General features: G+C 55.2%; 4 protein-coding genes across 4 annotated transcripts; all 4 read right to left on the bottom strand.

Annotated features, from left to right (window-relative positions):
* Positions 1-3,905: 3,905 nt before the first annotated feature.
* On the bottom strand, positions 3,906-17,897 carry LOC122912041 (double homeobox protein 4C-like). Its single transcript, XM_044257361.1, has 8 exons — positions 17,873-17,897; positions 17,025-17,164; positions 16,454-16,568; positions 7,453-7,592; positions 6,895-6,996; positions 6,221-6,361; positions 4,721-4,805; positions 3,906-4,381 (listed from the first exon to the last, which is right to left on the bottom strand). The coding sequence occupies exons 1-8, from the start codon at positions 17,895-17,897 to the stop codon at positions 3,906-3,908; spliced, it is 1,224 nt and encodes a 407-aa protein (XP_044113296.1).
* A 33,863-nt stretch (positions 17,898-51,760) lies between these two features.
* On the bottom strand, positions 51,761-56,179 carry LOC122912099 (double homeobox protein A-like). Its single transcript, XM_044257486.1, has 6 exons — positions 56,155-56,179; positions 55,307-55,446; positions 54,749-54,850; positions 54,073-54,213; positions 52,576-52,660; positions 51,761-52,236 (listed from the first exon to the last, which is right to left on the bottom strand). Exons 1-6 carry the CDS (start codon positions 56,177-56,179, stop codon positions 51,761-51,763), a joined length of 969 nt encoding a protein of 322 aa, XP_044113421.1.
* Positions 56,180-70,907: 14,728 nt separating this feature from the next.
* Positions 70,908-75,322, bottom strand: LOC122912161 (double homeobox protein 1-like). Its single transcript, XM_044257615.1, has 7 exons — positions 75,298-75,322; positions 74,450-74,589; positions 73,892-73,993; positions 73,220-73,360; positions 71,727-71,807; positions 71,270-71,383; positions 70,908-71,105 (listed from the first exon to the last, which is right to left on the bottom strand). The coding sequence occupies exons 1-7, from the start codon at positions 75,320-75,322 to the stop codon at positions 70,908-70,910; spliced, it is 801 nt and encodes a 266-aa protein (XP_044113550.1).
* Positions 75,323-99,618: 24,296 nt separating this feature from the next.
* Positions 99,619-104,035, bottom strand: LOC122912221 (double homeobox protein A-like). Its single transcript, XM_044257731.1, has 6 exons — positions 104,011-104,035; positions 103,163-103,302; positions 102,605-102,706; positions 101,935-102,075; positions 100,434-100,518; positions 99,619-100,094 (listed from the first exon to the last, which is right to left on the bottom strand). The coding sequence occupies exons 1-6, from the start codon at positions 104,033-104,035 to the stop codon at positions 99,619-99,621; spliced, it is 969 nt and encodes a 322-aa protein (XP_044113666.1).
* Between the last annotated feature and the right edge of the window lie 35,956 nt (positions 104,036-139,991).

The following is a 139,991-nucleotide window of genomic DNA, read 5'->3' on the forward strand; positions in this document are numbered from 1 at the left end:
AGGCACGGAAGAGAGAGATTTCGAGCCAGCCATCGCCATGTATGTGGAATGGATTGCTCCACAGCCTTAGCTGCTTGTGGGGACAAGGGAACCACAAGTTCGGAGGAAAGGCTTGGGACATGTGAACGTGCAGTGTTTGAGACAAGTGGAGATGCTACCATGTCCTGGTCTAAGGGAATCAACGCTCTCCGCCGTCTGAGAGGGATTCAGGCCTCCCTAGGTTTGCCAGAGAGAAACAGTCTGTGCTATGACGACTCCATGACTTTGGGTTTCCACTGGCTCCACCTGGTGTTCCTATTCTTCACTGCTCTTGGCAGGGCGTAGCCAGAGAGACTTGAGCTCTCAATGGAGCGCCCTACGTAATAATGACCTAGGAGGAGAAGCCAGCTGCAGGAACCTGGGAAGCAGATGGAGAAGTTCAGATCAATTCAAAGCAGAATGGAATCCGGAAGGGCCAAGTTGCCTCTCCTGTGAAGCTGGTCTGTGTTTGTGTGTGTGCGTGTGCGTGTGTGTGGGTGTGTGTGTGTGTGTGTGTGTGTATACAAAATACCTAACTCCGCTTACATTGTGGTGGTCCCATCTGTGGTCAAAAGGAAGATGAGATGGAATGTGCCATCAGTCGACCGCTTCAGTGGATTCCCAGAGCCGGCCAGTTATTGAATCGGCCAGGCAACTACCAAGCAACCCGACAGCCAACCAGCGGCCCAAAAGGAAATGGTACACAGAGAACCAAATGACGCACCCATTGCCTTTTGGCTCACTCGGCTCTGCAGTTCCATGAGGTGAACCACAGGGAGACAAGTAGAACCCAGTAGAAAGAGGCGGAAAAGGGAGTCATTTTCGCAGGACGTGACGGCAGTCCCAGAGCATTTCCTAATGGTAGGGGTGAGTGTGTGTGCGGGTCAGAGGGTGTGCTCGTGCTTCCGTCCCAGAGGAACCAGTGGCTTTCGGTCAAGAAACGGCATCTGCAGAAACAGAGTAATCGCATCTCCTGGAAGCTCGAGGGGATCTCCCCGGCCAGGTAGTTGGTGGCTCTCCTGGCTGGGCTTTTCCCCATGGTGGCTTGCAGCACGAGGAGACAGGTGGGCAGGGGGCCTCCCCAGAGGGTGCCCTCGAACTTTCTGGGCGCCGTTGTCTGAGCACAGAGGTTTGAGGAATGCGCAAAACCCCCACAATGGTCAAGTGCCGAGTCCTGACTGGAGCCTATCGAGGGCAGCTGACCATCAGCGCAGCTCTCTGTGGCTTTTCCAGACATTGCTGTCCTGACGTTGCAGGTGGCCTCCAGGCACTGCCTGAGGCTGACCCTCAACAAGACGAGGAGCCGTGCTGAAGCCCCGAGACCATGTCCCGCAGACACGTGGATCCTGTTTTTGGCGCCTCATTCTTCCGCTTGGGTGATCTCTATCAGAGGGCGAGACGATCCCTTTGAGGGATCCCAGGGGTGGCACAGCTGGGGGAAGAGGCCCTGACAGATCCGAGGCCCTGGGGCCTTGGCCTCCAAGCCCACGAGTAAGAACCCGCTAACGGGCAGACTTCCTGCAGCTTCCACATGGACACCTCCTCTGCCAAGCTATTTTCCAGAGTGGTGCTGCGTGTCGCACACATGCCAGGGGCTTGAGACCTCGCTGATGTGCATGGCACTGGCCATGCATGGAGAGGACAGGCTCCAGGGCTCATGTCCGTCCTTGAGAATCTGGTGTGGCTGGCCTTGGACCCCAGTGTGGCTGCAGCCCTGTTCTTCCCTCCACATCATGTGTGCAGAAAGGCCAGCCCCAAGAATCCACAGACCTTGGAAACACGGCCAGAGGAGACTGAGGTCCTCCCAACCCCACAAGAGAGCCATTCCACCATGTAGCTTCTCTAGACACAACCCAAACCCCGTCTGTCCCGAGGACACTTTGGCTAGGCACATTCCAGATATCCTAACCCACTCTGTTCGGGGAGGGAGAGACACTAGCTTCCACCCAGCCTACAAAAGCTACAGGTTGATGTATCCCTAGAGCCAACTGAAGAACAAAACACTAGGGCTGGTGAGATGTGGAGGGTTTCCAGCACAAGCTCCATCCACAGAGATATACCCGCGATCCACCTGTGGAACTAGGCACGTAGCCACATGGGGCTACAGATACATTTGTGCAAAAGAGCATGTGGATAGTGAGAGAGATCGAGTTGGCCGGAAGTGACCAAGGTCAGACTTCTTTGGTTCCTTGCAACATGGATCCCATACGTGTTGGCCATGGGTTTAGGGTTGGACTCAAGAAACCAAATACACAGCCTCTCATCTCCCAGGGCACATGGGAAAGTGGTAGGGACAGAAGAAAAAACCGAGGAAATAACCCAGTGAAGCCCACCTGAAATTACAAAAGGTTTTGACCACATCCCTTTCCCCGGTGGTTCTGTACCCATACTCTAAGAAGCATAAGCATGATCGTGAGACTGTGTGGACATCTGCAGGTATCCACGTGTGAAAGAAAATGAGATAGAGGAAGAAGGAAAGGTCGACTGAGATCTGAAGAAAGGGAAAGAGAGAAAAGGAGGAAGGGCAGGGGCATAAAGCAAGGTTGGGGGAGGGGGCTGTGACTCAATGCCTGCCTTCCATGATGATCCTTACGTGGGAATTTGGCCTCCGCTGAGAAGAGTGGAGTCAGGTACAGTGTGCGTGGAAAGACTTCCACTTGTGCTCCACCTACATCCCTTGGAGGAATGCTTGCACAGAAGGCACCCTCCGTGCAGGCGGAGGGGGATGACTGCTAGGAAGTGTTGGTGCAGCCTCTCGGGCTTGTCTGTGCCAGAAGATCCGAACTACACGTGGACATGCCGATGGCTTCCACAGTCCATCCCTGGGCCAGAAAGCATCACCAGTCTCTGAGGATGGGCAAGCATGACCGGACGGTTGGGGATCGGAATGAATCATGACCAGACACCGTACTGGGGAGCCAAAGATAGGTTTATTATGTCAATGGAGTGTCCCATGGACCTTGAAAATCCAGGATGGATTTCCTCAAAGTTCCCTTTCGCAAGGGAGAGGAGTGGCCCCGCCAAAGGAAGATCACAAAGATGCTGACAGGGAGTATCTGTCTTCTTCCTGAATAGCGAGAGAACATTGTATGTAGTGAGCATGCTGATAGACACCAATGAGAGACAGGGAAAAAAAGAAGTGCAAAGGTTCTGGAAAGAGCCACATTGGTCCCCTCATTGCTGGAATGCCTTCTGAGACTGACTGTCATCCCCGGAACTGTCATGCTGTGTCCACTGGAATGGCTCCAGGGCAATAAGCCAGGCAGGCAAAGTCCACAGGGCATTCTGGACTTTGGCTGGGACAGGATCTCTGGGCAATGGGGGCCTGCGGTCGTTTCCCATTTGGCTGGTTCCGAGCCCTCCCAGCCCGGATGGCTTGGCCTCCCTGGGCCCCCTCAGGGGAGACTTGTAGCGTGCTGTCTTGGTCTACACGATCAGCTTCTGCAGATTGGACGTTCTGCTTCATCAGGAGGCAAAGGCATGGGGGAGGTGTCCTCTAACTTCTCTTCCTTGCTTAGGTTTGCTGCCAGGGCCAGAGTTTCCCTGGCCCCAGAGTCTAGGGCGATGGCAGGGAGGAGGGCCGGTGTGTGTCCTGCCCGTGGTCACTCAGGTGTCAGGGAGGGTATAAAGTGCCCAGTGTCCTTAAGGCCTTCAGGTGCCTTGTGGAGATTGATGACCATCGGGAATGCCATGGAGCCCCGTCCACGCGGCAGGGAGGAGCACCCTTCTGTCTTTCCAAGAGGCAGATGCTCCTTTGGGGCCTCAGGCTTTCGCTGGAGCATGAGCCTTGTTTCTTGTTCCTCGTCCTTGCTGTCCTGTAAAGGACTGCCTCTCAGAAAAGGACGTCTGAATGAATGGGGAGTGGGGAAGCCGAGGCCTCCCTGGTCCTAGGCGTGAGGCCATGTGGAATCGTGCAGCATGGCCAGCAGGTCCTGAAACTCGTCCTCACTGAGGGGTGCTTCCAAGGGTCCCGGAGGCTCCTCCTGCCACAGATGCCCACTCGGATAAGGCTGTGTGTCTTCTTCCCTCTCTGTGGCTGATAGAAACTCCTCTAAGAAACTTGAGGCTTCTGCAGAAGATGGGTGCTGTGGGTCCAGTGCACTAGTGAGCCCAGCAGCAGGGGGGGCCTTCCACCGCCAGCCAGGGGTCTCAGCGTGTGCAGGCTGCCCAGCTGCTGCATCCGGAGCCTGTCCTGTGCTCACGACAATTCCGGACCCCTTGCCCAACCACTGTGGGGCATAGTGGCTACCCAAGGGCCCTGCCTCCTGTACTGGTTGGCAAGGATTGTCATCTGGAGACAGGGGATAGCCTTGGAAGGGCACGGGTACCAAGCCAGGGTGCTCCTGTTGCCGCTGGCATTCCCCTTGGGTCAGGGGACAAAAAGGGGCATGGAGAGCTGAAAGGCACCATCCCTGAGTCGGTCCCATCAGGGAATGGCTCCTCATGGCTTCAGGAGTGGGAGAGTTGCTTCCTCCCTGCCAGGCTTGGGTGGGCGGGGCCGTAGTGGCCTCCACGGCCTGGCTCCCAGGGCCCCCACAGGAAACCAGAGGGGCAAAGCCCATGGAGAGGACAGGAAGGGTCGCTGCAGCAAAAGCCTGCATGCTTCCCAGAGGATTGGAAGGAGCAGGAGCCAGAAGCTGAGAGCATCCAGGGACGCCGGGCTGAGAGCATCCTGGGTCCCCTGGGACAGTCAGGTGAGGACTGGCTTCCTGGTTTGCCGCCCGGTCATTCGAGGGGCCACTTCTGCTCTGCCCTGGGTGCCGAGCTCTTCTGTTCTGGAACCAGACCTGGGACAGAGAAGAGGGGTTGCGGACATGAGAATGAGAAGAAGTGACAGACACCACCTCGGCCTGCCCCTTCCCCTGCTCGGGATCTCTCAGGAAGAAGGCCAGGTCTGTTGCTCTGACTCTCAGGGCAACTCGGTTCACCCCTTTCACCTGGCTCTTGTGAAGTAGGGGCAAGTCCCAGGCAACTGTGGACACCTGGTCTCGATGGAATTCCCACTTGACTGGATGGAATGGCAGCCGCTCAGCTCTGCTCTGCTGTGCTCTGCTCTGCTGAGCTCCCCTCTGTAGTGCTCTGCGTGGTCCCTGCCTAGCGCTCTCTTTGTTTGCCCATTGCAGCTTCCTGACCAGCCATTCCTTGAGTCTTGGGGCCAAGACTTAGCTGACCACCTGCCCTCCTTTCCCAGCCTACTCCAAGTCCTCCGGGCGTCCCTCAGCATTTGACCCCCAGTGTCTGACTGGATGTGATCCCAATGGCAAACCACCTCCTCTGCCTTGGAGGCCTTCAGCCCAGCTGCGGAACTGGCCTCACATCGACACACTCCGTCTACAGGCACAGGTCTTGAGCCCCCAGGGGAAGTCATGGACCGCCAGGACTCCAAATCAACCACACCCGCGTTGGATTTGCCTCTCTGTATTCCTCCGCTGGCTGGATGAGAAGGGGGTTCTCAGGAACGAGCACCCTGAGCCTCCCCTCTTTCCAGGGACAAGACTTGTCAGGGGCCAGGCCCGTACATGCCTCCTTAAAGCAGGCTCACGGGCTCTGGCCCTAAAGGAGTGCCTTGCGGAGAGTCTACTTCCATTGACCATAAAGCTGTTTCACAGGTACTTAACTAGAAACAAGTCTCTCTGGAGCTCGGGGAGAACAAGCCTGCTCAACTGGGCCCCCCCCCCCGGGACCTCTCCCCCACCTGGCCAAGAATCCGAGGGCCGATAATCCTAAATGATTAGGTTATCCAGAAAAGGTGTGGCTTGTGAGCAGGATCCATTCTCGCCCTGGGGTTGCTGAGACCCAGGTCACTGACAAACACTTGGCCACTCACAGGAAGGCAACCCACTCACACTCAGGAAATCCTGGGGGCCACATGGAGAGCGCCCCCAAGCCATCGAAGCACTGACACTTTGCATGACTTCAAGAGAGGTGACAACTTTTCCGTTTCCCCACTCCTGTCCACGCACCATTTCTACACACATGGGCACGACCACCTCACCTTCACAGCCTCCCCTAGCATCCCCATTTCGGCTGACACATTCTGCTTTTGTGCAGTCTATCCTTTGCAAGCTCCATGCTCTCCCCCTACTGCCCAGGCACTGGACCCCGTGGATAACCCCGACGAGCCCACGTTTCTCCAGGAATGTCTCAGGGGCCACTCTCCACTGCACATTCAACAGTTCACAGGCACCCTCCGCACATGTACCTGAATGCGGCATTCCGGGAGGCCTGTGAGTCTGGCCAGCTGTTCTCTGGTAGAAATGCTAGGAAATGGGTTCTTCTCAAAGGCTTGAAGGAGGAGACTGGTTTGGGATGGAGAAATGGCTGTCCGTTTTCTCCTGTCCTCCTTTGGGAAACGTTCTGAAAGGAGAGCAGAGTTAGAAAGAAGGGTTGGGAGCCAAGGCCCATCCAGCGTGGAAAGAGAAGTTGGTGTCCATGTGTGCCTGTGTGTGTGTGTGTGAGTGTGTTTGTGTGTGTGTGTGTGTGTGTGTGTGTGTGTTTGTTTGTGATTTTACATTTTCCTAATAGCTTCTCTTTCCCTGAGCCCATGAGGTCAGCATGGACCCACCCACACAAGCCAGCACTTGCCTCTAGAGCCTGAGGGGACCCAAGAACAGGACTCTGTCCTTCCTGGCACTTTCAGGACAAGAAGATTCACAGCCTTTCTGTCCCAGAAATAACGCACCTGCCCCAGAGGCGGTGTAAACAGAGTGTCCATCGCTGTGAACACGGAAGGCAGCTGCGACAAGGTAACGTGGGTTCCTTTCCTAAGCCCTCTTGCCCAACCCTTGACAAGCCCACGCAGACCCGTTCCTGCGTGAAGGAGAAGCTCCAGAAGAGACCCGTTTGGTAGGCTGGGGACTCACCTGGAGTCCGAGCTGGAGGCTGTTCCTGTCCACACGATGGCCCTTCCCCTTGGGAGTTTGCAGACCCCAATCGGCTCTGCCCGAGCTGTCTCGAGCGCTCGTTCTGGAACCACACCTTAGTGGCAAAAGAAGAACCGACGGTCAGGCAGCACTGGTGAACTGGATCTATCTGTATCTGTATCTGTATCTGAATGTACATCATCGACCTCTATCTCTATGTCTCTCATCTGGCTACCTCCGTATCTTCCATTCCTTTGTGTCCCTCATACCTAAAGTCTCAGAGAGTTTTGTGTGGGCCACGCGATAAGACCTGGCAAATGATTTCTAGGGGAAGTCGGCCTGGATGTGTTGACCCGTTGGAGTGCCCGGGCCATGCCAAGCAGTGGTCCCCGTGTTCTCAGACCAAATGACTTGGAAAGACTTCAAAGGGCATGGGGTCCCCGGGAATGCCCATACAGGAGCCAAAGCATCTGAGCTCCCAGCTGGGCATGGAGATTGACATGCACTGGCTTCAGCCAGATTGTGTCCACAACTTGTGCCCCAGGGAGAATGAAAGAGAAGCTAAGCCTACCTGGATCCTGGACTCTGGAATGTCTAGCTCTCGGGCCAGTCGTTCTCTGGTGGTGATGCCAGGGTACCGGTTCTGCTGGAACAACGCTTGCAGAGCCTCTTTCTGCCACGGCCTCAAAAGAAGCCGCCTCCGTCGGGATCCTGTTGCAGGGTAAATGGCCACTGGATTAGGAAGACTTGCCTAGCAATGGGAACCGGCTCTGCTGCCTCAGCTCTTCACATTCTGCCCTGTCCACCCATTGCCAGGCCAGAGATTATTGTCCCTTGGCCCCCCACGGATTCACTGGAGAGCCTGCTCGATAGGACCCTGGCAGCCTGCCCTCTGCCCGTGGGAACGGGTGATAGTCCAGGATCTAGGGAGATACCAACCTGTCCCGAGCCATGTGATGGCATGCCAACGAATGAGGAGACCCGCGGGGCGAGTGAGGGAGGAAAGCACCTTAGGAGGAACAAAGAGGACCCAACTGCTCCTAAGAAACATCCAGGAAAAATCCGACAGTACATCCTGCCGAGTGCTGCCGCGTTGGAGGTGAAAGTTCCATTTTTGTCAGTGACACCTGAAAGAGGTGCCGAACCTCGACCCATACTCTGCCCCCTGAGATCTAGCTTGCCTATTTTCCAAAGCGGGACTCTTGTTGGGACTCCTGCCCACCGACTTCAGTTTTGCTTCCGACGGCGGCCACGCGCAAGCCTCTCTCGATCCCCTTCCCCCAATCCTCGGTGGATCAGAACCTTCCAGCCTGTGTCCCGGCTGGCAGGGTGGACCCTCTTAGTGCCCCGAAATCCCGGAAAGTAACCGGGGCCTTTGGGGAAAACAAGCGGGGAGCAGGGCCTCTGAGGGTAACTTACCCCTTGATGTGCTGGTGGGAGCCATGCCGCTGCAGTACCTCGGGTCCCAGAGCACTGGCCGGTCGACTGGGCAGGACCTGGGAGCGTGCATCTGATCAAAGCCTAGGATGGCCCACCCCCAATCACTTCGACAGCTCCTGTCGAAGTGAAGCCCTGCCTTCAGTGGTTCCGACCTTTGGGAGAAGAGGTGTTTAGCAGGATTTCGGGACCACCTGAGCCGAGAGCTGGACCTGGGCAGGTGGATGTGCCCGACCCACCCTCCTCTGCATGGAATGTGCCTCTCCCACTCCTGCAAGCTTGTCTCCAGGATGACAGCCCTGACATCGAACGGTGCTGTTGAGACTCTGGGGACTGTTAGGGCCGATTTAATGTTCACACCTGTTTAACTATTAGGGCCTGCTTAGCCAGAGCCACTCCATATTGCCTAGGTAGCCATACTGTTGTTTACATCCACGGACTGCATTCCGGGAATCAATGCCCCAGTGGTTCCTGGGATCGGTACCGGGCATCGATTCCGGAAGTAAACGCCCTAACCACAGAAGCCACATGCCTTGAGGCCTGCGGTTATGCTCTATACAACCAGCCCGTGAGATCGGGGCCGGGTCGCTCTCTTCGGAGGCGGCCCTGGCCTGTCAGTCTGACTTCCAATGCTGGGCATTGAAGAAAGCTTTGCATAACGTTCACTTCGTGTCGGTCTCGTTCCCCTGGCTGGTCAGTCTGACTTCTAATACTCGGCATAGTATAAAGCTTGGCATAGCATTCTCTTTGCCTCATTCTCGTTCCTTTGATAACACACCCCATCTGGGACTGTGTCTAGGACTGGACCCGGTGAAGGCCGTTCTACCCTTGTTTCAGATTCTGGCATGTGGGTGTGGAACGCGAGTCCCCTTTGGCTTCCCAAGACGAGCCTCCTAATTAAGTTCCCTTCTATTGCATCGCATGGCTTTCGATCTTTCTTTCCACTGTTTATGTGTACTGTGTCTTTATCGGAACGCCGGTCTTGTTTCATTGGACAGCTTTCCTTTTCTCCCCTTTTGTTCCATGTTTGCTGATTTTTGTATTACTTGAATAAACAGATTATATGGTAAATGCCCTGGTATCTTCACCTTCCCCCGCCAATTGGGACTGGTCACCCACTTGGCTTGCTGTCTCGGTGCCTTCCACGATTGGGGATTCCGTTTCCAAAGACACCCAGGCAGGTCCCAGGCAGCTCGTGAAGCAACACTTCCCTGTGGATCCAGGCAGGACACTGAGATCAGACAGCTGAGATAGGAGGCACGGAAGAGAGAGATTTCGAGCCAGCCATCGCCATGTATGTGGAATGGATTGCTCCACAGCCTTAGCTGCTTGTGGGGACAAGGGAACCACAAGTTCGGAGGAAAGGCTTGGGACATGTGAACGTGCAGTGTTTGAGACAAGTGGAGATGCTACCATGTCCTGGTCTAAGGGAATCAACGCTCTCCGCCGTCTGAGAGGGATTCAGGCCTCCCTAGGTTTGCCAGAGAGAAACAGTCTGTGCTATGACGACTCCATGACTTTGGGTTTCCACTGGCTCCACCTGGTGTTCCTATTCTTCACTGCTCTTGGCAGGGCGTAGCCAGAGAGACTTGAGCTCTCAATGGAGCGCCCTACGTAATAATGACCTAGGAGGAGAAGCCAGCTGCAGGAACCTGGGAAGCAGATGGAGAAGTTCAGATCAATTCAAAGCAGAATGGAATCCGGAAGGGCCAAGTTGCCTCTCCTGTGAAGCTGGTCTGTGTTTGTGTGTGTGCGTGTGCGTGTGTGTGGGTGTGTGTGTGTGTGTGTGTGTGTATACAAAATACCTAACTCCGCTTACATTGTGGTGGTCCCATCTGTGGTCAAAAGGAAGATGAGATGGAATGTGCCATCAGTCGACCGCTTCAGTGGATTCCCAGAGCCGGCCAGTTATTGAATCGGCCAGGCAACTACCAAGCAACCCGACAGCCAACCAGCGGCCCAAAAGGAAATGGTACACAGAGAACCAAATGACGCACCCATTGCCTTTTGGCTCACTCGGCTCTGCAGTTCCATGAGGTGAACCACAGGGAGACAAGTAGAACCCAGTAGAAAGAGGCGGAAAAGGGAGTCATTTTCGCAGGACGTGACGGCAGTCCCAGAGCATTTCCTAATGGTAGGGGTGAGTGTGTGTGCGGGTCAGAGGGTGTGCTCGTGCTTCCGTCCCAGAGGAACCAGTGGCTTTCGGTCAAGAAACGGCATCTGCAGAAACAGAGTAATCGCATCTCCTGGAAGCTCGAGGGGATCTCCCCGGCCAGGTAGTTGGTGGCTCTCCTGGCTGGGCTTTTCCCCATGGTGGCTTGCAGCACGAGGAGACAGGTGGGCAGGGGGCCTCCCCAGAGGGTGCCCTCGAACTTTCTGGGCGCCGTTGTCTGAGCACAGAGGTTTGAGGAATGCGCAAAACCCCCACAATGGTCAAGTGCCGAGTCCTGACTGGAGCCTATCGAGGGCAGCTGACCATCAGCGCAGCTCTCTGTGGCTTTTCCAGACATTGCTGTCCTGACGTTGCAGGTGGCCTCCAGGCACTGCCTGAGGCTGACCCTCAACAAGACGAGGAGCCGTGCTGAAGCCCCGAGACCATGTCCCGCAGACACGTGGATCCTGTTTTTGGCGCCTCATTCTTCCGCTTGGGTGATCTCTATCAGAGGGCGAGACGATCCCTTTGAGGGATCCCAGGGGTGGCACAGCTGGGGGAAGAGGCCCTGACAGATCCGAGGCCCTGGGGCCTTGGCCTCCAAGCCCACGAGTAAGAACCCGCTAACGGGCAGACTTCCTGCAGCTTCCACATGGACACCTCCTCTGCCAAGCTATTTTCCAGAGTGGTGCTGCGTGTCGCACACATGCCAGGGGCTTGAGACCTCGCTGATGTGCATGGCACTGGCCATGCATGGAGAGGACAGGCTCCAGGGCTCATGTCCGTCCTTGAGAATCTGGTGTGGCTGGCCTTGGACCCCAGTGTGGCTGCAGCCCTGTTCTTCCCTCCACATCATGTGTGCAGAAAGGCCAGCCCCAAGAATCCACAGACCTTGGAAACACGGCCAGAGGAGACTGAGGTCCTCCCAACCCCACAAGAGAGCCATTCCACCATGTAGCTTCTCTAGACACAACCCAAACCCCGTCTGTCCCGAGGACACTTTGGCTAGGCACATTCCAGATATCCTAACCCACTCTGTTCGGGGAGGGAGAGACACTAGCTTCCACCCAGCCTACAAAAGCTACAGGTTGATGTATCCCTAGAGCCAACTGAAGAACAAAACACTAGGGCTGGTGAGATGTGGAGGGTTTCCAGCACAAGCTCCATCCACAGAGATATACCCGCGATCCACCTGTGGAACTAGGCACGTAGCCACATGGGGCTACAGATACATTTGTGCAAAAGAGCATGTGGATAGTGAGAGAGATCGAGTTGGCCGGAAGTGACCAAGGTCAGACTTCTTTGGTTCCTTGCAACATGGATCCCATACGTGTTGGCCATGGGTTTAGGGTTGGACTCAAGAAACCAAATACACAGCCTCTCATCTCCCAGGGCACATGGGAAAGTGGTAGGGACAGAAGAAAAAACCGAGGAAATAACCCAGTGAAGCCCACCTGAAATTACAAAAGGTTTTGACCACATCCCTTTCCCCGGTGGTTCTGTACCCATACTCTAAGAAGCATAAGCATGATCGTGAGACTGTGTGGACATCTGCAGGTATCCACGTGTGAAAGAAAATGAGATAGAGGAAGAAGGAAAGGTCGACTGAGATCTGAAGAAAGGGAAAGAGAGAAAAGGAGGAAGGGCAGGGGCATAAAGCAAGGTTGGGGGAGGGGGCTGTGACTCAATGCCTGCCTTCCATGATGATCCTTACGTGGGAATTTGGCCTCCGCTGAGAAGAGTGGAGTCAGGTACAGTGTGCGTGGAAAGACTTCCACTTGTGCTCCACCTACATCCCTTGGAGGAATGCTTGCACAGAAGGCACCCTCCGTGCAGGCGGAGGGGGATGACTGCTAGGAAGTGTTGGTGCAGCCTCTCGGGCTTGTCTGTGCCAGAAGATCCGAACTACACGTGGACATGCCGATGGCTTCCACAGTCCATCCCTGGGCCAGAAAGCATCACCAGTCTCTGAGGATGGGCAAGCATGACCGGACGGTTGGGGATCGGAATGAATCATGACCAGACACCGTACTGGGGAGCCAAAGATAGGTTTATTATGTCAATGGAGTGTCCCATGGACCTTGAAAATCCAGGATGGATTTCCTCAAAGTTCCCTTTCGCAAGGGAGAGGAGTGGCCCCGCCAAAGGAAGATCACAAAGATGCTGACAGGGAGTATCTGTCTTCTTCCTGAATAGCGAGAGAACATTGTATGTAGTGAGCATGCTGATAGACACCAATGAGAGACAGGGAAAAAAAGAAGTGCAAAGGTTCTGGAAAGAGCCACATTGGTCCCCTCATTGCTGGAATGCCTTCTGAGACTGACTGTCATCCCCGGAACTGTCATGCTGTGTCCACTGGAATGGCTCCAGGGCAATAAGCCAGGCAGGCAAAGTCCACAGGGCATTCTGGACTTTGGCTGGGACAGGATCTCTGGGCAATGGGGGCCTGCGGTCGTTTCCCATTTGGCTGGTTCCGAGCCCTCCCAGCCCGGATGGCTTGGCCTCCCTGGGCCCCCTCAGGGGAGACTTGTAGCGTGCTGTCTTGGTCTACACGATCAGCTTCTGCAGATTGGACGTTCTGCTTCATCAGGAGGCAAAGGCATGGGGGAGGTGTCCTCTAACTTCTCTTCCTTGCTTAGGTTTGCTGCCAGGGCCAGAGTTTCCCTGGCCCCAGAGTCTAGGGCGATGGCAGGGAGGAGGGCCGGTGTGTGTCCTGCCCGTGGTCACTCAGGTGTCAGGGAGGGTATAAAGTGCCCAGTGTCCTTAAGGCCTTCAGGTGCCTTGTGGAGATTGATGACCATCGGGAATGCCATGGAGCCCCGTCCACGCGGCAGGGAGGAGCACCCTTCTGTCTTTCCAAGAGGCAGATGCTCCTTTGGGGCCTCAGGCTTTCGCTGGAGCATGAGCCTTGTTTCTTGTTCCTCGTCCTTGCTGTCCTGTAAAGGACTGCCTCTCAGAAAAGGACGTCTGAATGAATGGGGAGTGGGGAAGCCGAGGCCTCCCTGGTCCTAGGCGTGAGGCCATGTGGAATCGTGCAGCATGGCCAGCAGGTCCTGAAACTCGTCCTCACTGAGGGGTGCTTCCAAGGGTCCCGGAGGCTCCTCCTGCCACAGATGCCCACTCGGATAAGGCTGTGTGTCTTCTTCCCTCTCTGTGGCTGATAGAAACTCCTCTAAGAAACTTGAGGCTTCTGCAGAAGATGGGTGCTGTGGGTCCAGTGCACTAGTGAGCCCAGCAGCAGGGGGGGCCTTCCACCGCCAGCCAGGGGTCTCAGCGTGTGCAGGCTGCCCAGCTGCTGCATCCGGAGCCTGTCCTGTGCTCACGACAATTCCGGACCCCTTGCCCAACCACTGTGGGGCATAGTGGCTACCCAAGGGCCCTGCCTCCTGTACTGGTTGGCAAGGATTGTCATCTGGAGACAGGGGATAGCCTTGGAAGGGCACGGGTACCAAGCCAGGGTGCTCCTGTTGCCGCTGGCATTCCCCTTGGGTCAGGGGACAAAGAGGGGCATGGAGAGCTGAAAGGCACCATCCCTGAGTCGGTCCCATCAGGGAATGGCTCCTCATGGCTTCAGGAGTGGGAGAGTTGCTTCCTCCCTGCCAGGCTTGGGTGGGCGGGGCCGTAGTGGCCTCCACGGCCTGGCTCCCAGGGCCCCCACAGGAAACCAGAGGGGCAAAGCCCATGGAGAGGACAGGAAGGGTCGCTGCAGCAAAAGCCTGCATGCTTCCCAGAGGATTGGAAGGAGCAGGAGCCAGAAGCTGAGAGCATCCAGGGACGCCGGGCTGAGAGCATCCTGGGTCCCCTGGGACAGTCATGTGAGGACTGGCTTCCTGGTTTGCCGCCCGGTCATTCGAGGGGCCACTTCTGCTCTGCCCTGGGTGCCGAGCTCTTCTGTTCTGGAACCAGACCTGGGACAGAGAAGAGGGGTTGCGGACATGAGAATGAGAAGAAGTGACAGACACCACCTCGGCCTGCCCCTTCCCCTGCTCGGGATCTCTCAGGAAGAAGGCCAGGTCTGTTGCTCTGACTCTCAGGGCAACTCGGTTCACCCCTTTCACCTGGCTCTTGTGAAGTAGGGGCAAGTCCCAGGCAACTGTGGACACCTGGTCTCGATGGAATTCCCACTTGACTGGATGGAATGGCAGCCGCTCAGCTCTGCTCTGCTGTGCTCTGCTCTGCTGAGCTCCCCTCTGTAGTGCTCTGCGTGGTTCCTGCCTAGCGCTCTCTTTGTTTGCCCATTGCAGCTTCCTGACCAGCCATTCCTTGAGTCTTGGGGCCAAGACTTAGCTGACCACCTGCCCTCCTTTCCCAGCCTACTCCAAGTCCTCCGGGCGTCCCTCAGCATTTGACCCCCAGTGTCTGACTGGATGTGATCCCAATGGCAAACCACCTCCTCTGCCTTGGAGGCCTTCAGCCCAGCTGCGGAACTGGCCTCACATCGACACACTCCGTCTACAGGCACAGGTCTTGAGCCCCCAGGGGAAGTCATGGACCGCCAGGACTCCAAATCAACCACACCCGCGTTGGATTTGCCTCTCTGTATTCCTCCGCTGGCTGGATGAGAAGGGGGTTCTCAGGAACGAGCACCCTGAGCCTCCCCTCTTTCCAGGGACAAGACTTGTCAGGGGCCAGGCCCGTACATGCCTCCTTAAAGCAGGCTCACGGGCTCTGGCCCTAAAGGAGTGCCTTGCGGAGAGTCTACTTCCATTGACCATAAAGCTGTTTCACAGGTACTTAACTAGAAACAAGTCTCTCTGGAGCTCGGGGAGAACAAGCCTGCTCAACTGGGCCCCCCCCCCCCCCGGGACCTCTCCCCCACCTGGCCAAGAATCCGAGGGCCGATAATCCTAAATGATTAGGTTATCCAGAAAAGGTGTGGCTTGTGAGCAGGATCCATTCTCGCCCTGGGGTTGCTGAGACCCAGGTCACTGACAAACACTTGGCCACTCACAGGAAGGCAACCCACTCACACTCAGGAAATCCTGGGGGCCACATGGAGAGCGCCCCCAAGCCATCGAAGCACTGACACTTTGCATGACTTCAAGAGAGGTGACAACTTTTCCGTTTCCCCACTCCTGTCCACGCGCCATTTCTACACACATGGGCACGACCACCTCACCTTCACAGCCTCCCCTAGCATCCCCATTTCGGCTGACACATTCTGCTTTTGTGCAGTCTATCCTTTGCAAGCTCCATGCTCTCCCCCTACTGCCCAGGCACTGGACCCCGTGGATAACCCCGACGAGCCCACGTTTCTCCAGGAATGTCTCAGGGGCCACTCTCCACTGCACATTCAACAGTTCACAGGCACCCTCCGCACATGTACCTGAATGCGGCATTCCGGGAGGCCTGTGAGTCTGGCCAGCTGTTCTCTGGTAGAAATGCTAGGAAATGGGTTCTTCTCAAAGGCTTGAAGGAGGAGACTGGTTTGGGATGGAGAAATGGCTGTCCGTTTTCTCCTGTCCTCCTTTGGGAAACGTTCTGAAAGGAGAGCAGAGTTAGAAAGAAGGGTTGGGAGCCAAGGCCCATCCAGCGTGGAAAGAGAAGTTGGTGTCCGTGTGTGCCTGTGTGTGTGTGTGTGAGTGTGTTTGTGTGTGTGTGTGTGTGTGTGTGTGTTTGTTTGTGATTTTACATTTTCCTAATAGCTTCTCTTTCCCTGAGTCCATGAGGTCAGCATGGACCCACCCACACAAGCCAGCACTTGCCTCTAGAGCCTGAGGGGACCCAAGAACAGGACTCTGTCCTTCCTGGCACTTTCAGGACAAGAAGATTCACAGCCTTTCTGTCCCAGAAATAACGCACCTGCCCCAGAGGCGGTGTAAACAGAGTGTCCATCGCTGTGAACACGGAAGGCAGCTGCGACAAGGTAACGTGGGTTCCTTTCCTAAGCCCTCTTGCCCAACCCTTGACAAGCCCACGCAGACCCGTTCCTGCGTGAAGGAGAAGCTCCAGAAGAGACCCGTTTGGTAGGCTGGGGACTCACCTGGAGTCCGAGCTGGAGGCTGTTCCTGTCCACACGATGGCCCTTCCCCTTGGGAGTTTGCAGACCCCAATCGGCTCTGCCCGAGCTGTCTCGAGCGCTCGTTCTGGAACCACACCTTAGTGGCAAAAGAAGAACCGACGGTCAGGCAGCACTGGTGAACTGGATCTATCTGTATCTGTATCTGTATCTGAATGTACATCATCGACCTCTATCTCTATGTCTCTCATCTGGCTACCTCCGTATCTTCCATTCCTTTGTGTCCCTCATACCTAAAGTCTCAGAGAGTTTTGTGTGGGCCACGCGATAAGACCTGGCAAATGATTTCTAGGGGAAGTCGGCCTGGATGTGTTGACCCGTTGGAGTGCCCGGGCCATGCCAAGCAGTGGTCCCCGTGTTCTCAGACCAAATGACTTGGAAAGACTTCAAAGGGCATGGGGTCCCCGGGAATGCCCATACAGGAGCCAAAGCATCTGAGCTCCCAGCTGGGCATGGAGATTGACATGCACTGGCTTCAGCCAGATTGTGTCCACAACTTGTGCCCCAGGGAGAATGAAAGAGAAGCTAAGCCTACCTGGATCCTGGACTCTGGAATGTCTAGCTCTCGGGCCAGTCGTTCTCTGGTGGTGATGCCAGGGTACCGGTTCTGCTGGAACAACGCTTGCAGAGCCTCTTTCTGCCACGGCCTCAAAAGAAGCCGCCTCCGTCGGGATCCTGTTGCAGGGTAAATGGCCACTGGATTAGGAAGACTTGCCTAGCAATGGGAACCGGCTCTGCTGCCTCAGCTCTTCACATTCTGCCCTGTCCACCCATTGCCAGGCCAGAGATTATTGTCCCTTGGCCCCCCACGGATTCACTGGAGAGCCTGCTCGATAGGACCCTGGCAGCCTGCCCTCTGCCCGTGGGAACGGGTGATAGTCCAGGATCTAGGGAGATACCAACCTGTCCCGAGCCATGTGATGGCATGCCAACGAATGAGGAGACCCGCGGGGCGAGTGAGGGAGGAAAGCACCTTAGGAGGAACAAAGAGGACCCAACTGCTCCTAAGAAACATCCAGGAAAAATCCGACAGTACATCCTGCCGAGTGCTGCCGCGTTGGAGGTGAAAGTTCCATTTTTGTCAGTGACACCTGAAAGAGGTGCCGAACCTCGACCCATACTCTGCCCCCTGAGATCTAGCTTGCCTATTTTCCAAAGCGGGACTCTTGTTGGGACTCCTGCCCACCGACTTCAGTTTTGCTTCCGACGGCGGCCACGCGCAAGCCTCTCTCGATCCCCTTCCCCCAATCCTCTGTGGATCAGAACCTTCCAGCCTGTGTCCCGGCTGGCAGGGTGGACCCTCTTAGTGCCCCGAAATCCCGGAAAGTAACCGGGGCCTTTGGGGAAAACAAGCGGGGAGCAGGGCCTCTGAGGGTAACTTACCCCTTGATGTGCTGGTGGGAGCCATGCCGCTGCAGTACCTCGGGTCCCAGAGCACTGGCCGGTCGACTGGGCAGGACCTGGGAGCGTGCATCTGATCAAAGCCTAGGATGGCCCACCCCCAATCACTTCGACAGCTCCTGTCGAAGTGAAGCCCTGCCTTCAGTGGTTCCGACCTTTGGGAGAAGAGGTGTTCAGCAGGATTTCGGGACCACCTGAGCCGAGAGCTGGACCTGGGCAGGTGGATGTGCCCGACCCACCCTCCTCTGCATGGAATGTGCCTCTCCCACTCCTGCAAGCTTGTCTCCAGGATGACAGCCCTGACATCGAACGGTGCTGTTGAGACTCTGGGGACTGTTAGGGCCGATTTAATGTTCACACCTGTTTAACTATTAGGGCCTGCTTAGCCAGAGCCACTCCATATTGCCTAGGTAGCCATACTGTTGTTTACATCCACGGACTGCATTCCGGGAATCAATGCCCCAGTGGTTCCTGGGATCGGTACCGGGCATCGATTCCGGAAGTAAACGCCCTAACCACAGAAGCCACATGCCTTGAGGCCTGCGGTTATGCTCTATACAACCAGCCCGTGAGATCGGGGCCGGGTCGCTCTCTTCGGAGGCGGCCCTGGCCTGTCAGTCTGACTTCCAATGCTGGGCATTGAAGAAAGCTTTGCATAACGTTCACTTCGTGTCGGTCTCGTTCCCCTGGCTGGTCAGTCTGACTTCTAATACTCGGCATAGTATAAAGCTTGGCATAGCATTCTCTTTGCCTCATTCTCGTTCCTTTGATAACACACCCCATCTGGGACTGTGTCTAGGACTGGACCCGGTGAAGGCCGTTCTACCCTTGTTTCAGATTCTGGCATGTGGGTGTGGAACGCGAGTCCCCTTTGGCTTCCCAAGACGAGCCTCCTAATTAAGTTCCCTTCTATTGCATCGCATGGCTTTCGATCTTTCTTTCCACTGTTTATGTGTACTGTGTCTTTATCGGAACGCCGGTCTTGTTTCATTGGACAGCTTTCCTTTTCTCCCCTTTTGTTCCATGTTTGCTGATTTTTGTATTACTTGAATAAACAGATTATATGGTAAATGCCCTGGTATCTTCACCTTCCCCCGCCAATTGGGACTGGTCACCCACTTGGCTTGCTGTCTCGGTGCCTTCCACGATTGGGGATTCCGTTTCCAAAGACACCCAGGCAGGTCCCAGGCAGCTCGTGAAGCAACACTTCCCTGTGGATCCAGGCAGGACACTGAGATCAGACAGCTGAGATAGGAGGCACGGAAGAGAGAGATTTCGAGCCAGCCATCGCCATGTATGTGGAATGGATTGCTCCACAGCCTTAGCTGCTTGTGGGGACAAGGGAACCACAAGTTCGGAGGAAAGGCTTGGGACATGTGAACGTGCAGTGTTTGAGACAAGTGGAGATGCTACCATGTCCTGGTCTAAGGGAATCAACGCTCTCCGCCGTCTGAGAGGGATTCAGGCCTCCCTAGGTTTGCCAGAGAGAAACAGTCTGTGCTATGACGACTCCATGACTTTGGGTTTCCACTGGCTCCACCTGGTGTTCCTATTCTTCACTGCTCTTGGCAGGGCGTAGCCAGAGAGACTTGAGCTCTCAATGGAGCGCCCTACGTAATAATGACCTAGGAGGAGAAGCCAGCTGCAGGAACCTGGGAAGCAGATGGAGAAGTTCAGATCAATTCAAAGCAGAATGGAATCCGGAAGGGCCAAGTTGCCTCTCCTGTGAAGCTGGTCTGTGTTTGTGTGTGTGCGTGTGCGTGTGTGTGGGTGTGTGTGTGTGTGTGTGTGTGTATACAAAATACCTAACTCCGCTTACATTGTGGTGGTCCCATCTGTGGTCAAAAGGAAGATGAGATGGAATGTGCCATCAGTCGACCGCTTCAGTGGATTCCCAGAGCCGGCCAGTTATTGAATCGGCCAGGCAACTACCAAGCAACCCGACAGCCAACCAGCGGCCCAAAAGGAAATGGTACACAGAGAACCAAATGACGCACCCATTGCCTTTTGGCTCACTCGGCTCTGCAGTTCCATGAGGTGAACCACAGGGAGACAAGTAGAACCCAGTAGAAAGAGGCGGAAAAGGGAGTCATTTTCGCAGGACGTGACGGCAGTCCCAGAGCATTTCCTAATGGTAGGGGTGAGTGTGTGTGCGGGTCAGAGGGTGTGCTCGTGCTTCCGTCCCAGAGGAACCAGTGGCTTTCGGTCAAGAAACGGCATCTGCAGAAACAGAGTAATCGCATCTCCTGGAAGCTCGAGGGGATCTCCCCGGCCAGGTAGTTGGTGGCTCTCCTGGCTGGGCTTTTCCCCATGGTGGCTTGCAGCACGAGGAGACAGGTGGGCAGGGGGCCTCCCCAGAGGGTGCCCTCGAACTTTCTGGGCGCCGTTGTCTGAGCACAGAGGTTTGAGGAATGCGCAAAACCCCCACAATGGTCAAGTGCCGAGTCCTGACTGGAGCCTATCGAGGGCAGCTGACCATCAGCGCAGCTCTCTGTGGCTTTTCCAGACATTGCTGTCCTGACGTTGCAGGTGGCCTCCAGGCACTGCCTGAGGCTGACCCTCAACAAGACGAGGAGCCGTGCTGAAGCCCCGAGACCATGTCCCGCAGACACGTGGATCCTGTTTTTGGCGCCTCATTCTTCCGCTTGGGTGATCTCTATCAGAGGGCGAGACGATCCCTTTGAGGGATCCCAGGGGTGGCACAGCTGGGGGAAGAGGCCCTGACAGATCCGAGGCCCTGGGGCCTTGGCCTCCAAGCCCACGAGTAAGAACCCGCTAACGGGCAGACTTCCTGCAGCTTCCACATGGACACCTCCTCTGCCAAGCTATTTTCCAGAGTGGTGCTGCGTGTTGCACACATGCCAGGGGCTTGAGACCTCGCTGATGTGCATGGCACTGGCCATGCATGGAGAGGACAGGCTCCAGGGCTCATGTCCGTCCTTGAGAATCTGGTGTGGCTGGCCTTGGACCCCAGTGTGGCTGCAGCCCTGTTCTTCCCTCCACATCATGTGTGCAGAAAGGCCAGCCCCAAGAATCCACAGACCTTGGAAACACGGCCAGAGGAGACTGAGGTCCTCCCAACCCCACAAGAGAGCCATTCCACCATGTAGCTTCTCTAGACACAACCCAAACCCCGTCTGTCCCGAGGACACTTTGGCTAGGCACATTCCAGATATCCTAACCCACTCTGTTCGGGGAGGGAGAGACACTAGCTTCCACCCAGCCTACAAAAGCTACAGGTTGATGTATCCCTAGAGCCAACTGAAGAACAAAACACTAGGGCTGGTGAGATGTGGAGGGTTTCCAGCACAAGCTCCATCCACAGAGATATACCCGCGATCCACCTGTGGAACTAGGCACGTAGCCACATGGGGCTACAGATACATTTGTGCAAAAGAGCATGTGGATAGTGAGAGAGATCGAGTTGGCCGGAAGTGACCAAGGTCAGACTTCTTTGGTTCCTTGCAACATGGATCCCATACGTGTTGGCCATGGGTTTAGGGTTGGACTCAAGAAACCAAATACACAGCCTCTCATCTCCCAGGGCACATGGGAAAGTGGTAGGGACAGAAGAAAAAACCGAGGAAATAACCCAGTGAAGCCCACCTGAATCTACAAAAGTTTTTGACCACATCCCTTTCCCCAGTGGTTCTGTACCCATACTCTAAGAAGCATAAGCATGATCGTGAGACTGTGTGGACATCTGCAGGTATCCACGTGTGAAAGAAAATGAGATAGAGGAAGAAGGAAAGGTCGACTGAGATCTGAAGAAAGGGAAAGAGAGAAAAGGAGGAAGGGCAGGGGCTTAAAGCAAGGTTGGGGGGGGGCTGTGACTCAATGCCTGCCTTCCATGATGATCCTTACGTGGGAATTTGGCCTCCGCTGAGAAGAGTGGAGTCAGGTACAGTGTGCGTGGAAAGACTTCCACTTGTGCTCCACCTACATCCCTTGGAGGAATGCTTGCACAGAAGGCACCCACCGGGCAGGCGGAGGAGGATGAATGCTAGGAAGTGTTGGTGCAGCCTCTCGGGCTTGTCTGTGCCAGAAGCTCTGAACTACACGTGGACATGCCGATGGCTTCCACAGTCCATCCCCGGGCCAGAAAGCATCACCAGTCTCTGAGGATGGGCAAGCATGACCGGACGGTTGGGGATCGGAATGAATCATGACCAGACAACGTACTGGAGAGCCAAAGATAGGTTTATTAGGTCAATGGAGTGTCCCATGGACCTTGAAAATCCAGGATGGATTTCCTCAAAGTTCCCTTTCGCAAGGGAGAGGAGTGGCCCCGCCAAAGGAAGATCACAAAGATGCTGACAGGGAGTATCTGTCTTCTTCCTGAGAAGCGAGAGAACATTGTATGTAGTGAGCATGCTGATAGACACCAACCAGAGAAAGGGAAAAAAAGAAGTACAAAGGTTCTGGAAAGAGCCACATTGGTCCCCTCATTGCTGGAATGCCTTCTGAGACTGACTGTCATCCCCGGAACTGTCATGCTGTGTCCACTGGAATGGCTCCAGGGCAATAAGCCAGGCAGGCAAAGTCCACAGGGCATTCTGGACTTTGGCTGGGACAGGATCTCTGGGCAATGGGGGCCTGCGGTCGTTTCCCGTTTGGCTGGTTCCGAGCCCTCCCAGCCCGGATGGCTTGGCCTCCCTGGGCCCCCTCAGGGGAGACTTGTAGCGTGCTGTCTTGGTCTACACGCTCAGCTTCTGCAGACTGGAAGTTCTGCATCATCAGGAGGCAAAGGCATGGGGGAGGTGTCCTCTGACTTCTCTTCCTTGCTTAGGTTTGCTGCCAGGGCCAGAGTTTCCCTGGCCCCAGAGTCTAGGGCGATGGCAGGGAGGAGGGCCGGTGTGTGTCCTGCCCGTGGTCACTCAGGTGTCAGGGAGGGTATAAAGTGCCCAGTGTCCTTAAGGCCTTCAGGTGCCTTGTGGAGATTGATGACCATCGGGAATGCCATGGAGCCCCGTCCACGCGGCAGGGAGGAGCACCCTTCTGTCTTTCCAAGAGGCAGATGCTCCTTTGGGGCCTCAGGCTTTCGCTGGAGCTTGAGCCTTGTTTCCTGTTCCTCGTCCTTGCTGTCCTGTAAAGGACTGCCTCTCAGAAAAGGACGTCTGAATGAATGGAGAGTGGGGAAGCCGAGGCCTCCCTGGTCCTAGGCGTGAGGCCATGTGGAATCGTGCAGCATGGCCAGCAGGGCCTGAAAGTCTTCCTCACTGAGGGGTGCTTCCAAGGGTCCCGGAGGCTCCTCCTGCCACAGATGCCACTCGGATAAGGCTGTGTGTCTTCCTCCCTCTCTGTGGCTGATAGAAGCTCCTCTAAGAAACTTGAATCTTCTGCAGAAGATGGGTGCTGTGGAACCAGTGCACTAGGGAGCCCAGCAGCAGGGTTGCCTGCCACCGCCAGCCAGGGTTCCCAGCGTGTGCAGGCTGCCCAGCTGCTGCATCCGGAGCCTGTCCTGTGCTCACGACAATTCCGGACCCCTTGCCCAACCACTGTGGGGCATAGTGGCTACCCAAGGGCCCTGCCTCCTGCACGGGTTGGCAAGGATTGTCATCTGGAGGCAGGGGATAGCCTTGGAAGGGCACGAGTACCAAGCCAGGGAGCTCCTGTTGCCGCTGGCATTCCCCTTGGGTCAGGGGACAAAGACGGGCATGAAGAGCTGAAAGGCACCCTCCCTGAGTCGGTCCCATCAGGGAATGGCTCCTCATGGCTTCAGGAGTGGGAGAGTTGCATCCTCCCTGCCAGGCTTGGGTGGGCGGGGCCGTAGTGGCCTCCACGGCCTGGCTCCCAGGGCCCCCACAGGAAACCAGAGGGGCAAAGCCCATGGAGAGGACAGGAAGGGTCGCTGCAGCAAAAGCCTGCATGCTTCCCAGAGGATTGGAAGGAGCAGGAACCAGAAGCTGAGAGCATCCAGGGACGCCGGGCTGAGAGCATCCTGGGTCCCCTGGGACAGTCAGGTGAGGACTGGCTTCCTGGTTTGCCGCCCGGTCATTCGCGGAGCCACTTCTGCTCTACCCTGGGTGCCGAGCTCTTCTGTTCTGGAACCAGACCTGGGACAGAGAAGAGGGGTTGCGGACATGAGAATGAGAAGAAGTGACAGACACCACCTCGGCCTGCCCCTTCCCCTGCTCGGGATCTCTCAGGGAGAAGGCCAGGTCTGTTGCCCTGACTCTCAGGGCAACTCGGTTCACCCCTTTCACCTGGCTCTTGTGAAGTAGGGGCAAGTCCCAGGCAACTGTGGACACCTGGTCTCGATGGAATTCCCACTTGACTGGATGGAATGGCAGCCGCTCAGCTCTGCTCTGCTGTGCTCTGCTCTGCTGAGCTCCCCTCTGTAGTGCTCTGCGTGGTCCCTGCCTAGCGCTCTCTTTGTTTGCCCATTGCAGCTTCCTGACCAGCCATTCCTTGAGTCTTGGGGCCAAGACTTAGCTGACCACCTGCCCTCCTTTCCCAGCCTACTCCAAGTCCTCCGGGCGTCCCTCAGCATTTGACCCCCAGTGTCCGACTGGATGTGATCCCAATGGCAAACCACCTCCTCTGCCTTGGAGGCCTTCAGCCCAGCTGCGGAACTGGCCTCACATCGACACACTCCGTCTACAGGCACAGGTCTTGAGCCCCCAGGGGAAGTCATGGACCGCCAGGACTCCAAATCAACCACACCCGCGTTGGATTTGCCTCTCTGTATTCCTCCGCTGGCTGGATGAGAAGGGGGTTCTCAGGAACGAGCACCCTGAGCCTCCCCTCTTTCCAGGGACAAGACTTGTCAGGGGCCAGGCCCGTACATGCCTCCTTAAAGCAGGCTCACGGGCTCTGGCCCTAAAGGAGTGCCTTGCGGAGAGTCTACATCCATTGACCGTAAAGCTGTTTCACAGGTACTTAACTAGAAACAAGTCTCTCTGGAGCTCGGGGAGAACAAGCCAGCTCAACTGGGCCCCCCCCCCCGGGACCTCTCCCCTACCTGGCCAAGAATCCGAGGGCCGATAATCCTAAATGATTAGGTTATCCAGAAAGGTTTGGCTTGTGAGCAGGATCCATTCTCGCCCTGGGGGTGCTGAGGCCCAGGTCACTGACAAACACTTGGCCACTCACAGGAAGGCAACCCCACTCACACTCAGGAAATCCTGGGGGCCACATGGAGAGCGCCCCCAAGCCGTCGAAGCACTGACACTTTGCATGACCTCAAGAGAGGTGGCAACTTTTCCGTTTCCCCACTCCTGTCCACGCACCATTTCTACACACATGGGCACGACCACCTCACCTTCACAGCCTCCCCTAGCATCCCCATTTCGGCTGACACATTCTGCTTTTGTGCAGTCCATCCTTTGCAAGCTCCATGCTCTCCCCCTACTGCCCAGGCACTGGACCCCGTGGATAACCCCGACGAGCCCACGTTTCTCCAGGAATGTCTCAGGGGCCACTCTCCACTGCACATTCAACAGTTCACAGGCACCCTCCGCACATGTACCTGAATGCGGCATTCCGGGAGGCCTGTGAGTCTGGCCAGCTGTTCTCTGGTAGTAATGCTAGGAAATGGGTTCTTCTCAAAGGCTTGAAGGAGGAGACTGGTTTGGGATGGAGAAATGGCTGTCCGTTTTCTCCTGTCCTCCTTTGGGAAACGTTCTGAAAGGAGAACAGAGTTAGAAAGAAGGGTTGGGAGCCAAGGCCCATCCAGCGTGGAAAGAGAAGTTGGTGTCCGTGTGTGCCTGTGTGTGTGTGTGTGAGTGTGTGTGTGTGGGTGTGTGTGTGCGAGTGAGTGTGTGTGTGTGTGTGTTTGTGATTTTACATTTTCCTAATAGCTTCTCTTTCCCTGAGTCCATGAGGTCAGCATGGACCCACCCACACAAGCCAGCACTTGCCTCTAGAGCCTGAGGGGACCCAAGAAAAGGACTCTGTCCTTCCTGGCACTTTCAGGACAAGAAGATTCACAGCCTTTCTGTCCCAGAAACAATGCACCTGCCACCGGGGCGGTGTAAACAGAGTGTCCATCGCTGGGAACACGAAAGGCAGCTGCGACAAGGTAACGTGGGTTCCTTTCCTGAGCCCTCTTGCCCAACCCTTGACAAGCCCATGCAGACCCGTTCCTGCGTGAAGGAGAAGCTCCAGAAGAGACTCGTTTGGTAGACTGGGGACTCACCTGGAGTCCAAGCTGGAGACTGTTCCTGTCCACACGATGGCCCTTCCCCTTGGGAGTTTGCAGACGCCAATCGGCTCTGCCTGAGCTGTCTGGTGCGCTCGTTCTGGAACCACACCTAAGTGGCAAAAAAGAACCGACGGTCAGGCAGCACTGGTGAACTGGTTCTATCTGTATCTGTATCTGAATGTACATCATCGACCTCTATCTCTATGTCTCTCATCTGGCTACCTCCGTATCTTCCATTCCTTTGTGTCCCTCATACCTAAAGTCTCAGAGAGTTTTGTGTGGGCCACGCGATAAGCCCGGGCAAATGATTTCTAGGGGAAGTCGGCCTGGATATGTTGACCCGTTGGAGTGCCCGGGCCATGCCAAGCAGTGGTCCCCTTGTTCTCAGACAGAATGACTTGGAAAGACTTCAAAGGGCATGGGGTCCCCGGGAATGCCCATACAGGAGCCAAAGCATCTGAGCTCCCAGCTGGGCATGGAGATTGACATGCACTGGCTTCAGCCAGATTGTGTCCACAACTTGTGCCCCAGGGAGAATGAAAGAGAAGCTTAAGCCTACCTGGATCCTGGACTCTGGAATGTCTAGCTCTCGGGCCAGTCGTTCTCTGGTGGTGATGCCAGGGTACCGGTTCTGCTGGAACAACGCTTGCAGAGCCTCTTTCTGCCACGGCCTCAAAAGAAGCCGCCTCCATCGGGATCCTGTTGCAGGGTAAATGGCCACTGGATTAGGAAGACTTGCCTAGCAATGGGAACCGGCTCTGCTGCCTCAGCTCTTCACATTCTGCCCTGTCCACCCATTGCCAGGCCAGAGATTATTGTCCCTTGGCCCCCCACGGATTCACTGGAGAGCCTGCTCGATAGGACCCTGGCAGCCTGCCCTCTGCCCGTGGGAATGGGTGATAGTCCAGGATCTAGGGAGATACCAACCTGTCCCGAGCCATGTGATGGCATGCCAACGAATGAGGAGACCCGCGGGGCGAGTGAGGGAGGAAAGCACCTTAGGAGGAACAAAGAGGACCCAACTGCTCCTAAGAAACATCCAGGAAAAATCCGACAGTACATCCTGCCGAGTGCTGCCGCGTTGGAGGTGAAAGTTCCATTTTTGTCAGTGACACCTGAAAGAGGTGCCGAACCTCGACCCATACTCTGCCCCCAGAGATCTAGCTTGCCTATTTTCCAAAGCGGGACTCTTGTTGGGACTCCTGCCCACCGACTTCAGTTTTGCTTCCGACGGCGGCCACGCGCAAGCCTCTCTCGATCCCCTTCCCCCAATCCTCTGTGGATCAGAACCTTCCAGCCTGTGTCCCGGCTGGCAGGGTGGACCCTCTTAGTGCCCTGAAGCCCGGAAAGTAACCGGGGCCTTTGTGGAAAACAAGCGGGGAGCAGGGCCTCTGAGGGGAACTTACTCCTTGATGTGCTGGTGGGAGCCATGCCGCTGCAGTACCTCGGGTCCCAGAGCACTGGCCGGTCGACTGGGCAGGATCTGGGAGCTTGCGTCTGATCAAAGCCTAGGATGGCCCACCCCCAATCACTTCGACAGCTCCTGTCGAAGTGAAGCCCTGCCTTCAGTGGTTCCGACCTTTGGGAGAAGAGGTGTTCAGCAGGATTTCGGGACCACCTGAGCCGAGAGCTGGACCTGGACAGGTGGATGTGCCCGACCCACCCTCCTCTGCATGGAATGTGCCTCTCCCACTCCTGCAAACTTGTCTCCAGGATGACAGCCCTGACATCGAACGGTGCTGTTGAGACTCTGGGGACTGTTAGGGCCGATTTAATGTTCACACCTGTTTAACTATTAGGGCCTGCTTAGCCCAGAGCCACTCCATATTGCCTAGGTAGCCATACTGTTGTTTACATCCACGGACTGCATTCCGGGAATCAATGCCCCAGTGGTTCCTGGGATCGGTACCGGGCATCGATTCCGGAAGTAAACGCCCTAACCACAGAAGCCACATGCCTTGAGGCCTGCGGTTATGCTCTATACAACCAGCCCGTGAGATCGGGGCCGGGTCGCTCTCTACGGAGGCGGCCCTGGCCTGTCCGTCTGACTTCCAATGCTGGGCATTGAAGAAAGCTTTGCATAACGTTCACTTCGTGTCGGTCTCGTTCCCCTGGCTGGTCAGTCTGACTTCTAATACTCGGCATAGTATAAAGCTTGGCATAGCATTCTCTTTGCCTCATTCTCGTTCCTTTGATAACGCACCCCATCTGGGACTGTCTAGGACTGGACCCGGTGAAGGCTGTTCTACCCTTGTTTCAGATTCTGGCATGTGGGTGTGGAACGCGAGTCCCCTTTGGCTTCCCAAGACGAGCCTCCTAATTAAGTTCCCTTCTATTGCATCGCATGGCTTTCGATCTTTCTTTCCACTGTTTATGTGTACTGTGTCTTTATCGGAACGCCGGTCTTGTTTCATTGGGCAGCTTTCCTTTTCTCCCCTTTTTTTCCATGTTTGCTGATTTTTGTATTACTTGAATAAACAGATTATATGGTAAATGCCCTGGTATCTTCACCTTCCCCCTCCAATTGGGACTGGTCACCCACTTGGCTTGCTGTCTCGGTGCCTTCCACGATTGGGGATTCCGTTTCCAAAGACACCCAGGCAGGTCCCAGGCAGCTCGTGAAGCAACACTTCCCTGTGGATCCAGGCAGGACACTGAGATCAGTCAGCTGAGATCGGAGGCACGGAAGAGAGAGATTTCGAGCCAGCCATCGCCATGTATGTGGAATGGATTGCTCCACAGCCTTAGCTGCTTGTGGGGACAAGGGAACCACAAGTTCGGAGGAAAGGCTTGGGACATGTGAACGTGCAGTGTTTGAGACAAGTGGAGATGCTACCATGTCCTGGTCTAAGGGAATCAACGCTCTCCGCCGTCTGAGAGGGATTCAGGCCTCCCTAGGTTTGCCAGAGAGAAACAGTCTGTGCTATGACGACTCCATGACTTTGGGTTTCCACTGGCTCCACCTGGTGTTCCTATTCTTCACTGCTCTTGGCAGGGCGTAGCCAGAGAGACTTGAGCTCTCAATGGAGCGCCCTACGTAATAATGACCTAGGAGGAGAAGCCAGCTGCAGGAACCTGGGAAGCAGATGGAGAAGTTCAGATCAATTCAAAGCAGAATGGAATCCGGAAGGGCCAAGTTGCCTCTCCTGTGAAGCTGGTCTGTGTTTGTGTGTGTGCGTGTGCGTGTGTGTGGGTGTGTGTGTGTGTGTGTGTATACAAAATACCTAACTCCGCTTACATTGTGGTGATCCCATCTGTGGTCAAAAGGAAGATGAGATGGAATGTGCCATCAGTCGACCGCTTCAGTGGATTCCCAGAGCCGGCCAGTTATTGAATCGGCCAGGCAACTACCAAGCAACCCGACAGCCAACCAGCGGCCCAAAAGGAAATGGTACACAGAGAACCAAATGACGCACCCATTGCCTTTTGGCTCACTCGGCTCTGCAGTTCCATGAGGTGAACCACAGGGAGACAAGTAGAACCCAGTAGAAAGAGGCGGAAAAGGGAGTCATTTTCGCAGGACGTGACGGCAGTCCCAGAGCATTTCCTAATGGTAGGGGTGAGTGTGTGTGCGGGTCAGAGGGTGTGCTCGTGCTTCCGTCCCAGAGGAACCAGTGGCTTTCGGTCAAGAAACGGCATCTGCAGAAACAGAGTAATCGCATCTCCTGGAAGCTCGAGGGGATCTCCCCGGCCAGGTAGTTGGTGGCTCTCCTGGCTGGGCTTTTCCCCATGGTGGCTTGCAGCACGAGGAGACAGGTGGGCAGGGGGCCTCCCCAGAGGGTGCCCTCGAACTTTCTGGGCGCCGTTGTCTGAGCACAGAGGTTTGAGGAATGCGCAAAACCCCCACAATGGTCAAGTGCCGAGTCCTGACTGGAGCCTATCGAGGGCAGCTGACCATCAGCGCAGCTCTCTGTGGCTTTTCCAGACATTGCTGTCCTGACGTTGCAGGTGGCCTCCAGGCACTGCCTGAGGCTGACCCTCAACAAGACGAGGAGCCGTGCTGAAGCCCCGAGACCATGTCCCGCAGACACGTGGATCCTGTTTTTGGCGCCTCATTCTTCCGCTTGGGTGATCTCTATCAGAGGGCGAGACGATCCCTTTGAGGGATCCCAGGGGTGGCACAGCTGGGGGAAGAGGCCCTGACAGATCCGAGGCCCTGGGGCCTTGGCCTCCAAGCCCACGAGTAAGAACCCGCTAACGGGCAGACTTCCTGCAGCTTCCACATGGACACCTCCTCTGCCAAGCTATTTTCCAGAGTGGTGCTGCGTGTCGCACACATGCCAGGGGCTTGAGACCTCGCTGATGTGCATGGCACTGGCCATGCATGGAGAGGACAGGCTCCAGGGCTCATGTCCGTCCTTGAGAATCTGGTGTGGCTGGCCTTGGACCCCAGTGTGGCTGCAGCCCTGTTCTTCCCTCCACATCATGTGTGCAGAAAGGCCAGCCCCAAGAATCCACAGACCTTGGAAACACGGCCAGAGGAGACTGAGGTCCTCCCAACCCCACAAGAGAGCCATTCCACCATGTAGCTTCTCTAGACACAACCCAAACCCCGTCTGTCCCGAGGACACTTTGGCTAGGCACATTCCAGATATCCTAACCCACTCTGTTCGGGGAGGGAGAGACACTAGCTTCCACCCAGCCTACAAAAGCTACAGGTTGATGTATCCCTAGAGCCAACTGAAGAACAAAACACTAGGGCTGGTGAGATGTGGAGGGTTTCCAGCACAAGCTCCATCCACAGAGATATACCCGCGATCCACCTGTGGAACTAGGCACGTAGCCACATGGGGCTACAGATACATTTGTGCAAAAGAGCATGTGGATAGTGAGAGAGATCGAGTTGGCCGGAAGTGACCAAGGTCAGACTTCTTTGGTTCCTTGCAACATGGATCCCATACGTGTTGGCCATGGGTTTAGGGTTGGACTCAAGAAACCAAATACACAGCCTCTCATCTCCCAGGGCACATGGGAAAGAGGTAGGGACAGAAGAAAAAACCGAGGAAATAACCCAGTGAAGCCCACCTGAAATTACAAAAGGTTTTGACCACATCCCTTTCCCCGGTGGTTCTGTACCCATACTCTAAGAAGCATAAGCATGATCGTGAGACTGTGTGGACATCTGCAGGTATCCACGTGTGAAAGAAAATGAGATAGAGGAAGAAGGAAAGGTCGACTGAGATCTGAAGAAAGGGAAAGAGAGAAAAGGAGGAAGGGCAGGGGCATAAAGCAAGGTTGGGGGAGGGGGCTGTGACTCAATGCCTGCCTTCCATGATGATCCTTACGTGGGAATTTGGCCTCCGCTGAGAAGAGTGGAGTCAGGTACAGTGTGCGTGGAAAGACTTCCACTTGTGCTCCACCTACATCCCTTGGAGGAATGCTTGCACAGAAGGCACCCTCCGTGCAGGCGGAGGGGGATGACTGCTAGGAAGTGTTGGTGCAGCCTCTCGGGCTTGTCTGTGCCAGAAGATCCGAACTACACGTGGACATGCCGATGGCTTCCACAGTCCATCCCTGGGCCAGAAAGCATCACCAGTCTCTGAGGATGGGCAAGCATGACCGGACGGTTGGGGATCGGAATGAATCATGACCAGACACCGTACTGGGGAGTCAAAGATAGGTTTATTATGTCAATGGAGTGTCCCATGGACCTTAAAAATCCAGGATGGATTTCCTCAAAGTTCCCTTTCGCAAGGGAGAGGAGTGGCCCCGCCAAAGGAAGATCACAAAGATGCTGACAGGGAGTATCTGTCTTCTTCCTGAATAGCGAGAGAACATTGTATGTAGTGAGCATGCTGATAGACACCAACCAGAGACAGGGAAAAAAAGAAGTGCAAAGGTTCTGGAAAGAGCCACATTGGTCCCCTCATTGCTGGAATGCCTTCTGAGACTGACTGTCATCCCCGGAACTGTCATGCTGTGTCCACTGGAATGGCTCCAGGGCAATAAGCCAGGCAGGCAAAGTCCACAGGGCATTCTGGACTTTGGCTGGGACAGGATCTCTGGGCAATGGGGGCCTGCGGTCGTTTCCCATTTGGCTGGTTCCGAGCCCTCCCAGCCCGGATGGCTTGGCCTCCCTGGGCCCCCTCAGGGGAGACTTGTAGCGTGCTGTCTTGGTCTACACGCTCAGCTTCTGCAGATTGGACGTTCTGCTTCATCAGGAGGCAAAGGCATGGGGGAGGTGTCCTCTAACTTCTCTTCCTTGCTTAGGTTTGCTGCCAGGGCCAGAGTTTCCCTGGCCCCAGAGTCTAGGGCGATGGCAGGGAGGAGGGCCGGTGTGTGTCCTGCCCGTGGTCACTCAGGTGTCAGGGAGGGTATAAAGTGCCCAGTGTCCTTAAGGCCTTCAGGTGCCTTGTGGAGATTGATGACCATCGGGAATGCCATGGAGCCCCGTCCACGCGGCAGGGAGGAGCACCCTTCTGTCTTTCCAAGAGGCAGATGCTCCTTTGGGGCTTCAGGCTTTCGCTGGAGCATGAGCCTTGTTTCTTGTTCCTCGTCCTTGCTGTCCTGTAAAGGACTGCCTCTCAGAAAAGGACGTCTGAATGAATGGGGAGTGGGGAAGCCGAGGCCTCCCTGGTCCTAGGCGTGAGGCCATGTGGAATCGTGCAGCATGGCCAGCAGGTCCTGAAACTCGTCCTCACTGAGGGGTGCTTCCAAGGGTCCCGGAGGCTCCTCCTGCCACAGATGCCCACTCGGATAAGGCTGTGTGTCTTCTTCCCTCTCTGTGGCTGATAGAAACTCCTCTAAGAAACTTGAGGCTTCTGCAGAAGATGGGTGCTGTGGAACCAGTGCACTAGTGAGCCCAGCAGCAGGGGGGGCCTTCCACCGCCAGCCAGGGGTCTCAGCGTGTGCAGGCTGCCCAGCTGCTGCATCCGGAGCCTGTCCTGTGCTCACGACAATTCCGGACCCCTTGCCCAACCACTGTGGGGCATAGTGGCTACCCAAGGGCCCTGCCTCCTGTACTGGTTGGCAAGGATTGTCATCTGGAGACAGGGGATAGCCTTGGAAGGGCACGGGTACCAAGCCAGGGTGCTCCTGTTGCCGCTGGCATTCCCCTTGGGTCAGGGGACAAAGAGGGGCATGGAGAGCTGAAAGGCACCATCCCTGAGTCGGTCCCATCAGGGAATGGCTCCTCATGGCTTCAGGAGTGGGAGAGTTGCTTCCTCCCTGCCAGGCTTGGGTGGGCGGGGCCGTAGTGGCCTCCACGGCCTGGCTCCCAGGGCCCCCACAGGAAACCAGAGGGGCAAAGCCCATGGAGAGGACAGGAAGGGTCGCTGCAGCAAAAGCCTGCATGCTTCCCAGAGGATTGGAAGGAGCAGGAGCCAGAAGCTGAGAGCATCCAGGGACGCCGGGCTGAGAGCATCCTGGGTCCCCTGGGACAGTCAGGTGAGGACTGGCTTCCTGGTTTGCCGCCCGGTCATTCGAGGGGCCACTTCTGCTCTGCCCTGGGTGCCGAGCTCTTCTGTTCTGGAACCAGACCTGGGACAGAGAAGAGGGGTTGCGGACATGAGAATGAGAAGAAGTGACAGACACCACCTCGGCCTGCCCCTTCCCCTGCTCGGGATCTCTCAGGAAGAAGGCCAGGTCTGTTGCTCTGACTCTCAGGGCAACTCGGTTCACCCCTTTCACCTGGCTCTTGTGAAGTAGGGGCAAGTCCCAGGCAACTGTGGACACCTGGTCTCGATGGAATTCCCACTTGACTGGATGGAATGGCAGCCGCTCAGCTCTGCTCTGCTGTGCTCTGCTCTGCTGAGCTCCCCTCTGTAGTGCTCTGCGTGGTCCCTGCCTAGCGCTCTCTTTGTTTGCCCATTGCAGCTTCCTGACCAGCCATTCCTTGAGTCTTGGGGCCAAGACTTAGCTGACCACCTGCCCTCCTTTCCCAGCCTACTCCAAGTCCTCCGGGCGTCCCTCAGCATTTGACCCCCAGTGTCTGACTGGATGTGATCCCAATGGCAAACCACCTCCTCTGCCTTGGAGGCCTTCAGCCCAGCTGCGGAACTGGCCTCACATCGACACACTCCGTCTACAGGCACAGGTCTTGAGCCCCCAGGGGAAGTCATGGACCGCCAGGACTCCAAATCAACCACACCCGCGTTGGATTTGCCTCTCTGTATTCCTCCGCTGGCTGGATGAGAAGGGGGTTCTCAGGAACGAGCACCCTGAGCCTCCCCTCTTTCCAGGGACAAGACTTGTCAGGGGCCAGGCCCGTACATGCCTCCTTAAAGCAGGCTCACGGGCTCTGGCCCTAAAGGAGTGCCTTGCGGAGAGTCTACATCCATTGACCATAAAGCTGTTTCACAGGTACTTAACTAGAAACAAGTCTCTCTGGAGCTCGGGGAGAACAAGCCTGCTCAACTGGCCCCCCCCCCGGGACCTCTCCCCCACCTGGCCAAGAATCCGAGGGCCGATAATCCTAAATGATTAGGTTATCCAGAAAAGGTGTGGCTTGTGAGCAGGATCCATTCTCGCCCTGGGGTTGCTGAGACCCAGGTCACTGACAAACACTTGGCCACTCACAGGAAGGCAACCCACTCACACTCAGGAAATCCTGGGGGCCACATGGAGAGCGCCCCCAAGCCATCGAAGCACTGACACTTTGCATGACTTCAAGAGAGGTGACAACTTTTCCGTTTCCCCACTCCTGTCCACGCACCATTTCTACACACATGGGCACGACCACCTCACCTTCACAGCCTCCCCTAGCATCCCCATTTCGGCTGACACATTCTGCTTTTGTGCAGTCTATCCTTTGCAAGCTCCATGCTCTCCCCCTACTGCCCAGGCACTGGACCCCGTGGATAACCCCGACGAGCCCACGTTTCTCCAGGAATGTCTCAGGGGCCACTCTCCACTGCACATTCAACAGTTCACAGGCACCCTCCGCACATGTACCTGAATGCGGCATTCCGGGAGGCCTGTGAGTCTGGCCAGCTGTTCTCTGGTAGAAATGCTAGGAAATGGGTTCTTCTCAAAGGCTTGAAGGAGGAGACTGGTTTGGGATGGAGAAATGGCTGTCCGTTTTCTCCTGTCCTCCTTTGGGAAACGTTCTGAAAGGAGAGCAGAGTTAGAAAGAAGGGTTGGGAGCCAAGGCCCATCCAGCGTGGAAAGAGAAGTTGGTGTCCGTGTGTGCCTGTGTGTGTGTGTGTGAGTGTGTTTGTGTGTGTGTGTGTGTGTGTGTGTGTGTGTGTGTGTTTGTTTGTGATTTTACATTTTCCTAATAGCTTCTCTTTCCCTGAGTCCATGAGGTCAGCATGGACCCACCCACACAAGCCAGCACTTGCCTCTAGAGCCTGAGGGGACCCAAGAACAGGACTCTGTCCTTCCTGGCACTTTCAGGACAAGAAGATTCACAGCCTTTCTGTCCCAGAAATAACGCACCTGCCCCAGAGGCGGTGTAAACAGAGTGTCCATCGCTGGGAACACGGAAGGCAGCTGCGACAAGGTAACGTGGGTTCCTTTCCTAAGCCCTCTTGCCCAACCCTTGACAAGCCCACGCAGACCCGTTCCTGCGTGAAGGAGAAGCTCCAGAAGAGACCCGTTTGGTAGGCTGGGGACTCACCTGGAGTCCAAGCTGGAGGCTGTTCCTGTCCACACGATGGCCCTTCCCCTTGGGAGTTTGCAGACCCCAATCGGCTCTGCCCGAGCTGTCTCGAGCGCTCGTTCTGGAACCACACCTTAGTGGCAAAAGAAGAACCGACGGTCAGGCAGCACTGGTGAACTGGATCTATCTGTATCTGTATCTGTATCTGAATGTACATCATCGACCTCTATCTCTATGTCTCTCATCTGGCTACCTCCGTATCTTCCATTCCTTTGTGTCCCTCATACCTAAAGTCTCAGAGAGTTTTGTGTGGGCCACGCGATAAGACCTGGCAAATGATTTCTAGGGGAAGTCGGCCTGGATGTGTTGACCCGTTGGAGTGCCCGGGCCATGCCAAGCAGTGGTCCCCGTGTTCTCAGACCAAATGACTTGGAAAGACTTCAAAGGGCATGGGGTCCCCGGGAATGCCCATACAGGAGCCAAGGCATCTGAGCTCCCAGCTGGGCATGGAGATTGACATGCACTGGCTTCAGCCAGATTGTGTCCACAACTTGTGCCCCAGGGAGAATGAAAGAGAAGCTAAGCCTACCTGGATCCTGGACTCTGGAATGTCTAGCTCTCGGGCCAGTCGTTCTCTGGTGGTGATGCCAGGGTACCGGTTCTGCTGGAACAACGCTTGCAGAGCCTCTTTCTGCCACGGCCTCAAAAGAAGCCGCCTCCGTCGGGATCCTGTTGCAGGGTAAATGGCCACTGGATTAGGAAGACTTGCCTAGCAATGGGAACCGGCTCTGCTGCCTCAGCTCTTCACATTCTGCCCTGTCCACCCATTGCCAGGCCAGAGATTATTGTCCCTTGGCCCCCCACGGATTCACTGGAGAGCCTGCTCGATAGGACCCTGGCAGCCTGCCCTCTGCCCGTGGGAACGGGTGATAGTCCAGGATCTAGGGAGATACCAACCTGTCCCGAGCCATGTGATGGCATGCCAACGAATGAGGAGACCCGCGGGGCGAGTGAGGGAGGAAAGCACCTTAGGAGGAACAAAGAGGACCCAACTGCTCCTAAGAAACATCCAGGAAAAATCCGACAGTACATCCTGCCGAGTGCTGCCGCGTTGGAGGTGAAAGTTCCATTTTTGTCAGTGACACCTGAAAGAGGTGCCGAACCTCGACCCATACTCTGCCCCCTGAGATCTAGCTTGCCTATTTTCCAAAGCGGGACTCTTGTTGGGACTCCTGCCCACCGACTTCAGTTTTGCTTCCGACGGCGGCCACGCACAAGCCTCTCTCGATCCCCTTCCCCCAATCCTCTGTGGATCAGAACCTTCCAGCCTGTGTCCCGGCTGGCAGGGTGGACCCACTTAGTGCCCCGAAATCCCGGAAAGTAACCGGGGCCTTTGTGGAAAACAAGCGGGGAGCAGGGCCTCTGAGGGTAACTTACCCCTTGATGTGCTGGTGGGAGCCATGCCGCTGCAGTACCTCGGGTCCCAGAGCACTGGCCGGTCGACTGGGCAGGACCTGGGAGCGTGCATCTGATCAAAGCCTAGGATGGCCCACCCCCAATCACTTCGACAGCTCCTGTCGAAGTGAAGCCCTGCCTTCAGTGGTTCCGACCTTTGGGAGAAGAGGTGTTCAGCAGGATTTCGGGACCACCTGAGCCGAGAGCTGGACCTGGGCAGGTGGATGTGCCCGACCCACCCTCCTCTGCATGGAATGTGCCTCTCCCACTCCTGCAAGCTTGTCTCCAGGATGACAGCCCTGACATCGAACGGTGCTGTTGAGACTCTGGGGACTGTTAGGGCCGATTTAATGTTCACACCTGTTTAACTATTAGGGCCTGCTTAGCCAGAGCCACTCCATATTGCCTAGGTAGCCATACTGTTGTTTACATCCACGGACTGCATTCCGGGAATCAATGCCCCAGTGGTTCCTGGGATCGGTACCGGGCATCGATTCCGGAAGTAAACGCCCTAACCACAGAAGCCACATGCCTTGAGGCCTGCGGTTATGCTCTATACAACCAGCCCGTGAGATCGGGGCCGGGTCGCTCTCTTCGGAGGCGGCCCTGGCCTGTCAGTCTGACTTCCAATGCTGGGCATTGAAGAAAGCTTTGCATAACGTTCACTTCGTGTCGGTCTCGTTCCCCTGGCTGGTCAGTCTGACTTCTAATACTCGGCATAGTATAAAGCTTGGCATAGCATTCTCTTTGCCTCATTCTCGTTCCTTTGATAACACACCCCATCTGGGACTGTGTCTAGGACTGGACCCGGTGAAGGCCGTTCTACCCTTGTTTCAGATTCTGGCATGTGGGTGTGGAACGCGAGTCCCCTTTGGCTTCCCAAGACGAGCCTCCTAATTAAGTTCCCTTCTATTGCATCGCATGGCTTTCGATCTTTCTTTCCACTGTTTATGTGTACTGTGTCTTTATCGGAACGCCGGTCTTGTTTCATTGGACAGCTTTCCTTTTCTCCCCTTTTGTTCCATGTTTGCTGATTTTTGTATTACTTGAATAAACAGATTATATGGTAAATGCCCTGGTATCTTCACCTTCCCCCGCCAATTGGGACTGGTCACCCACTTGGCTTGCTGTCTCGGTGCCTTCCACGATTGGGGATTCCGTTTCCAAAGACACCCAGGCAGGTCCCAGGCAGCTCGTGAAGCAACACTTCCCTGTGGATCCAGGCAGGACACTGAGATCAGACAGCTGAGATAGGAGGCACGGAAGAGAGAGATTTCGAGCCAGCCATCGCCATGTATGTGGAATGGATTGCTCCACAGCCTTAGCTGCTTGTGGGGACAAGGGAACCACAAGTTCGGAGGAAAGGCTTGGGACATGTGAACGTGCAGTGTTTGAGACAAGTGGAGATGCTACCATGTCCTGGTCTAAGGGAATCAACGCTCTCCGCCGTCTGAGAGGGATTCAGGCCTCCCTAGGTTTGCCAGAGAGAAACAGTCTGTGCTATGACGACTCCATGACTTTGGGTTTCCACTGGCTCCACCTGGTGTTCCTATTCTTCACTGCTCTTGGCAGGGCGTAGCCAGAGAGACTTGAGCTCTCAATGGAGCGCCCTACGTAATAATGACCTAGGAGGAGAAGCCAGCTGCAGGAACCTGGGAAGCAGATGGAGAAGTTCAGATCAATTCAAAGCAGAATGGAATCCGGAAGGGCCAAGTTGCCTCTCCTGTGAAGCTGGTCTGTGTTTGTGTGTGTGCGTGTGCGTGTGTGTGGGTGTGTGTGTGTGTGTGTGTGTGTATACAAAATACCTAACTCCGCTTACATTGTGGTGGTCCCATCTGTGGTCAAAAGGAAGATGAGATGGAATGTGCCATCAGTCGACCGCTTCAGTGGATTCCCAGAGCCGGCCAGTTATTGAATCGGCCAGGCAACTACCAAGCAACCCGACAGCCAACCAGCGGCCCAAAAGGAAATGGTACACAGAGAACCAAATGACGCACCCATTGCCTTTTGGCTCACTCGGCTCTGCAGTTCCATGAGGTGAACCACAGGGAGACAAGTAGAACCCAGTAGAAAGAGGCGGAAAAGGGAGTCATTTTCGCAGGACGTGACGGCAGTCCCAGAGCATTTCCTAATGGTAGGGGTGAGTGTGTGTGCGGGTCAGAGGGTGTGCTCGTGCTTCCGTCCCAGAGGAACCAGTGGCTTTCGGTCAAGAAACGGCATCTGCAGAAACAGAGTAATCGCATCTCCTGGAAGCTCGAGGGGATCTCCCCGGCCAGGTAGTTGGTGGCTCTCCTGGCTGGGCTTTTCCCCATGGTGGCTTGCAGCACGAGGAGACAGGTGGGCAGGGGGCCTCCCCAGAGGGTGCCCTCGAACTTTCTGGGCGCCGTTGTCTGAGCACAGAGGTTTGAGGAATGCGCAAAACCCCCACAATGGTCAAGTGCCGAGTCCTGACTGGAGCCTATCGAGGGCAGCTGACCATCAGCGCAGCTCTCTGTGGCTTTTCCAGACATTGCTGTCCTGACGTTGCAGGTGGCCTCCAGGCACTGCCTGAGGCTGACCCTCAACAAGACGAGGAGCCGTGCTGAAGCCCCGAGACCATGTCCCGCAGACACGTGGATCCTGTTTTTGGCGCCTCATTCTTCCGCTTGGGTGATCTCTATCAGAGGGCGAGACGATCCCTTTGAGGGATCCCAGGGGTGGCACAGCTGGGGGAAGAGGCCCTGACAGATCCGAGGCCCTGGGGCCTTGGCCTCCAAGCCCACGAGTAAGAACCCGCTAACGGGCAGACTTCCTGCAGCTTCCACATGGACACCTCCTCTGCCAAGCTATTTTCCAGAGTGGTGCTGCGTGTTGCACACATGCCAGGGGCTTGAGACCTCGCTGATGTGCATGGCACTGGCCATGCATGGAGAGGACAGGCTCCAGGGCTCATGTCCGTCCTTGAGAATCTGGTGTGGCTGGCCTTGGACCCCAGTGTGGCTGCAGCCCTGTTCTTCCCTCCACATCATGTGTGCAGAAAGGCCAGCCCCAAGAATCCACAGACCTTGGAAACACGGCCAGAGGAGACTGAGGTCCTCCCAACCCCACAAGAGAGCCATTCCACCATGTAGCTTCTCTAGACACAACCCAAACCCCGTCTGTCCCGAGGACACTTTGGCTAGGCACATTCCAGATATCCTAACCCACTCTGTTCGGGGAGGGAGAGACACTAGCTTCCACCCAGCCTACAAAAGCTACAGGTTGATGTATCCCTAGAGCCAACTGAAGAACAAAACACTAGGGCTGGTGAGATGTGGAGGGTTTCCAGCACAAGCTCCATCCACAGAGATATACCCGCGATCCACCTGTGGAACTAGGCACGTAGCCACATGGGGCTACAGATACATTTGTGCAAAAGAGCATGTGGATAGTGAGAGAGATCGAGTTGGCCGGAAGTGACCAAGGTCAGACTTCTTTGGTTCCTTGCAACATGGATCCCATACGTGTTGGCCATGGGTTTAGGGTTGGACTCAAGAAACCAAATACACAGCCTCTCATCTCCCAGGGCACATGGGAAAGAGGTAGGGACAGAAGAAAAAACCGAGGAAATAACCCAGTGAAGCCCACCTGAAATTACAAAAGGTTTTGACCACATCCCTTTCCCCGGTGGTTCTGTACCCATACTCTAAGAAGCATAAGCATGATCGTGAGACTGTGTGGACATCTGCAGGTATCCACGTGTGAAAGAAAATGAGATAGAGGAAGAAGGAAAGGTCGACTGAGATCTGAAGAAAGGGAAAGAGAGAAAAGGAGGAAGGGCAGGGGCATAAAGCAAGGTTGGGGGAGGGGGCTGTGACTCAATGCCTGCCTTCCATGATGATCCTTACGTGGGAATTTGGCCTCCGCTGAGAAGAGTGGAGTCAGGTACAGTGTGCGTGGAAAGACTTCCACTTGTGCTCCACCTACATCCCTTGGAGGAATGCTTGCACAGAAGGCACCCTCCGTGCAGGCGGAGGGGGATGACTGCTAGGAAGTGTTGGTGCAGCCTCTCGGGCTTGTCTGTGCCAGAAGATCCGAACTACACGTGGACATGCCGATGGCTTCCACAGTCCATCCCTGGGCCAGAAAGCATCACCAGTCTCTGAGGATGGGCAAGCATGACCGGACGGTTGGGGATCGGAATGAATCATGACCAGACACCGTACTGGGGAGCCAAAGATAGGTTTATTATGTCAATGGAGTGTCCCATGGACCTTGAAAATCCAGGATGGATTTCCTCAAAGTTCCCTTTCGCAAGGGAGAGGAGTGGCCCCGCCAAAGGAAGATCACAAAGATGCTGACAGGGAGTATCTGTCTTCTTCCTGAATAGCGAGAGAACATTGTATGTAGTGAGCATGCTGATAGACACCAATGAGAGACAGGGAAAAAAAGAAGTGCAAAGGTTCTGGAAAGAGCCACATTGGTCCCCTCATTGCTGGAATGCCTTCTGAGACTGACTGTCATCCCCGGAACTGTCATGCTGTGTCCACTGGAATGGCTCCAGGGCAATAAGCCAGGCAGGCAAAGTCCACAGGGCATTCTGGACTTTGGCTGGGACAGGATCTCTGGGCAATGGGGGCCTGCGGTCGTTTCCCATTTGGCTGGTTCCGAGCCCTCCCAGCCCGGATGGCTTGGCCTCCCTGGGCCCCCTCAGGGGAGACTTGTAGCGTGCTGTCTTGGTCTACACGCTCAGCTTCTGCAGATTGGACGTTCTGCTTCATCAGGAGGCAAAGGCATGGGGGAGGTGTCCTCTAACTTCTCTTCCTTGCTTAGGTTTGCTGCCAGGGCCAGAGTTTCCCTGGCCCCAGAGTCTAGGGCGATGGCAGGGAGGAGGGCCGGTGTGTGTCCTGCCCGTGGTCACTCAGGTGTCAGGGAGGGTATAAAGTGCCCAGTGTCCTTAAGGCCTTCAGGTGCCTTGTGGAGATTGATGACCATCGGGAATGCCATGGAGCCCCGTCCACGCGGCAGGGAGGAGCACCCTTCTGTCTTTCCAAGAGGCAGATGCTCCTTTGGGGCCTCAGGCTTTCGCTGGAGCATGAGCCTTGTTTCTTGTTCCTCGTCCTTGCTGTCCTGTAAAGGACTGCCTCTCAGAAAAGGACGTCTGAATGAATGGGGAGTGGGGAAGCCGAGGCCTCCCTGGTCCTAGGCGTGAGGCCATGTGGAATCGTGCAGCATGGCCAGCAGGTCCTGAAACTCGTCCTCACTGAGGGGTGCTTCCAAGGGTCCCGGAGGCTCCTCCTGCCACAGATGCCCACTCGGATAAGGCTGTGTGTCTTCTTCCCTCTCTGTGGCTGATAGAAACTCCTCTAAGAAACTTGAGGCTTCTGCAGAAGATGGGTGCTGTGGGTCCAGTGCACTAGTGAGCCCAGCAGCAGGGGGGGCCTTCCACCGCCAGCCAGGGGTCTCAGCGTGTGCAGGCTGCCCAGCTGCTGCATCCGGAGCCTGTCCTGTGCTCACGACAATTCCGGACCCCTTGCCCAACCACTGTGGGGCATAGTGGCTACCCAAGGGCCCTGCCTCCTGTACTGGTTGGCAAGGATTGTCATCTGGAGACAGGGGATAGCCTTGGAAGGGCACGGGTACCAAGCCAGGGTGCTCCTGTTGCCGCTGGCATTCCCCTTGGGTCAGGGGACAAAGAGGGGCATGGAGAGCTGAAAGGCACCATCCCTGAGTCGGTCCCATCAGGGAATGGCTCCTCATGGCTTCAGGAGTGGGAGAGTTGCTTCCTCCCTGCCAGGCTTGGGTGGGCGGGGCCGTAGTGGCCTCCACGGCCTGGCTCCCAGGGCCCCCACAGGAAACCAGAGGGGCAAAGCCCATGGAGAGGACAGGAAGGGTCGCTGCAGCAAAAGCCTGCATGCTTCCCAGAGGATTGGAAGGAGCAGGAGCCAGAAGCTGAGAGCATCCAGGGACGCCGGGCTGAGAGCATCCTGGGTCCCCTGGGACAGTCAGGTGAGGACTGGCTTCCTGGTTTGCCGCCCGGTCATTCGAGGGGCCACTTCTGCTCTGCCCTGGGTGCCGAGCTCTTCTGTTCTGGAACCAGACCTGGGACAGAGAAGAGGGGTTGCGGACATGAGAATGAGAAGAAGTGACAGACACCACCTCGGCCTGCCCCTTCCCCTGCTCGGGATCTCTCAGGAAGAAGGCCAGGTCTGTTGCTCTGACTCTCAGGGCAACTCGGTTCACCCCTTTCACCTGGCTCTTGTGAAGTAGGGGCAAGTCCCAGGCAACTGTGGACACCTGGTCTCGATGGAATTCCCACTTGACTGGATGGAATGGCAGCCGCTCAGCTCTGCTCTGCTGTGCTCTGCTCTGCTGAGCTCCCCTCTGTAGTGCTCTGCGTGGTCCCTGCCTAGCGCTCTCTTTGTTTGCCCATTGCAGCTTCCTGACCAGCCATTCCTTGAGTCTTGGGGCCAAGACTTAGCTGACCACCTGCCCTCCTTTCCCAGCCTACTCCAAGTCCTCCGGGCGTCCCTCAGCATTTGACCCCCAGTGTCTGACTGGATGTGATCCCAATGGCAAACCACCTCCTCTGCCTTGGAGGCCTTCAGCCCAGCTGCGGAACTGGCCTCACATCGACACACTCCGTCTACAGGCACAGGTCTTGAGCCCCCAGGGGAAGTCATGGACCGCCAGGACTCCAAATCAACCACACCCGCGTTGGATTTGCCTCTCTGTATTCCTCCGCTGGCTGGATGAGAAGGGGGTTCTCAGGAACGAGCACCCTGAGCCTCCCCTCTTTCCAGGGACAAGACTTGTCAGGGGCCAGGCCCGTACATGCCTCCTTAAAGCAGGCTCACGGGCTCTGGCCCTAAAGGAGTGCCTTGCGGAGAGTCTACATCCATTGACCATAAAGCTGTTTCACAGGTACTTAACTAGAAACAAGTCTCTCTGGAGCTCGGGGAGAACAAGCCTGCTCAACTGCCCCCCCCCCGGGACCTCTCCCCCACCTGGCCAAGAATCCGAGGGCCGATAATCCTAAATGATTAGGTTATCCAGAAAAGGTGTGGCTTGTGAGCAGGATCCATTCTCGCCCTGGGGTTGCTGAGACCCAGGTCACTGACAAACACTTGGCCACTCACAGGAAGGCAACCCACTCACACTCAGGAAATCCTGGGGGCCACATGGAGAGCGCCCCCAAGCCATCGAAGCACTGACACTTTGCATGACTTCAAGAGAGGTGACAACTTTTCCGTTTCCCCACTCCTGTCCACGCACCATTTCTACACACATGGGCACGACCACCTCACCTTCACAGCCTCCCCTAGCATCCCCATTTCGGCTGACACATTCTGCTTTTGTGCAGTCTATCCTTTGCAAGCTCCATGCTCTCCCCCTACTGCCCAGGCACTGGACCCCGTGGATAACCCCGACGAGCCCACGTTTCTCCAGGAATGTCTCAGGGGCCACTCTCCACTGCACATTCAACAGTTCACAGGCACCCTCCGCACATGTACCTGAATGCGGCATTCCGGGAGGCCTGTGAGTCTGGCCAGCTGTTCTCTGGTAGAAATGCTAGGAAATGGGTTCTTCTCAAAGGCTTGAAGGAGGAGACTGGTTTGGGATGGAGAAATGGCTGTCCGTTTTCTCCTGTCCTCCTTTGGGAAACGTTCTGAAAGGAGAGCAGAGTTAGAAAGAAGGGTTGGGAGCCAAGGCCCATCCAGCGTGGAAAGAGAAGTTGGTGTCCGTGTGTGCCTGTGTGTGTGTGTGTGAGTGTGTTTGTGTGTGTGTGTGTGTGTGTGTGTGTGTGTTTGTTTGTGATTTTACATTTTCCTAATAGCTTCTCTTTCCCTGAGTCCATGAGGTCAGCATGGACCCACCCACACAAGCCAGCACTTGCCTCTAGAGCCTGAGGGGACCCAAGAACAGGACTCTGTCCTTCCTGGCACTTTCAGGACAAGAAGATTCACAGCCTTTCTGTCCCAGAAATAACGCACCTGCCCCAGAGGCGGTGTAAACAGAGTGTCCATCGCTGGGAACACGGAAGGCAGCTGCGACAAGGTAACGTGGGTTCCTTTCCTAAGCCCTCTTGCCCAACCCTTGACAAGCCCACGCAGACCCGTTCCTGCGTGAAGGAGAAGCTCCAGAAGAGACCCGTTTGGTAGGCTGGGGACTCACCTGGAGTCCAAGCTGGAGGCTGTTCCTGTCCACACGATGGCCCTTCCCCTTGGGAGTTTGCAGACCCCAATCGGCTCTGCCCGAGCTGTCTCGAGCGCTCGTTCTGGAACCACACCTTAGTGGCAAAAGAAGAACCGACGGTCAGGCAGCACTGGTGAACTGGATCTATCTGTATCTGTATCTGTATCTGAATGTACATCATCGACCTCTATCTCTATGTCTCTCATCTGGCTACCTCCGTATCTTCCATTCCTTTGTGTCCCTCATACCTAAAGTCTCAGAGAGTTTTGTGTGGGCCACGCGATAAGACCTGGCAAATGATTTCTAGGGGAAGTCGGCCTGGATGTGTTGACCCGTTGGAGTGCCCGGGCCATGCCAAGCAGTGGTCCCCGTGTTCTCAGACCAAATGACTTGGAAAGACTTCAAAGGGCATGGGGTCCCCGGGAATGCCCATACAGGAGCCAAGGCATCTGAGCTCCCAGCTGGGCATGGAGATTGACATGCACTGGCTTCAGCCAGATTGTGTCCACAACTTGTGCCCCAGGGAGAATGAAAGAGAAGCTAAGCCTACCTGGATCCTGGACTCTGGAATGTCTAGCTCTCGGGCCAGTCGTTCTCTGGTGGTGATGCCAGGGTACCGGTTCTGCTGGAACAACGCTTGCAGAGCCTCTTTCTGCCACGGCCTCAAAAGAAGCCGCCTCCGTCGGGATCCTGTTGCAGGGTAAATGGCCACTGGATTAGGAAGACTTGCCTAGCAATGGGAACCGGCTCTGCTGCCTCAGCTCTTCACATTCTGCCCTGTCCACCCATTGCCAGGCCAGAGATTATTGTCCCTTGGCCCCCCACGGATTCACTGGAGAGCCTGCTCGATAGGACCCTGGCAGCCTGCCCTCTGCCCGTGGGAACGGGTGATAGTCCAGGATCTAGGGAGATACCAACCTGTCCCGAGCCATGTGATGGCATGCCAACGAATGAGGAGACCCGCGGGGCGAGTGAGGGAGGAAAGCACCTTAGGAGGAACAAAGAGGACCCAACTGCTCCTAAGAAACATCCAGGAAAAATCCGACAGTACATCCTGCCGAGTGCTGCCGCGTTGGAGGTGAAAGTTCCATTTTTGTCAGTGACACCTGAAAGAGGTGCCGAACCTCGACCCATACTCTGCCCCCTGAGATCTAGCTTGCCTATTTTCCAAAGCGGGACTCTTGTTGGGACTCCTGCCCACCGACTTCAGTTTTGCTTCCGACGGCGGCCACGCACAAGCCTCTCTCGATCCCCTTCCCCCAATCCTCTGTGGATCAGAACCTTCCAGCCTGTGTCCCGGCTGGCAGGGTGGACCCACTTAGTGCCCCGAAATCCCGGAAAGTAACCGGGGCCTTTGGGGAAAACAAGCGGGGAGCAGGGCCTCTGAGGGTAACTTACCCCTTGATGTGCTGGTGGGAGCCATGCCGCTGCAGTACCTCGGGTCCCAGAGCACTGGCCGGTCGACTGGGCAGGACCTGGGAGCGTGCATCTGATCAAAGCCTAGGATGGCCCACCCCCAATCACTTCGACAGCTCCTGTCGAAGTGAAGCCCTGCCTTCAGTGGTTCCGACCTTTGGGAGAAGAGGTGTTCAGCAGGATTTCGGGACCACCTGAGCCGAGAGCTGGACCTGGGCAGGTGGATGTGCCCGACCCACCCTCCTCTGCATGGAATGTGCCTCTCCCACTCCTGCAAGCTTGTCTCCAGGATGACAGCCCTGACATCGAACGGTGCTGTTGAGACTCTGGGGACTGTTAGGGCCGATTTAATGTTCACACCTGTTTAACTATTAGGGCCTGCTTAGCCAGAGCCACTCCATATTGCCTAGGTAGCCATACTGTTGTTTACATCCACGGACTGCATTCCGGGAATCAATGCCCCAGTGGTTCCTGGGATCGGTACCGGGCATCGATTCCGGAAGTAAACGCCCTAACCACAGAAGCCACATGCCTTGAGGCCTGCGGTTATGCTCTATACAACCAGCCCGTGAGATCGGGGCCGGGTCGCTCTCTTCGGAGGCGGCCCTGGCCTGTCAGTCTGACTTCCAATGCTGGGCATTGAAGAAAGCTTTGCATAACGTTCACTTCGTGTCGGTCTCGTTCCCCTGGCTGGTCAGTCTGACTTCTAATACTCGGCATAGTATAAAGCTTGGCATAGCATTCTCTTTGCCTCATTCTCGTTCCTTTGATAACACACCCCATCTGGGACTGTGTCTAGGACTGGACCCGGTGAAGGCCGTTCTACCCTTGTTTCAGATTCTGGCATGTGGGTGTGGAACGCGAGTCCCCTTTGGCTTCCCAAGACGAGCCTCCTAATTAAGTTCCCTTCTATTGCATCGCATGGCTTTCGATCTTTCTTTCCACTGTTTATGTGTACTGTGTCTTTATCGGAACGCCGGTCTTGTTTCATTGGACAGCTTTCCTTTTCTCCCCTTTTGTTCCATGTTTGCTGATTTTTGTATTACTTGAATAAACAGATTATATGGTAAATGCCCTGGTATCTTCACCTTCCCCCGCCAATTGGGACTGGTCACCCACTTGGCTTGCTGTCTCGGTGCCTTCCACGATTGGGGATTCCGTTTCCAAAGACACCCAGGCAGGTCCCAGGCAGCTCGTGAAGCAACACTTCCCTGTGGATCCAGGCAGGACACTGAGATCAGACAGCTGAGATAGGAGGCACGGAAGAGAGAGATTTCGAGCCAGCCATCGCCATGTATGTGGAATGGATTGCTCCACAGCCTTAGCTGCTTGTGGGGACAAGGGAACCACAAGTTCGGAGGAAAGGCTTGGGACATGTGAACGTGCAGTGTTTGAGACAAGTGGAGATGCTACCATGTCCTGGTCTAAGGGAATCAACGCTCTCCGCCGTCTGAGAGGGATTCAGGCCTCCCTAGGTTTGCCAGAGAGAAACAGTCTGTGCTATGACGACTCCATGACTTTGGGTTTCCACTGGCTCCACCTGGTGTTCCTATTCTTCACTGCTCTTGGCAGGGCGTAGCCAGAGAGACTTGAGCTCTCAATGGAGCGCCCTACGTAATAATGACCTAGGAGGAGAAGCCAGCTGCAGGAACCTGGGAAGCAGATGGAGAAGTTCAGATCAATTCAAAGCAGAATGGAATCCGGAAGGGCCAAGTTGCCTCTCCTGTGAAGCTGGTCTGTGTTTGTGTGTGTGCGTGTGCGTGTGTGTGGGTGTGTGTGTGTGTGTGTGTGTATACAAAATACCTAACTCCGCTTACATTGTGGTGGTCCCATCTGTGGTCAAAAGGAAGATGAGATGGAATGTGCCATCAGTCGACCGCTTCAGTGGATTCCCAGAGCCGGCCAGTTATTGAATCGGCCAGGCAACTACCAAGCAACCCGACAGCCAACCAGCGGCCCAAAAGGAAATGGTACACAGAGAACCAAATGACGCACCCATTGCCTTTTGGCTCACTCGGCTCTGCAGTTCCATGAGGTGAACCACAGGGAGACAAGTAGAACCCAGTAGAAAGAGGCGGAAAAGGGAGTCATTTTCGCAGGACGTGACGGCAGTCCCAGAGCATTTCCTAATGGTAGGGGTGAGTGTGTGTGCGGGTCAGAGGGTGTGCTCGTGCTTCCGTCCCAGAGGAACCAGTGGCTTTCGGTCAAGAAACGGCATCTGCAGAAACAGAGTAATCGCATCTCCTGGAAGCTCGAGGGGATCTCCCCGGCCAGGTAGTTGGTGGCTCTCCTGGCTGGGCTTTTCCCCATGGTGGCTTGCAGCACGAGGAGACAGGTGGGCAGGGGGCCTCCCCAGAGGGTGCCCTCGAACTTTCTGGGCGCCGTTGTCTGAGCACAGAGGTTTGAGGAATGCGCAAAACCCCCACAATGGTCAAGTGCCGAGTCCTGACTGGAGCCTATCGAGGGCAGCTGACCATCAGCGCAGCTCTCTGTGGCTTTTCCAGACATTGCTGTCCTGACGTTGCAGGTGGCCTCCAGGCACTGCCTGAGGCTGACCCTCAACAAGACGAGGAGCCGTGCTGAAGCCCCGAGACCATGTCCCGCAGACACGTGGATCCTGTTTTTGGCGCCTCATTCTTCCGCTTGGGTGATCTCTATCAGAGGGCGAGACGATCCCTTTGAGGGATCCCAGGGGTGGCACAGCTGGGGGAAGAGGCCCTGACAGATCCGAGGCCCTGGGGCCTTGGCCTCCAAGCCCACGAGTAAGAACCCGCTAACGGGCAGACTTCCTGCAGCTTCCACATGGACACCTCCTCTGCCAAGCTATTTTCCAGAGTGGTGCTGCGTGTTGCACACATGCCAGGGGCTTGAGACCTCGCTGATGTGCATGGCACTGGCCATGCATGGAGAGGACAGGCTCCAGGGCTCATGTCCGTCCTTGAGAATCTGGTGTGGCTGGCCTTGGACCCCAGTGTGGCTGCAGCCCTGTTCTTCCCTCCACATCATGTGTGCAGAAAGGCCAGCCCCAAGAATCCACAGACCTTGGAAACACGGCCAGAGGAGACTGAGGTCCTCCCAACCCCACAAGAGAGCCATTCCACCATGTAGCTTCTCTAGACACAACCCAAACCCCGTCTGTCCCGAGGACACTTTGGCTAGGCACATTCCAGATATCCTAACCCACTCTGTTCGGGGAGGGAGAGACACTAGCTTCCACCCAGCCTACAAAAGCTACAGGTTGATGTATCCCTAGAGCCAACTGAAGAACAAAACACTAGGGCTGGTGAGATGTGGAGGGTTTCCAGCACAAGCTCCATCCACAGAGATATACCCGCGATCCACCTGTGGAACTAGGCACGTAGCCACATGGGGCTACAGATACATTTGTGCAAAAGAGCATGTGGATAGTGAGAGAGATCGAGTTGGCCGGAAGTGACCAAGGTCAGACTTCTTTGGTTCCTTGCAACATGGATCCCATACGTGTTGGCCATGGGTTTAGGGTTGGACTCAAGAAACCAAATACACAGCCTCTCATCTCCCAGGGCACATGGGAAAGAGGTAGGGACAGAAGAAAAAACCGAGGAAATAACCCAGTGAAGCCCACCTGAAATTACAAAAGGTTTTGACCACATCCCTTTCCCCGGTGGTTCTGTACCCATACTCTAAGAAGCATAAGCATGATCGTGAGACTGTGTGGACATCTGCAGGTATCCACGTGTGAAAGAAAATGAGATAGAGGAAGAAGGAAAGGTCGACTGAGATCTGAAGAAAGGGAAAGAGAGAAAAGGAGGAAGGGCAGGGGCATAAAGCAAGGTTGGGGGAGGGGGCTGTGACTCAATGCCTGCCTTCCATGATGATCCTTACGTGGGAATTTGGCCTCCGCTGAGAAGAGTGGAGTCAGGTACAGTGTGCGTGGAAAGACTTCCACTTGTGCTCCACCTACATCCCTTGGAGGAATGCTTGCACAGAAGGCACCCTCCGTGCAGGCGGAGGGGGATGACTGCTAGGAAGTGTTGGTGCAGCCTCTCGGGCTTGTCTGTGCCAGAAGATCCGAACTACACGTGGACATGCCGATGGCTTCCACAGTCCATCCCTGGGCCAGAAAGCATCACCAGTCTCTGAGGATGGGCAAGCATGACCGGACGGTTGGGGATCGGAATGAATCATGACCAGACACCGTACTGGGGAGCCAAAGATAGGTTTATTATGTCAATGGAGTGTCCCATGGACCTTGAAAATCCAGGATGGATTTCCTCAAAGTTCCCTTTCGCAAGGGAGAGGAGTGGCCCCGCCAAAGGAAGATCACAAAGATGCTGACAGGGAGTATCTGTCTTCTTCCTGAATAGCGAGAGAACATTGTATGTAGTGAGCATGCTGATAGACACCAATGAGAGACAGGGAAAAAAAGAAGTGCAAAGGTTCTGGAAAGAGCCACATTGGTCCCCTCATTGCTGGAATGCCTTCTGAGACTGACTGTCATCCCCGGAACTGTCATGCTGTGTCCACTGGAATGGCTCCAGGGCAATAAGCCAGGCAGGCAAAGTCCACAGGGCATTCTGGACTTTGGCTGGGACAGGATCTCTGGGCAATGGGGGCCTGCGGTCGTTTCCCATTTGGCTGGTTCCGAGCCCTCCCAGCCCGGATGGCTTGGCCTCCCTGGGCCCCCTCAGGGGAGACTTGTAGCGTGCTGTCTTGGTCTACACGCTCAGCTTCTGCAGATTGGACGTTCTGCTTCATCAGGAGGCAAAGGCATGGGGGAGGTGTCCTCTAACTTCTCTTCCTTGCTTAGGTTTGCTGCCAGGGCCAGAGTTTCCCTGGCCCCAGAGTCTAGGGCGATGGCAGGGAGGAGGGCCGGTGTGTGTCCTGCCCGTGGTCACTCAGGTGTCAGGGAGGGTATAAAGTGCCCAGTGTCCTTAAGGCCTTCAGGTGCCTTGTGGAGATTGATGACCATCGGGAATGCCATGGAGCCCCGTCCACGCGGCAGGGAGGAGCACCCTTCTGTCTTTCCAAGAGGCAGATGCTCCTTTGGGGCCTCAGGCTTTCGCTGGAGCATGAGCCTTGTTTCTTGTTCCTCGTCCTTGCTGTCCTGTAAAGGACTGCCTCTCAGAAAAGGACGTCTGAATGAATGGGGAGTGGGGAAGCCGAGGCCTCCCTGGTCCTAGGCGTGAGGCCATGTGGAATCGTGCAGCATGGCCAGCAGGTCCTGAAACTCGTCCTCACTGAGGGGTGCTTCCAAGGGTCCCGGAGGCTCCTCCTGCCACAGATGCCCACTCGGATAAGGCTGTGTGTCTTCTTCCCTCTCTGTGGCTGATAGAAACTCCTCTAAGAAACTTGAGGCTTCTGCAGAAGATGGGTGCTGTGGGTCCAGTGCACTAGTGAGCCCAGCAGCAGGGGGGGCCTTCCACCGCCAGCCAGGGGTCTCAGCGTGTGCAGGCTGCCCAGCTGCTGCATCCGGAGCCTGTCCTGTGCTCACGACAATTCCGGACCCCTTGCCCAACCACTGTGGGGCATAGTGGCTACCCAAGGGCCCTGCCTCCTGTACTGGTTGGCAAGGATTGTCATCTGGAGACAGGGGATAGCCTTGGAAGGGCACGGGTACCAAGCCAGGGTGCTCCTGTTGCCGCTGGCATTCCCCTTGGGTCAGGGGACAAAGAGGGGCATGGAGAGCTGAAAGGCACCATCCCTGAGTCGGTCCCATCAGGGAATGGCTCCTCATGGCTTCAGGAGTGGGAGAGTTGCTTCCTCCCTGCCAGGCTTGGGTGGGCGGGGCCGTAGTGGCCTCCACGGCCTGGCTCCCAGGGCCCCCACAGGAAACCAGAGGGGCAAAGCCCATGGAGAGGACAGGAAGGGTCGCTGCAGCAAAAGCCTGCATGCTTCCCAGAGGATTGGAAGGAGCAGGAGCCAGAAGCTGAGAGCATCCAGGGACGCCGGGCTGAGAGCATCCTGGGTCCCCTGGGACAGTCAGGTGAGGACTGGCTTCCTGGTTTGCCGCCCGGTCATTCGAGGGGCCACTTCTGCTCTGCCCTGGGTGCCGAGCTCTTCTGTTCTGGAACCAGACCTGGGACAGAGAAGAGGGGTTGCGGACATGAGAATGAGAAGAAGTGACAGACACCACCTCGGCCTGCCCCTTCCCCTGCTCGGGATCTCTCAGGAAGAAGGCCAGGTCTGTTGCTCTGACTCTCAGGGCAACTCGGTTCACCCCTTTCACCTGGCTCTTGTGAAGTAGGGGCAAGTCCCAGGCAACTGTGGACACCTGGTCTCGATGGAATTCCCACTTGACTGGATGGAATGGCAGCCGCTCAGCTCTGCTCTGCTGTGCTCTGCTCTGCTGAGCTCCCCTCTGTAGTGCTCTGCGTGGTCCCTGCCTAGCGCTCTCTTTGTTTGCCCATTGCAGCTTCCTGACCAGCCATTCCTTGAGTCTTGGGGCCAAGACTTAGCTGACCACCTGCCCTCCTTTCCCAGCCTACTCCAAGTCCTCCGGGCGTCCCTCAGCATTTGACCCCCAGTGTCTGACTGGATGTGATCCCAATGGCAAACCACCTCCTCTGCCTTGGAGGCCTTCAGCCCAGCTGCGGAACTGGCCTCACATCGACACACTCCGTCTACAGGCACAGGTCTTGAGCCCCCAGGGGAAGTCATGGACCGCCAGGACTCCAAATCAACCACACCCGCGTTGGATTTGCCTCTCTGTATTCCTCCGCTGGCTGGATGAGAAGGGGGTTCTCAGGAACGAGCACCCTGAGCCTCCCCTCTTTCCAGGGACAAGACTTGTCAGGGGCCAGGCCCGTACATGCCTCCTTAAAGCAGGCTCACGGGCTCTGGCCCTAAAGGAGTGCCTTGCGGAGAGTCTACATCCATTGACCATAAAGCTGTTTCACAGGTACTTAACTAGAAACAAGTCTCTCTGGAGCTCGGGGAGAACAAGCCTGCTCAACTGCCCCCCCCCCGGGACCTCTCCCCCACCTGGCCAAGAATCCGAGGGCCGATAATCCTAAATGATTAGGTTATCCAGAAAAGGTGTGGCTTGTGAGCAGGATCCATTCTCGCCCTGGGGTTGCTGAGACCCAGGTCACTGACAAACACTTGGCCACTCACAGGAAGGCAACCCACTCACACTCAGGAAATCCTGGGGGCCACATGGAGAGCGCCCCCAAGCCATCGAAGCACTGACACTTTGCATGACTTCAAGAGAGGTGACAACTTTTCCGTTTCCCCACTCCTGTCCACGCACCATTTCTACACACATGGGCACGACCACCTCACCTTCACAGCCTCCCCTAGCATCCCCATTTCGGCTGACACATTCTGCTTTTGTGCAGTCTATCCTTTGCAAGCTCCATGCTCTCCCCCTACTGCCCAGGCACTGGACCCCGTGGATAACCCCGACGAGCCCACGTTTCTCCAGGAATGTCTCAGGGGCCACTCTCCACTGCACATTCAACAGTTCACAGGCACCCTCCGCACATGTACCTGAATGCGGCATTCCGGGAGGCCTGTGAGTCTGGCCAGCTGTTCTCTGGTAGAAATGCTAGGAAATGGGTTCTTCTCAAAGGCTTGAAGGAGGAGACTGGTTTGGGATGGAGAAATGGCTGTCCGTTTTCTCCTGTCCTCCTTTGGGAAACGTTCTGAAAGGAGAGCAGAGTTAGAAAGAAGGGTTGGGAGCCAAGGCCCATCCAGCGTGGAAAGAGAAGTTGGTGTCCGTGTGTGCCTGTGTGTGTGTGTGTGAGTGTGTTTGTGTGTGTGTGTGTGTGTGTGTGTGTGTGTGTTTGTTTGTGATTTTACATTTTCCTAATAGCTTCTCTTTCCCTGAGTCCATGAGGTCAGCATGGACCCACCCACACAAGCCAGCACTTGCCTCTAGAGCCTGAGGGGACCCAAGAACAGGACTCTGTCCTTCCTGGCACTTTCAGGACAAGAAGATTCACAGCCTTTCTGTCCCAGAAATAACGCACCTGCCCCAGAGGCGGTGTAAACAGAGTGTCCATCGCTGGGAACACGGAAGGCAGCTGCGACAAGGTAACGTGGGTTCCTTTCCTAAGCCCTCTTGCCCAACCCTTGACAAGCCCACGCAGACCCGTTCCTGCGTGAAGGAGAAGCTCCAGAAGAGACCCGTTTGGTAGGCTGGGGACTCACCTGGAGTCCAAGCTGGAGGCTGTTCCTGTCCACACGATGGCCCTTCCCCTTGGGAGTTTGCAGACCCCAATCGGCTCTGCCCGAGCTGTCTCGAGCGCTCGTTCTGGAACCACACCTTAGTGGCAAAAGAAGAACCGACGGTCAGGCAGCACTGGTGAACTGGATCTATCTGTATCTGTATCTGTATCTGAATGTACATCATCGACCTCTATCTCTATGTCTCTCATCTGGCTACCTCCGTATCTTCCATTCCTTTGTGTCCCTCATACCTAAAGTCTCAGAGAGTTTTGTGTGGGCCACGCGATAAGACCTGGCAAATGATTTCTAGGGGAAGTCGGCCTGGATGTGTTGACCCGTTGGAGTGCCCGGGCCATGCCAAGCAGTGGTCCCCGTGTTCTCAGACCAAATGACTTGGAAAGACTTCAAAGGGCATGGGGTCCCCGGGAATGCCCATACAGGAGCCAAGGCATCTGAGCTCCCAGCTGGGCATGGAGATTGACATGCACTGGCTTCAGCCAGATTGTGTCCACAACTTGTGCCCCAGGGAGAATGAAAGAGAAGCTAAGCCTACCTGGATCCTGGACTCTGGAATGTCTAGCTCTCGGGCCAGTCGTTCTCTGGTGGTGATGCCAGGGTACCGGTTCTGCTGGAACAACGCTTGCAGAGCCTCTTTCTGCCACGGCCTCAAAAGAAGCCGCCTCCGTCGGGATCCTGTTGCAGGGTAAATGGCCACTGGATTAGGAAGACTTGCCTAGCAATGGGAACCGGCTCTGCTGCCTCAGCTCTTCACATTCTGCCCTGTCCACCCATTGCCAGGCCAGAGATTATTGTCCCTTGGCCCCCCACGGATTCACTGGAGAGCCTGCTCGATAGGACCCTGGCAGCCTGCCCTCTGCCCGTGGGAACGGGTGATAGTCCAGGATCTAGGGAGATACCAACCTGTCCCGAGCCATGTGATGGCATGCCAACGAATGAGGAGACCCGCGGGGCGAGTGAGGGAGGAAAGCACCTTAGGAGGAACAAAGAGGACCCAACTGCTCCTAAGAAACATCCAGGAAAAATCCGACAGTACATCCTGCCGAGTGCTGCCGCGTTGGAGGTGAAAGTTCCATTTTTGTCAGTGACACCTGAAAGAGGTGCCGAACCTCGACCCATACTCTGCCCCCTGAGATCTAGCTTGCCTATTTTCCAAAGCGGGACTCTTGTTGGGACTCCTGCCCACCGACTTCAGTTTTGCTTCCGACGGCGGCCACGCACAAGCCTCTCTCGATCCCCTTCCCCCAATCCTCTGTGGATCAGAACCTTCCAGCCTGTGTCCCGGCTGGCAGGGTGGACCCACTTAGTGCCCCGAAATCCCGGAAAGTAACCGGGGCCTTTGGGGAAAACAAGCGGGGAGCAGGGCCTCTGAGGGTAACTTACCCCTTGATGTGCTGGTGGGAGCCATGCCGCTGCAGTACCTCGGGTCCCAGAGCACTGGCCGGTCGACTGGGCAGGACCTGGGAGCGTGCATCTGATCAAAGCCTAGGATGGCCCACCCCCAATCACTTCGACAGCTCCTGTCGAAGTGAAGCCCTGCCTTCAGTGGTTCCGACCTTTGGGAGAAGAGGTGTTCAGCAGGATTTCGGGACCACCTGAGCCGAGAGCTGGACCTGGGCAGGTGGATGTGCCCGACCCACCCTCCTCTGCATGGAATGTGCCTCTCCCACTCCTGCAAGCTTGTCTCCAGGATGACAGCCCTGACATCGAACGGTGCTGTTGAGACTCTGGGGACTGTTAGGGCCGATTTAATGTTCACACCTGTTTAACTATTAGGGCCTGCTTAGCCAGAGCCACTCCATATTGCCTAGGTAGCCATACTGTTGTTTACATCCACGGACTGCATTCCGGGAATCAATGCCCCAGTGGTTCCTGGGATCGGTACCGGGCATCGATTCCGGAAGTAAACGCCCTAACCACAGAAGCCACATGCCTTGAGGCCTGCGGTTATGCTCTATACAACCAGCCCGTGAGATCGGGGCCGGGTCGCTCTCTTCGGAGGCGGCCCTGGCCTGTCAGTCTGACTTCCAATGCTGGGCATTGAAGAAAGCTTTGCATAACGTTCACTTCGTGTCGGTCTCGTTCCCCTGGCTGGTCAGTCTGACTTCTAATACTCGGCATAGTATAAAGCTTGGCATAGCATTCTCTTTGCCTCATTCTCGTTCCTTTGATAACACACCCCATCTGGGACTGTGTCTAGGACTGGACCCGGTGAAGGCCGTTCTACCCTTGTTTCAGATTCTGGCATGTGGGTGTGGAACGCGAGTCCCCTTTGGCTTCCCAAGACGAGCCTCCTAATTAAGTTCCCTTCTATTGCATCGCATGGCTTTCGATCTTTCTTTCCACTGTTTATGTGTACTGTGTCTTTATCGGAACGCCGGTCTTGTTTCATTGGACAGCTTTCCTTTTCTCCCCTTTTGTTCCATGTTTGCTGATTTTTGTATTACTTGAATAAACAGATTATATGGTAAATGCCCTGGTATCTTCACCTTCCCCCGCCAATTGGGACTGGTCACCCACTTGGCTTGCTGTCTCGGTGCCTTCCACGATTGGGGATTCCGTTTCCAAAGACACCCAGGCAGGTCCCAGGCAGCTCGTGAAGCAACACTTCCCTGTGGATCCAGGCAGGACACTGAGATCAGACAGCTGAGATAGGAGGCACGGAAGAGAGAGATTTCGAGCCAGCCATCGCCATGTATGTGGAATGGATTGCTCCACAGCCTTAGCTGCTTGTGGGGACAAGGGAACCACAAGTTCGGAGGAAAGGCTTGGGACATGTGAACGTGCAGTGTTTGAGACAAGTGGAGATGCTACCATGTCCTGGTCTAAGGGAATCAACGCTCTCCGCCGTCTGAGAGGGATTCAGGCCTCCCTAGGTTTGCCAGAGAGAAACAGTCTGTGCTATGACGACTCCATGACTTTGGGTTTCCACTGGCTCCACCTGGTGTTCCTATTCTTCACTGCTCTTGGCAGGGCGTAGCCAGAGAGACTTGAGCTCTCAATGGAGCGCCCTACGTAATAATGACCTAGGAGGAGAAGCCAGCTGCAGGAACCTGGGAAGCAGATGGAGAAGTTCAGATCAATTCAAAGCAGAATGGAATCCGGAAGGGCCAAGTTGCCTCTCCTGTGAAGCTGGTCTGTGTTTGTGTGTGTGCGTGTGCGTGTGTGTGGGTGTGTGTGTGTGTGTGTGTGTGTATACAAAATACCTAACTCCGCTTACATTGTGGTGGTCCCATCTGTGGTCAAAAGGAAGATGAGATGGAATGTGCCATCAGTCGACCGCTTCAGTGGATTCCCAGAGCCGGCCAGTTATTGAATCGGCCAGGCAACTACCAAGCAACCCGACAGCCAACCAGCGGCCCAAAAGGAAATGGTACACAGAGAACCAAATGACGCACCCATTGCCTTTTGGCTCACTCGGCTCTGCAGTTCCATGAGGTGAACCACAGGGAGACAAGTAGAACCCAGTAGAAAGAGGCGGAAAAGGGAGTCATTTTCGCAGGACGTGACGGCAGTCCCAGAGCATTTCCTAATGGTAGGGGTGAGTGTGTGTGCGGGTCAGAGGGTGTGCTCGTGCTTCCGTCCCAGAGGAACCAGTGGCTTTCGGTCAAGAAACGGCATCTGCAGAAACAGAGTAATCGCATCTCCTGGAAGCTCGAGGGGATCTCCCCGGCCAGGTAGTTGGTGGCTCTCCTGGCTGGGCTTTTCCCCATGGTGGCTTGCAGCACGAGGAGACAGGTGGGCAGGGGGCCTCCCCAGAGGGTGCCCTCGAACTTTCTGGGCGCCGTTGTCTGAGCACAGAGGTTTGAGGAATGCGCAAAACCCCCACAATGGTCAAGTGCCGAGTCCTGACTGGAGCCTATCGAGGGCAGCTGACCATCAGCGCAGCTCTCTGTGGCTTTTCCAGACATTGCTGTCCTGACGTTGCAGGTGGCCTCCAGGCACTGCCTGAGGCTGACCCTCAACAAGACGAGGAGCCGTGCTGAAGCCCCGAGACCATGTCCCGCAGACACGTGGATCCTGTTTTTGGCGCCTCATTCTTCCGCTTGGGTGATCTCTATCAGAGGGCGAGACGATCCCTTTGAGGGATCCCAGGGGTGGCACAGCTGGGGGAAGAGGCCCTGACAGATCCGAGGCCCTGGGGCCTTGGCCTCCAAGCCCACGAGTAAGAACCCGCTAACGGGCAGACTTCCTGCAGCTTCCACATGGACACCTCCTCTGCCAAGCTATTTTCCAGAGTGGTGCTGCGTGTTGCACACATGCCAGGGGCTTGAGACCTCGCTGATGTGCATGGCACTGGCCATGCATGGAGAGGACAGGCTCCAGGGCTCATGTCCGTCCTTGAGAATCTGGTGTGGCTGGCCTTGGACCCCAGTGTGGCTGCAGCCCTGTTCTTCCCTCCACATCATGTGTGCAGAAAGGCCAGCCCCAAGAATCCACAGACCTTGGAAACACGGCCAGAGGAGACTGAGGTCCTCCCAACCCCACAAGAGAGCCATTCCACCATGTAGCTTCTCTAGACACAACCCAAACCCCGTCTGTCCCGAGGACACTTTGGCTAGGCACATTCCAGATATCCTAACCCACTCTGTTCGGGGAGGGAGAGACACTAGCTTCCACCCAGCCTACAAAAGCTACAGGTTGATGTATCCCTAGAGCCAACTGAAGAACAAAACACTAGGGCTGGTGAGATGTGGAGGGTTTCCAGCACAAGCTCCATCCACAGAGATATACCCGCGATCCACCTGTGGAACTAGGCACGTAGCCACATGGGGCTACAGATACATTTGTGCAAAAGAGCATGTGGATAGTGAGAGAGATCGAGTTGGCCGGAAGTGACCAAGGTCAGACTTCTTTGGTTCCTTGCAACATGGATCCCATACGTGTTGGCCATGGGTTTAGGGTTGGACTCAAGAAACCAAATACACAGCCTCTCATCTCCCAGGGCACATGGGAAAGAGGTAGGGACAGAAGAAAAAACCGAGGAAATAACCCAGTGAAGCCCACCTGAAATTACAAAAGGTTTTGACCACATCCCTTTCCCCGGTGGTTCTGTACCCATACTCTAAGAAGCATAAGCATGATCGTGAGACTGTGTGGACATCTGCAGGTATCCACGTGTGAAAGAAAATGAGATAGAGGAAGAAGGAAAGGTCGACTGAGATCTGAAGAAAGGGAAAGAGAGAAAAGGAGGAAGGGCAGGGGCATAAAGCAAGGTTGGGGGAGGGGGCTGTGACTCAATGCCTGCCTTCCATGATGATCCTTACGTGGGAATTTGGCCTCCGCTGAGAAGAGTGGAGTCAGGTACAGTGTGCGTGGAAAGACTTCCACTTGTGCTCCACCTACATCCCTTGGAGGAATGCTTGCACAGAAGGCACCCTCCGTGCAGGCGGAGGGGGATGACTGCTAGGAAGTGTTGGTGCAGCCTCTCGGGCTTGTCTGTGCCAGAAGATCCGAACTACACGTGGACATGCCGATGGCTTCCACAGTCCATCCCTGGGCCAGAAAGCATCACCAGTCTCTGAGGATGGGCAAGCATGACCGGACGGTTGGGGATCGGAATGAATCATGACCAGACACCGTACTGGGGAGCCAAAGATAGGTTTATTATGTCAATGGAGTGTCCCATGGACCTTGAAAATCCAGGATGGATTTCCTCAAAGTTCCCTTTCGCAAGGGAGAGGAGTGGCCCCGCCAAAGGAAGATCACAAAGATGCTGACAGGGAGTATCTGTCTTCTTCCTGAATAGCGAGAGAACATTGTATGTAGTGAGCATGCTGATAGACACCAATGAGAGACAGGGAAAAAAAGAAGTGCAAAGGTTCTGGAAAGAGCCACATTGGTCCCCTCATTGCTGGAATGCCTTCTGAGACTGACTGTCATCCCCGGAACTGTCATGCTGTGTCCACTGGAATGGCTCCAGGGCAATAAGCCAGGCAGGCAAAGTCCACAGGGCATTCTGGACTTTGGCTGGGACAGGATCTCTGGGCAATGGGGGCCTGCGGTCGTTTCCCATTTGGCTGGTTCCGAGCCCTCCCAGCCCGGATGGCTTGGCCTCCCTGGGCCCCCTCAGGGGAGACTTGTAGCGTGCTGTCTTGGTCTACACGCTCAGCTTCTGCAGATTGGACGTTCTGCTTCATCAGGAGGCAAAGGCATGGGGGAGGTGTCCTCTAACTTCTCTTCCTTGCTTAGGTTTGCTGCCAGGGCCAGAGTTTCCCTGGCCCCAGAGTCTAGGGCGATGGCAGGGAGGAGGGCCGGTGTGTGTCCTGCCCGTGGTCACTCAGGTGTCAGGGAGGGTATAAAGTGCCCAGTGTCCTTAATGCCTTCAGGTGCCTTGTGGAGATTGATGACCATCGGGAATGCCATGGAGCCCCGTCCACGCGGCAGGGAGGAGCACCCTTCTGTCTTTCCAAGAGGCAGATGCTCCTTTGGGGCCTCAGGCTTTCGCTGGAGCATGAGCCTTGTTTCTTGTTCCTCGTCCTTGCTGTCCTGTAAAGGACTGCCTCTCAGAAAAGGACGTCTGAATGAATGGGGAGTGGGGAAGCCGAGGCCTCCCTGGTCCTAGGCGTGAGGCCATGTGGAATCGTGCAGCATGGCCAGCAGGTCCTGAAACTCGTCCTCACTGAGGGGTGCTTCCAAGGGTCCCGGAGGCTCCTCCTGCCACAGATGCCCACTCGGATAAGGCTGTGTGTCTTCTTCCCTCTCTGTGGCTGATAGAAACTCCTCTAAGAAACTTGAGGCTTCTGCAGAAGATGGGTGCTGTGGGTCCAGTGCACTAGTGAGCCCAGCAGCAGGGGGGGCCTTCCACCGCCAGCCAGGGGTCTCAGCGTGTGCAGGCTGCCCAGCTGCTGCATCCGGAGCCTGTCCTGTGCTCACGACAATTCCGGACCCCTTGCCCAACCACTGTGGGGCATAGTGGCTACCCAAGGGCCCTGCCTCCTGTACTGGTTGGCAAGGATTGTCATCTGGAGACAGGGGATAGCCTTGGAAGGGCACGGGTACCAAGCCAGGGTGCTCCTGTTGCCGCTGGCATTCCCCTTGGGTCAGGGGACAAAGAGGGGCATGGAGAGCTGAAAGGCACCATCCCTGAGTCGGTCCCATCAGGGAATGGCTCCTCATGGCTTCAGGAGTGGGAGAGTTGCTTCCTCCCTGCCAGGCTTGGGTGGGCGGGGCCGTAGTGGCCTCCACGGCCTGGCTCCCAGGGCCCCCACAGGAAACCAGAGGGGCAAAGCCCATGGAGAGGACAGGAAGGGTCGCTGCAGCAAAAGCCTGCATGCTTCCCAGAGGATTGGAAGGAGCAGGAGCCAGAAGCTGAGAGCATCCAGGGACGCCGGGCTGAGAGCATCCTGGGTCCCCTGGGACAGTCAGGTGAGGACTGGCTTCCTGGTTTGCCGCCCGGTCATTCGAGGGGCCACTTCTGCTCTGCCCTGGGTGCCGAGCTCTTCTGTTCTGGAACCAGACCTGGGACAGAGAAGAGGGGTTGCGGACATGAGAATGAGAAGAAGTGACAGACACCACCTCGGCCTGCCCCTTCCCCTGCTCGGGATCTCTCAGGAAGAAGGCCAGGTCTGTTGCTCTGACTCTCAGGGCAACTCGGTTCACCCCTTTCACCTGGCTCTTGTGAAGTAGGGGCAAGTCCCAGGCAACTGTGGACACCTGGTCTCGATGGAATTCCCACTTGACTGGATGGAATGGCAGCCGCTCAGCTCTGCTCTGCTGTGCTCTGCTCTGCTGAGCTCCCCTCTGTAGTGCTCTGCGTGGTCCCTGCCTAGCGCTCTCTTTGTTTGCCCATTGCAGCTTCCTGACCAGCCATTCCTTGAGTCTTGGGGCCAAGACTTAGCTGACCACCTGCCCTCCTTTCCCAGCCTACTCCAAGTCCTCCGGGCGTCCCTCAGCATTTGACCCCCAGTGTCTGACTGGATGTGATCCCAATGGCAAACCACCTCCTCTGCCTTGGAGGCCTTCAGCCCAGCTGCGGAACTGGCCTCACATCGACACACTCCGTCTACAGGCACAGGTCTTGAGCCCCCAGGGGAAGTCATGGACCGCCAGGACTCCAAATCAACCACACCCGCGTTGGATTTGCCTCTCTGTATTCCTCCGCTGGCTGGATGAGAAGGGGGTTCTCAGGAACGAGCACCCTGAGCCTCCCCTCTTTCCAGGGACAAGACTTGTCAGGGGCCAGGCCCGTACATGCCTCCTTAAAGCAGGCTCACGGGCTCTGGCCCTAAAGGAGTGCCTTGCGGAGAGTCTACTTCCATTGACCATAAAGCTGTTTCACAGGTACTTAACTAGAAACAAGTCTCTCTGGAGCTCGGGGAGAACAAGCCTGCTCAACTGGGCCCCCCCGGGACCTCTCCCCCACCTGGCCAAGAATCCGAGGGCCGATAATCCTAAATGATTAGGTTATCCAGAAAGGTTTGGCTTGTGAGCAGGATCCATTCTCGCCCTGGGGGTGCTGAGGCCCAGGTCACTGACAAACACTTGGCCACTCACAGGAAGGCAACCCCACTCACACTCAGGAAATCCTGGGGGCCACATGGAGAGCGCCCCCAAGCCGTCGAAGCACTGACACTTTGCATGACCTCAAGAGAGGTGGCAACTTTTCCGTTTCCCCACTCCTGTCCACGCACCATTTCTACACACATGGGCACGACCACCTCACCTTCACAGCCTCCCCTAGCATCCCCATTTCGGCTGACACATTCTGCTTTTGTGCAGTCCATCCTTTGCAAGCTCCATGCTCTCCCCCTACTGCCCAGGCACTGGACCCCGTGGATAACCCCGACGAGCCCACGTTTCTCCAGGAATGTCTCAGGGGCCACTCTCCACTGCACATTCAACAGTTCACAGGCACCCTCCGCACATGTACCTGAATGCGGCATTCCGGGAGGCCTGTGAGTCTGGCCAGCTGTTCTCTGGTAGTAATGCTAGGAAATGGGTTCTTCTCAAAGGCTTGAAGGAGGAGACTGGTTTGGGATGGAGAAATGGCTGTCCGTTTTCTCCTGTCCTCCTTTGGGAAACGTTCTGAAAGGAGAACAGAGTTAGAAAGAAGGGTTGGGAGCCAAGGCCCATCCAGCGTGGAAAGAGAAGTTGGTGTCCGTGTGTGCCTGTGTGTGTGTGTGTGAGTGTGTGTGTGTGGGTGTGTGTGTGTGAGTGAGTGTGTGTGTGTGTGTGTTTGTGATTTTACATTTTCCTAATAGCTTCTCTTTCCCTGAGTCCATGAGGTCAGCATGGACCCACCCACACAAGCCAGCACTTGCCTCTAGAGCCTGAGGGGACCCAAGAAAAGGACTCTGTCCTTCCTGGCACTTTCAGGACAAGAAGATTCACAGCCTTTCTGTCCCAGAAACAATGCACCTGCCACCGGGGCGGTGTAAACAGAGTGTCCATCGCTGGGAACACGAAAGGCAGCTGCGACAAGGTAACGTGGGTTCCTTTCCTGAGCCCTCTTGCCCAACCCTTGACAAGCCCATGCAGACCCGTTCCTGCGTGAAGGAGAAGCTCCAGAAGAGACTCGTTTGGTAGACTGGGGACTCACCTGGAGTCCAAGCTGGAGACTGTTCCTGTCCACACGATGGCCCTTCCCCTTGGGAGTTTGCAGACGCCAATCGGCTCTGCCTGAGCTGTCTGGTGCGCTCGTTCTGGAACCACACCTAAGTGGCAAAAAAGAACCGACGGTCAGGCAGCACTGGTGAACTGGTTCTATCTGTATCTGTATCTGTATCTGAATGTACATCATCGACCTCTATCTCTATGTCTCTCATCTGGCTACCTCCGTATCTTCCATTCCTTTGTGTCCCTCATACCTAAAGTCTCAGAGAGTTTTGTGTGGGCCACGCGATAAGCCCGGGCAAATGATTTCTAGGGGAAGTCGGCCTGGATATGTTGACCCGTTGGAGTGCCCGGGCCATGCCAAGCAGTGGTCCCCTTGTTCTCAGACAGAATGACTTGGAAAGACTTCAAAGGGCATGGGGTCCCCGGGAATGCCCATACAGGAGCCAAAGCATCTGAGCTCCCAGCTGGGCATGGAGATTGACATGCACTGGCTTCAGCCAGATTGTGTCCACAACTTGTGCCCCAGGGAGAATGAAAGAGAAGCTTAAGCCTACCTGGATCCTGGACTCTGGAATGTCTAGCTCTCGGGCCAGTCGTTCTCTGGTGGTGATGCCAGGGTACCGGTTCTGCTGGAACAACGCTTGCAGAGCCTCTTTCTGCCACGGCCTCAAAAGAAGCCGCCTCCATCGGGATCCTGTTGCAGGGTAAATGGCCACTGGATTAGGAAGACTTGCCTAGCAATGGGAACCGGCTCTGCTGCCTCAGCTCTTCACATTCTGCCCTGTCCACCCATTGCCAGGCCAGAGATTATTGTCCCTTGGCCCCCCACGGATTCACTGGAGAGCCTGCTCGATAGGACCCTGGCAGCCTGCCCTCTGCCCGTGGGAATGGGTGATAGTCCAGGATCTAGGGAGATACCAACCTGTCCCGAGCCATGTGATGGCATGCCAACGAATGAGGAGACCCGCGGGGCGAGTGAGGGAGGAAAGCACCTTAGGAGGAACAAAGAGGACCCAACTGCTCCTAAGAAACATCCAGGAAAAATCCGACAGTACATCCTGCCGAGTGCTGCCGCGTTGGAGGTGAAAGTTCCATTTTTGTCAGTGACACCTGAAAGAGGTGCCGAACCTCGACCCATACTCTGCCCCCAGAGATCTAGCTTGCCTATTTTCCAAAGCGGGACTCTTGTTGGGACTCCTGCCCACCGACTTCAGTTTTGCTTCCGACGGCGGCCACGCGCAAGCCTCTCTCGATCCCCTTCCCCCAATCCTCTGTGGATCAGAACCTTCCAGCCTGTGTCCCGGCTGGCAGGGTGGACCCTCTTAGTGCCCTGAAGCCCGGAAAGTAACCGGGGCCTTTGTGGAAAACAAGCGAGGAGCAGGGCCTCTGAGGGGAACTTACTCCTTGATGTGCTGGTGGGAGCCATGCCGCTGCAGTACCTCGGGTCCCAGAGCACTGGCCGGTCGACTGGGCAGGATCTGGGAGCTTGCGTCTGATCAAAGCCTAGGATGGCCCACCCCCAATCACTTCGACAGCTCCTGTCGAAGTGAAGCCCTGCCTTCAGTGGTTCCGACCTTTGGGAGAAGAGGTGTTCAGCAGGATTTCGGGACCACCTGAGCCGAGAGCTGGACCTGGACAGGTGGATGTGCCCGACCCACCCTCCTCTGCATGGAATGTGCCTCTCCCACTCCTGCAAACTTGTCTCCAGGATGACAGCCCTGACATCGAACGGTGCTGTTGAGACTCTGGGGACTGTTAGGGCCGATTTAATGTTCACACCTGTTTAACTATTAGGGCCTGCTTAGCCCAGAGCCACTCCATATTGCCTAGGTAGCCATACTGTTGTTTACATCCACGGACTGCATTCCGGGAATCAATGCCCCAGTGGTTCCTGGGATCGGTACCGGGCATCGATTCCGGAAGTAAACGCCCTAACCACAGAAGCCACATGCCTTGAGGCCTGCGGTTATGCTCTATACAACCAGCCCGTGAGATCGGGGCCGGGTCGCTCTCTACGGAGGCGGCCCTGGCCTGTCCGTCTGACTTCCAATGCTGGGCATTGAAGAAAGCTTTGCATAACGTTCACTTCGTGTCGGTCTCGTTCCCCTGGCTGGTCAGTCTGACTTCTAATACTCGGCATAGTATAAAGCTTGGCATAGCATTCTCTTTGCCTCATTCTCGTTCCTTTGATAACGCACCCCATCTGGGACTGTCTAGGACTGGACCCGGTGAAGGCTGTTCTACCCTTGTTTCAGATTCTGGCATGTGGGTGTGGAACGCGAGTCCCCTTTGGCTTCCCAAGACGAGCCTCCTAATTAAGTTCCCTTCTATTGCATCGCATGGCTTTCGATCTTTCTTTCCACTGTTTATGTGTACTGTGTCTTTATCGGAACGCCGGTCTTGTTTCATTGGGCAGCTTTCCTTTTCTCCCCTTTTTTTCCATGTTTGCTGATTTTTGTATTACTTGAATAAACAGATTATATGGTAAATGCCCTGGTATCTTCACCTTCCCCCTCCAATTGGGACTGGTCACCCACTTGGCTTGCTGTCTCGGTGCCTTCCACGATTGGGGATTCCGTTTCCAAAGACACCCAGGCAGGTCCCAGGCAGCTCGTGAAGCAACACTTCCCTGTGGATCCAGGCAGGACACTGAGATCAGTCAGCTGAGATCGGAGGCACGGAAGAGAGAGATTTCGAGCCAGCCATCGCCATGTATGTGGAATGGATTGCTCCACAGCCTTAGCTGCTTGTGGGGACAAGGGAACCACAAGTTCGGAGGAAAGGCTTGGGACATGTGAACGTGCAGTGTTTGAGACAAGTGGAGATGCTACCATGTCCTGGTCTAAGGGAATCAACGCTCTCCGCCGTCTGAGAGGGATTCAGGCCTCCCTAGGTTTGCCAGAGAGAAACAGTCTGTGCTATGACGACTCCATGACTTTGGGTTTCCACTGGCTCCACCTGGTGTTCCTATTCTTCACTGCTCTTGGCAGGGCGTAGCCAGAGAGACTTGAGCTCTCAATGGAGCGCCCTACGTAATAATGACCTAGGAGGAGAAGCCAGCTGCAGGAACCTGGGAAGCAGATGGAGAAGTTCAGATCAATTCAAAGCAGAATGGAATCCGGAAGGGCCAAGTTGCCTCTCCTGTGAAGCTGGTCTGTGTTTGTGTGTGTGCGTGTGCGTGTGTGTGGGTGTGTGTGTGTGTGTGTGTGTGTATACAAAATACCTAACTCCGCTTACATTGTGGTGATCCCATCTGTGGTCAAAAGGAAGATGAGATGGAATGTGCCATCAGTCGACCGCTTCAGTGGATTCCCAGAGCCGGCCAGTTATTGAATCGGCCAGGCAACTACCAAGCAACCCGACAGCCAACCAGCGGCCCAAAAGGAAATGGTACACAGAGAACCAAATGACGCACCCATTGCCTTTTGGCTCACTCGGCTCTGCAGTTCCATGAGGTGAACCACAGGGAGACAAGTAGAACCCAGTAGAAAGAGGCGGAAAAGGGAGTCATTTTCGCAGGACGTGACGGCAGTCCCAGAGCATTTCCTAATGGTAGGGGTGAGTGTGTGTGCGGGTCAGAGGGTGTGCTCGTGCTTCCGTCCCAGAGGAACCAGTGGCTTTCGGTCAAGAAACGGCATCTGCAGAAACAGAGTAATCGCATCTCCTGGAAGCTCGAGGGGATCTCCCCGGCCAGGTAGTTGGTGGCTCTCCTGGCTGGGCTTTTCCCCATGGTGGCTTGCAGCACGAGGAGACAGGTGGGCAGGGGGCCTCCCCAGAGGGTGCCCTCGAACTTTCTGGGCGCCGTTGTCTGAGCACAGAGGTTTGAGGAATGCGCAAAACCCCCACAATGGTCAAGTGCCGAGTCCTGACTGGAGCCTATCGAGGGCAGCTGACCATCAGCGCAGCTCTCTGTGGCTTTTCCAGACATTGCTGTCCTGACGTTGCAGGTGGCCTCCAGGCACTGCCTGAGGCTGACCCTCAACAAGACGAGGAGCCGTGCTGAAGCCCCGAGACCATGTCCCGCAGACACGTGGATCCTGTTTTTGGCGCCTCATTCTTCCGCTTGGGTGATCTCTATCAGAGGGCGAGACGATCCCTTTGAGGGATCCCAGGGGTGGCACAGCTGGGGGAAGAGGCCCTGACAGATCCGAGGCCCTGGGGCCTTGGCCTCCAAGCCCACGAGTAAGAACCCGCTAACGGGCAGACTTCCTGCAGCTTCCACATGGACACCTCCTCTGCCAAGCTATTTTCCAGAGTGGTGCTGCGTGTTGCACACATGCCAGGGGCTTGAGACCTCGCTGATGTGCATGGCACTGGCCATGCATGGAGAGGACAGGCTCCAGGGCTCATGTCCGTCCTTGAGAATCTGGTGTGGCTGGCCTTGGACCCCAGTGTGGCTGCAGCCCTGTTCTTCCCTCCACATCATGTGTGCAGAAAGGCCAGCCCCAAGAATCCACAGACCTTGGAAACACGGCCAGAGGAGACTGAGGTCCTCCCAACCCCACAAGAGAGCCATTCCACCATGTAGCTTCTCTAGACACAACCCAAACCCCGTCTGTCCCGAGGACACTTTGGCTAGGCACATTCCAGATATCCTAACCCACTCTGTTCGGGGAGGGAGAGACACTAGCTTCCACCCAGCCTACAAAAGCTACAGGTTGATGTATCCCTAGAGCCAACTGAAGAACAAAACACTAGGGCTGGTGAGATGTGGAGGGTTTCCAGCACAAGCTCCATCCACAGAGATATACCCGCGATCCACCTGTGGAACTAGGCACGTAGCCACATGGGGCTACAGATACATTTGTGCAAAAGAGCATGTGGATAGTGAGAGAGATCGAGTTGGCCGGAAGTGACCAAGGTCAGACTTCTTTGGTTCCTTGCAACATGGATCCCATACGTGTTGGCCATGGGTTTAGGGTTGGACTCAAGAAACCAAATACACAGCCTCTCATCTCCCAGGGCACATGGGAAAGAGGTAGGGACAGAAGAAAAAACCGAGGAAATAACCCAGTGAAGCCCACCTGAAATTACAAAAGGTTTTGACCACATCCCTTTCCCCGGTGGTTCTGTACCCATACTCTAAGAAGCATAAGCATGATCGTGAGACTGTGTGGACATCTGCAGGTATCCACGTGTGAAAGAAAATGAGATAGAGGAAGAAGGAAAGGTCGACTGAGATCTGAAGAAAGGGAAAGAGAGAAAAGGAGGAAGGGCAGGGGCATAAAGCAAGGTTGGGGGAGGGGGCTGTGACTCAATGCCTGCCTTCCATGATGATCCTTACGTGGGAATTTGGCCTCCGCTGAGAAGAGTGGAGTCAGGTACAGTGTGCGTGGAAAGACTTCCACTTGTGCTCCACCTACATCCCTTGGAGGAATGCTTGCACAGAAGGCACCCTCCGTGCAGGCGGAGGGGGATGACTGCTAGGAAGTGTTGGTGCAGCCTCTCGGGCTTGTCTGTGCCAGAAGATCCGAACTACACGTGGACATGCTGATGGCTTCCACAGTCCATCCCTGGGCCAGAAAGCATCACCAGTCTCTGAGGATGGGCAAGCATGACCGGACGGTTGGGGATCGGAATGAATCATGACCAGACACCGTACTGGGGAGCCAAAGATAGGTTTATTATGTCAATGGAGTGTCCCATGGACCTTAAAAATCCAGGATGGATTTCCTCAAAGTTCCCTTTCGCAAGGGAGAGGAGTGGCCCCGCCAAAGGAAGATCACAAAGATGCTGACAGGGAGTATCTGTCTTCTTCCTGAATAGCGAGAGAACATTGTATGTAGTGAGCATGCTGATAGACACCAACCAGAGACAGGGAAAAAAAGAAGTGCAAAGGTTCTGGAAAGAGCCACATTGGTCCCCTCATTGCTGGAATGCCTTCTGAGACTGACTGTCATCCCCGGAACTGTCATGCTGTGTCCACTGGAATGGCTCCAGGGCAATAAGCCAGGCAGGCAAAGTCCACAGGGCATTCTGGACTTTGGCTGGGACAGGATCTCTGGGCAATGGGGGCCTGCGGTCGTTTCCCATTTGGCTGGTTCCGAGCCCTCCCAGCCCGGATGGCTTGGCCTCCCTGGGCCCCCTCAGGGGAGACTTGTAGCGTGCTGTCTTGGTCTACACGCTCAGCTTCTGCAGATTGGACGTTCTGCTTCATCAGGAGGCAAAGGCATGGGGGAGGTGTCCTCTAACTTCTCTTCCTTGCTTAGGTTTGCTGCCAGGGCCAGAGTTTCCCTGGCCCCAGAGTCTAGGGCGATGGCAGGGAGGAGGGCCGGTGTGTGTCCTGCCCGTGGTCACTCAGGTGTCAGGGAGGGTATAAAGTGCCCAGTGTCCTTAAGGCCTTCAGGTGCCTTGTGGAGATTGATGACCATCGGGAATGCCATGGAGCCCCGTCCACGCGGCAGGGAGGAGCACCCTTCTGTCTTTCCAAGAGGCAGATGCTCCTTTGGGGCCTCAGGCTTTCGCTGGAGCATGAGCCTTGTTTCTTGTTCCTCGTCCTTGCTGTCCTGTAAAGGACTGCCTCTCAGAAAAGGACGTCTGAATGAATGGGGAGTGGGGAAGCCGAGGCCTCCCTGGTCCTAGGCGTGAGGCCATGTGGAATCGTGCAGCATGGCCAGCAGGTCCTGAAACTCGTCCTCACTGAGGGGTGCTTCCAAGGGTCCCGGAGGCTCCTCCTGCCACAGATGCCCACTCGGATAAGGCTGTGTGTCTTCTTCCCTCTCTGTGGCTGATAGAAACTCCTCTAAGAAACTTGAGGCTTCTGCAGAAGATGGGTGCTGTGGAACCAGTGCACTAGTGAGCCCAGCAGCAGGGGGGGCCTTCCACCGCCAGCCAGGGGTCTCAGCGTGTGCAGGCTGCCCAGCTGCTGCATCCGGAGCCTGTCCTGTGCTCACGACAATTCCGGACCCCTTGCCCAACCACTGTGGGGCATAGTGGCTACCCAAGGGCCCTGCCTCCTGTACTGGTTGGCAAGGATTGTCATCTGGAGACAGGGGATAGCCTTGGAAGGGCACGGGTACCAAGCCAGGGTGCTCCTGTTGCCGCTGGCATTCCCCTTGGGTCAGGGGACAAAGAGGGGCATGGAGAGCTGAAAGGCACCATCCCTGAGTCGGTCCCATCAGGGAATGGCTCCTCATGGCTTCAGGAGTGGGAGAGTTGCTTCCTCCCTGCCAGGCTTGGGTGGGCGGGGCCGTAGTGGCCTCCACGGCCTGGCTCCCAGGGCCCCCACAGGAAACCAGAGGGGCAAAGCCCATGGAGAGGACAGGAAGGGTCGCTGCAGCAAAAGCCTGCATGCTTCCCAGAGGATTGGAAGGAGCAGGAGCCAGAAGCTGAGAGCATCCAGGGACGCCGGGCTGAGAGCATCCTGGGTCCCCTGGGACAGTCAGGTGAGGACTGGCTTCCTGGTTTGCCGCCCGGTCATTCGAGGGGCCACTTCTGCTCTGCCCTGGGTGCCGAGCTCTTCTGTTCTGGAACCAGACCTGGGACAGAGAAGAGGGGTTGCGGACATGAGAATGAGAAGAAGTGACAGACACCACCTCGGCCTGCCCCTTCCCCTGCTCGGGATCTCTCAGGAAGAAGGCCAGGTCTGTTGCTCTGACTCTCAGGGCAACTCGGTTCACCCCTTTCACCTGGCTCTTGTGAAGTAGGGGCAAGTCCCAGGCAACTGTGGACACCTGGTCTCGATGGAATTCCCACTTGACTGGATGGAATGGCAGCCGCTCAGCTCTGCTCTGCTGTGCTCTGCTCTGCTGAGCTCCCCTCTGTAGTGCTCTGCGTGGTCCCTGCCTAGCGCTCTCTTTGTTTGCCCATTGCAGCTTCCTGACCAGCCATTCCTTGAGTCTTGGGGCCAAGACTTAGCTGACCACCTGCCCTCCTTTCCCAGCCTACTCCAAGTCCTCCGGGCGTCCCTCAGCATTTGACCCCCAGTGTCTGACTGGATGTGATCCCAATGGCAAACCACCTCCTCTGCCTTGGAGGCCTTCAGCCCAGCTGCGGAACTGGCCTCACATCGACACACTCCGTCTACAGGCACAGGTCTTGAGCCCCCAGGGGAAGTCATGGACCGCCAGGACTCCAAATCAACCACACCCGCGTTGGATTTGCCTCTCTGTATTCCTCCGCTGGCTGGATGAGAAGGGGGTTCTCAGGAACGAGCACCCTGAGCCTCCCCTCTTTCCAGGGACAAGACTTGTCAGGGGCCAGGCCCGTACATGCCTCCTTAAAGCAGGCTCACGGGCTCTGGCCCTAAAGGAGTGCCTTGCGGAGAGTCTACATCCATTGACCATAAAGCTGTTTCACAGGTACTTAACTAGAAACAAGTCTCTCTGGAGCTCGGGGAGAACAAGCCTGCTCAACTGCCCCCCCCCCGGGACCTCTCCCCCACCTGGCCAAGAATCCGAGGGCCGATAATCCTAAATGATTAGGTTATCCAGAAAAGGTGTGGCTTGTGAGCAGGATCCATTCTCACCCTGGGGTTGCTGAGACCCAGGTCACTGACAAACACTTGGCCACTCACAGGAAGGCAACCCACTCACACTCAGGAAATCCTGGGGGCCACATGGAGAGCGCCCCCAAGCCATCGAAGCACTGACACTTTGCATGACTTCAAGAGAGGTGACAACTTTTCCGTTTCCCCACTCCTGTCCACGCACCATTTCTACACACATGGGCACGACCACCTCACCTTCACAGCCTCCCCTAGCATCCCCATTTCGGCTGACACATTCTGCTTTTGTGCAGTCTATCCTTTGCAAGCTCCATGCTCTCCCCCTACTGCCCAGGCACTGGACCCCGTGGATAACCCCGACGAGCCCACGTTTCTCCAGGAATGTCTCAGGGGCCACTCTCCACTGCACATTCAACAGTTCACAGGCACCCTCCGCACATGTACCTGAATGCGGCATTCCGGGAGGCCTGTGAGTCTGGCCAGCTGTTCTCTGGTAGAAATGCTAGGAAATGGGTTCTTCTCAAAGGCTTGAAGGAGGAGACTGGTTTGGGATGGAGAAATGGCTGTCCGTTTTCTCCTGTCCTCCTTTGGGAAACGTTCTGAAAGGAGAGCAGAGTTAGAAAGAAGGGTTGGGAGCCAAGGCCCATCCAGCGTGGAAAGAGAAGTTGGTGTCCGTGTGTGCCTGTGTGTGTGTGTGTGAGTGTGTTTGTGTGTGTGTGTGTGTGTGTGTGTGTGTTTGTTTGTGATTTTACATTTTCCTAATAGCTTCTCTTTCCCTGAGTCCATGAGGTCAGCATGGACCCACCCACACAAGCCAGCACTTGCCTCTAGAGCCTGAGGGGACCCAAGAACAGGACTCTGTCCTTCCTGGCACTTTCAGGACAAGAAGATTCACAGCCTTTCTGTCCCAGAAATAACGCACCTGCCCCAGAGGCGGTGTAAACAGAGTGTCCATCGCTGGGAACACGGAAGGCAGCTGCGACAAGGTAACGTGGGTTCCTTTCCTAAGCCCTCTTGCCCAACCCTTGACAAGCCCACGCAGACCCGTTCCTGCGTGAAGGAGAAGCTCCAGAAGAGACCCGTTTGGTAGGCTGGGGACTCACCTGGAGTCCAAGCTGGAGGCTGTTCCTGTCCACACGATGGCCCTTCCCCTTGGGAGTTTGCAGACCCCAATCGGCTCTGCCCGAGCTGTCTCGAGCGCTCGTTCTGGAACCACACCTTAGTGGCAAAAGAAGAACCGACGGTCAGGCAGCACTGGTGAACTGGATCTATCTGTATCTGTATCTGTATCTGAATGTACATCATCGACCTCTATCTCTATGTCTCTCATCTGGCTACCTCCGTATCTTCCATTCCTTTGTGTCCCTCATACCTAAAGTCTCAGAGAGTTTTGTGTGGGCCACGCGATAAGACCTGGCAAATGATTTCTAGGGGAAGTCGGCCTGGATGTGTTGACCCGTTGGAGTGCCCGGGCCATGCCAAGCAGTGGTCCCCGTGTTCTCAGACCAAATGACTTGGAAAGACTTCAAAGGGCATGGGGTCCCCGGGAATGCCCATACAGGAGCCAAGGCATCTGAGCTCCCAGCTGGGCATGGAGATTGACATGCACTGGCTTCAGCCAGATTGTGTCCACAACTTGTGCCCCAGGGAGAATGAAAGAGAAGCTAAGCCTACCTGGATCCTGGACTCTGGAATGTCTAGCTCTCGGGCCAGTCGTTCTCTGGTGGTGATGCCAGGGTACCGGTTCTGCTGGAACAACGCTTGCAGAGCCTCTTTCTGCCACGGCCTCAAAAGAAGCCGCCTCCGTCGGGATCCTGTTGCAGGGTAAATGGCCACTGGATTAGGAAGACTTGCCTAGCAATGGGAACCGGCTCTGCTGCCTCAGCTCTTCACATTCTGCCCTGTCCACCCATTGCCAGGCCAGAGATTATTGTCCCTTGGCCCCCCACGGATTCACTGGAGAGCCTGCTCGATAGGACCCTGGCAGCCTGCCCTCTGCCCGTGGGAACGGGTGATAGTCCAGGATCTAGGGAGATACCAACCTGTCCCGAGCCATGTGATGGCATGCCAACGAATGAGGAGACCCGCGGGGCGAGTGAGGGAGGAAAGCACCTTAGGAGGAACAAAGAGGACCCAACTGCTCCTAAGAAACATCCAGGAAAAATCCGACAGTACATCCTGCCGAGTGCTGCCGCGTTGGAGGTGAAAGTTCCATTTTTGTCAGTGACACCTGAAAGAGGTGCCGAACCTCGACCCATACTCTGCCCCCTGAGATCTAGCTTGCCTATTTTCCAAAGCGGGACTCTTGTTGGGACTCCTGCCCACCGACTTCAGTTTTGCTTCCGACGGCGGCCACGCACAAGCCTCTCTCGATCCCCTTCCCCCAATCCTCTGTGGATCAGAACCTTCCAGCCTGTGTCCCGGCTGGCAGGGTGGACCCACTTAGTGCCCCGAAATCCCGGAAAGTAACCGGGGCCTTTGGGGAAAACAAGCGGGGAGCAGGGCCTCTGAGGGTAACTTACCCCTTGATGTGCTGGTGGGAGCCATGCCGCTGCAGTACCTCGGGTCCCAGAGCACTGGCCGGTCGACTGGGCAGGACCTGGGAGCGTGCATCTGATCAAAGCCTAGGATGGCCCACCCCCAATCACTTCGACAGCTCCTGTCGAAGTGAAGCCCTGCCTTCAGTGGTTCCGACCTTTGGGAGAAGAGGTGTTCAGCAGGATTTCGGGACCACCTGAGCCGAGAGCTGGACCTGGGCAGGTGGATGTGCCCGACCCACCCTCCTCTGCATGGAATGTGCCTCTCCCACTCCTGCAAGCTTGTCTCCAGGATGACAGCCCTGACATCGAACGGTGCTGTTGAGACTCTGGGGACTGTTAGGGCCGATTTAATGTTCACACCTGTTTAACTATTAGGGCCTGCTTAGCCAGAGCCACTCCATATTGCCTAGGTAGCCATACTGTTGTTTACATCCACGGACTGCATTCCGGGAATCAATGCCCCAGTGGTTCCTGGGATCGGTACCGGGCATCGATTCCGGAAGTAAACGCCCTAACCACAGAAGCCACATGCCTTGAGGCCTGCGGTTATGCTCTATACAACCAGCCCGTGAGATCGGGGCCGGGTCGCTCTCTTCGGAGGCGGCCCTGGCCTGTCAGTCTGACTTCCAATGCTGGGCATTGAAGAAAGCTTTGCATAACGTTCACTTCGTGTCGGTCTCGTTCCCCTGGCTGGTCAGTCTGACTTCTAATACTCGGCATAGTATAAAGCTTGGCATAGCATTCTCTTTGCCTCATTCTCGTTCCTTTGATAACACACCCCATCTGGGACTGTGTCTAGGACTGGACCCGGTGAAGGCCGTTCTACCCTTGTTTCAGATTCTGGCATGTGGGTGTGGAACGCGAGTCCCCTTTGGCTTCCCAAGACGAGCCTCCTAATTAAGTTCCCTTCTATTGCATCGCATGGCTTTCGATCTTTCTTTCCACTGTTTATGTGTACTGTGTCTTTATCGGAACGCCGGTCTTGTTTCATTGGACAGCTTTCCTTTTCTCCCCTTTTGTTCCATGTTTGCTGATTTTTGTATTACTTGAATAAACAGATTATATGGTAAATGCCCTGGTATCTTCACCTTCCCCCGCCAATTGGGACTGGTCACCCACTTGGCTTGCTGTCTCGGTGCCTTCCACGATTGGGGATTCCGTTTCCAAAGACACCCAGGCAGGTCCCAGGCAGCTCGTGAAGCAACACTTCCCTGTGGATCCAGGCAGGACACTGAGATCAGACAGCTGAGATAGGAGGCACGGAAGAGAGAGATTTCGAGCCAGCCATCGCCATGTATGTGGAATGGATTGCTCCACAGCCTTAGCTGCTTGTGGGGACAAGGGAACCACAAGTTCGGAGGAAAGGCTTGGGACATGTGAACGTGCAGTGTTTGAGACAAGTGGAGATGCTACCATGTCCTGGTCTAAGGGAATCAACGCTCTCCGCCGTCTGAGAGGGATTCAGGCCTCCCTAGGTTTGCCAGAGAGAAACAGTCTGTGCTATGACGACTCCATGACTTTGGGTTTCCACTGGCTCCACCTGGTGTTCCTATTCTTCACTGCTCTTGGCAGGGCGTAGCCAGAGAGACTTGAGCTCTCAATGGAGCGCCCTACGTAATAATGACCTAGGAGGAGAAGCCAGCTGCAGGAACCTGGGAAGCAGATGGAGAAGTTCAGATCAATTCAAAGCAGAATGGAATCCGGAAGGGCCAAGTTGCCTCTCCTGTGAAGCTGGTCTGTGTTTGTGTGTGTGCGTGTGCGTGTGTGTGGGTGTGTGTGTGTGTGTGTGTGTGTATACAAAATACCTAACTCCGCTTACATTGTGGTGGTCCCATCTGTGGTCAAAAGGAAGATGAGATGGAATGTGCCATCAGTCGACCGCTTCAGTGGATTCCCAGAGCCGGCCAGTTATTGAATCGGCCAGGCAACTACCAAGCAACCCGACAGCCAACCAGCGGCCCAAAAGGAAATGGTACACAGAGAACCAAATGACGCACCCATTGCCTTTTGGCTCACTCGGCTCTGCAGTTCCATGAGGTGAACCACAGGGAGACAAGTAGAACCCAGTAGAAAGAGGCGGAAAAGGGAGTCATTTTCGCAGGACGTGACGGCAGTCCCAGAGCATTTCCTAATGGTAGGGGTGAGTGTGTGTGCGGGTCAGAGGGTGTGCTCGTGCTTCCGTCCCAGAGGAACCAGTGGCTTTCGGTCAAGAAACGGCATCTGCAGAAACAGAGTAATCGCATCTCCTGGAAGCTCGAGGGGATCTCCCCGGCCAGGTAGTTGGTGGCTCTCCTGGCTGGGCTTTTCCCCATGGTGGCTTGCAGCACGAGGAGACAGGTGGGCAGGGGGCCTCCCCAGAGGGTGCCCTCGAACTTTCTGGGCGCCGTTGTCTGAGCACAGAGGTTTGAGGAATGCGCAAAACCCCCACAATGGTCAAGTGCCGAGTCCTGACTGGAGCCTATCGAGGGCAGCTGACCATCAGCGCAGCTCTCTGTGGCTTTTCCAGACATTGCTGTCCTGACGTTGCAGGTGGCCTCCAGGCACTGCCTGAGGCTGACCCTCAACAAGACGAGGAGCCGTGCTGAAGCCCCGAGACCATGTCCCGCAGACACGTGGATCCTGTTTTTGGCGCCTCATTCTTCCGCTTGGGTGATCTCTATCAGAGGGCGAGACGATCCCTTTGAGGGATCCCAGGGGTGGCACAGCTGGGGGAAGAGGCCCTGACAGATCCGAGGCCCTGGGGCCTTGGCCTCCAAGCCCACGAGTAAGAACCCGCTAACGGGCAGACTTCCTGCAGCTTCCACATGGACACCTCCTCTGCCAAGCTATTTTCCAGAGTGGTGCTGCGTGTTGCACACATGCCAGGGGCTTGAGACCTCGCTGATGTGCATGGCACTGGCCATGCATGGAGAGGACAGGCTCCAGGGCTCATGTCCGTCCTTGAGAATCTGGTGTGGCTGGCCTTGGACCCCAGTGTGGCTGCAGCCCTGTTCTTCCCTCCACATCATGTGTGCAGAAAGGCCAGCCCCAAGAATCCACAGACCTTGGAAACACGGCCAGAGGAGACTGAGGTCCTCCCAACCCCACAAGAGAGCCATTCCACCATGTAGCTTCTCTAGACACAACCCAAACCCCGTCTGTCCCGAGGACACTTTGGCTAGGCACATTCCAGATATCCTAACCCACTCTGTTCGGGGAGGGAGAGACACTAGCTTCCACCCAGCCTACAAAAGCTACAGGTTGATGTATCCCTAGAGCCAACTGAAGAACAAAACACTAGGGCTGGTGAGATGTGGAGAGTTTCCAGCACAAGCTCCATCCACAGAGATATACCCGCGATCCACCTGTGGAACTAGGCACGTAGCCACATGGGGCTACAGATACATTTGTGCAAAAGAGCATGTGGATAGTGAGAGAGATCGAGTTGGCCGGAAGTGACCAAGGTCAGACTTCTTTGGTTCCTTGCAACATGGATCCCATACGTGTTGGCCATGGGTTTAGGGTTGGACTCAAGAAACCAAATACACAGCCTCTCATCTCCCAGGGCACATGGGAAAGAGGTAGGGACAGAAGAAAAAACCGAGGAAATAACCCAGTGAAGCCCACCTGAAATTACAAAAGGTTTTGACCACATCCCTTTCCCCGGTGGTTCTGTACCCATACTCTAAGAAGCATAAGCATGATCGTGAGACTGTGTGGACATCTGCAGGTATCCACGTGTGAAAGAAAATGAGATAGAGGAAGAAGGAAAGGTCGACTGAGATCTGAAGAAAGGGAAAGAGAGAAAAGGAGGAAGGGCAGGGGCATAAAGCAAGGTTGGGGGAGGGGGCTGTGACTCAATGCCTGCCTTCCATGATGATCCTTACGTGGGAATTTGGCCTCCGCTGAGAAGAGTGGAGTCAGGTACAGTGTGCGTGGAAAGACTTCCACTTGTGCTCCACCTACATCCCTTGGAGGAATGCTTGCACAGAAGGCACCCTCCGTGCAGGCGGAGGGGGATGACTGCTAGGAAGTGTTGGTGCAGCCTCTCGGGCTTGTCTGTGCCAGAAGATCCGAACTACACGTGGACATGCTGATGGCTTCCACAGTCCATCCCTGGGCCAGAAAGCATCACCAGTCTCTGAGGATGGGCAAGCATGACCGGACGGTTGGGGATCGGAATGAATCATGACCAGACACCGTACTGGGGAGCCAAAGATAGGTTTATTATGTCAATGGAGTGTCCCATGGACCTTGAAAATCCAGGATGGATTTCCTCAAAGTTCCCTTTCGCAAGGGAGAGGAGTGGCCCCGCCAAAGGAAGATCACAAAGATGCTGACAGGGAGTATCTGTCTTCTTCCTGAATAGCGAGAGAACATTGTATGTAGTGAGCATGCTGATAGACACCAATGAGAGACAGGGAAAAAAAGAAGTGCAAAGGTTCTGGAAAGAGCCACATTGGTCCCCTCATTGCTGGAATGCCTTCTGAGACTGACTGTCATCCCCGGAACTGTCATGCTGTGTCCACTGGAATGGCTCCAGGGCAATAAGCCAGGCAGGCAAAGTCCACAGGGCATTCTGGACTTTGGCTGGGACAGGATCTCTGGGCAATGGGGGCCTGCGGTCGTTTCCCATTTGGCTGGTTCCGAGCCCTCCCAGCCCGGATGGCTTGGCCTCCCTGGGCCCCCTCAGGGGAGACTTGTAGCGTGCTGTCTTGGTCTACACGCTCAGCTTCTGCAGATTGGACGTTCTGCTTCATCAGGAGGCAAAGGCATGGGGGAGGTGTCCTCTAACTTCTCTTCCTTGCTTAGGTTTGCTGCCAGGGCCAGAGTTTCCCTGGCCCCAGAGTCTAGGGCGATGGCAGGGAGGAGGGCCGGTGTGTGTCCTGCCCGTGGTCACTCAGGTGTCAGGGAGGGTATAAAGTGCCCAGTGTCCTTAAGGCCTTCAGGTGCCTTGTGGAGATTGATGACCATCGGGAATGCCATGGAGCCCCGTCCACGCGGCAGGGAGGAGCACCCTTCTGTCTTTCCAAGAGGCAGATGCTCCTTTGGGGCCTCAGGCTTTCGCTGGAGCATGAGCCTTGTTTCTTGTTCCTCGTCCTTGCTGTCCTGTAAAGGACTGCCTCTCAGAAAAGGACGTCTGAATGAATGGGGAGTGGGGAAGCCGAGGCCTCCCTGGTCCTAGGCGTGAGGCCATGTGGAATCGTGCAGCATGGCCAGCAGGTCCTGAAACTCGTCCTCACTGAGGGGTGCTTCCAAGGGTCCCGGAGGCTCCTCCTGCCACAGATGCCCACTCGGATAAGGCTGTGTGTCTTCTTCCCTCTCTGTGGCTGATAGAAACTCCTCTAAGAAACTTGAGGCTTCTGCAGAAGATGGGTGCTGTGGGTCCAGTGCACTAGTGAGCCCAGCAGCAGGGGGGGCCTTCCACCGCCAGCCAGGGGTCTCAGCGTGTGCAGGCTGCCCAGCTGCTGCATCCGGAGCCTGTCCTGTGCTCACGACAATTCCGGACCCCTTGCCCAACCACTGTGGGGCATAGTGGCTACCCAAGGGCCCTGCCTCCTGTACTGGTTGGCAAGGATTGTCATCTGGAGACAGGGGATAGCCTTGGAAGGGCACGGGTACCAAGCCAGGGTGCTCCTGTTGCCGCTGGCATTCCCCTTGGGTCAGGGGACAAAGAGGGGCATGGAGAGCTGAAAGGCACCATCCCTGAGTCGGTCCCATCAGGGAATGGCTCCTCATGGCTTCAGGAGTGGGAGAGTTGCTTCCTCCCTGCCAGGCTTGGGTGGGCGGGGCCGTAGTGGCCTCCACGGCCTGGCTCCCAGGGCCCCCACAGGAAACCAGAGGGGCAAAGCCCATGGAGAGGACAGGAAGGGTCGCTGCAGCAAAAGCCTGCATGCTTCCCAGAGGATTGGAAGGAGCAGGAGCCAGAAGCTGAGAGCATCCAGGGACGCCGGGCTGAGAGCATCCTGGGTCCCCTGGGACAGTCAGGTGAGGACTGGCTTCCTGGTTTGCCGCCCGGTCATTCGAGGGGCCACTTCTGCTCTGCCCTGGGTGCCGAGCTCTTCTGTTCTGGAACCAGACCTGGGACAGAGAAGAGGGGTTGCGGACATGAGAATGAGAAGAAGTGACAGACACCACCTCGGCCTGCCCCTTCCCCTGCTCGGGATCTCTCAGGAAGAAGGCCAGGTCTGTTGCTCTGACTCTCAGGGCAACTCGGTTCACCCCTTTCACCTGGCTCTTGTGAAGTAGGGGCAAGTCCCAGGCAACTGTGGACACCTGGTCTCGATGGAATTCCCACTTGACTGGATGGAATGGCAGCCGCTCAGCTCTGCTCTGCTGTGCTCTGCTCTGCTGAGCTCCCCTCTGTAGTGCTCTGCGTGGTCCCTGCCTAGCGCTCTCTTTGTTTGCCCATTGCAGCTTCCTGACCAGCCATTCCTTGAGTCTTGGGGCCAAGACTTAGCTGACCACCTGCCCTCCTTTCCCAGCCTACTCCAAGTCCTCCGGGCGTCCCTCAGCATTTGACCCCCAGTGTCTGACTGGATGTGATCCCAATGGCAAACCACCTCCTCTGCCTTGGAGGCCTTCAGCCCAGCTGCGGAACTGGCCTCACATCGACACACTCCGTCTACAGGCACAGGTCTTGAGCCCCCAGGGGAAGTCATGGACCGCCAGGACTCCAAATCAACCACACCCGCGTTGGATTTGCCTCTCTGTATTCCTCCGCTGGCTGGATGAGAAGGGGGTTCTCAGGAACGAGCACCCTGAGCCTCCCCTCTTTCCAGGGACAAGACTTGTCAGGGGCCAGGCCCGTACATGCCTCCTTAAAGCAGGCTCACGGGCTCTGGCCCTAAAGGAGTGCCTTGCGGAGAGTCTACATCCATTGACCATAAAGCTGTTTCACAGGTACTTAACTAGAAACAAGTCTCTCTGGAGCTCGGGGAGAACAAGCCTGCTCAACTGGCCCCCCCCCGGGACCTCTCCCCCACCTGGCCAAGAATCCGAGGGCCGATAATCCTAAATGATTAGGTTTTCCAGAAAAGGTGTGGCTTGTGAGCAGGATCCATTCTCGCCCTGGGGTTGCTGAGACCCAGGTCACTGACAAACACTTGGCCACTCACAGGAAGGCAACCCACTCACACTCAGGAAATCCTGGGGGCCACATGGAGAGCGCCCCCAAGCCATCGAAGCACTGACACTTTGCATGACTTCAAGAGAGGTGACAACTTTTCCGTTTCCCCACTCCTGTCCACGCACCATTTCTACACACATGGGCACGACCACCTCACCTTCACAGCCTCCCCTAGCATCCCCATTTCGGCTGACACATTCTGCTTTTGTGCAGTCTATCCTTTGCAAGCTCCATGCTCTCCCCCTACTGCCCAGGCACTGGACCCCGTGGATAACCCCGACGAGCCCACGTTTCTCCAGGAATGTCTCAGGGGCCACTCTCCACTGCACATTCAACAGTTCACAGGCACCCTCCGCACATGTACCTGAATGCGGCATTCCGGGAGGCCTGTGAGTCTGGCCAGCTGTTCTCTGGTAGAAATGCTAGGAAATGGGTTCTTCTCAAAGGCTTGAAGGAGGAGACTGGTTTGGGATGGAGAAATGGCTGTCCGTTTTCTCCTGTCCTCCTTTGGGAAACGTTCTGAAAGGAGAGCAGAGTTAGAAAGAAGGGTTGGGAGCCAAGGCCCATCCAGCGTGGAAAGAGAAGTTGGTGTCCGTGTGTGCCTGTGTGTGTGTGTGTGAGTGTGTTTGTTTGTGTGTGTGTGTGTGTGTGTGTGTGTTTGTTTGTGATTTTACATTTTCCTAATAGCTTCTCTTTCCCTGAGTCCATGAGGTCAGCATGGACCCACCCACACAAGCCAGCACTTGCCTCTAGAGCCTGAGGGGACCCAAGAACAGGACTCTGTCCTTCCTGGCACTTTCAGGACAAGAAGATTCACAGCCTTTCTGTCCCAGAAATAACGCACCTGCCCCAGAGGCGGTGTAAACAGAGTGTCCATCGCTGTGAACACGGAAGGCAGCTGCGACAAGGTAACGTGGGTTCCTTTCCTAAGCCCTCTTGCCCAACCCTTGACAAGCCCACGCAGACCCGTTCCTGCGTGAAGGAGAAGCTCCAGAAGAGACCCGTTTGTTAGGCTGGGGACTCACCTGGAGTCCGAGCTGGAGGCTGTTCCTGTCCACACGATGGCCCTTCCCCTTGGGAGTTTGCAGACCCCAATCGGCTCTGCCCGAGCTGTCTCGAGCGCTCGTTCTGGAACCACACCTTAGTGGCAAAAGAAGAACCGACGGTCAGGCAGCACTGGTGAACTGGATCTATCTGTATCTGTATCTGTATCTGAATGTACATCATCGACCTCTATCTCTATGTCTCTCATCTGGCTACCTCCGTATCTTCCATTCCTTTGTGTCCCTCATACCTAAAGTCTCAGAGAGTTTTGTGTGGGCCACGCGATAAGACCTGGCAAATGATTTCTAGGGGAAGTCGGGCTGGATGTGTTGACCCGTTGGAGTGCCCGGGCCATGCCAAGCAGTGGTCCCCGTGTTCTCAGACCAAATGACTTGGAAAGACTTCAAAGGGCATGGGGTCCCCGGGAATGCCCATACAGGAGCCAAAGCATCTGAGCTCCCAGCTGGGCATGGAGATTGACATGCACTGGCTTCAGCCAGATTGTGTCCACAACTTGTGCCCCAGGGAGAATGAAAGAGAAGCTAAGCCTACCTGGATCCTGGACTCTGGAATATCTAGCTCTCGGGCCAGTCGTTCTCTGGTGGTGATGCTAGGGTACCGGTTCTGCTGGAACAACGCTTGCAGAGCCTCTTTCTGCCACGGCCTCAAAAGAAGCCGCCTCCGTCGGGATCCTGTTGCAGGGTAAATGGCCACTGGATTAGGAAGACTTGCCTAGCAATGGGAACCGGCTCTGCTGCCTCAGCTCTTCACATTCTGCCCTGTCCACCCATTGCCAGGCCAGAGATTATTGTCCCTTGGCCCCCCACGGATTCACTGGAGAGCCTGCTCGATAGGACCCTGGCAGCCTGCCCTCTGCCCGTGGGAACGGGTGATAGTCCAGGATCTAGGGAGATACCAACCTGTCCCGAGCCATGTGATGGCATGCCAACGAATGAGGAGACCCGCGGGGCGAGTGAGGGAGGAAAGCACCTTAGGAGGAACAAAGAGGACCCAACTGCTCCTAAGAAACATCCAGGAAAAATCCGACAGTACATCCTGCCGAGTGCTGCCGCGTTGGAGGTGAAAGTTCCATTTTTGTCAGTGACACCTGAAAGAGGTGCCGAACCTCGACCCATACTCTGCCCCCTGAGATCTAGCTTGCCTATTTTCCAAAGCGGGACTCTTGTTGGGACTCCTGCCCACCGACTTCAGTTTTGCTTCCGACGGCGGCCACGCGCAAGCCTCTCTCGATCCCCTTCCCCCAATCCTCTGTGGATCAGAACCTTCCAGCCTGTGTCCCGGCTGGCAGGGTGGACCCTCTTAGTGCCCCGAAATCCCGGAAAGTAACCGGGGCCTTTGGGGAAAACAAGCGGGGAGCAGGGCCTCTGAGGGTAACTTACCCCTTGATGTGCTGGTGGGAGCCATGCCGCTGCAGTACCTCGGGTCCCAGAGCACTGGCCGGTCGACTGGGCAGGACCTGGGAGCGTGCATCTGATCAAAGCCTAGGATGGCCCACCCCCAATCACTTCGACAGCTCCTGTCGAAGTGAAGCCCTGCCTTCAGTGGTTCCGACCTTTGGGAGAAGAGGTGTTCAGCAGGATTTCGGGACCACCTGAGCCGAGAGCTGGACCTGGGCAGGTGGATGTGCCCGACCCACCCTCCTCTGCATGGAATGTGCCTCTCCCACTCCTGCAAGCTTGTCTCCAGGATGACAGCCCTGACATCGAACGGTGCTGTTGAGACTCTGGGGACTGTTAGGGCCGATTTAATGTTCACACCTGTTTAACTATTAGGGCCTGCTTAGCCAGAGCCACTCCATATTGCCTAGGTAGCCATACTGTTGTTTACATCCACGGACTGCATTCCGGGAATCAATGCCCCAGTGGTTCCTGGGATCGGTACCGGGCATCGATTCCGGAAGTAAACGCCCTAACCACAGAAGCCACATGCCTTGAGGCCTGCGGTTATGCTCTATACAACCAGCCCGTGAGATCGGGGCCGGGTCGCTCTCTTCGGAGGCGGCCCTGGCCTGTCAGTCTGACTTCCAATGCTGGGCATTGAAGAAAGCTTTGCATAACGTTCACTTCGTGTCGGTCTCGTTCCCCTGGCTGGTCAGTCTGACTTCTAATACTCGGCATAGTATAAAGCTTGGCATAGCATTCTCTTTGCCTCATTCTCGTTCCTTTGATAACACACCCCATCTGGGACTGTGTCTAGGACTGGACCCGGTGAAGGCCGTTCTACCCTTGTTTCAGATTCTGGCATGTGGGTGTGGAACGCGAGTCCCCTTTGGCTTCCCAAGACGAGCCTCCTAATTAAGTTCCCTTCTATTGCATCGCATGGCTTTCGATCTTTCTTTCCACTGTTTATGTGTACTGTGTCTTTATCGGAACGCCGGTCTTGTTTCATTGGACAGCTTTCCTTTTCTCCCCTTTTGTTCCATGTTTGCTGATTTTTGTATTACTTGAATAAACAGATTATATGGTAAATGCCCTGGTATCTTCACCTTCCCCCGCCAATTGGGACTGGTCACCCACTTGGCTTGCTGTCTCGGTGCCTTCCACGATTGGGGATTCCGTTTCCAAAGACACCCAGGCAGGTCCCAGGCAGCTCGTGAAGCAACACTTCCCTGTGGATCCAGGCAGGACACTGAGATCAGACAGCTGAGATAGGAGGCACGGAAGAGAGAGATTTCGAGCCAGCCATCGCCATGTATGTGGAATGGATTGCTCCACAGCCTTAGCTGCTTGTGGGGACAAGGGAACCACAAGTTCGGAGGAAAGGCTTGGGACATGTGAACGTGCAGTGTTTGAGACAAGTGGAGATGCTACCATGTCCTGGTCTAAGGGAATCAACGCTCTCCGCCGTCTGAGAGGGATTCAGGCCTCCCTAGGTTTGCCAGAGAGAAACAGTCTGTGCTATGACGACTCCATGACTTTGGGTTTCCACTGGCTCCACCTGGTGTTCCTATTCTTCACTGCTCTTGGCAGGGCGTAGCCAGAGAGACTTGAGCTCTCAATGGAGCGCCCTACGTAATAATGACCTAGGAGGAGAAGCCAGCTGCAGGAACCTGGGAAGCAGATGGAGAAGTTCAGATCAATTCAAAGCAGAATGGAATCCGGAAGGGCCAAGTTGCCTCTCCTGTGAAGCTGGTCTGTGTTTGTGTGTGTGCGTGTGCGTGTGTGTGGGTGTGTGTGTGTGTGTGTGTGTGTATACAAAATACCTAACTCCGCTTACATTGTGGTGGTCCCATCTGTGGTCAAAAGGAAGATGAGATGGAATGTGCCATCAGTCGACCGCTTCAGTGGATTCCCAGAGCCGGCCAGTTATTGAATCGGCCAGGCAACTACCAAGCAACCCGACAGCCAACCAGCGGCCCAAAAGGAAATGGTACACAGAGAACCAAATGACGCACCCATTGCCTTTTGGCTCACTCGGCTCTGCAGTTCCATGAGGTGAACCACAGGGAGACAAGTAGAACCCAGTAGAAAGAGGCGGAAAAGGGAGTCATTTTCGCAGGACGTGACGGCAGTCCCAGAGCATTTCCTAATGGTAGGGGTGAGTGTGTGTGCGGGTCAGAGGGTGTGCTCGTGCTTCCGTCCCAGAGGAACCAGTGGCTTTCGGTCAAGAAACGGCATCTGCAGAAACAGAGTAATCGCATCTCCTGGAAGCTCGAGGGGATCTCCCCGGCCAGGTAGTTGGTGGCTCTCCTGGCTGGGCTTTTCCCCATGGTGGCTTGCAGCACGAGGAGACAGGTGGGCAGGGGGCCTCCCCAGAGGGTGCCCTCGAACTTTCTGGGCGCCGTTGTCTGAGCACAGAGGTTTGAGGAATGCGCAAAACCCCCACAATGGTCAAGTGCCGAGTCCTGACTGGAGCCTATCGAGGGCAGCTGACCATCAGCGCAGCTCTCTGTGGCTTTTCCAGACATTGCTGTCCTGACGTTGCAGGTGGCCTCCAGGCACTGCCTGAGGCTGACCCTCAACAAGACGAGGAGCCGTGCTGAAGCCCCGAGACCATGTCCCGCAGACACGTGGATCCTGTTTTTGGCGCCTCATTCTTCCGCTTGGGTGATCTCTATCAGAGGGCGAGACGATCCCTTTGAGGGATCCCAGGGGTGGCACAGCTGGGGGAAGAGGCCCTGACAGATCCGAGGCCCTGGGGCCTTGGCCTCCAAGCCCACGAGTAAGAACCCGCTAACGGGCAGACTTCCTGCAGCTTCCACATGGACACCTCCTCTGCCAAGCTATTTTCCAGAGTGGTGCTGCGTGTTGCACACATGCCAGGGGCTTGAGACCTCGCTGATGTGCATGGCACTGGCCATGCATGGAGAGGACAGGCTCCAGGGCTCATGTCCGTCCTTGAGAATCTGGTGTGGCTGGCCTTGGACCCCAGTGTGGCTGCAGCCCTGTTCTTCCCTCCACATCATGTGTGCAGAAAGGCCAGCCCCAAGAATCCACAGACCTTGGAAACACGGCCAGAGGAGACTGAGGTCCTCCCAACCCCACAAGAGAGCCATTCCACCATGTAGCTTCTCTAGACACAACCCAAACCCCGTCTGTCCCGAGGACACTTTGGCTAGGCACATTCCAGATATCCTAACCCACTCTGTTCGGGGAGGGAGAGACACTAGCTTCCACCCAGCCTACAAAAGCTACAGGTTGATGTATCCCTAGAGCCAACTGAAGAACAAAACACTAGGGCTGGTGAGATGTGGAGGGTTTCCAGCACAAGCTCCATCCACAGAGATATACCCACGATCCACCTGTGGAACTAGGCACGTAGCCACATGGGGCTACAGATACATTTGTGCAAAAGAGCATGTGGATAGTGAGAGAGATCGAGTTGGCCGGAAGTGACCAAGGTCAGACTTCTTTGGTTCCTTGCAACATGGATCCCATACGTGTTGGCCATGGGTTTAGGGTTGGACTCAAGAAACCAAATACACAGCCTCTCATCTCCCAGGGCACATGGGAAAGAGGTAGGGACAGAAGAAAAAACCGAGGAAATAACCCAGTGAAGCCCACCTGAAATTACAAAAGGTTTTGACCACATCCCTTTCCCCGGTGGTTCTGTACCCATACTCTAAGAAGCATAAGCATGATCGTGAGACTGTGTGGACATCTGCAGGTATCCACGTGTGAAAGAAAATGAGATAGAGGAAGAAGGAAAGGTCGACTGAGATCTGAAGAAAGGGAAAGAGAGAAAAGGAGGAAGGGCAGGGGCATAAAGCAAGGTTGGGGGAGGGGGCTGTGACTCAATGCCTGCCTTCCATGATGATCCTTACGTGGGAATTTGGCCTCCGCTGAGAAGAGTGGAGTCAGGTACAGTGTGCGTGGAAAGACTTCCACTTGTGCTCCACCTACATCCCTTGGAGGAATGCTTGCACAGAAGGCACCCTCCGTGCAGGCGGAGGGGGATGACTGCTAGGAAGTGTTGGTGCAGCCTCTCGGGCTTGTCTGTGCCAGAAGATCCGAACTACACGTGGACATGCCGATGGCTTCCACAGTCCATCCCTGGGCCAGAAAGCATCACCAGTCTCTGAGGATGGGCAAGCATGACCGGACGGTTGGGGATCGGAATGAATCATGACCAGACACCGTACTGGGGAGCCAAAGATAGGTTTATTATGTCAATGGAGTGTCCCATGGACCTTGAAAATCCAGGATGGATTTCCTCAAAGTTCCCTTTCGCAAGGGAGAGGAGTGGCCCCGCCAAAGGAAGATCACAAAGATGCTGACAGGGAGTATCTGTCTTCTTCCTGAATAGCGAGAGAACATTGTATGTAGTGAGCATGCTGATAGACACCAACCAGAGACAGGGAAAAAAAGAAGTGCAAAGGTTCTGGAAAGAGCCACATTGGTCCCCTCATTGCTGGAATGCCTTCTGAGACTGACTGTCATCCCCGGAACTGTCATGCTGTGTCCACTGGAATGGCTCCAGGGCAATAAGCCAGGCAGGCAAAGTCCACAGGGCATTCTGGACTTTGGCTGGGACAGGATCTCTGGGCAATGGGGGCCTGCGGTCGTTTCCCATTTGGCTGGTTCCGAGCCCTCCCAGCCCGGATGGCTTGGCCTCCCTGGGCCCCCTCAGGGGAGACTTGTAGCGTGCTGTCTTGGTCTACACGATCAGCTTCTGCAGATTGGACGTTCTGCTTCATCAGGAGGCAAAGGCATGGGGGAGGTGTCCTCTAACTTCTCTTCCTTGCTTAGGTTTGCTGCCAGGGCCAGAGTTTCCCTGGCCCCAGAGTCTAGGGCGATGGCAGGGAGGAGGGCCGGTGTGTGTCCTGCCCGTGGTCACTCAGGTGTCAGGGAGGGTATAAAGTGCCCAGTGTCCTTAATGCCTTCAGGTGCCTTGTGGAGATTGATGACCATCGGGAATGCCATAGAGCCCCGTCCACGCGGCAGGGAGGAGCACCCTTCTGTCTTTCCAAGAGGCAGATGCTCCTTTGGGGCCTCAGGCTTTCGCTGGAGCATGAGCCTTGTTTCTTGTTCCTCGTCCTTGCTGTCCTGTAAAGGACTGCCTCTCAGAAAAGGACGTCTGAATGAATGGGGAGTGGGGAAGCCGAGGCCTCCCTGGTCCTAGGCGTGAGGCCATGTGGAATCGTGCAGCATGGCCAGCAGGTCCTGAAACTCGTCCTCACTGAGGGGTGCTTCCAAGGGTCCCGGAGGCTCCTCCTGCCACAGATGCCCACTCGGATAAGGCTGTGTGTCTTCTTCCCTCTCTGTGGCTGATAGAAACTCCTCTAAGAAACTTGAGGCTTCTGCAGAAGATGGGTGCTGTGGGTCCAGTGCACTAGTGAGCCCAGCAGCAGGGGGGGCCTTCCACCGCCAGCCAGGGGTCTCAGCGTGTGCAGGCTGCCCAGCTGCTGCATCCGGAGCCTGTCCTGTGCTCACGACAATTCCGGACCCCTTGCCCAACCACTGTGGGGCATAGTGGCTACCCAAGGGCCCTGCCTCCTGTACTGGTTGGCAAGGATTGTCATCTGGAGACAGGGGATAGCCTTGGAAGGGCACGGGTACCAAGCCAGGGTGCTCCTGTTGCCGCTGGCATTCCCCTTGGGTCAGGGGACAAAGAGGGGCATGGAGAGCTGAAAGGCACCATCCCTGAGTCGGTCCCATCAGGGAATGGCTCCTCATGGCTTCAGGAGTGGGAGAGTTGCTTCCTCCCTGCCAGGCTTGGGTGGGCGGGGCCGTAGTGGCCTCCACGGCCTGGCTCCCAGGGCCCCCACAGGAAACCAGAGGGGCAAAGCCCATGGAGAGGACAGGAAGGGTCGCTGCAGCAAAAGCCTGCATGCTTCCCAGAGGATTGGAAGGAGCAGGAGCCAGAAGCTGAGAGCATCCAGGGACGCCGGGCTGAGAGCATCCTGGGTCCCCTGGGACAGTCATGTGAGGACTGGCTTCCTGGTTTGCCGCCCGGTCATTCGAGGGGCCACTTCTGCTCTGCCCTGGGTGCCGAGCTCTTCTGTTCTGGAACCAGACCTGGGACAGAGAAGAGGGGTTGCGGACATGAGAATGAGAAGAAGTGACAGACACCACCTCGGCCTGCCCCTTCCCCTGCTCGGGATCTCTCAGGGAGAAGGCCAGGTCTGTTGCCCTGACTCTCAGGGCAACTCGGTTCACCCCTTTCACCTGGCTCTTGTGAAGTAGGGGCAAGTCCCAGGCAACTGTGGACACCTGGTCTCGATGGAATTCCCACTTGACTGGATGGAATGGCAGCCGCTCAGCTCTGCTCTGCTGTGCTCTGCTCTGCTGAGCTCCCCTCTGTAGTGCTCTGCGTGGTCCCTGCCTAGCGCTCTCTTTGTTTGCCCATTGCAGCTTCCTGACCAGCCATTCCTTGAGTCTTGGGGCCAAGACTTAGCTGACCACCTGCCCTCCTTTCCCAGCCTACTCCAAGTCCTCCGGGCGTCCCTCAGCATTTGACCCCCAGTGTCTGACTGGATGTGATCCCAATGGCAAACCACCTCCTCTGCCTTGGAGGCCTTCAGCCCAGCTGCGGAACTGGCCTCACATCGACACACTCCGTCTACAGGCACAGGTCTTGAGCCCCCAGGGGAAGTCATGGACCGCCAGGACTCCAAATCAACCACACCCGCGTTGGATTTGCCTCTCTGTATTCCTCCGCTGGCTGGATGAGAAGGGGGTTCTCAGGAACGAGCACCCTGAGCCTCCCCTCTTTCCAGGGACAAGACTTGTCAGGGGCCAGGCCCGTACATGCCTCCTTAAAGCAGGCTCACGGGCTCTGGCCCTAAAGGAGTGCCTTGCGGAGAGTCTACTTCCATTGACCATAAAGCTGTTTCACAGGTACTTAACTAGAAACAAGTCTCTCTGGAGCTCGGGGAGAACAAGCCTGCTCAACTGGGCCCCCCCCCCCGGGACCTCTCCCCCACCTGGCCAAGAATCCGAGGGCCGATAATCCTAAATGATTAGGTTATCCAGAAAAGGTGTGGCTTGTGAGCAGGATCCATTCTCGCCCTGGGGTTGCTGAGACCCAGGTCACTGACAAACACTTGGCCACTCACAGGAAGGCAACCCACTCACACTCAGGAAATCCTGGGGGCCACATGGAGAGCGCCCCCAAGCCATCGAAGCACTGACACTTTGCATGACTTCAAGAGAGGTGACAACTTTTCCGTTTCCCCACTCCTGTCCACGCACCATTTCTACACACATGGGCACGACCACCTCACCTTCACAGCCTCCCCTAGCATCCCCATTTCGGCTGACACATTCTGCTTTTGTGCAGTCTATCCTTTGCAAGCTCCATGCTCTCCCCCTACTGCCCAGGCACTGGACCCCGTGGATAACCCCGACGAGCCCACGTTTCTCCAGGAATGTCTCAGGGGCCACTCTCCACTGCACATTCAACAGTTCACAGGCACCCTCCGCACATGTACCTGAATGCGGCATTCCGGGAGGCCTGTGAGTCTGGCCAGCTGTTCTCTGGTAGAAATGCTAGGAAATGGGTTCTTCTCAAAGGCTTGAAGGAGGAGACTGGTTTGGGATGGAGAAATGGCTGTCCGTTTTCTCCTGTCCTCCTTTGGGAAACGTTCTGAAAGGAGAGCAGAGTTAGAAAGAAGGGTTGGGAGCCAAGGCCCATCCAGCGTGGAAAGAGAAGTTGGTGTCCATGTGTGCCTGTGTGTGTGTGTGTGAGTGTGTTTGTGTGTGTGTGTGTGTGTGTGTGTGTGTGTTTGTTTGTGATTTTACATTTTCCTAATAGCTTCTCTTTCCCTGAGCCCATGAGGTCAGCATGGACCCACCCACACAAGCCAGCACTTGCCTCTAGAGCCTGAGGGGACCCAAGAACAGGACTCTGTCCTTCCTGGCACTTTCAGGACAAGAAGATTCACAGCCTTTCTGTCCCAGAAATAACGCACCTGCCCCAGAGGCGGTGTAAACAGAGTGTCCATCGCTGTGAACACGGAAGGCAGCTGCGACAAGGTAACGTGGGTTCCTTTCCTAAGCCCTCTTGCCCAACCCTTGACAAGCCCACGCAGACCCGTTCCTGCGTGAAGGAGAAGCTCCAGAAGAGACCCGTTTGGTAGGCTGGGGACTCACCTGGAGTCCGAGCTGGAGGCTGTTCCTGTCCACACGATGGCCCTTCCCCTTGGGAGTTTGCAGACCCCAATCGGCTCTGCCCGAGCTGTCTCGAGCGCTCGTTCTGGAACCACACCTTAGTGGCAAAAGAAGAACCGACGGTCAGGCAGCACTGGTGAACTGGATCTATCTGTATCTGTATCTGTATCTGAATGTACATCATCGACCTCTATCTCTATGTCTCTCATCTGGCTACCTCCGTATCTTCCATTCCTTTGTGTCCCTCATACCTAAAGTCTCAGAGAGTTTTGTGTGGGCCACGCGATAAGACCTGGCAAATGATTTCTAGGGGAAGTCGGCCTGGATGTGTTGACCCGTTGGAGTGCCCGGGCCATGCCAAGCAGTGGTCCCCGTGTTCTCAGACCAAATGACTTGGAAAGACTTCAAAGGGCATGGGGTCCCCGGGAATGCCCATACAGGAGCCAAAGCATCTGAGCTCCCAGCTGGGCATGGAGATTGACATGCACTGGCTTCAGCCAGATTGTGTCCACAACTTGTGCCCCAGGGAGAATGAAAGAGAAGCTAAGCCTACCTGGATCCTGGACTCTGGAATGTCTAGCTCTCGGGCCAGTCGTTCTCTGGTGGTGATGCCAGGGTACCGGTTCTGCTGGAACAACGCTTGCAGAGCCTCTTTCTGCCACGGCCTCAAAAGAAGCCGCCTCCGTCGGGATCCTGTTGCAGGGTAAATGGCCACTGGATTAGGAAGACTTGCCTAGCAATGGGAACCGGCTCTGCTGCCTCAGCTCTTCACATTCTGCCCTGTCCACCCATTGCCAGGCCAGAGATTATTGTCCCTTGGCCCCCCACGGATTCACTGGAGAGCCTGCTCGATAGGACCCTGGCAGCCTGCCCTCTGCCCGTGGGAACGGGTGATAGTCCAGGATCTAGGGAGATACCAACCTGTCCCGAGCCATGTGATGGCATGCCAACGAATGAGGAGACCCGCGGGGCGAGTGAGGGAGGAAAGCACCTTAGGAGGAACAAAGAGGACCCAACTGCTCCTAAGAAACATCCAGGAAAAATCCGACAGTACATCCTGCCGAGTGCTGCCGCGTTGGAGGTGAAAGTTCCATTTTTGTCAGTGACACCTGAAAGAGGTGCCGAACCTCGACCCATACTCTGCCCCCTGAGATCTAGCTTGCCTATTTTCCAAAGCGGGACTCTTGTTGGGACTCCTGCCCACCGACTTCAGTTTTGCTTCCGACGGCGGCCACGCGCAAGCCTCTCTCGATCCCCTTCCCCCAATCCTCGGTGGATCAGAACCTTCCAGCCTGTGTCCCGGCTGGCAGGGTGGACCCTCTTAGTGCCCCGAAATCCCGGAAAGTAACCGGGGCCTTTGGGGAAAACAAGCGGGGAGCAGGGCCTCTGAGGGTAACTTACCCCTTGATGTGCTGGTGGGAGCCATGCCGCTGCAGTACCTCGGGTCCCAGAGCACTGGCCGGTCGACTGGGCAGGACCTGGGAGCGTGCATCTGATCAAAGCCTAGGATGGCCCACCCCCAATCACTTCGACAGCTCCTGTCGAAGTGAAGCCCTGCCTTCAGTGGTTCCGACCTTTGGGAGAAGAGGTGTTTAGCAGGATTTCGGGACCACCTGAGCCGAGAGCTGGACCTGGGCAGGTGGATGTGCCCGACCCACCCTCCTCTGCATGGAATGTGCCTCTCCCACTCCTGCAAGCTTGTCTCCAGGATGACAGCCCTGACATCGAACGGTGCTGTTGAGACTCTGGGGACTGTTAGGGCCGATTTAATGTTCACACCTGTTTAACTATTAGGGCCTGCTTAGCCAGAGCCACTCCATATTGCCTAGGTAGCCATACTGTTGTTTACATCCACGGACTGCATTCCGGGAATCAATGCCCCAGTGGTTCCTGGGATCGGTACCGGGCATCGATTCCGGAAGTAAACGCCCTAACCACAGAAGCCACATGCCTTGAGGCCTGCGGTTATGCTCTATACAACCAGCCCGTGAGATCGGGGCCGGGTCGCTCTCTTCGGAGGCGGCCCTGGCCTGTCAGTCTGACTTCCAATGCTGGGCATTGAAGAAAGCTTTGCATAACGTTCACTTCGTGTCGGTCTCGTTCCCCTGGCTGGTCAGTCTGACTTCTAATACTCGGCATAGTATAAAGCTTGGCATAGCATTCTCTTTGCCTCATTCTCGTTCCTTTGATAACACACCCCATCTGGGACTGTGTCTAGGACTGGACCCGGTGAAGGCCGTTCTACCCTTGTTTCAGATTCTGGCATGTGGGTGTGGAACGCGAGTCCCCTTTGGCTTCCCAAGACGAGCCTCCTAATTAAGTTCCCTTCTATTGCATCGCATGGCTTTCGATCTTTCTTTCCACTGTTTATGTGTACTGTGTCTTTATCGGAACGCCGGTCTTGTTTCATTGGACAGCTTTCCTTTTCTCCCCTTTTGTTCCATGTTTGCTGATTTTTGTATTACTTGAATAAACAGATTATATGGTAAATGCCCTGGTATCTTCACCTTCCCCCGCCAATTGGGACTGGTCACCCACTTGGCTTGCTGTCTCGGTGCCTTCCACGATTGGGGATTCCGTTTCCAAAGACACCCAGGCAGGTCCCAGGCAGCTCGTGAAGCAACACTTCCCTGTGGATCCAGGCAGGACACTGAGATCAGACAGCTGAGATAGGAGGCACGGAAGAGAGAGATTTCGAGCCAGCCATCGCCATGTATGTGGAATGGATTGCTCCACAGCCTTAGCTGCTTGTGGGGACAAGGGAACCACAAGTTCGGAGGAAAGGCTTGGGACATGTGAACGTGCAGTGTTTGAGACAAGTGGAGATGCTACCATGTCCTGGTCTAAGGGAATCAACGCTCTCCGCCGTCTGAGAGGGATTCAGGCCTCCCTAGGTTTGCCAGAGAGAAACAGTCTGTGCTATGACGACTCCATGACTTTGGGTTTCCACTGGCTCCACCTGGTGTTCCTATTCTTCACTGCTCTTGGCAGGGCGTAGCCAGAGAGACTTGAGCTCTCAATGGAGCGCCCTACGTAATAATGACCTAGGAGGAGAAGCCAGCTGCAGGAACCTGGGAAGCAGATGGAGAAGTTCAGATCAATTCAAAGCAGAATGGAATCCGGAAGGGCCAAGTTGCCTCTCCTGTGAAGCTGGTCTGTGTTTGTGTGTGTGCGTGTGCGTGTGTGTGTGTGTGTGTGTGTGTGTGTGTGTGTATACAAAATACCTAACTCCGCTTACATTGTGGTGGTCCCATCTGTGGTCAAAAGGAAGATGAGATGGAATGTGCCATCAGTCGACCGCTTCAGTGGATTCCCAGAGCCGGCCAGTTATTGAATCGGCCAGGCAACTACCAAGCAACCCGACAGCCAACCAGCGGCCCAAAAGGAAATGGTACACAGAGAACCAAATGACGCACCCATTGCCTTTTGGCTCACTCGGCTCTGCAGTTCCATGAGGTGAACCACAGGGAGACAAGTAGAACCCAGTAGAAAGAGGCGGAAAAGGGAGTCATTTTCGCAGGACGTGACGGCAGTCCCAGAGCATTTCCTAATGGTAGGGGTGAGTGTGTGTGCGGGTCAGAGGGTGTGCTCGTGCTTCCGTCCCAGAGGAACCAGTGGCTTTCGGTCAAGAAACGGCATCTGCAGAAACAGAGTAATCGCATCTCCTGGAAGCTCGAGGGGATCTCCCCGGCCAGGTAGTTGGTGGCTCTCCTGGCTGGGCTTTTCCCCATGGTGGCTTGCAGCACGAGGAGACAGGTGGGCAGGGGGCCTCCCCAGAGGGTGCCCTCGAACTTTCTGGGCGCCGTTGTCTGAGCACAGAGGTTTGAGGAATGCGCAAAACCCCCACAATGGTCAAGTGCCGAGTCCTGACTGGAGCCTATCGAGGGCAGCTGACCATCAGCGCAGCTCTCTGTGGCTTTTCCAGACATTGCTGTCCTGACGTTGCAGGTGGCCTCCAGGCACTGCCTGAGGCTGACCCTCAACAAGACGAGGAGCCGTGCTGAAGCCCCGAGACCATGTCCCGCAGACACGTGGATCCTGTTTTTGGCGCCTCATTCTTCCGCTTGGGTGATCTCTATCAGAGGGCGAGACGATCCCTTTGAGGGATCCCAGGGGTGGCACAGCTGGGGGAAGAGGCCCTGACAGATCCGAGGCCCTGGGGCCTTGGCCTCCAAGCCCACGAGTAAGAACCCGCTAACGGGCAGACTTCCTGCAGCTTCCACATGGACACCTCCTCTGCCAAGCTATTTTCCAGAGTGGTGCTGCGTGTTGCACACATGCCAGGGGCTTGAGACCTCGCTGATGTGCATGGCACTGGCCATGCATGGAGAGGACAGGCTCCAGGGCTCATGTCCGTCCTTGAGAATCTGGTGTGGCTGGCCTTGGACCCCAGTGTGGCTGCAGCCCTGTTCTTCCCTCCACATCATGTGTGCAGAAAGGCCAGCCCCAAGAATCCACAGACCTTGGAAACACGGCCAGAGGAGACTGAGGTCCTCCCAACCCCACAAGAGAGCCATTCCACCGTGTAGCTTCTCTAGACACAACCCAAACCCCGTCTGTCCCGAGGACACTTTGGCTAGGCACATTCCAGATATCCTAACCCACTCTGTTCGGGGAGGGAGAGACACTAGCTTCCACCCAGCCTACAAAAGCTACAGGTTGATGTATCCCTAGAGCCAACTGAAGAACAAAACACTAGGGCTGGTGAGATGTGGAGGGTTTCCAGCACAAGCTCCATCCACAGAGATATACCCGCGATCCACCTGTGGAACTAGGCACGTAGCCACATGGGGCTACAGATACATTTGTGCAAAAGAGCATGTGGATAGTGAGAGAGATCGAGTTGGCCGGAAGTGACCAAGGTCAGACTTCTTTGGTTCCTTGCAACATGGATCCCATACGTGTTGGCCATGGGTTTAGGGTTGGACTCAAGAAACCAAATACACAGCCTCTCATCTCCCAGGGCACATGGGAAAGAGGTAGGGACAGAAGAAAAAACCGAGGAAATAACCCAGTGAAGCCCACCTGAAATTACAAAAGGTTTTGACCACATCCCTTTCCCCGGTGGTTCTGTACCCATACTCTAAGAAGCATAAGCATGATCGTGAGACTGTGTGGACATCTGCAGGTATCCACGTGTGAAAGAAAATGAGATAGAGGAAGAAGGAAAGGTCGACTGAGATCTGAAGAAAGGGAAAGAGAGAAAAGGAGGAAGGGCAGGGGCATAAAGCAAGGTTGGGGGAGGGGGCTGTGACTCAATGCCTGCCTTCCATGATGATCCTTACGTGGGAATTTGGCCTCCGCTGAGAAGAGTGGAGTCAGGTACAGTGTGCGTGGAAAGACTTCCACTTGTGCTCCACCTACATCCCTTGGAGGAATGCTTGCACAGAAGGCACCCTCCGTGCAGGCGGAGGGGGATGACTGCTAGGAAGTGTTGGTGCAGCCTCTCGGGCTTGTCTGTGCCAGAAGATCCGAACTACACGTGGACATGCCGATGGCTTCCACAGTCCATCCCTGGGCCAGAAAGCATCACCAGTCTCTGAGGATGGGCAAGCATGACCGGACGGTTGGGGATCGGAATGAATCATGACCAGACACCGTACTGGGGAGCCAAAGATAGGTTTATTATGTCAATGGAGTGTCCCATGGACCTTGAAAATCCAGGATGGATTTCCTCAAAGTTCCCTTTCGCAAGGGAGAGGAGTGGCCCCGCCAAAGGAAGATCACAAAGATGCTGACAGGGAGTATCTGTCTTCTTCCTGAATAGCGAGAGAACATTGTATGTAGTGAGCATGCTGATAGACACCAATGAGAGACAGGGAAAAAAAGAAGTGCAAAGGTTCTGGAAAGAGCCACATTGGTCCCCTCATTGCTGGAATGCCTTCTGAGACTGACTGTCATCCCCGGAACTGTCATGCTGTGTCCACTGGAATGGCTCCAGGGCAATAAGCCAGGCAGGCAAAGTCCACAGGGCATTCTGGACTTTGGCTGGGACAGGATCTCTGGGCAATGGGGGCCTGCGGTCGTTTCCCATTTGGCTGGTTCCGAGCCCTCCCAGCCCGGATGGCTTGGCCTCCCTGGGCCCCCTCAGGGGAGACTTGTAGCATGCTGTCTTGGTCTACACGATCAGCTTCTGCAGATTGGACGTTCTGCTTCATCAGGAGGCAAAGGCATGGGGGAGGTGTCCTCTAACTTCTCTTCCTTGCTTAGGTTTGCTGCCAGGGCCAGAGTTTCCCTGGCCCCAGAGTCTAGGGCGATGGCAGGGAGGAGGGCCGGTGTGTGTCCTGCCCGTGGTCACTCAGGTGTCAGGGAGGGTATAAAGTGCCCAGTGTCCTTAAGGCCTTCAGGTGCCTTGTGGAGATTGATGACCATCGGGAATGCCATGGAGCCCCGTCCACGCGGCAGGGAGGAGCACCCTTCTGTCTTTCCAAGAGGCAGATGCTCCTTTGGGGCCTCAGGCTTTCGCTGGAGCATGAGCCTTGTTTCTTGTTCCTCGTCCTTGCTGTCCTGTAAAGGACTGCCTCTCAGAAAAGGACGTCTGAATGAATGGGGAGTGGGGAAGCCGAGGCCTCCCTGGTCCTAGGCGTGAGGCCATGTGGAATCGTGCAGCATGGCCAGCAGGTCCTGAAACTCGTCCTCACTGAGGGGTGCTTCCAAGGGTCCCGGAGGCTCCTCCTGCCACAGATGCCCACTCGGATAAGGCTGTGTGTCTTCTTCCCTCTCTGTGGCTGATAGAAACTCCTCTAAGAAACTTGAGGCTTCTGCAGAAGATGGGTGCTGTGGGTCCAGTGCACTAGTGAGCCCAGCAGCAGGGGGGGCCTTCCACCGCCAGCCAGGGGTCTCAGCGTGTGCAGGCTGCCCAGCTGCTGCATCCGGAGCCTGTCCTGTGCTCACGACAATTCCGGACCCCTTGCCCAACCACTGTGGGGCATAGTGGCTACCCAAGGGCCCTGCCTCCTGTACTGGTTGGCAAGGATTGTCATCTGGAGACAGGGGATAGCCTTGGAAGGGCACGGGTACCAAGCCAGGGTGCTCCTGTTGCCGCTGGCATTCCCCTTGGGTCAGGGGACAAAGAGGGGCATGGAGAGCTGAAAGGCACCATCCCTGAGTCGGTCCCATCAGGGAATGGCTCCTCATGGCTTCAGGAGTGGGAGAGTTGCTTCCTCCCTGCCAGGCTTGGGTGGGCGGGGCCGTAGTGGCCTCCACGGCCTGGCTCCCAGGGCCCCCACAGGAAACCAGAGGGGCAAAGCCCATGGAGAGGACAGGAAGGGTCGCTGCAGCAAAAGCCTGCATGCTTCCCAGAGGATTGGAAGGAGCAGGAGCCAGAAGCTGAGAGCATCCAGGGACGCCGGGCTGAGAGCATCCTGGGTCCCCTGGGACAGTCATGTGAGGACTGGCTTCCTGGTTTGCCGCCCGGTCATTCGAGGGGCCACTTCTGCTCTGCCCTGGGTGCCGAGCTCTTCTGTTCTGGAACCAGACCTGGGACAGAGAAGAGGGGTTGCGGACATGAGAATGAGAAGAAGTGACAGACACCACCTCGGCCTGCCCCTTCCCCTGCTCGGGATCTCTCAGGAAGAAGGCCAGGTCTGTTGCTCTGACTCTCAGGGCAACTCGGTTCACCCCTTTCACCTGGCTCTTGTGAAGTAGGGGCAAGTCCCAGGCAACTGTGGACACCTGGTCTCGATGGAATTCCCACTTGACTGGATGGAATGGCAGCCGCTCAGCTCTGCTCTGCTGTGCTCTGCTCTGCTGAGCTCCCCTCTGTAGTGCTCTGCGTGGTTCCTGCCTAGCGCTCTCTTTGTTTGCCCATTGCAGCTTCCTGACCAGCCATTCCTTGAGTCTTGGGGCCAAGACTTAGCTGACCACCTGCCCTCCTTTCCCAGCCTACTCCAAGTCCTCCGGGCGTCCCTCAGCATTTGACCCCCAGTGTCTGACTGGATGTGATCCCAATGGCAAACCACCTCCTCTGCCTTGGAGGCCTTCAGCCCAGCTGCGGAACTGGCCTCACATCGACACACTCCGTCTACAGGCACAGGTCTTGAGCCCCCAGGGGAAGTCATGGACCGCCAGGACTCCAAATCAACCACACCCGCGTTGGATTTGCCTCTCTGTATTCCTCCGCTGGCTGGATGAGAAGGGGGTTCTCAGGAACGAGCACCCTGAGCCTCCCCTCTTTCCAGGGACAAGACTTGTCAGGGGCCAGGCCCGTACATGCCTCCTTAAAGCAGGCTCACGGGCTCTGGCCCTAAAGGAGTGCCTTGCGGAGAGTCTACTTCCATTGACCATAAAGCTGTTTCACAGGTACTTAACTAGAAACAAGTCTCTCTGGAGCTCGGGGAGAACAAGCCTGCTCAACTGGGCCCCCCCCCCCCGGGACCTCTCCCCCACCTGGCCAAGAATCCGAGGGCCGATAATCCTAAATGATTAGGTTATCCAGAAAAGGTGTGGCTTGTGAGCAGGATCCATTCTCGCCCTGGGGTTGCTGAGACCCAGGTCACTGACAAACACTTGGCCACTCACAGGAAGGCAACCCACTCACACTCAGGAAATCCTGGGGGCCACATGGAGAGCGCCCCCAAGCCATCGAAGCACTGACACTTTGGATGACTTCAAGAGAGGTGACAACTTTTCCGTTTCCCCACTCCTGTCCACGCGCCATTTCTACACACATGGGCACGACCACCTCACCTTCACAGCCTCCCCTAGCATCCCCATTTCGGCTGACACATTCTGCTTTTGTGCAGTCTATCCTTTGCAAGCTCCATGCTCTCCCCCTACTGCCCAGGCACTGGACCCCGTGGATAACCCCGACGAGCCCACGTTTCTCCAGGAATGTCTCAGGGGCCACTCTCCACTGCACATTCAACAGTTCACAGGCACCCTCCGCACATGTACCTGAATGCGGCATTCCGGGAGGCCTGTGAGTCTGGCCAGCTGTTCTCTGGTAGAAATGCTAGGAAATGGGTTCTTCTCAAAGGCTTGAAGGAGGAGACTGGTTTGGGATGGAGAAATGGCTGTCCGTTTTCTCCTGTCCTCCTTTGGGAAACGTTCTGAAAGGAGAGCAGAGTTAGAAAGAAGGGTTGGGAGCCAAGGCCCATCCAGCGTGGAAAGAGAAGTTGGTGTCCGTGTGTGCCTGTGTGTGTGTGTGTGAGTGTGTTTGTGTGTGTGTGTGTGTGTGTGTGTGTTTGTTTGTGATTTTACATTTTCCTAATAGCTTCTCTTTCCCTGAGTCCATGAGGTCAGCATGGACCCACCCACACAAGCCAGCACTTGCCTCTAGAGCCTGAGGGGACCCAAGAACAGGACTCTGTCCTTCCTGGCACTTTCAGGACAAGAAGATTCACAGCCTTTCTGTCCCAGAAATAACGCACCTGCCCCAGAGGCGGTGTAAACAGAGTGTCCATCGCTGGGAACACGGAAGGCAGCTGCGACAAGGTAACGTGGGTTCCTTTCCTAAGCCCTCTTGCCCAACCCTTGACAAGCCCACGCAGACCCGTTCCTGCGTGAAGGAGAAGCTCCAGAAGAGACCCGTTTGGTAGGCTGGGGACTCACCTGGAGTCCGAGCTGGAGGCTGTTCCTGTCCACACGATGGCCCTTCCCCTTGGGAGTTTGCAGACCCCAATCGGCTCTGCCCGAGCTGTCTCGAGCGCTCGTTCTGGAACCACACCTTAGTGGCAAAAGAAGAACCGACGGTCAGGCAGCACTGGTGAACTGGATCTATCTGTATCTGTATCTGTATCTGAATGTACATCATCGACCTCTATCTCTATGTCTCTCATCTGGCTACCTCCGTATCTTCCATTCCTTTGTGTCCCTCATACCTAAAGTCTCAGAGAGTTTTGTGTGGGCCACGCGATAAGACCTGGCAAATGATTTCTAGGGGAAGTCGGCCTGGATGTGTTGACCCGTTGGAGTGCCCGGGCCATGCCAAGCAGTGGTCCCCGTGTTCTCAGACCAAATGACTTGGAAAGACTTCAAAGGGCATGGGGTCCCCGGGAATGCCCATACAGGAGCCAAAGCATCTGAGCTCCCAGCTGGGCATGGAGATTGACATGCACTGGCTTCAGCCAGATTGTGTCCACAACTTGTGCCCCAGGGAGAATGAAAGAGAAGCTAAGCCTACCTGGATCCTGGACTCTGGAATGTCTAGCTCTCGGGCCAGTCGTTCTCTGGTGGTGATGCCAGGGTACCGGTTCTGCTGGAACAACGCTTGCAGAGCCTCTTTCTGCCACGGCCTCAAAAGAAGCCGCCTCCGTCGGGATCCTGTTGCAGGGTAATTGGCCACTGGATTAGGAAGACTTGCCTAGCAATGGGAACCGGCTCTGCTGCCTCAGCTCTTCACATTCTGCCCTGTCCACCCATTGCCAGGCCAGAGATTATTGTCCCTTGGCCCCCCACGGATTCACTGGAGAGCCTGCTCGATAGGACCCTGGCAGCCTGCCCTCTGCCCGTGGGAACGGGTGATAGTCCAGGATCTAGGGAGATACCAACCTGTCCCGAGCCATGTGATGGCATGCCAACGAATGAGGAGACCCGCGGGGCGAGTGAGGGAGGAAAGCACCTTAGGAGGAACAAAGAGGACCCAACTGCTCCTAAGAAACATCCAGGAAAAATCCGACAGTACATCCTGCCGAGTGCTGCCGCGTTGGAGGTGAAAGTTCCATTTTTGTCAGTGACACCTGAAAGAGGTGCCGAACCTCGACCCATACTCTGCCCCCTGAGATCTAGCTTGCCTATTTTCCAAAGCGGGACTCTTGTTGGGACTCCTGCCCACCGACTTCAGTTTTGCTTCCGACGGCGGCCACGCGCAAGCCTCTCTCGATCCCCTTCCCCCAATCCTCTGTGGATCAGAACCTTCCAGCCTGTGTCCCGGCTGGCAGGGTGGACCCTCTTAGTGCCCCGAAATCCCGGAAAGTAACCGGGGCCTTTGGGGAAAACAAGCGGGGAGCAGGGCCTCTGAGGGTAACTTACCCCTTGATGTGCTGGTGGGAGCCATGCCGCTGCAGTACCTCGGGTCCCAGAGCACTGGCCGGTCGACTGGGCAGGACCTGGGAGCGTGCATCTGATCAAAGCCTAGGATGGCCCACCCCCAATCACTTCGACAGCTCCTGTCGAAGTGAAGCCCTGCCTTCAGTGGTTCCGACCTTTGGGAGAAGAGGTGTTCAGCAGGATTTCGGGACCACCTGAGCCGAGAGCTGGACCTGGGCAGGTGGATGTGCCCGACCCACCCTCCTCTGCATGGAATGTGCCTCTCCCACTCCTGCAAGCTTGTCTCCAGGATGACAGCCCTGACATCGAACGGTGCTGTTGAGACTCTGGGGACTGTTAGGGCCGATTTAATGTTCACACCTGTTTAACTATTAGGGCCTGCTTAGCCAGAGCCACTCCATATTGCCTAGGTAGCCATACTGTTGTTTACATCCACGGACTGCATTCCGGGAATCAATGCCCCAGTGGTTCCTGGGATCGGTACCGGGCATCGATTCCGGAAGTAAACGCCCTAACCACAGAAGCCACATGCCTTGAGGCCTGCGGTTATGCTCTATACAACCAGCCCGTGAGATCGGGGCCGGGTCGCTCTCTTCGGAGGCGGCCCTGGCCTGTCAGTCTGACTTCCAATGCTGGGCATTGAAGAAAGCTTTGCATAACGTTCACTTCGTGTCGGTCTCGTTCCCCTGGCTGGTCAGTCTGACTTCTAATACTCGGCATAGTATAAAGCTTGGCATAGCATTCTCTTTGCCTCATTCTCGTTCCTTTGATAACACACCCCATCTGGGACTGTGTCTAGGACTGGACCCGGTGAAGGCCGTTCTACCCTTGTTTCAGATTCTGGCATGTGGGTGTGGAACGCGAGTCCCCTTTGGCTTCCCAAGACGAGCCTCCTAATTAAGTTCCCTTCTATTGCATCACATGGCTTTCGATCTTTCTTTCCACTGTTTATGTGTACTGTGTCTTTATCGGAACGCCGGTCTTGTTTCATTGGACAGCTTTCCTTTTCTCCCCTTTTGTTCCATGTTTGCTGATTTTTGCATTACTTGAATAAACAGATTATATGGTAAATGCCCTGGTATCTTCACCTTCCCCCGCCAATTGGGACTGGTCACCCACTTGGCTTGCTGTCTCGGTGCCTTCCACGATTGGGGATTCCGTTTCCAAAGACACCCAGGCAGGTCCCAGGCAGCTCGTGAAGCAACACTTCCCTGTGGATCCAGGCAGGACACTGAGATCAGACAGCTGAGATAGGAGGCACGGAAGAGAGAGATTTCGAGCCAGCCATCGCCATGTATGTGGAATGGATTGCTCCACAGCCTTAGCTGCTTGTGGGGACAAGGGAACCACAAGTTCGGAGGAAAGGCTTGGGACATGTGAACGTGCAGTGTTTGAGACAAGTGGAGATGCTACCATGTCCTGGTCTAAGGGAATCAACGCTCTCCGCCGTCTGAGAGGGATTCAGGCCTCCCTAGGTTTGCCAGAGAGAAACAGTCTGTGCTATGACGACTCCATGACTTTGGGTTTCCACTGGCTCCACCTGGTGTTCCTATTCTTCACTGCTCTTGGCAGGGCGTAGCCAGAGAGACTTGAGCTCTCAATGGAGCGCCCTACGTAATAATGACCTAGGAGGAGAAGCCAGCTGCAGGAACCTGGGAAGCAGATGGAGAAGTTCAGATCAATTCAAAGCAGAATGGAATCCGGAAGGGCCAAGTTGCCTCTCCTGTGAAGCTGGTCTGTGTTTGTGTGTGTGCGTGTGCGTGTGTGTGGGTGTGTGTGTGTGTGTATACAAAATACCTAACTCCGCTTACATTGTGGTGGTCCCATCTGTGGTCAAAAGGAAGATGAGATGGAATGTGCCATCAGTCGACCGCTTCAGTGGATTCCCAGAGCCGGCCAGTTATTGAATCGGCCAGGCAACTACCAAGCAACCCGACAGCCAACCAGCGGCCCAAAAGGAAATGGTACACAGAGAACCAAATGACGCACCCATTGCCTTTTGGCTCACTCGGCTCTGCAGTTCCATGAGGTGAACCACAGGGAGACAAGTAGAACCCAGTAGAAAGAGGCGGAAAAGGGAGTCATTTTCGCAGGACGTGACGGCAGTCCCAGAGCATTTCCTAATGGTAGGGGTGAGTGTGTGTGCGGGTCAGAGGGTGTGCTCGTGCTTCCGTCCCAGAGGAACCAGTGGCTTTCGGTCAAGAAACGGCATCTGCAGAAACAGAGTAATCGCATCTCCTGGAAGCTCGAGGGGATCTCCCCGGCCAGGTAGTTGGTGGCTCTCCTGGCTGGGCTTTTCCCCATGGTGGCTTGCAGCACGAGGAGACAGGTGGGCAGGGGGCCTCCCCAGAGGGTGCCCTCGAACTTTCTGGGCGCCGTTGTCTGAGCACAGAGGTTTGAGGAATGCGCAAAACCCCCACAATGGTCAAGTGCCGAGTCCTGACTGGAGCCTATCGAGGGCAGCTGACCATCAGCGCAGCTCTCTGTGGCTTTTCCAGACATTGCTGTCCTGACGTTGCAGGTGGCCTCCAGGCACTGCCTGAGGCTGACCCTCAACAAGACGAGGAGCCGTGCTGAAGCCCCGAGACCATGTCCCGCAGACACGTGGATCCTGTTTTTGGCGCCTCATTCTTCCGCTTGGGTGATCTCTATCAGAGGGCGAGACGATCCCTTTGAGGGATCCCAGGGGTGGCACAGCTGGGGGAAGAGGCCCTGACAGATCCGAGGCCCTGGGGCCTTGGCCTCCAAGCCCACGAGTAAGAACCCGCTAACGGGCAGACTTCCTGCAGCTTCCACATGGACACCTCCTCTGCCAAGCTATTTTCCAGAGTGGTGCTGCGTGTCGCACACATGCCAGGGGCTTGAGACCTCGCTGATGTGCATGGCACTGGCCATGCATGGAGAGGACAGGCTCCAGGGCTCATGTCCGTCCTTGAGAATCTGGTGTGGCTGGCCTTGGACCCCAGTGTGGCTGCAGCCCTGTTCTTCCCTCCACATCATGTGTGCAGAAAGGCCAGCCCCAAGAATCCACAGACCTTGGAAACACGGCCAGAGGAGACTGAGGTCCTCCCAACCCCACAAGAGAGCCATTCCACCGTGTAGCTTCTCTAGACACAACCCAAACCCCGTCTGTCCCGAGGACACTTTGGCTAGGCACATTCCAGATATCCTAACCCACTCTGTTCGGGGAGGGAGAGACACTAGCTTCCACCCAGCCTACAAAAGCTACAGGTTGATGTATCCCTAGAGCCAACTGAAGAACAAAACACTAGGGCTGGTGAGATGTGGAGGGTTTCCAGCACAAGCTCCATCCACAGAGATATACCCGCGATCCACCTGTGGAACTAGGCACGTAGCCACATGGGGCTACAGATACATTTGTGCAAAAGAGCATGTGGATAGTGAGAGAGATCGAGTTGGCCGGAAGTGACCAAGGTCAGACTTCTTTGGTTCCTTGCAACATGGATCCCATACGTGTTGGCCATGGGTTTAGGGTTGGACTCAAGAAACCAAATACACAGCCTCTCATCTCCCAGGGCACATGGGAAAGAGGTAGGGACAGAAGAAAAAACCGAGGAAATAACCCAGTGAAGCCCACCTGAAATTACAAAAGGTTTTGACCACATCCCTTTCCCCGGTGGTTCTGTACCCATACTCTAAGAAGCATAAGCATGATCGTGAGACTGTGTGGACATCTGCAGGTATCCACGTGTGAAAGAAAATGAGATAGAGGAAGAAGGAAAGGTCGACTGAGATCTGAAGAAAGGGAAAGAGAGAAAAGGAGGAAGGGCAGGGGCATAAAGCAAGGTTGGGGGAGGGGGCTGTGACTCAATGCCTGCCTTCCATGATGATCCTTACGTGGGAATTTGGCCTCCGCTGAGAAGAGTGGAGTCAGGTACAGTGTGCGTGGAAAGACTTCCACTTGTGCTCCACCTACATCCCTTGGAGGAATGCTTGCACAGAAGGCACCCTCCATGCAGGCGGAGGGGGATGACTGCTAGGAAGTGTTGGTGCAGCCTCTCGGGCTTGTCTGTGCCAGAAGATCCGAACTACACGTGGACATGCCGATGGCTTCCACAGTCCATCCCTGGGCCAGAAAGCATCACCAGTCTCTGAGGATGGGCAAGCATGACCGGACGGTTGGGGATCGGAATGAATCATGACCAGACACCGTACTGGGGAGCCAAAGATAGGTTTATTATGTCAATGGAGTGTCCCATGGACCTTGAAAATCCAGGATGGATTTCCTCAAAGTTCCCTTTCGCAAGGGAGAGGAGTGGCCCCGCCAAAGGAAGATCACAAAGATGCTGACAGGGAGTATCTGTCTTCTTCCTGAAAAGCGAGAGAACATTGTATGTAGTGAGCATGCTGATAGACACCAACCAGAGACAGGGAAAAAAAGAAGTGCAAAGGTTCTGGAAAGAGCCACATTGGTCCCCTCATTGCTGGAATGCCTTCTGAGACTGACTGTCATCCCCGGAACTGTCATGCTGTGTCCACTGGAATGGCTCCAGGGCAATAAGCCAGGCAGGCAAAGTCCACAGGGCATTCTGGACTTTGGCTGGGACAGGATCTCTGGGCAATGGGGGCCTGCGGTCGTTTCCCATTTGGCTGGTTCCGAGCCCTCCCAGCCCGGATGGCTTGGCCTCCCTGGGCCCCCTCAGGGGAGACTTGTAGCGTGCTGTCTTGGTCTACACGCTCAGCTTCTGCAGATTGGACGTTCTGCTTCATCAGGAGGCAAAGGCATGGGGGAGGTGTCCTCTAACTTCTCTTCCTTGCTTAGGTTTGCTGCCAGGGCCAGAGTTTCCCTGGCCCCAGAGTCTAGGGCGATGGCAGGGAGGAGGGCCGGTGTGTGTCCTGCCCGTGGTCACTCAGGTGTCAGGGAGGGTATAAAGTGCCCAGTGTCCTTAATGCCTTCAGGTGCCTTGTGGAGATTGATGACCATCGGGAATGCCATGGAGCCCCGTCCACGCGGCAGGGAGGAGCACCCTTCTGTCTTTCCAAGAGGCAGATGCTCCTTTGGGGCCTCAGGCTTTCGCTGGAGCATGAGCCTTGTTTCTTGTTCCTCGTCCTTGCTGTCCTGTAAAGGACTGCCTCTCAGAAAAGGACGTCTGAATGAATGGGGAGTGGGGAAGCCGAGGCCTCCCTGGTCCTAGGCGTGAGGCCATGTGGAATCGTGCAGCATGGCCAGCAGGTCCTGAAACTCGTCCTCACTGAGGGGTGCTTCCAAGGGTCCCGGAGGCTCCTCCTGCCACAGATGCCCACTCGGATAAGGCTGTGTGTCTTCTTCCCTCTCTGTGGCTGATAGAAACTCCTCTAAGAAACTTGAGGCTTCTGCAGAAGATGGGTGCTGTGGGTCCAGTGCACTAGTGAGCCCAGCAGCAGGGGGGGCCTTCCACCGCCAGCCAGGGGTCTCAGCGTGTGCAGGCTGCCCAGCTGCTGCATCCGGAGCCTGTCCTGTGCTCATGACAATTCCGGACCCCTTGCCCAACCACTGTGGGGCATAGTGGCTACCCAAGGGCCCTGACTCCTGTACTGGTTGGCAAGGATTGTCATCTGGAGACAGGGGATAGCCTTGGAAGGGCACGGGTACCAAGCCAGGGTGCTCCTGTTGCCGCTGGCATTCCCCTTGGGTCAGGGGACAAAGAGGGGCATGGAGAGCTGAAAGGCACCATCCCTGAGTCGGTCCCATCAGGGAATGGCTCCTCATGGCTTCAGGAGTGGGAGAGTTGCTTCCTCCCTGCCAGGCTTGGGTGGGCGGGGCCGTAGTGGCCTCCACGGCCTGGCTCCCAGGGCCCCCACAGGAAACCAGAGGGGCAAAGCCCATGGAGAGGACAGGAAGGGTCGCTGCAGCAAAAGCCTGCATGCTTCCCAGAGGATTGGAAGGAGCAGGAGCCAGAAGCTGAGAGCATCCAGGGACGCCGGGCTGAGAGCATCCTGGGTCCCCTGGGACAGTCATGTGAGGACTGGCTTCCTGGTTTGCCGCCCGGTCATTCGAGGGGCCACTTCTGCTCTGCCCTGGGTGCCGAGCTCTTCTGTTCTGGAACCAGACCTGGGACAGAGAAGAGGGGTTGCGGACATGAGAATGAGAAGAAGTGACAGACACCACCTCGGCCTGCCCCTTCCCCTGCTTGGGATCTCTCAGGAAGAAGGCCAGGTCTGTTGCTCTGACTCTCAGGGCAACTCGGTTCACCCCTTTCACCTGGCTCTTGTGAAGTAGGGGCAAGTCCCAGGCAACTGTGGACACCTGGTCTCGATGGAATTCCCACTTGACTGGATGGAATGGCAGCCGCTCAGCTCTGCTCTGCTGTGCTCTGCTCTGCTGAGCTCCCCTCTGTAGTGCTCTGCGTGGTCCCTGCCTAGCGCTCTCTTTGTTTGCCCATTGCAGCTTCCTGACCAGCCATTCCTTGAGTCTTGGGGCCAAGACTTAGCTGACCACCTGCCCTCCTTTCCCAGCCTACTCCAAGTCCTCCGGGCGTCCCTCAGCATTTGACCCCCAGTGTCTGACTGGATGTGATCCCAATGGCAAACCACCTCCTCTGCCTTGGAGGCCTTCAGCCCAGCTGCGGAACTGGCCTCACATCGACACACTCCGTCTACAGGCACAGGTCTTGAGCCCCCAGGGGTAGTCATGGACCGCCAGGACTCCAAATCAACCACACCCGCGTTGGATTTGCCTCTCTGTATTCCTCCGCTGGCTGGATGAGAAGGGGGTTCTCAGGAACGAGCACCCTGAGCCTCCCCTCTTTCCAGGGACAAGACTTGTCAGGGGCCAGGCCCGTACATGCCTCCTTAAAGCAGGCTCACGGGCTCTGGCCCTAAAGGAGTGCCTTGCGGAGAGTCTACTTCCATTGACCATAAAGCTGTTTCACAGGTACTTAACTAGAAACAAGTCTCTCTGGAGCTCGGGGAGAACAAGCCTGCTCAACTGGGCCCCCCCGGGACCTCTCCCCCACCTGGCCAAGAATCCGAGGGCCGATAATCCTAAATGATTAGGTTATCCAGAAAAGGTGTGGCTTGTGAGCAGGATCCATTCTCGCCCTGGGGTTGCTGAGACCCAGGTCACTGACAAACACTTGGCCACTCACAGGAAGGCAACCCACTCACACTCAGGAAATCCTGGGGGCCACATGGAGAGCGACCCCAAGCCATCGAAGCACTGACACTTTGCATGACCTCAAGAGAGGTGACAACTTTTCCGTTTCCCCACTCCTGTCCACGCACCATTTCTACACACATGGGCACGACCACCTCACCTTCACAGCCTCCCCTAGCATCCCCATTTCGGCTGACACATTCTGCTTTTGTGCAGTCTATCCTTTGCAAGCTCCATGCTCTCCCCCTACTGCCCAGGCACTGGACCCCGTGGATAACCCCGACGAGCCCACGTTTCTCCAGGAATGTCTCAGGGGCCACTCTCCACTGCACATTCAACAGTTCACAGGCACCCTCCGCACATGTACCTGAATGCGGCATTCCGGGAGGCCTGTGAGTCTGCCCAGCTGTTCTCTGGTAGAAATGCTAGGAAATGGGTTCTTCTCAAAGGCTTGAAGGAGGAGACTGGTTTGGGATGGAGAAATGGCTGTCCGTTTTCTCCTGTCCTCCTTTGGGAAACGTTCTGAAAGGAGAGCAGAGTTAGAAAGAAGGGTTGGGAGCCAAGGCCCATCCAGCGTGGAAAGAGAAGTTGGTGTCCGTGTGTGCCTGTTTGTGTGTGTGTGAGTGTGTTTGTGTGTGTGTGGGTGTGTGTGTGTGAGTGTGTGTGTGTGTGTGTTTGTTTGTGATTTTACATTTTCCTAATAGCTTCTCTTTCCCTGAGTCCATGAGGTCAGCATGGACCCACCCACACAAGCCAGCACTTGCCTCTAGAGCCTGAGGGGACCCAAGAACAGGACTCTGTCCTTCCTGGCACTTTCAGGACAAGAAGATTCAAAGCCTTTCTGTCCCAGAAATAACGCACCTGCCCCAGAGGCGGTGTAAACAGAGTGTCCATCGCTGGGAACACGGAAGGCAGCTGCGACAAGGTAACGTGGGTTCCTTTCCTAAGCCCTCTTGCCCAACCCTTGACAAGCCCACGCAGACCCGTTCCTGCGTGAAGGAGAAGCTCCAGAAGAGACCCGTTTGGTAGGCTGGGGACTCACCTGGAGTCCAAGCTGGAGGCTGTTCCTGTCCACACGATGGCCCTTCCCCTTGGGAGTTTGCAGACCCCAATCGGCTCTGCCTGAGCTGTCTCGAGCGCTCGTACTGGAACCACACCTAAGTGGCAAAAGAAGAACCGACGGTCAGGCAGCACTGGTGAACTGGATCTATCTGTATCTGTATCTGTATCTGAATGTACATCATCGACCTCTATCTCTATGTCTCTCATCTGGCTACCTCCGTATCTTCCATTCCTTTGTGTCCCTCATACCTAAAGTCTCAGAGAGTTTTGTGTGGGCCACGCGATAAGACCTGGCAAATGATTTCTAGGGGAAGTCGGCCTGGATGTGTTGACCCGTTGGAGTGCCCGGGCCATGCCAAGCAGTGGTCCCCGTGTTCTCAGACCAAATGACTTGGAAAGACTTCAAAGGGCATGGGGTCCCCGGGAATGCCCATACAGGAGCCAAAGCATCTGAGCTCCCAGCTGGGCATGGAGATTGACATGCACTGGCTTCAGCCAGATTGTGTCCACAACTTGTGCCCCAGGGAGAATGAAAGAGAAGCTAAGCCTACCTGGATCCTGGACTCTGGAATGTCTAGCTCTCGGGCCAGTCGTTCTCTGGTGGTGATGCCAGGGTACCGGTTCTGCTGGAACAACGCTTGCAGAGCCTCTTTCTGCCACGGCCTCAAAAGAAGCCGCCTCCGTCGGGATCCTGTTGCTGGGTAAATGGCCACTGGATTAGGAAGACTTGCCTAGCAATGGGAACCGGCTCTGCTGCCTCAGCTCTTCACATTCTGCCCTGTCCACCCATTGCCAGGCCAGAGATTATTGTCCCTTGGCCCCCCACGGATTCACTGGAGAGCCTGCTCGATAGGACCCTGGCAGCCTGCCCTCTGCCCGTGGGAACGGGTGATAGTCCAGGATCTAGGGAGATACCAACCTGTCCCGAGCCATGTGATGGCATGCCAACGAATGAGGAGACCCGCGGGGCGAGTGAGGGAGGAAAGCACCTTAGGAGGAACAAAGAGGACCCAACTGCTCCTAAGAAACCTCCAGGGCTCGGGGGACAAGATGGCGGGGTACTAGGAAGAGGCGTCTTTTCAGCTGGTACCCCAAAGTGAGCTGATTACCTACCAAAGAACTCTGATCACCCATGAAATCAGCCTGAGAACAGAATTATACACGTCTGGATCTCTACAGGGGCAGAAGACGCCAGTGAGCAGGTAAAGCGGAATGGGAACAGCGGACTGATATCGGAAGATAAACAAAAGGGGGAGGGAGCCACCAGAGGCGACCGGTGCAAAAGTAATACCCAGATACGAGCGAGAGTGCCCTGCGTCTGGGGACCAGCATTAACTCGGAGACTGGTTGAAAGCACTCCAAAAGAGCAAAGGATCGCGGGGGCAAACTGTGGGAATCGGGGCGGCTAGGGACAGGGGCTTGAGTCCCCGGTCCCAGACGGCCTCCCCGGCGCGGAGGCAGAGAGAGTGCGGCGGGGAAACCGGCTCCTGGTCCCTAAGCCGCCAGCGTGCCCCAGAGCGCGGGGTTCCGGCTCCTGTGAGGGGATGGGAGCCGGTCTGCAGAACGCGCGCTAGCCCTACCACAAAGCTTGAGATGCGCGTGCACGTCGCTCCAGCTCTCCTGGGTTTCTAAGGCCCTGGGGCCCTTCTTGACCCGGGCCATTGTTTCAAAGTCTAAGCCTCGCGCCCGCGAAACTCTTCCCCGGACAGAGGCGCGCAAAAGCCCAGCCTGCGGCTTACGGACCAGCGCCCCGTTCTCAGTGCCCCAGACGCGCGCCCGACCCACAGCCGCCTCTGAAAAGAGGTGCGCGCAAGCCGGGCACTCCCAGCCCCGGCCAGCGGCAAAATCTCAGTGTGCGATTGCTGCTTGGAACCTCTCTGGCGGTCAGGAGCTCCCAGACAGCCGCCACTGCCTTGGCTTTGGGGACGAGCAAAAGATCCTGCGCCCCCAGGGTCTTTAACTTGGAACCTGCAATGCCAGCATCCAAGGGGGAATTTATTCAGCTTCTGCACCCAGACTGAGGCTTCTGAGACGGAGATCAGGAAGTGTTCCAGGGTGCACCTTGACTGCACCAGAGTTGATACACCCAGCTACATCTGTTCAGTCTTCTCCCACCAAAATGACTAGGAGGAGGAATGCCCAACAGAAGAAAAATACAGAGGATGGACCTTCCGCAACAGAGCTAACGGCTATCAACATAGACAATATGTCGGAAAGAGAATTCAGGCTAACAATTATCCAGGCAATAGCTAGGTTGGAGAAAGCCATGGATGACCAAACAGAATTGATTAGAGCCGAACTGAAAGCGACCAGACAGGATGTTCACAATGTTAGGGCGGAGCTTAAAGCTACCAGGGAGGAGGTCCACAATGCTCTCAATGAGTTCAAATCCAATCTAAACTCTCTCAAAGCTAGGGTAACTGAGACAGAAGATAGAATTAGTGATCTGGAAGACAAACAGATAGAGAGAAAGGATCAGGAGGAAGCCTGGAACAAACAGCTTAGATCCCACGAAAGCAGAATTAGGGAAATAAGTGATGCCATGAAGCGTTCCAACGTCAGAATTATTGGAATTCCTGAAGGGGAGGAGAAAGAAAGAAGTCTAGAAGATGTCGTGGAACAAGTCCTTCATGAAAACTTTCCGAATCTCGCGAATGAAACCAGCGTTCATGTACTAGAGGCTGAACGGTCTCCACCCAAGATTATACATTCCAAAAAAACATCACGACACCTGATAGTCAAATTGAGAAATTATAATTGTAGGTATAATCTCTTGAAAGCTGCCAGGGCAAAGAGGCTCCTTACTTACAGAGGGAAGCCCATCAGAATAACGTCAGACCTGTCCACAGAGACCTGGCAAGCCAGAAGAGGCTGGCAAGATATATTCAGGGCACTAAATGAGAAGAACATGCAGCCAAGAATACTTTATCCAGCAAGACTGACACTCAAAATGGATGGAGAGATAAAGAGTTTCCAAGACCGGCAAGACTTAAAAGACTATGCAACCACCAAGCCGATACTGCAGGAAATATTAAGGGGGGTTCTATAAAAGAGGAAAAATCCCAAGAATAGCATTGAACAGAAATATAGAGACAGTCTACAGAAAGAAAGACTTCAAAGGTAACTCGATGTCAATAAAAACGTATCTATCAATAATCACTCTCAATGTGAATGGCCTCAATGCACCCATAAAACGGCACAGGGTTGCAGATTGGATAAAACGACAGGACCCATCCATATGCTGTCTACAAGAGACCCATTTTGAACCTAAAGATACACGCAGACTGAAAGTGAAGGGGTGGAGAAGCATCTTTCATGCCAATGGGACTCAAAAGAAGGCTGGGGTAGCGATTCTCATATCAGATAAATTAGACTTCAAACTAAAGACTGTAGTCAGAGATACAGAAGGACACTACATAATCCTTAAAGGGACTATCCACCAAGATGATCTAACAATTGTAAATATCTATGCTCCCAATATGGGAGCAGCCAATTACTTAAGAAAACTGTTAATCAAGATAAAGAGTCATATTGATATGAATACACTAATCGTAGGTGATCTTAACACGCCTCTTTCAGAATTAGACAGATCATCGAAGCAGAAAATCAACAAAGAAACAAGAGCATTGAACGACACATTGGACCAGATGGACCTCATAGATATATACAGAACATTCCACCCTAAAACAGCAGAATACTCATTCTTCTCAAGTGCACACGGAACCTTCTCCAGAATAGACCACATACTGGGTCACAAATCAGGACTCAGCCGATACCAAAAGACTGAGATTATTCCCTGCATATTCTCAGATCACAATGCTTTGAAACTGGAGCTCAATCACAAGGAAAAGTTCCGAAGGAACTCAAACACCTGGAAGCTAAAGACCACCTTGCTTAAGAATGCTTGGATCAACCAGGAGATCAAAGAAGAACTGAAACAATTCATGGAAACCAATGAGAATGAAGACACTTCGGTCCAAAACCTATGGGATACAGCAAAGGCGGTCCTAAGGGGAAAATATATAGCCATCCAAGCCTTGCTCAAAAAAATTGAAAAATCCAGAACACACCAGCTGTCTCTACACCTTAAAGAACTGGAGGATCAACAACAAATCAAACCAACTCCACACATAAGAAGGGAAATCATCAAGATTAGAGCTGAGATCAATGAGGGAGAAACCAGAGATACAGTAGAACGTATCAATGAAACTAGAAGCTGGTTTTTTGAAAGAATCAATAAGATCGATAAGCCACTGGCTACACTAATCCAAAAGAAAAGAGAGAAATCCCAAATTCATAAAATTATGAATGAAAGGGGAGAGATCACAACTAACACCAAGGAAGTAGAAACAATCATCAGAAGTTACTACGAACAGTTATATGCCAATAAGCTTAGCAACCTTGATGAAATGGATGCATTCCTGGAAAAATATAAACTACCAAAATTGAACCAGGAAGAAATCGACAACCTGAATAGACCGATATCTAATAACGAGATTGAAGCAGTGATCAAAAATCTCCCAAAAAACAAGAGCCCAGGACCTGACGGATTCCCTGGGGAATTCTACCAAACCTTCCAAGAAGAAATAACACCTATTCTCCTGAAGCTGTTTCAAAAAATTGAAGCAGAAGGAAAACTTCCAGACTCTTTCTATGAAGCCAGCATTACCCTGATCCCCAAACCAGGCAAGGACCATACCAAAAAGGAGAATTTCAGACCAATATCACTGATGAATATGGATGCTAAGATTCTCAACAAGATCCTAGCCAACAGGATCCAACAACACATTAAAAAGATTATCCACCATGATCAGGTGGGATTCATCCCTGGGCTACAAGGATGGTTCAACATTCGTAAATCAATCAATGTGATACAACAAATTAATAGGAGAAGAGAGAAGAACCACATGGTCCTCTCAATTGATGCAGAAAAAGCATTTGACAAAATCCAACATCCGTTCCTGATTAAAACGCTTCAAAGTATAGGGATAGAGGGAACATTCCTGAACCTCATCAAATCTATCTATGAAAGACCCACAGCAAATATCATCCTCAATGGGAAAAAGCTTGCAGCCTTCCCGTTGAGATCAGGAACAAGACAAGGATGCCCACTTTCACCACTCTTGTTCAACATAGTATTAGAAGTCCTAGCAACAGCAATCAGACAACAGAGAGAAATAAAAGGTATCCAAATTGGTAATGAAGAAGTCAAACTCTCTCTCTTCGCAGATGACATGATTCTTTATATGGAAAACCCAAAAGACTCCACCCCCAAACTACTAGAACTCATACAGCAATTCAGCAGCGTGGCAGGATACAAAGTCAATGTGCAGAAATCAGTGGCTTTCTTATACACTAACAAGGAAAATACAGAAAGGGAAATTAGAGAATCGATTCCATTTACTATAGCACCAAGAACCATAAGATACCTGGGAATAAACCTAACTAAAGAGGTAAAGGATCTATACTTGAGGAACTATAGAACACTCATGAAAGAAATTGAAGAAGACACAAAAAGATGGAAGACCATTCCATGCTCTTGGATCGGAAGAATAAACATCGTTAAAATGTCTATACTGCCTAGAGCAATCTATACTTTTAATGCCATTCCGATCAAAATTCCACCGGCATTCTTCAAAGAGCTGGAGCAAATAATCCAAAAATTTGTATGGAATCAGAAGAGACCCCGAATCGCTAAGGAAACGTTGAAAAACAAAAATAAAGCTGGCGGCATCACCTTACCTGATTTCAAGCTTTATTACAAAGCTGTGATCACCAAGACAGCATGGTACTGGCATAAAAACAGACACATAGACCAGTGGAACAGAGTAGAGAGCCCTGATATGGACCCTCAACTCTATGGTCAATTAATCTTCGACAAAACAGGAAAAAATATACAGTGGAAAAAAGACAGTCTCTTCAATAAATGGTGCTGGGAAAACTGGACAGCTATATGTAGAAGAATGAAACTCGACCATTCTCTTACACCGTACACAAAGATCAACTCAAAATGGATAAAAGACCTCAACGTGAGACAGGAATCTATCAGAATCTTAGAGGAGAACATAGGCAGTAATCTCTTCGATATCAGCCACAGCAACTTCTTTCAAGATACGTCTCCAAAGGCAAAGGAAACAAAAGCGAAAATAGACTTCTGGGACTTCATCAAAATCAAAAGCTTCTGCACAGCAAAGGAAACAGTCAAAAAAACAAAGAGGCAACCCACGGAATGGGAGAAGATATTTGCAAATGACAGTACAGACAAAAGGTTGATATCCAGGATCTATAATGAACTCCTCAAACTCAACCCACACGAAACAGACAAACACATCAAAAAATGGGCAGAAGATATGAACAGACACTTCTCCAATCAAGAAATACAAATGGCTATCAGACACATGAAAAAATGCTCATCATCATTAGCCCTCAGGGAGATTCAAATTAAAACCACATTGAGATATCACCTTACACCAGTTAGAATGGCCAAAATTAACAAAACAGGAAACAACATGTGTTGGAGAGGATGTGGAGAAAGGGGAACCCTCTTACACTGTTGGTGGGAATGCAAGTTGGTGCAGCCTCTTTGGAGAACAGTGTGGAGATTCCTCAAGAAATTAAAAATAGAGCTTCCCTACGACCCTGCCATTGCACTCCTGGGTATTTACCCCAAAGACACAGATGTCGTGAAAAGAAGGGCCATCTGTACCCCAATGTTTATAGCAGCAATGGCCACAGTCGCCAAACTATGGAAAGAACCAAGATGCCCTTCAACGGATGAATGGATAAGGAAGATGTGGTCCATATACACTATGGAGTATTATGCCTCCATCAGAAAGGACGAATATCCAACTTTTGTAGCAACATGGACGGGACTGGAAGAGATTATGCTGAGTGAAATCAGTCAAGCAGAGAGAGTCAATTATCATATGGTTTCACTCATTTGTGGAGCATAACCAATAGCATGGAGGACAAGGGGCGTTAGAGAGTAGTAGGGAATTTGGGTAAATTGGAAGGGGAGGTGAACCATGAGAGACTATGGACTCTGAAAAACAGTCTGAGGGGTTTGAAGTGGCGGGGGGGTGGGAGGTTGGGGTACCAGGTGGTGGGTATTATAGAGGGCACAGCTTGCATGGAGCACTGGGTGTGGTGAAAAAATAATGAATACTGTTTTTCTGAAAATAAATAAATTGGGAAAAAAAAAAAGAAAACCCACAAAAAAAAAAAAAAAAAAAGAAACATCCAGGAAAAATCCGACAGTACATCCTGCCGAGTGCTGCCGCGTTGGAGATGAAAGTTCCATTTTTGTCAGTGACACCTGAAAGAGGTGCCGAACCTCGACCCATACTCTGCCCCCTGAGATCTAGCTTGCCTATTTTCCAAAGCGGGACTCTTGTTGGGACTCCTGCCCACCGACTTCAGTTTTGCTTCCGACGGCGGCCACGCGCAAGCCTCTCTCGATCCCCTTCCCCCAATCCTCTGTGGATCAGAACCTTCCAGCCTGTGTCCCGGCTGGCAGGGTGGACCCTCTTAGTGCCCCGAAATCCCGGAAAGTAACCGGGGCCTTTGGGGAAAACAAGCGGGGAGCAGGGCCTCTGAGGGTAACTTACCCCTTGATGTGCTGGTGGGAGCCATGCCGCTGCAGTACCTCGGGTCCCAGAGCACTGGCCGGTCGACTGGGCAGGACCTGGGAGCGTGCATCTGATCAAAGCCTAGGATGGCCCACCCCCAATCACTTCGACAGCTCCTGTCGAAGTGAAGCCCTGCCTTCAGTGGTTCCGACCTTTGGGAGAAGAGGTGTTCAGCAGGATTTCGGGACCACCTGAGCCGAGAGCTGGACCTGGGCAGGTGGATGTGCCCGACCCACCCTCCTCTGCATGGAATGTGCCTCTCCCACTCCTGCAAGCTTGTCTCCAGGATGACAGCCCTGACATCGAACGGTGCTGTTGAGACTCTGGGGACTGTTAGGGCCGATTTAATGTTCACACCTGTTTAACTATTAGGGCCTGCTTAGCCAGAGCCACTCCATATTGCCTAGGTAGCCATACTGTTGTTTACATCCACGGACTGCATTCCGGGAATCAATGCCCCAGTGGTTCCTGGGATCGGTACCGGGCATCGATTCCGGAAGTAAACGCCCTAACCACAGAAGCCACATGCCTTGAGGCCTGCGGTTATGCTCTATACAACCAGCCCGTGAGATCGGGGCCGGGTCGCTCTCTTCGGAGGCGGCCCTGGCCTGTCAGTCTGACTTCCAATGCTGGGCATTGAAGAAAGCTTTGCATAACGTTCACTTCGTGTCGGTCTCGTTCCCCTGGCTGGTCAGTCTGACTTCTAATACTCGGCATAGTATAAAGCTTGACATAGCATTCTCTTTGCCTCATTCTCGTTCCTTTGATAACACACCCCATCTGGGACTGTGTCTAGGACTGGACCCGGTGAAGGCCGTTCTACCCTTGTTTCAGATTCTGGCATGTGGGTGTGGAACGCGAGTCCCCTTTGGCTTCCCAAGACGAGCCTCCTAATTAAGTTCCCTTCTATTGCATCGCATGGCTTTCGATCTTTCTTTCCACTGTTTATGTGTACTGTGTCTTTATCGGAACGCCGGTCTTGTTTCATTGGACAGCTTTCCTTTTCTCCCCTTTTGTTCCATGTTTGCTGATTTTTGTATTACTTGAATAAACAGATTATATGGTAAATGCCCTGGTATCTTCACCTTCCCCCGCCAATTGGGACTGGTCACCCACTTGGCTTGCTGTCTCGGTGCCTTCCACGATTGGGGATTCCGTTTCCAAAGACACCCAGGCAGGTCCCAGGCAGCTCGTGAAGCAACACTTCCCTGTGGATCCAGGCAGGACACTGAGATCAGACAGCTGAGATAGGAGGCACGGAAGAGAGAGATTTCGAGCCAGCCATCGCCATGTATGTGGAATGGATTGCTCCACAGCCTTAGCTGCTTGTGGGGACAAGGGAACCACAAGTTCGGAGGAAAGGCTTGGGACATGTGAACGTGCAGTGTTTGAGACAAGTGGAGATGCTACCATGTCCTGGTCTAAGGGAATCAACGCTCTCCGCCGTCTGAGAGGGATTCAGGCCTCCCTAGGTTTGCCAGAGAGAAACAGTCTGTGCTATGACGACTCCATGACTTTGGGTTTCCACTGGCTCCACCTGGTGTTCCTATTCTTCACTGCTCTTGGCAGGGCGTAGCCAGAGAGACTTGAGCTCTCAATGGAGCGCCCTACGTAATAATGACCTAGGAGGAGAAGCCAGCTGCAGGAACCTGGGAAGCAGATGGAGAAGTTCAGATCAATTCAAAGCAGAATGGAATCCGGAAGGGCCAAGTTGCCTCTCCTGTGAAGCTGGTCTGTGTTTGTGTGTGTGCGTGTGCGTGTGTGTGGGTGTGTGTGTGTGTGTGTGTGTATACAAAATACCTAACTCCGCTTACATTGTGGTGGTCCCATCTGTGGTCAAAAGGAAGATGAGATGGAATGTGCCATCAGTCGACCGCTTCAGTGGATTCCCAGAGCCGGCCAGTTATTGAATCGGCCAGGCAACTACCAAGCAACCCGACAGCCAACCAGCGGCCCAAAAGGAAATGGTACACAGAGAACCAAATGACGCACCCATTGCCTTTTGGCTCACTCGGCTCTGCAGTTCCATGAGGTGAACCACAGGGAGACAAGTAGAACCCAGTAGAAAGAGGCGGAAAAGGGAGTCATTTTCGCAGGACGTGACGGCAGTCCCAGAGCATTTCCTAATGGTAGGGGTGAGTGTGTGTGCGGGTCAGAGGGTGTGCTCGTGCTTCCGTCCCAGAGGAACCAGTGGCTTTCGGTCAAGAAACGGCATCTGCAGAAACAGAGTAATCGCATCTCCTGGAAGCTCGAGGGGATCTCCCCGGCCAGGTAGTTGGTGGCTCTCCTGGCTGGGCTTTTCCCCATGGTGGCTTGCAGCACGAGGAGACAGGTGGGCAGGGGGCCTCCCCAGAGGGTGCCCTCGAACTTTCTGGGCGCCGTTGTCTGAGCACAGAGGTTTGAGGAATGCGCAAAACCCCCACAATGGTCAAGTGCCGAGTCCTGACTGGAGCCTATCGAGGGCAGCTGACCATCAGCGCAGCTCTCTGTGGCTTTTCCAGACATTGCTGTCCTGACGTTGCAGGTGGCCTCCAGGCACTGCCTGAGGCTGACCCTCAACAAGACGAGGAGCCGTGCTGAAGCCCCGAGACCATGTCCCGCAGACACGTGGATCCTGTTTTTGGCGCCTCATTCTTCCGCTTGGGTGATCTCTATCAGAGGGCGAGACGATCCCTTTGAGGGATCCCAGGGGTGGCACAGCTGGGGGAAGAGGCCCTGACAGATCCGAGGCCCTGGGGCCTTGGCCTCCAAGCCCACGAGTAAGAACCCGCTAACGGGCAGACTTCCTGCAGCTTCCACATGGACACCTCCTCTGCCAAGCTATTTTCCAGAGTGGTGCTGCGTGTCGCACACATGCCAGGGGCTTGAGACCTCGCTGATGTGCATGGCACTGGCCATGCATGGAGAGGACAGGCTCCAGGGCTCATGTCCGTCCTTGAGAATCTGGTGTGGCTGGCCTTGGACCCCAGTGTGGCTGCAGCCCTGTTCTTCCCTCCACATCATGTGTGCAGAAAGGCCAGCCCCAAGAATCCACAGACCTTGGAAACACGGCCAGAGGAGACTGAGGTCCTCCCAACCCCACAAGAGAGCCATTCCACCATGTAGCTTCTCTAGACACAACCCAAACCCCGTCTGTCCCGAGGACACTTTGGCTAGGCACATTCCAGATATCCTAACCCACTCTGTTCGGGGAGGGAGAGACACTAGCTTCCACCCAGCCTACAAAAGCTACAGGTTGATGTATCCCTAGAGCCAACTGAAGAACAAAACACTAGGGCTGGTGAGATGTGGAGGGTTTCCAGCACAAGCTCCATCCACAGAGATATACCCGCGATCCACCTGTGGAACTAGGCACGTAGCCACATGGGGCTACAGATACATTTGTGCAAAAGAGCATGTGGATAGTGAGAGAGATCGAGTTGGCCGGAAGTGACCAAGGTCAGACTTCTTTGGTTCCTTGCAACATGGATCCCATACGTGTTGGCCATGGGTTTAGGGTTGGACTCAAGAAACCAAATACACAGCCTCTCATCTCCCAGGGCACATGGGAAAGAGGTAGGGACAGAAGAAAAAACCGAGGAAATAACCCAGTGAAGCCCACCTGAAATTACAAAAGGTTTTGACCACATCCCTTTCCCCGGTGGTTCTGTACCCATACTCTAAGAAGCATAAGCATGATCGTGAGACTGTGTGGACATCTGCAGGTATCCACGTGTGAAAGAAAATGAGATAGAGGAAGAAGGAAAGGTCGACTGAGATCTGAAGAAAGGGAAAGAGAGAAAAGGAGGAAGGGCAGGGGCATAAAGCAAGGTTGGGGGAGGGGGCTGTGACTCAATGCCTGCCTTCCATGATGATCCTTACGTGGGAATTTGGCCTCCGCTGAGAAGAGTGGAGTCAGGTACAGTGTGCGTGGAAAGACTTCCACTTGTGCTCCACCTACATCCCTTGGAGGAATGCTTGCACAGAAGGCACCCTCCGTGCAGGCGGAGGGGGATGACTGCTAGGAAGTGTTGGTGCAGCCTCTCGGGCTTGTCTGTGCCAGAAGATCCGAACTACACGTGGACATGCCGATGGCTTCCACAGTCCATCCCTGGGCCAGAAAGCATCACCAGTCTCTGAGGATGGGCAAGCATGACCGGACGGTTGGGGATCGGAATGAATCATGACCAGACACCGTACTGGGGAGCCAAAGATAGGTTTATTATGTCAATGGAGTGTCCCATGGACCTTGAAAATCCAGGATGGATTTCCTCAAAGTTCCCTTTCGCAAGGGAGAGGAGTGGCCCCGCCAAAGGAAGATCACAAAGATGCTGACAGGGAGTATCTGTCTTCTTCCTGAATAGCGAGAGAACATTGTATGTAGTGAGCATGCTGATAGACACCAATGAGAGACAGGGAAAAAAAGAAGTGCAAAGGTTCTGGAAAGAGCCACATTGGTCCCCTCATTGCTGGAATGCCTTCTGAGACTGACTGTCATCCCCGGAATTGTCATGCTGTGTCCACTGGAATGGCTCCAGGGCAATAAGCCAGGCAGGCAAAGTCCACAGGGCATTCTGGACTTTGGCTGGGACAGGATCTCTGGGCAATGGGGGCCTGCGGTCGTTTCCCATTTGACTGGTTCCGAGCCCTCCCAGCCCGTATGGCTTGGCCTCCCTGGGCCCCCTCAGGGGAGACTTGTAGCGTGCTGTCTTGGTCTACACGCTCAGCTTCTGCAGATTGGACGTTCTGCTTCATCAGGAGGCAAAGGCATGGGGGAGGTGTCCTCTAACTTCTCTTCCTTGCTTAGGTTTGCTGCCAGGGCCAGAATTTCCCTGGCCCCAGAGTCTAGGGCGATGGCAGGGAGGAGGGCCGGTGTGTGTCCTGCCCGTGGTCACTCAGGTGTCAGGGAGGGTATAAAGTGCCCAGTGTCCTTAATGCCTTCAGGTGCCTTGTGGAGATTGATGACCATCGGGAATGCCATGGAGCCCCGTCCACGCGGCAGGGAGGAGCACCCTTCTGTCTTTCCAAGAGGCAGATGCTCCTTTGGGGCCTCAGGCTTTCGCTGGAGCATGAGCCTTGTTTCTTGTTCCTCGTCCTTGCTGTCCTGTAAAGGACTGCCTCTCAGAAAAGGACGTCTGAATGAATGGGGAGTGGGGAAGCCGAGGCCTCCCTGGTCCTAGGCGTGAGGCCATGTGGAATCGTGCAGCATGGCCAGCAGGTCCTGAAACTCGTCCTCACTGAGGGGTGCTTCCAAGGGTCCCGGAGGCTCCTCCTGCCACAGATGCCCACTCGGATAAGGCTGTGTGTCTTCTTCCCTCTCTGTGGCTGATAGAAACTCCTCTAAGAAACTTGAGGCTTCTGCAGAAGATGGGTGCTGTGGGTCCAGTGCACTAGTGAGCCCAGCAGCAGGGGGGGCCTTCCACCGCCAGCCAGGGGTCTCAGCGTGTGCAGGCTGCCCAGCTGCTGCATCCGGAGCCTGTCCTGTGCTCATGACAATTCCGGACCCCTTGCCCAACCACTGTGGGGCATAGTGGCTACCCAAGGGCCCTGACTCCTGTACTGGTTGGCAAGGATTGTCATCTGGAGACAGGGGATAGCCTTGGAAGGGCACAGGTACCAAGCCAGGGTGCTCCTGTTGCCGCTGGCATTCCCCTTGGGTCAGGGGACAAAGAGGGGCATGGAGAGCTGAAAGGCACCATCCCTGAGTCGGTCCCATCAGGGAATGGCTCCTCATGGCTTCAGGAGTGGGAGAGTTGCTTCCTCCCTGCCAGGCTTGGGTGGGCGGGGCCGTAGTGGCCTCCACGGCCTGGCTCCCAGGGCCCCCACAGGAAACCAGAGGGGCAAAGCCCATGGAGAGGACAGGAAGGGTCGCTGCAGCAAAAGCCTGCATGCTTCCCAGAGGATTGGAAGGAGCAGGAGCCAGAAGCTGAGAGCATCCAGGGACGCCGGGCTGAGAGCATCCTGGGTCCCCTGGGACAGTCATGTGAGGACTGGCTTCCTGGTTTGCCGCCCGGTCATTCGAGGGGCCACTTCTGCTCTGCCCTGGGTGCCGAGCTCTTCTGTTCTGGAACCAGACCTGGGACAGAGAAGAGGGGTTGCGGACATGAGAATGAGAAGAAGTGACAGACACCACCTCGGCCTGCCCCTTCCCCTGCTCGGGATCTCTCAGGGAGAAGGCCAGGTCTGTTGCCCTGACTCTCAGGGCAACTCGGTTCACCCCTTTCACCTGGCTCTTGTGAAGTAGGGGCAAGTCCCAGGCAACTGTGGACACCTGGTCTCGATGGAATTCCCACTTGACTGGATGGAATGGCAGCCGCTCAGCTCTGCTCTGCTGTGCTCTGCTCTGCTGAGCTCCCCTCTGTAGTGCTCTGCGTGGTCCCTGCCTAGCGCTCTCTTTGTTTGCCCATTGCAGCTTCCTGACCAGCCATTCCTTGAGTCTTGGGGCCAAGACTTAGCTGACCACCTGCCCTCCTTTCCCAGCCTACTCCAAGTCCTCCGGGCGTCCCTCAGCATTTGACCCCCAGTGTCTGACTGGATGTGATCCCAATGGCAAACCACCTCCTCTGCCTTGGAGGCCTTCAGCCCAGCTGCGGAACTGGCCTCACATCGACACACTCCGTCTACAGGCACAGGTCTTGAGCCCCCAGGGGTAGTCATGGACCGCCAGGACTCCAAATCAACCACACCCGCATTGGATTTGCCTCTCTGTATTCCTCCGCTGGCTGGATGAGAAGGGGGTTCTCAGGAACGAGCACCCTGAGCCTCCCCTCTTTCCAGGGACAAGACTTGTCAGGGGCCAGGCCCGTACATGCCTCCTTAAAGCAGGCTCACGGGCTCTGGCCCTAAAGGAGTGCCTTGCGGAGAGTCTACTTCCATTGACCATAAAGCTGTTTCACAGGTACTTAACTAGAAACAAGTCTCTCTGGAGCTCGGGGAGAACAAGCCTGCTCAACTGGGCCCCCCCGGGACCTCTCCCCCACCTGGCCAAGAATCCGAGGGCCGATAATCCTAAATGATTAGGTTATCCAGAAAAGGTGTGGCTTGTGAGCAGGATCCATTCTCGCCCTGGGGTTGCTGAGACCCAGGTCACTGACAAACACTTGGCCACTCACAGGAAGGCAACCCACTCACACTCAGGAAATCCTGGGGGCCACATGGAGAGCGACCCCAAGCAATCGAAGCACTGACACTTTGCATGACCTCAAGAGAGGTGACAACTTTTCCGTTTCCCCACTCCTGTCCACGCACCATTTCTACACACATGGGCACGACCACCTCACCTTCACAGCCTCCCCTAGCATCCCCATTTCGGCTGACACATTCTGCTTTTGTGCAGTCTATCCTTTGCAAGCTCCATGCTCTCCCCCTACTGACCAGGCACTGGACCCCGTGGATAACCCCGACGAGCCCACGTTTCTCCAGGAATGTCTCAGGGGCCACTCTCCACTGCACATTCAACAGTTCACAGGCACCCTCCGCACATGTACCTGAATGCGGCATTCCGGGAGGCCTGTGAGTCTGCCCAGCTGTTCTCTGGTAGAAATGCTAGGAAATGGGTTCTTCTCAAAGGCTTGAAGGAGGAGACTGGTTTGGGATGGAGAAATGGCTGTCCGTTTTCTCCTGTCCTCCTTTGGGAAACGTTCTGAAAGGAGAGCAGAGTTAGAAAGAAGGGTTGGGAACCAAGGCCCATCCAGCGTGGAAAGAGAAGTTGGTGTCCGTGTGTGCCTGTTTGTGTGTGTGTGAGTGTGTTTGTGTGTGTGTGGGTGTGTGTGTGTGAGTGTGTGTGTGTGTGTGTGTGTGTGTTTGTTTGTGATTTTACATTTTCCTAATAGCTTCTCTTTCCCTGAGTCCATGAGGTCAGCATGGACCCACCCACACAAGCCAGCACTTGCCTCTAGAGCCTGAGGGGACCCAAGAACAGGACTCTGTCCTTCCTGGCACTTTCAGGACAAGAAGATTCAAAGCCCTTCTGTCCCAGAAATAACGCACCTGCCCCAGAGGCGGTGTAAACAGAGTGTCCATCGCTGGGAACACGGAAGGCAGCTGCGACAAGGTAACGTGGGTTCCTTTCCTAAGCCCTCTTGCCCAACCCTTGACAAGCCCACGCAGACCCGTTCCTGCGTGAAGGAGAAGCTCCAGAAGAGACCCGTTTGGTAGGCTGGGGACTCACCTGGAGTCCAAGCTGGAGGCTGTTCCTGTCCACACGATGGCCCTTCCCCTTGGGAGTTTGCAGACCCCAATCGGCTCTGCCTGAGCTGTCTCGAGCGCTCGTACTGGAACCACACCTAAGTGGCAAAAGAAGAACCGACGGTCAGGCAGCACTGGTGAACTGGATCTATCTGTATCTGTATCTGTATCTGAATGTACATCATCGACCTCTATCTCTATGTCTCTCATCTGGCTACCTCCGTATCTTCCATTCCTTTGTGTCCCTCATACCTAAAGTCTCAGAGAGTTTTGTGTGGGCCACGCGATAAGACCTGGCAAATGATTTCTAGGGGAAGTCGGCCTGGATGTGTTGACCCGTTGGAGTGCCCGGGCCATGCCAAGCAGTGGTCCCCGTGTTCTCAGACAGAATGACTTGGAAAGACTTCAAAGGGCATGGGGTCCCCGGGAATGCCCATACAGGAGCCAAAGCATCTGAGCTCCCAGCTGGGCATGGAGATTGACATGCACTGGCTTCAGCCAGATTGTGTCCACAACTTGTGCCCCAGGGAGAATGAAAGAGAAGCTTAAGCCTACCTGGATCCTGGACTCTGGAATGTCTAGCTCTCGGGCCAGTCGTTCTCTGGTGGTGATGCCAGGGTACCGGTTCTGCTGGAACAACGCTTGCAGAGCCTCTTTCTGCCACGGCCTCAAAAGAAGCCGCCTCCATCGGGATCCTGTTGCAGGGTAAATGGCCACTGGATTAGGAAGACTTGCCTAGCAATGGGAACCGGCTCTGCTGCCTCAGCTCTTCACATTCTGCCCTGTCCACCCATTGCCAGGCCAGAGATTATTGTCCCTTGGCCCCCCACGGATTCACTGGAGAGCCTGCTCGATAGGACCCTGGCAGCCTGCCCTCTGCCCGTGGGAATGGGTGATAGTCCAGGATCTAGGGAGATACCAACCTGTCCCGAGCCATGTGATGGCATGCCAACGAATGAGGAGACCCGCGGGGCGAGTGAGGGAGGAAAGCACCTTAGGAGGAACAAAGAGGACCCAACTGCTCCTAAGAAACATCCAGGAAAAATCCGACAGTACATCCTGCCGAGTGCTGCCGCGTTGGAGGTGAAAGTTCCATTTTTGTCAGTGACACCTGAAAGAGGTGCCGAACCTCGACCCATACTCTGCCCCCAGAGATCTAGCTTGCCTATTTTCCAAAGCGGGACTCTTGTTGGGACTCCTGCCCACCGACTTCAGTTTTGCTTCCGACGGCGGCCACGCGCAAGCCTCTCTCGATCCCCTTCCCCCAATCCTCTGTGGATCAGAACCTTCCAGCCTGTGTCCCGGCTGGCAGGGTGGACCCTCTTAGTGCCCTGAAGCCCGGAAAGTAACCGGGGCCTTTGTGGAAAACAAGCGGGGAGCAGGGCCTCTGAGGGGAACTTACTCCTTGATGTGCTGGTGGGAGCCATGCCGCTGCAGTACCTCGGGTCCCAGAGCACTGGCCGGTCGACTGGGCAGGATCTGGGAGCTTGCGTCTGATCAAAGCCTAGGATGGCCCACCCCCAATCACTTCGACAGCTCCTGTCGAAGTGAAGCCCTGCCTTCAGTGGTTCCGACCTTTGGGAGAAGAGGTGTTCAGCAGGATTTCGGGACCACCTGAGCCGAGAGCTGGACCTGGACAGGTGGATGTGCCCGACCCACCCTCCTCTGCATGGAATGTGCCTCTCCCACTCCTGCAAACTTGTCTCCAGGATGACAGCCCTGACATCGAACGGTGCTGTTGAGACTCTGGGGACTGTTAGGGCCGATTTAATGTTCACACCTGTTTAACTATTAGGGCCTGCTTAGCCCAGAGCCACTCCATATTGCCTAGGTAGCCATACTGTTGTTTACATCCACGGACTGCATTCCGGGAATCAATGCCCCAGTGGTTCCTGGGATCGGTACCGGGCATCGATTCCGGAAGTAAACGCCCTAACCACAGAAGCCACATGCCTTGAGGCCTGCGGTTATGCTCTATACAACCAGCCCGTGAGATCGGGGCCGGGTCGCTCTCTACGGAGGCGGCCCTGGCCTGTCCGTCTGACTTCCAATGCTGGGCATTGAAGAAAGCTTTGCATAACGTTCACTTCGTGTCGGTCTCGTTCCCCTGGCTGGTCAGTCTGACTTCTAATACTCGGCATAGTATAAAGCTTGGCATAGCATTCTCTTTGCCTCATTCTCGTTCCTTTGATAACGCACCCCATCTGGGACTGTCTAGGACTGGACCCGGTGAAGGCTGTTCTACCCTTGTTTCAGATTCTGGCATGTGGGTGTGGAACGCGAGTCCCCTTTGGCTTCCCAAGACGAGCCTCCTAATTAAGTTCCCTTCTATTGCATCGCATGGCTTTCGATCTTTCTTTCCACTGTTTATGTGTACTGTGTCTTTATCGGAACGCCGGTCTTGTTTCATTGGGCAGCTTTCCTTTTCTCCCCTTTTGTTCCATGTTTGCTGATTTTTGTATTACTTGAATAAACAGATTATATGGTAAATGCCCTGGTATCTTCACCTTCCCCCTCCAATTGGGACTGGTCACCCACTTGGCTTGCTGTCTCGGTGCCTTCCACGATTGGGGATTCCGTTTCCAAAGACACCCAGGCAGGTCCCAGGCAGCTCGTGAAGCAACACTTCCCTGTGGATCCAGGCAGGACACTGAGATCAGTCAGCTGAGATCGGAGGCACGGAAGAGAGAGATTTCGAGCCAGCCATCGCCATGTATGTGGAATGGATTGCTCCACAGCCTTAGCTGCTTGTGGGGACAAGGGAACCACAAGTTCGGAGGAAAGGCTTGGGACATGTGAACGTGCAGTGTTTGAGACAAGTGGAGATGCTACCATGTCCTGGTCTAAGGGAATCAACGCTCTCCGCCGTCTGAGAGGGATTCAGGCCTCCCTAGGTTTGCCAGAGAGAAACAGTCTGTGCTATGACGACTCCATGACTTTGGGTTTCCACTGGCTCCACCTGGTGTTCCTATTCTTCACTGCTCTTGGCAGGGCGTAGCCAGAGAGACTTGAGCTCTCAATGGAGCGCCCTACGTAATAATGACCTAGGAGGAGAAGCCAGCTGCAGGAACCTGGGAAGCAGATGGAGAAGTTCAGATCAATTCAAAGCAGAATGGAATCCGGAAGGGCCAAGTTGCCTCTCCTGTGAAGCTGGTCTGTGTTTGTGTGTGTGCGTGTGCGTGTGTGTGGGTGTGTGTGTGTGTGTGTGTATACAAAATACCTAACTCCGCTTACATTGTGGTGATCCCATCTGTGGTCAAAAGGAAGATGAGATGGAATGTGCCATCAGTCGACCGCTTCAGTGGATTCCCAGAGCCGGCCAGTTATTGAATCGGCCAGGCAACTACCAAGCAACCCGACAGCCAACCAGCGGCCCAAAAGGAAATGGTACACAGAGAACCAAATGACGCACCCATTGCCTTTTGGCTCACTCGGCTCTGCAGTTCCATGAGGTGAACCACAGGGAGACAAGTAGAACCCAGTAGAAAGAGGCGGAAAAGGGAGTCATTTTCGCAGGACGTGACGGCAGTCCCAGAGCATTTCCTAATGGTAGGGGTGAGTGTGTGTGCGGGTCAGAGGGTGTGCTCGTGCTTCCGTCCCAGAGGAACCAGTGGCTTTCGGTCAAGAAACGGCATCTGCAGAAACAGAGTAATCGCATCTCCTGGAAGCTCGAGGGGATCTCCCCGGCCAGGTAGTTGGTGGCTCTCCTGGCTGGGCTTTTCCCCATGGTGGCTTGCAGCACGAGGAGACAGGTGGGCAGGGGGCCTCCCCAGAGGGTGCCCTCGAACTTTCTGGGCGCCGTTGTCTGAGCACAGAGGTTTGAGGAATGCGCAAAACCCCCACAATGGTCAAGTGCCGAGTCCTGACTGGAGCCTATCGAGGGCAGCTGACCATCAGCGCAGCTCTCTGTGGCTTTTCCAGACATTGCTGTCCTGACGTTGCAGGTGGCCTCCAGGCACTGCCTGAGGCTGACCCTCAACAAGACGAGGAGCCGTGCTGAAGCCCCGAGACCATGTCCCGCAGACACGTGGATCCTGTTTTTGGCGCCTCATTCTTCCGCTTGGGTGAGCTCTATCAGAGGGCGAGACGATCCCTTTGAGGGATCCCAGGGGTGGCACAGCTGGGGGAAGAGGCCCTGACAGATCCGAGGCCCTGGGGCCTTGGCCTCCAAGCCCACGAGTAAGAACCCGCTAACGGGCAGACTTCCTGCAGCTTCCACATGGACACCTCCTCTGCCAAGCTATTTTCCAGAGTGGTGCTGCGTGTTGCACACATGCCAGGGGCTTGAGACCTCGCTGATGTGCATGGCACTGGCCATGCATGGAGAGGACAGGCTCCAGGGCTCATGTCCGTCCTTGAGAATCTGGTGTGGCTGGCCTTGGACCCCAGTGTGGCTGCAGCCCTGTTCTTCCCTCCACATCATGTGTGCAGAAAGGCCAGCCCCAAGAATCCACAGACCTTGGAAACACGGCCAGAGGAGACTGAGGTCCTCCCAACCCCACAAGAGAGCCATTCCACCATGTAGCTTCTCTAGACACAACCCAAACCCCGTCTGTCCCGAGGACACTTTGGCTAGGCACATTCCAGATATCCTAACCCACTCTGTTCGGGGAGGGAGAGACACTAGCTTCCACCCAGCCTACAAAAGCTACAGGTTGATGTATCCCTAGAGCCAACTGAAGAACAAAACACTAGGGCTGGTGAGATGTGGAGGGTTTCCAGCACAAGCTCCATCCACAGAGATATACCCGCGATCCACCTGTGGAACTAGGCACGTAGCCACATGGGGCTACAGATACATTTGTGCAAAAGAGCATATGGATAGTGAGAGAGATCGAGTTGGCCGGAAGTGACCAAGGTCAGACTTCTTTGGTTCCTTGCAACATGGATCCCATACGTGTTGGCCATGGGTTTAGGGTTGGACTCAAGAAACCAAATACACAGCCTCTCATCTCCCAGGGCACATGGGAAAGTGGTAGGGACAGAAGAAAAAACCGAGGAAATAACCCAGTGAAGCCCACCTGAATCTACAAAAGTTTTTGACCACATCCCTTTCCCCAGTGGTTCTGTACCCATACTCTAAGAAGCATAAGCATGATCGTGAGACTGTGTGGACATCTGCAGGTATCCACGTGTGAAAGAAAATGAGATAGAGGAAGAAGGAAAGGTCGACTGAGATCTGAAGAAAGGGAAAGAGAGAAAAGGAGGAAGGGCAGGGGCTTAAAGCAAGGTTGGGGGGGGGGCTGTGACTCAATGCCTGCCTTCCATGATGATCCTTACGTGGGAATTTGGCCTCCGCTGAGAAGAGTGGAGTCAGGTACAGTGTGCGTGGAAAGACTTCCACTTGTGCTCCACCTACATCCCTTGGAGGAATGCTTGCACAGAAGGCACCCACCGGGCAGGCGGAGGAGGATGAATGCTAGGAAGTGTTGGTGCAGCCTCTCGGGCTTGTCTGTGCCAGAAGCTCTGAACTACACGTGGACATGCCGATGGCTTCCACAGTCCATCCCCGGGCCAGAAAGCATCACCAGTCTCTGAGGATGGGCAAGCATGACCGGACGGTTGGGGATCGGAATGAATCATGACCAGACAACGTACTGGAGAGCCAAAGATAGGTTTATTAGGTCAATGGAGTGTCCCATGGACCTTGAAAATCCAGGATGGATTTCCTCAAAGTTCCCTTTCGCAAGGGAGAGGAGTGGCCCCGCCAAAGGAAGATCACAAAGATGCTGACAGGGAGTATCTGTCTTCTTCCTGAGAAGCGAGAGAACATTGTATGTAGTGAGCATGCTGATAGACACCAACCAGAGAAAGGGAAAAAAAGAAGTACAAAGGTTCTGGAAAGAGCCACATTGGTCCCCTCATTGCTGGAATGCCTTCTGAGACTGACTGTCATCCCCGGAACTGTCATGCTGTGTCCACTGGAATGGCTCCAGGGCAATAAGCCAGGCAGGCAAAGTCCACAGGGCATTCTGGACTTTGGCTGGGACAGGATCTCTGGGAAATGGGGGCCTGCGGTCGTTTCCCGTTTGGCTGGTTCCGAGCCCTCCCAGCCCGGATGGCTTGGCCTCCCTGGGCCCCCTCAGGGGAGACTTGTAGCGTGCTGTCTTGGTCTACACGCTCAGCTTCTGCAGACTGGAAGTTCTGCATCATCAGGAGGCAAAGGCATGGGGGAGGTGTCCTCTGACTTCTCTTCCTTGCTTAGGTTTGCTGCCAGGGCCAGAGTTTCCCTGGCCCCAGAGTCTAGGGCGATGGCAGGGAGGAGGGCCGGTGTGTGTCCTGCCCGTGGTCACTCAGGTGTCAGGGAGGGTATAAAGTGCCCAGTGTCCTTAATGCCTTCAGGTGCCTTGTGGAGATTGATGACCATCGGGAATGCCATGGAGCCCCGTCCACGCGGCAGGGAGGAGCACCCTTCTGTCTTTCCAAGACGCAGATGCTCCTTTGGGGCCTCAGGCTTTCGCTGGAGCTTGAGCCTTGTTTCCTGTTCCTCGTCCTTGCTGTCCTGTAAAGGACTGCCTCTCAGAAAAGGACGTCTGAATGAATGGAGAGTGGGGAAGCCGAGGCCTCCCTGGTCCTAGGCGTGAGGCCATGTGGAATCGTGCAGCATGGCCAGCAGGGCCTGAAAGTCTTCCTCACTGAGGGGTGCTTCCAAGGGTCCCGGAGGCTCCTCCTGCCACAGATGCCACTCGGATAAGGCTGTGTGTCTTCCTCCCTCTCTGTGGCTGATAGAAGCTCCTCTAAGAAACTTGAATCTTCTGCAGAAGATGGGTGCTGTGGAACCAGTGCACTAGGGAGCCCAGCAGCAGGGTTGCCTGCCACCGCCAGCCAGGGTTCCCAGCGTGTGCAGGCTGCCCAGCTGCTGCATCCGGAGCCTGTCCTGTGCTCACGACAATTCCGGACCCCTTGCCCAACCACTGTGGGGCATAGTGGCTACCCAAGGGCCCTGCCTCCTGCACGGGTTGGCAAGGATTGTCATCTGGAGGCAGGGGATAGCCTTGGAAGGGCACGAGTACCAAGCCAGGGAGCTCCTGTTGCCGCTGGCATTCCCCTTGGGTCAGGGGACAAAGACGGGCATGAAGAGCTGAAAGGCACCCTCCCTGAGTCGGTCCCATCAGGGAATGGCTCCTCATGGCTTCAGGAGTGGGAGAGTTGCATCCTCCCTGCCAGGCTTGGGTGGGCGGGGCCGTAGTGGCCTCCACGGCCTGGCTCCCAGGGCCCCCACAGGAAACCAGAGGGGCAAAGCCCATGGAGAGGACAGGAAGGGTCGCTGCAGCAAAAGCCTGCATGCTTCCCAGAGGATTGGAAGGAGCAGGAACCAGAAGCTGAGAGCATCCAGGGACGCCGGGCTGAGAGCATCCTGGGTCCCCTGGGACAGTCAGGTGAGGACTGGCTTCCTGGTTTGCCGCCCGGTCATTCGCGGAGCCACTTCTGCTCTACCCTGGGTGCCGAGCTCTTCTGTTCTGGAACCAGACCTGGGACAGAGAAGAGGGGTTGCGGACATGAGAATGAGAAGAAGTGACAGACACCACCTCGGCCTGCCCCTTCCCCTGCTCGGGATCTCTCAGGGAGAAGGCCAGGTCTGTTGCCCTGACTCTCAGGGCAACTCGGTTCACCCCTTTCACCTGGCTCTTGTGAAGTAGGGGCAAGTCCCAGGCAACTGTGGACACCTGGTCTCGATGGAATTCCCACTTGACTGGATGGAATGGCAGCCGCTCAGCTCTGCTCTGCTGTGCTCTGCTCTGCTGAGCTCCCCTCTGTAGTGCTCTGCGTGGTCCCTGCCTAGCGCTCTCTTTGTTTGCCCATTGCAGCTTCCTGACCAGCCATTCCTTGAGTCTTGGGGCCAAGACTTAGCTGACCACCTGCCCTCCTTTCCCAGCCTACTCCAAGTCCTCCGGGCGTCCCTCAGCATTTGACCCCCAGTGTCCGACTGGATGTGATCCCAATGGCAAACCACCTCCTCTGCCTTGGAGGCCTTCAGCCCAGCTGCGGAACTGGCCTCACATCGACACACTCCGTCTACAGGCACAGGTCTTGAGCCCCCAGGGGAAGTCATGGACCGCCAGGACTCCAAATCAACCACACCCGCGTTGGATTTGCCTCTCTGTATTCCTCCGCTGGCTGGATGAGAAGGGGGTTCTCAGGAACGAGCACCCTGAGCCTCCCCTCTTTCCAGGGACAAGACTTGTCAGGGGCCAGGCCCGTACATGCCTCCTTAAAGCAGGCTCACGGGCTCTGGCCCTAAAGGAGTGCCTTGCGGAGAGTCTATATCCATTGACCGTAAAGCTGTTTCACAGGTACTTAACTAGAAACAAGTCTCTCTGGAGCTCGGGGAGAACAAGCCAGCTCAACTGGGCCCCCCCCCCCCGGGACCTCTCCCCTACCTGGCCAAGAATCCGAGGGCCGATAATCCTAAATGATTAGGTTATCCAGAAAGGTTTGGCTTGTGAGCAGGATCCATTCTCGCCCTGGGGGTGCTGAGGCCCAGGTCACTGACAAACACTTGGCCACTCACAGGAAGGCAACCCCACTCACACTCAGGAAATCCTGGGGGCCACATGGAGAGCGCCCCCAAGCCGTCGAAGCACTGACACTTTGCATGACCTCAAGAGAGCTGGCAACTTTTCCGTTTCCCCACTCCTGTCCACGCACCATTTCTACACACATGGGCACGACCACCTCACCTTCACAGCCTCCCCTAGCATCCCCATTTCGGCTGACACATTCTGCTTTTGTGCAGTCCATCCTTTGCAAGCTCCATGCTCTCCCCCTACTGCCCAGGCACTGGACCCCGTGGATAACCCCGACGAGCCCACGTTTCTCCAGGAATGTCTCAGGGGCCACTCTCCACTGCACATTCAACAGTTCACAGGCACCCTCCGCACATGTACCTGAATGCGGCATTCCGGGAGGCCTGTGAGTCTGGCCAGCTGTTCTCTGGTAGTAATGCTAGGAAATGGGTTCTTCTCAAAGGCTTGAAGGAGGAGACTGGTTTGGGATGGAGAAATGGCTGTCCGTTTTCTCCTGTCCTCCTTTGGGAAACGTTCTGAAAGGAGAACAGAGTTAGAAAGAAGGGTTGGGAGCCAAGGCCCATCCAGCATGGAAAGAGAAGTTGGTGTCCGTGTGTGCCTGTGTGTGTGTGTGTGAGTGTGTGTGTGTGGGTGTGTGTGTGTGAGTGAGTGTGTGTGTGTGTGTGTTTGTGATTTTACATTTTCCTAATAGCTTCTCTTTCCCTGAGTCCATGAGGTCAGCATGGACCCACCCACACAAGCCAGCACTTGCCTCTAGAGCCTGAGGGGACCCAAGAAAAGGACTCTGTCCTTCCTGGCACTTTCAGGACAAGAAGATTCACAGCCTTTCTGTCCCAGAAACAATGCACCTGCCACCGGGGCGGTGTAAACAGAGTGTCCATCGCTGGGAACACGAAAGGCAGCTGCGACAAGGTAACGTGGGTTCCTTTCCTGAGCCCTCTTGCCCAACCCTTGACAAGCCCATGCAGACCCGTTCCTGCGTGAAGGAGAAGCTCCAGAAGAGACTCGTTTGGTAGACTGGGGACTCACCTGGAGTCCAAGCTGGAGACTGTTCCTGTCCACACGATGGCCCTTCCCCTTGGGAGTTTGCAGACGCCAATCGGCTCTGCCTGAGCTGTCTGGTGCGCTCGTTCTGGAACCACACCTAAGTGGCAAAAAAGAACCGACGGTCAGGCAGCACTGGTGAACTGGTTCTATCTGTATCTGTATCTGAATGTACATCATCGACCTCTATCTCTATGTCTCTCATCTGGCTACCTCCGTATCTTCCATTCCTTTGTGTCCCTCATACCTAAAGTCTCAGAGAGTTTTGTGTGGGCCACGCGATAAGCCCGGGCAAATGATTTCTAGGGGAAGTCGGCCTGGATATGTTGACCCGTTGGAGTGCCCGGGCCATGCCAAGCAGTGGTCCCCTTGTTCTCAGACAGAATGACTTGGAAAGACTTCAAAGGGCATGGGGTCCCCGGGAATGCCCATACAGGAGCCAAAGCATCTGAGCTCCCAGCTGGGCATGGAGATTGACATGCACTGGCTTCAGCCAGATTGTGTCCACAACTTGTGCCCCAGGGAGAATGAAAGAGAAGCTTAAGCCTACCTGGATCCTGGACTCTGGAATGTCTAGCTCTCGGGCCAGTCGTTCTCTGGTGGTGATGCCAGGGTACCGGTTCTGCTGGAACAACGCTTGCAGAGCCTCTTTCTGCCACGGCCTCAAAAGAAGCCGCCTCCATCGGGATCCTGTTGCAGGGTAAATGGCCACTGGATTAGGAAGACTTGCCTAGCAATGGGAACCGGCTCTGCTGCCTCAGCTCTTCACATTCTGCCCTGTCCACCCATTGCCAGGCCAGAGATTATTGTCCCTTGGCCCCCCACGGATTCACTGGAGAGCCTGCTCGATAGGACCCTGGCAGCCTGCCCTCTGCCCGTGGGAATGGGTGATAGTCCAGGATCTAGGGAGATACCAACCTGTCCCGAGCCATGTGATGGCATGCCAACGAATGAGGAGACCCGCGGGGCGAGTGAGGGAGGAAAGCACCTTAGGAGGAACAAAGAGGACCCAACTGCTCCTAAGAAACATCCAGGAAAAATCCGACAGTACATCCTGCCGAGTGCTGCCGCGTTGGAGGTGAAAGTTCCATTTTTGTCAGTGACACCTGAAAGAGGTGCCGAACCTCGACCCATACTCTGCCCCCAGAGATCTAGCTTGCCTATTTTCCAAAGCGGGACTCTTGTTGGGACTCCTGCCCACCGACTTCAGTTTTGCTTCCGACGGCGGCCACGCGCAAGCCTCTCTCGATCCCCTTCCCCCAATCCTCTGTGGATCAGAACCTTCCAGCCTGTGTCCCGGCTGGCAGGGTGGACCCTCTTAGTGCCCTGAAGCCCGGAAAGTAACCGGGGCCTTTGTGGAAAACAAGCGGGGAGCAGGGCCTCTGAGGGGAACTTACTCCTTGATGTGCTGGTGGGAGCCATGCCGCTGCAGTACCTCGGGTCCCAGAGCACTGGCCGGTCGACTGGGCAGGATCTGGGAGCTTGCGTCTGATCAAAGCCTAGGATGGCCCACCCCCAATCACTTCGACAGCTCCTGTCGAAGTGAAGCCCTGCCTTCAGTGGTTCCGACCTTTGGGAGAAGAGGTGTTCAGCAGGATTTCGGGACCACCTGAGCCGAGAGCTGGACCTGGACAGGTGGATGTGCCCGACCCACCCTCCTCTGCATGGAATGTGCCTCTCCCACTCCTGCAAACTTGTCTCCAGGATGACAGCCCTGACATCGAACGGTGCTGTTGAGACTCTGGGGACTGTTAGGGCCGATTTAATGTTCACACCTGTTTAACTATTAGGGCCTGCTTAGCCCAGAGCCACTCCATATTGCCTAGGTAGCCATACTGTTGTTTACATCCACGGACTGCATTCCGGGAATCAATGCCCCAGTGGTTCCTGGGATCGGTACCGGGCATCGATTCCGGAAGTAAACGCCCTAACCACAGAAGCCACATGCCTTGAGGCCTGCGGTTATGCTCTATACAACCAGCCCGTGAGATCGGGGCCGGGTCGCTCTCTACGGAGGCGGCCCTGGCCTGTCCGTCTGACTTCCAATGCTGGGCATTGAAGAAAGCTTTGCATAACGTTCACTTCGTGTCGGTCTCGTTCCCCTGGCTGGTCAGTCTGACTTCTAATACTCGGCATAGTATAAAGCTTGGCATAGCATTCTCTTTGCCTCATTCTCGTTCCTTTGATAACGCACCCCATCTGGGACTGTCTAGGACTGGACCCGGTGAAGGCTGTTCTACCCTTGTTTCAGATTCTGGCATGTGGGTGTGGAACGCGAGTCCCCTTTGGCTTCCCAAGACGAGCCTCCTAATTAAGTTCCCTTCTATTGCATCGCATGGCTTTCGATCTTTCTTTCCACTGTTTATGTGTACTGTGTCTTTATCGGAACGCCGGTCTTGTTTCATTGGGCAGCTTTCCTTTTCTCCCCTTTTTTTCCAT

This window comes from Neovison vison, chromosome 1, assembly GCF_020171115.1.
Source record: "Neovison vison isolate M4711 chromosome 1, ASM_NN_V1, whole genome shotgun sequence".
NCBI lineage: Eukaryota > Metazoa > Chordata > Mammalia > Carnivora > Mustelidae > Neogale > Neogale vison.

Bases quoted from the DNA above. Each gene is read 5' to 3' on its own strand.
- LOC122912099 (XM_044257486.1), bottom strand. From the start codon at position 56,179: ATGGCTCCCACCAGCACATCAAGGG. The intron at 54,851-55,306 runs GTAGGCTTAGCT...TTTGCCACTAAG, and splicing joins TTCCAGAGTCCAGGATCCAG to GTGTGGTTCCAGAACGAGCG. The intron at 54,214-54,748 runs GCTTGGACTCCA...CGTTTCCCAAAG, and splicing joins GTGGACAGGAACAGCCTCCA to GAGGACAGGAGAAAACGGAC.
- LOC122912161 (XM_044257615.1), bottom strand. From the start codon at position 75,322: ATGGCTCCCACCAGCACATCAAGGG. The intron at 73,361-73,891 runs GCTTGGACTCCA...CGTTTCCCAAAG, and splicing joins GTGGACAGGAACAGCCTCCA to GAGGACAGGAGAAAACGGAC. The intron at 71,808-73,219 runs GTACATGTGCGG...TCTCTGTCCCAG, and splicing joins TCCCGGAATGCCGCATTCAG to GTCTGGTTCCAGAACAGAAG.
- LOC122912041 (XM_044257361.1), bottom strand. From the start codon at position 17,897: ATGGCTCCCACCAGCACATCAAGGG. The intron at 7,593-16,453 runs GTGAGTCCCCAG...ACCCTGCAACAG, and splicing joins GCCTCCAGCTCGGACTCCAG to GATCCCGACGGAGGCGGCTT. The intron at 6,997-7,452 runs GTAGGCTTAGCT...TTTGCCACTAAG, and splicing joins TTCCAGAGTCCAGGATCCAG to GTGTGGTTCCAGAACGAGCG.
- LOC122912221 (XM_044257731.1), bottom strand. From the start codon at position 104,035: ATGGCTCCCACCAGCACATCAAGGG. The intron at 100,519-101,934 runs GTACATGTGCGG...TCTCTGTCCCAG, and splicing joins TCCCGGAATGCCGCATTCAG to GTCTGGTTCCAGAACAGAAG. The intron at 100,095-100,433 runs GTCCTCACATGA...CCCTGACCCAAG, and splicing joins GGCGGCAAACCAGGAAGCCA to GGGAATGCCAGCGGCAACAG.